Genomic DNA, 137,163 nt, shown 5'->3' on the forward strand with positions numbered 1-137,163 from the left:
TCAGTGTTGATTGCTCGCTCGCCGCGTGAACTATTCTCGTCTTGGCAAGTTTTTTCCACACGTAAATGTTTGTGTTTTAATTGTTTTAAAATTGTGAAAACCATTGTTTTATAGTTTAACCTGTAACAGGGGAAATCAGAAAGAAGGACAACAGGGGACGTAAGATCTCAGAGACCGCTCTGTTATTTCATCTTTTTTTAAAATCGTGTAATTAAGATGCCTTTCTGTAATTTCCCTCAGATGTTCTTCGGACTTTTACTAGTACGGGAAAAAAAATTTAAATTTTAATTGAAATACACCTTTTTTGAGGATATTTTGCTTGAGTCATAAGCTGCAGTAAATAATTTAGTGCTTGTAATAAAGTTACTGATACATGAAACGCACCGTCAGCTCAGTCATTTCCAGTCGAGGACTGCAGTTTTGTACTTATTAGCACTCATCAGCCCGGCATAGTAAAGTGACTGAGCTGGAAATGGAAAACCACTTAAGGAAGCCAAGAGTGCTAAACAAACTGGTAGCTAATATAGAATTAGCGCAGACCAGACGAGTGACCGAAGTAATGGTTCGGTTCAACTCGAGTATTTCATATATTTCTGCTTTAGCCCTGGCTATTGGGCGGTAATTTACTGAAAGTTATTGATATTTTATTTGTTGCTAACATGTGTATTTAAATAGTTAAATAGTAATATGGTACCCGTTTAGCGTCCACGTCCCAGGTAGACCTGTCGTCTGTAGAATATATTGTACAAAACCAGTAATTTTTTATGAGTTAGTTTTAATTAAAATTCACAGAACAATCGACAATTGTTAATTGTAGTAAATTACAATTAACAATTGTTAACTGTAGTAAACTACAATTAACAATTAATTAATTGTTAATTGTAATTTTCCACAATTAAAATTGATCAATTGTTAGTTGTTGTGGTTACGTTTACCAATTAATCAATTGTTAAACTTTAATTGTCAATGCAATTAAAATTTGCCCAACCCAACTCTGCCACAAAGCCACGGAGGCCCCAACTGTGTATAAACAACAAGAAAATGGAAACTAAAAGACATCTGAACGGGGAAAATCCAGATTATGCAATCTGCATCATGACCTTCAATTCAACAAAGAAAACCTTATCACCTTTACAATTGAAAATATTTCATCAATTTTGTCATTTTCTGATCGTAAGATAATTTTCAACGATAAGTTGAACATGACGCTTCAAGAATCACTACGATAAGATAAAAACCTGTCATAACTTGTCCACACGTTCATTTTTTCGTATATGTAGACTATAATAAAAAAGCTTTAAAAATAAAGAGAATTAAATCGCTCATTCATAGAGCTTTGTATTAATGCCCGATCCTATTTTTTTCCTAATGTGTGAAATTTCATCTTTGATCCTTCCTACAAAAAATTCTGTTATCCAGCGGAAGTGACAACTGTCAAAGCGTATCTATTGTACTCAGACAGAAACTTTAAAAAATGACTGAAACTTTGTAAATAAACTGTAATAGAAAAAAAAGCTACCCTTTAATTTTTTGAAAACTAAGAATTTATAAATTTACTTTAAATGAACTCGATGAACATCGAGGGGATGTGGGTGCCACGTCACTGAAGCAGCAAAATTATTTCAATAAACAATTATTAATATTTTCTACTATCAATTTTATTTTATTTTTTCAAACTTATATTTGCGCAAAACTTACCGCAATATTGTTATTTTCCCAATCTTTCTTCCAAATTCGAGTTTTATGCGTAAATCATGCATTCTGTACCCATCGCACTCTAAAACCTGATACCAGTTGGACAACAGTTGATTAACCTGGCCCTCACTCCTTCTTACATGAATCATGGTACACTATGGTGGTCCGTTTAAGTTTAAGTCTTTGTGGTAATGATGAATTTATTATTTTTTTCTTAATCAATGTTAAACATTTCTTTCTCATATGTTTCTATTTGAACATGTCAAAACTTACAGGAAATCTTTCTAATAGAGAAGGAATTTGCACCCGTCATACTACGACGGGCGATTTTCTAGTATTTTAATAATACTCTGAAAGATCAGCTAAGATAAAAACCCGTCATAAATCTTACCTCCGTGAAATCATTCGAATAAAGTGAACCTTCCAAACCACAATAAACACTTATGGGAATCAGCAAAAGCTGATTTGGAGTTTTCGCATGGGCGCAGCGACGCCTTAAGACGCTCGTAAGCCGTCCTCCACCCGGATCCTTCCTTGGTGTCATTTCTCAAAGGTTCCAGCATCAAGGCAATGAGGAGAACAGACAGCAAGCCCATGGCCAAATAAGAGCCCACAAGAACATACCTCTGGTGATCTGTCGGCGGATTGAGATTCGAATTGGTGTGGTTGGTCACTTCGGATTGCCTGAAATCGATGCCACACTTGTGCGTAAGGTTGGTAAGGGGTGGAAGATGTTGTTTGTCAGCATCGAGCACGAAATACGATATCACGTTTCCCAAGACGTTCGTACTTTCGCTGAAAAACATAAAAAATCCGAAAAAGTAGGCAGAGATGTTCTCCAAGCTTTCATTGACGGAAGCGTGGAATCGCAGCGCCATTTCGTTTATGTACACTGCGAACGCAGTGTTCATGGGTCCAGACACTAAACCAAATACCACCGAAGTACTGATCAGGAACTCCCAGTTTAGATACAAGTTCGAAGCGATGTAAGGACAGCTGAGGAAAACGGTGACTATTAACGCTTTTTTGGAGCCAATCTTTTCGATCAGGATTTCAGGTAAACGGAGACAGGACACCATCGAAAATGCATATATCACAGCTTGAGAATCTGGGCCCATGCCATTGACGGCATTCATAGTGCTCTGGAGGTTGGAAAGGGCCCAAAAACCGGTGAAGAATAAAAAGTACGATACGGATAGTACAGCTAAGTTCCACAAAACTCTGTATTTTGACGTCCTCACCGGTTGAGGTTCGTTGTCTTCAGGAATGATAAGTTCACCATTGATGCTGGGATCAATTGCCGAGTCGCTCCTAGCTATATTAGGCAGAATCCGTTCTTTTTCTGAAAGTACCATTTTTGTTTTTTGACAGTCAAAATCAAGCAAACAGCCTTATCATTCCAAACTTTTCTTGAACTTTATTAATTCTTTTACAATCCAAAGGAAAATAGTCATTGGCTTATGGTCTAATGACACTTCCCCGAAAATAACAGGTGGAGAGTATAGCACCAAAACGAGTGAAAGTAACAATGACAGCTAGAAAATGAAGCAGCAGTCAACAAAAGCAAGCAGCGGAAAAATGATGAGTGTTATTGAGCAGCTGGAAGTCATATGAGTAACTGAAATTATGAAAGGATATCAAGAATTTTGTTTATCAGTGGAAACCTTTTTAGCAACGTCGATGTTATTATCTGCAGAGCGATAAAGTTTTGGAGAAATGAGTTTTTCTCTCATTGTGTGCATATGTCTTTTATCGTAAACCGAAATTTTTCGAGAAAAAAGGATTTACATCGCGTAAATCAAAAAAAAAAAAATTATATCCACAGTTCTAGACAAGCGGTTTTTGAATGTTTTTTGGGAGAAAAACAATATTTTAAAAGCATAAACATTGTACGAAATCGGGAGGGCCATGATGGGAGGTCACTGTGACCTTCCAAAAATTTACTTATTCGGCAAACTTTGACGATTCGGCTAAATTTGGGGTTATATTCAACAAAATTACCATCCTTCGGAGAAATTTGGACTTATATTCGGCAAATTTATCATCATTCGAAGAAATTTGGAGTTACATGCTGCAAAATTTGTAGTTTTATTCGGCAAATTGAGAATTTTCGCCATCCCAAAAATTTAAGTTCAGGGCACCCTTGCACGGAATCCAAAGTACCGAGAAGATTTTTTTATTCCAAACATTTTTTGATCAAAAAATAAGATTTTTATCGCATAAACTTTGCATAGGATCCAAAGTTTAGAGAGGAGTTTAGCAGCTGATTTGCCTTTGTTCAACTTATATAATACTACTAGAAAATGAGTCGAAACCAGAGCTTTGGAGTTGGCAGGAAAATTACCGATTCCGACTTATAAAATTTAAGACTTCGGTTCCTTTACTCAAATATGAGTCCGAATCCAACCCCCACTCCGCAGCCCTGGTTAAAACTAGTATTTTCATGTCAGGGCTGTCCATACATGATGTCACATTTTTTCAACACATTTGACCCTCCTCCTTTACTTTTTCGCAAAGTGTCACACTTCATCTCTCCTCCTCCTAACTGTCACATGTCACGCAATAAAAATCACACTTCATGTTACCCCTCCCTCCCCTTGTCACAAACAGTCACAATTTCCCAATCCGATTTCCCCCTCAAAGCTTAACATCATTATATGGATCGGACCTTATTGGAATGAACTACATACTAGGACAACTAACAGTTAAAAAAGACTTTGCTTTATGAGGTTCAGTACCAGTGATCTTTGTATCTATGCCCTTAATGTACCCAAGAGAGCCCATATGAGGGGGCAAGCGGGGACTCAAGCCCCTCTTAGAAATTAGAACTTTCTTGCTTTTAGTACTGTTTTCTTTGCAAAAATGTAAAAACATTTCTTCTTCAGCCGTTAATGAATAAGTTATTAAAAACGTCAAATTTTAATAACTCTAATTTGCACTAAAATCAGTTTTCATGGGGAAAATATCCTGCTAAACCATGGGGAAAATATCTGAGCCCCCCCCTTACAATTTTGCATATGGGCGCCCTTGAATGTGCCCCATCTGTAGAACTAGAACTGTAAGTTCAAGGGCTCCTCGATGGGAGGTCACCGTGACTACCCAAAAGTTTCCGTATTCGGCAAATTTTGTCTGACGATTCTGCAAAATTATCCTAATTCAGCAAAATTTGGATTTCTCTTAGGTAAAATTATCATCATTCGTTGAAATTTGTAGATCCATTCGACAAAATTATCGTCATTTGGCGAAACTTGGAGTTCAATTCGGCAAATTGAGATTTTCCGCCCTCCCAAACATGTTAAGTTCAAGGAGCCACTGAGTAAGTTCTTAAAAGAAATCAAACAATCTCAAAAGTATCAAAATTACAATCAACAAGAACGTTACAAAAGCAGAGGGAAAATCAAATCCACTATTTACGAAATACACAAAATAAGGTTTCCCGTCATCTTCATTGTCTGTACCGGTACATGATTGCTAGGGCCTGTTTGAGACATCTCTGACCTTCAATAGACGTAGAATAAAAGGTATCCGTAGTGCAGGATTCAGCGTCGTTATTCGAATTGTTTTACTGCCGCAGCTATTGTTTTATTCATAATTTTCTTTTGAGCTCTGTTGACCTTTCTGCTCGCTTTGTCCATTAGCTTTTTCCTTGTGCATTTGTGTTCATTTATTTATTTTTAGACCATTTTCCTCTTCTTGTATTACACTATGTCTCTTCTTTTACTTTTTTGAGCAATCACGATAGCTTATTGTTTCACTTGACAGTAGTTGATGTCCTTTGATTTTGTTTTTCTATGTTTATAATGCAAACTACTCTGGTGCGCAGGCCACCACACCACGAGCATGTCCTTCCTCCTCGGTGGTGGCGTCCATGTCCTCTGGTCCGAGGGCCTCCGCGATCATGTCTTTCCTGCTCGGTGGTAGCGTCCATGTCTTCCGGTCCACGGGCCTCCGCGAGCATGTCCTTCCTCCTCGGTGGTGGCGTCCATGTCCTCAGGTCCACGAACCTCCACGAACATGTCCCTTTCCCTGAGCTGTTGCATCCATGTGCCTTGGAATCGAATTATTTATAAACGACCTTCTCGACTTTACACAATCCTTCATATGGGAAAACAGTACCCAGCATCCAGCCCCTTTCATTCATTTTAATTTTGACGTTTTAATTCAAATTATGGTTGCAGTAAAAGCCATTGGTAGAAACAAGAAACTCAACGAGTAGTGTCGTGAATAAGAAAAACATAATTAGAATTCAAGATCTCAAAATCAAAGTTCTTTTTTTTCCCCCCATTCTCACTTTGTAGTAGCGTTTTAGAGCATTTTAATATGAAAGTTGTTGAGACGACTTGAGGTACATTCATGGGACAGTCATTTAGGGGGGTTAAGGGTGAGATCCATTACAACCCTTGGCTTTAAAAAATCAAAATTTTTACAACAAGTTGGGCGTGGTTTTTGTTGTTTTCCGATGAAATTTGTATACCATTTGCTCCCTCCTCCTCCCCCTAGAAAATTTTGAAGTGACGGGCCTTTTGCTTCTACAACTAATTTCATCCACAAAACGGGTCAGTGTTGTCTATTATGATTTCGCAACTTATTAAACAATTAAAAACATTTGTTTCGTATCAATATGGTAGAACAACAAATGTGGTAGGGTCGAAAGTAATGATAATCTAACATGTTCCAGGGAAAACTCTCATTTTCCTTTCTTTTATCAATGGGGGTGTTTCCTTCAGTCAAAAGTACTACTTTTAGTCACTGAAATTTAAAATGTCCGATTTTGAAAACAAGGCGTGGTCTTTATGACGTCACAAATGATGCACTTTGTCGCATCTTTCTACCACGTTTCCATGTTATGATAATCAAGAAGCGAATTAAAATTGCGCTCTACGCTTGCTACCAACCATATCATTGCCAATACACGTGAGTAAGGATGCGAATTAAATATTTTTCTCCGTGAATGGCAACAATGAATAGCATTTCATCATTTGTGATGCACACGACAGAAAAAAACGATGAAAGCGCACCGATTTAAGTTTTTTTTTTTTTTTTTAATAATAAACTTGAACAATTTATTAAAAAAATGGTCAGATCCTATATTTTTAAGCGTGCTCTTTCAGAAAAAATACGTTTAAAATTTTGGAAACGATCCCATTGTCTTAGCTCTTTTAACATGATAGTAAGGTTGGAAAAAACTTCACATATTCAGAGAAAATACAGGCTAAGGTTATTAAATAAACTGCTATTTTTAATGCCACAACGCAATTATTAACATGGCCTGATTACGGCACAGGCCAACTAGGCCTTGGCCTGGGCCCCAAATTACTTAAAGAATTATGCAAAAAATTACAACTTTACAAAAAATATATGTATTTTTAAAATAATGATAAAAAACAAGGATTTGTTAATTGAAACTAAAAAAAAATTTCAAGAGAATTTTTATTCATTCTGCGAGCAGGAATTTATCATGTCACAATTATGAGAGGCCCCGATGGGGATTCGAAAATGCGTATGATAAATGATTTACATAATTCTGTGATAGACACAGATGCCCCCAAAAATGCCTTCCGACGGCCCCAAACCTGTGAATTAACCACTGCAGTCCGCTATAGAGGCTTCAGGGTGCTTCTAATTTATTCTGAGCCTAGGATCTCACTTTCAGTTAGTGGGGCCCTGATCATTAACATTGAATGCAGACGAAAAATTAAATGAGCCGTTGCCACACCGTGAGTTTGGCTTATTGTTTTTGTCATATTCTGTTCATTGTTAATGGTATATTAATTGCTAATTTTGCTCCAATAAACTAATAAACTTACAATTTGTATTCCACTATGCTTTTACTGAATTTTGTTAAAAGTTTCATGAAGTCGAATGAACCTCCCCGCCATGCAACAAAGGTTTTACGAGATTTAATCTAAATTCTAAAACATCACGCTGCAATGTGTATAGTCTCTTCGGGGAGAATAAATAACATAATTTTTTAGCATTTCGGTACGGAAGGAACTAAAACTTTGAAAATGTCAAGGAGCGAAATTGTTTCACCACGAACGAATTTCGCAACAAAAAACTTTTGCACAAATTTGTGGCAAAACTATTTTATTGATAATTCTATATAAACTGCATTGGTGCCCGGGGAGGGGACATGGCGCTGACTGCGACGCATTGAAATTTTTAAAGGGCAGAGTGTTTTAAGTGGTAATTTTCTCTTTTCGGGGGTGGGGCTCCCAATTTGTGTGGTTTTCGTTATATTTGGGGATGGTACCACTGTGTATTGTGCAATTAATGGGTACATTTTTCAACAGCATTTTTAGTAAAGTTTAAATAACTCAACAGTAAAAATATTCGAGCGCTTCAAAATGAAAATTTTGAATTATCGTTCTTCTAATTGTACAACTTAATTAATATACGCGCGTCTTCCACCCTTTTAAACCACTTTTTAACGTTCTTTTTTTTTCCGTCATCAATCAGCATTAACTTCGAATGATTACGTAGCCACTGAACAAGGTCTTTTTTTTTTCCATCAAGACGTTCTTTTCGTCACGAGAAAATGACGTCATGGAACTGGATGAAACCGATTTATAAAAAGTTTGTTGCTCCGTCTTTGTACTCTGAAGTGAATAAAAGAGTTTTCGCTTGATGAGTCATAAATTCTCTTTGTGTTCTATTTATTTTTTCCTCCCCTCTTTTATCAAATACTCTTTTTATTATTATTATTATTCCTTTCTTTTTCTCTCTAGCTTTATGGGAGCTCAGCTCCCATGCTCGTCCTCTTTTCTTCAGTCAACTCTAAGTTATTCATCGAATTCAAAGAATTACGTGTGAATAAAAGTACTGAAAATAATGCTAAATTTCTTTCTTTCTTCTTCGTCTTCCTTTCCTTTTTTCGTGTAAAAAAAATTAAGCGCTGTTGAGGATGAAAGCACAGAAACAAATCTCATGTTGTGATTTTTGAAAAATATTAACAATCGAAAAAAAAAAACGAAATGGACCAGCACACCTCAAAACGTTCGAATCCGTCAAAATTCGAAATTCGAAAATTTGCACAAATCCAATACTTTCTTCTATATATTAGATATAGAAGAAAGTAAAAATTACGACATCAATATTCTGAATTTTTATTGAACACAAGGACGGATCTAGAAAATTTTCAAGGGAAGGCAATTGATTTTTTTCCCCTTTTTGCTATTCATAATGTAAACAGGGTACAAAAATAATCACAAAAAGTTTGGACTTCTAGGGAGAGCCCCAAATTTCTCTTCCCCAACGCTTTGTATCCGTCCCTGATTCAACGGTCTAATTCATTGTTCCCATGATATCTCTATAAATTTTTGACACAGTAAAATTTCATTTCCAAAATGTTTCATAATTGAAGTATTTTGTTTCATTTTTAGAAATTAATTTTTTAATAAAGATAAAAAATATAATATTCAGTTCTAACATAGATGAATTCAGAATAGAATATTAGATTATATGTATCTTTTTCAGAAATAAATAAATACATAAATGGATTCCAAAATATAATAGGGTACAGCAACCCAGTATAAATGAAGAAATACGTCTGTCCAGCGGCCAAACACAGTATTTTTTAGTCGTTTCCTTTTGGAATTGTATAAAAGGAAGTTACTGCAGCCAAATCATTAAAGAAAGTTTTTTTTTTAATTTTATTTTAAAAGAAAACAAAATTGGACAATTCAACCGCTAGGGTGTGTTGGTCCATTCCACCGTCACGTGGGGGACAAAAATGCACTTAAATTTCATAAACATTTCGTCATATCTCTTAATATTTTAATAAAGCAGGAGAAAGCAATTTTTTTTAATCTTTACATTTAATACAAAGATACTCCTGACACAATTATATTTTTATTAAACAATTTTGTTATTTAAAAAAAAATATATACATGCGTCAAGTGCGGGACATCCATAAGTCAACTTGCGGTAACTTGCTTATGAATAAGCTAATATTTTTGCTCTATTAATACAGCAATGACGAAACAAATTGTAGATTTTGAAAGCTATGGTTCCAACGTAAAGGAAACATACCTCAGTAGTTTAGAAATAATTATTTTAACCATTGAAAAATAATATTTATATGCTCATTCCATTGAAAATGGTCATTTTGTCCCGCACGTGACGATTCCTATATTTCATTAAAAAGAAATAATTTTTGAAGAAAGTTTTTATTTAAGAAGTCACACATGCGTTTATGATTTCTTAAGCAACAACCATTTGTTCGTCATCTTTTAAATTATTATTTTTTATGAAATATTTGAAGAGTCACGTGCGGGACGAAATTACCGTTTTCCGTGGAATGACCTTGTTCATTCCTTGATCGGAATACCCTAACTTTAATAATTTTGAAAAACAAAACACAGCACAGTTTCCCAACTAAACAAACCAGTCGTTACCTAAACAAACTAGTGGTTTGCCGTCCCTGGAAACGTATGTCGCATCAGAAGGAGAAAATGAGGTCATATGCAAAGCAGTGTTGCTTAATAACTCATTTTAAGTGTTTTGACTACAACTTTAGCACGTCCGCAAATAAATTTCCCAACACTTTGTTTATGTTTCTAAATTTAAAGATTTGTCATACGAGCATACAACAAATAAGACGCGTCAGCCAGAATGAAATAAATCGTCTGAGAACTAGTGAAGGGGAAAAAAGGTTCGATTTTTCTGTTTTTCGTAAATATAAAAAAAGAAAAGAAAAAAAAAAGATGCTAAGTAATATAAAATGCATAAATAGCGTAGTATATAGCGGCAAAAGAGTCATGAAAATAATAATAAAAAAAGAGGAAAAAAACGTGATTGGTTTAATGAATATTTTATTATTATAATTATTAGGAAAAGGTGTAAAAATGGGCACCCCTCCCTAGTGCATAAGGGGGGTACTGAAGACTGGCGGTGAGGACTGTATATGGTGCCATTTACTAATATGAGATAGCAGAAAGCAGTTGGAATCATGCTTTCAAGTGTTGCGTTGTATATATGCACTTTGAGTTATTGTGCAAATTGGTGTTTATTCAGGCCCGACGAGAGGCCATGTGAGCCTAGTCGGAAACTAGGGGCTCGGGCCTTAAGGGGGGCGGCGACACTGACAGCAAAAAAGAAAGAAAGAAAAAGAAAGAAAGAAAAAATAAAGGAAGAAAGAAAAAAAAGTGGAGGAGGGGGACTTTGAATAAGCCGAAACATAAAAGTAAAATTTACTGTTATGGTATTTACTGTTGTGGTACTTTCATAGAGTTATTTATTTTCTAGTAAGCAGTTTTGATTTTTTTTCTTCTTTCCCCTTCTTTTTCTTCTTTTTCTTCCTTTATTTTTCTTCTTTTCTTCTTTTTTTTCTTCCTTTCTTTTCTTATTCTTTGTTTTTCTTTTCTTCTTCGTTTTTCTTTTTTTCTTTTACCTTTTTTTTTCCGGGGCGGGGGGGGGGGACCGGGGGGTGGGGGGGCGGCAACAGAGCTCGGGGCCCGCCTTGGCCCCGGTTTTATTGGACGTCAAACTTTTTAGAGGAATGTGAAATCGTTTTCTCTTCATGTTCGTAGGTTAAGTTAAAAACAATTTCACAGTGACATCCGGAAATTTTACACTACATGTGAGAATGGCCATCTTTCTTAGGTGTATATGGCGTAATTTCAGTAGATATTTCTTTTTTTACGTGTAATAAATAATTTCTCTACCATGTTGTATAGTTTTATCCTGTTTTTAAGCAATTTTTGGTGACTTTTTTGAAGGTTGCGTATATTTACATCCATTTTTTCTGGTGCTGTTTTTAAAGATTTTTTGTGAATAGCCGTTTTTGAAATAAAATTACCGTATTTCTCCGCATTATCCGACATGCCGCAAAATTCGGGGGTCGCCATATTTTCAAAAATACTTGCCTGATCCTTTCCGGCATGCCGGAAAAATCGAGGTTAGGAAAATAAAATTCTACAAAAAATATATGTTCAGCTTAAAAATTAATATAAGTTCTACACATATCTTATTAGTTTTAATAAACAGTTTAACTTTGTAAAATTATTTACTAACAATGCTATTTGTGAATGAATGACTGAATTGGGAAATGACTGAACTGGCGATGTATTTCATATATTTCTGCTCTAGCCCTGGCTAATGGGCGGTAATTTACAGAATATACCATGCCTTGCCTTCAATCTTCGAGTTGAAACGAACCATTGCTTCGGTCACTCGTCTGGTTTGCGCTAATTCTATATTAGCTACCAGTTTGTTTGGCACTCTTGGCTTCCTTAAGAGGTTTTCCATCTCCGGCTCAGTCACTTTCCTATGCCGGGCTGATGAGTGCTAAAAAGCACGAAACTGTAGTCCTCGGCTGGAAATGACTGAGCTGGCGATGTATTTCTGCTTTAGCCTTGGCTAATGGGTGGGAGTTTACTGAAGAAAATATTGTTTATTAACGAATAAGTTTATAAAAATTAAATTAAAACTAAGTAAGCAAACTTTTAAGCATTAATGTTACCCCCACCCCCTAAACCAGTGCTGAAGAATCTTCCATAGCTATTCAATAAATAAATAAATACTAAACTTGCCTCTCTAAAAGGAACCTAAAATAATCTACTTAAAAAATATATATGAACAAGTCGCAGTAACGATGATTGCTTCTGGAATTGATTACTTCATAGACATATAATTAAATCCATCAATAATGAACAACTATAAAAAAACAAGCAAATATTATATGCAATACATTTTTTTTTTTTTGAAAGAAAGTTACATTTTTATTTATTTATTGTTTTCCTTACAGTGACTCACTTTCTGATTGAAACTGAATGGGGAAACTTACTTCATATTATTCAGGTTTATTTTGCAACAAAACAAACCTGAAATTATCCTGCATGCCGGAAAATTCGAATTGCCCAGCATGCTGGTCAACCTCGCTTTTTTCCAGCATGGTTCATAATTAGTAGCCATTTACTCACAGAATTGAAAATGAACTGCCCTGTAAAATACTCTAAAAGCCAGCCAAGGGTGTGCACCCTTTTAAATACTCTCGACGCTCGCATTCCGGTGTCCTGTTTGAACATTTCAGAAATCTGGAAAGCCTATCTATAGGTCTCTTTCAGAAAACGGGCGACTTAAATTTGTATTCGGGCACCTAAAAACGGGTTGTCCCGTTAAAAATAGACGAAACAGATACCATTTTTTAAAGCTCCACAAACCCGATTCGTCACTGGCCTGTGAATGGGGTGGTTTCCTTCAGTCAAAAGTGCTACTTTTAGTTATTGAAATGGATAGAATGAGCAAAAAAAAAAAAAAATACATGGACCCAGAGAATACTTTCAGTTTCCCGACAGTTTTTTTTTTTTAATTAATTTTTTTAAATATCCGATTTTTCAAACAAGGCGTGGTCTTTATGACGTCACAAATGATGCAATTTGGCGCATCTTCCTACTACGTTTCCACGTTATGATAATCAAGCAGCGAATTAAAATTGCGCTCTACGCTTGCTATCAACCATATCGTTGCCAATACAAGTGAGTAAAGATGTGAATTAAATGTTTTGTTCTGTGAATGGCAACACTGAATGGCATTTCATCATTTGTGATGTCACACGACAGAAGTGTAAACAATGAAAGCGCAACGATTTAAGTAATTTTTTTTTAATATTAAACTTTAAAAATTTTTTTAAAAAATGGTCAGATCCTATGTTTTTAAGCATGCTCTTTCAGAAAAAAATACTTTTAAAATTTTGGAAACGACCCCATTCCTACACCTGTCCTCGTGCCAAAAAAACCTTTTAACTCGTAATCAGTAAAGAATAAACCCATACGATCTGGTACAGCACCACGTACACAATGTGAGTCTTTGAATAAGGAGTAGGAAAGCATCAGAAGCGAGAAGGGGAAAAAATATTTATGGAAAGTGATTAATAACCCGGTCAGCAACAGAACGTCATCTTTGCCTTCAGGTCAATACGTCATCTTTGCCTTCAGGTCAGTGGGTTTTTCTCGAAGTGATCCCACCAATGCGCAACCACCAATGGCGGCTCGCGAGACATTTAAATCATAGAAACCAAGAAAAACTTTCGAAAATTATGTGTGAACAATGTTGCATAAGTTACTTCTATTTTTTTTAATGTCCTTTACTTTATTTATTCATTTGTGTATTTATTTATTCAGATTTATTCAGATAATCAAATCAATAACAGTTTTATTTAATGTAAGTAATTATTTATCATGCTTTTTTCAATTGATACGCTTAATCTGTTGTCACTTCTTTCACAGGGATTCTTAAGAAATAGTGTTTTAATCACTTTTCACGAATGAAGGTTAAAACTTAAAAGTGAGCCGATATAATACATGAGGTGACCATTAGTCCCATTTTGAACGGGACAGTCCCGTTTTCGAGTATGCTGTCCCATTATCACAGTCCATACTGAAATGTCCCGTTTTCGAAAGTAAGAGAGCAGCTTCAATCTCGAGAAGAGTGCTTCAATAAAAAGTCACTGGAGGTCACTGTGGCCTCCCAAAAATTTCCTTATTCGGCAAAATTATCATCATTCGACGAAATTTGGAGGCATCCATTCGGCAAATTGAGAATTGGGCTGTTTCCGAAATTTTAAAAACATTTTTTTCAGAAAGAGCATGCTTCAAAATCCATAATTTAACCATTTTGTAAACAATTTGACAAAGTTTATCATTTTCTAACAATTATTTTAATCGGTGCGCATATTCAATTCAATTTTTTATGCTTCTGCACATGACATCACAAGTGATGAAATGCCACTGATGCCAAAAGCGCAGAGCACAATATTTAATTCCATTAGCTTCTTTACTCACGTGTACTGACAACGATATGGTTGATAGCTGAGTAGAGCGCAATATTTATTTCGCTTCTTAATTGTCATAATCTAAAAATGTGGTAGAGAGTAAGCGTAAGCATTCAGTGCGCCAGTGGAGTAGAGTTCCAAAGTGTACATCAATTGTGAAGTCACAAAGACCACGCTTTATTTCCAAAATCGAACATTTTAACAAATTAATGTAAAATTAAAGGTTCGAAAAATATAAGTTTTTTCTCGCTCCCTGTTTTTTTTTTTTTTTTTTTTTTTTTTTTTTTTTTTTTTTTTTTGCTTATTTTATAAATTTCAGTGACTAAAGACTACTTTTGACTGAAGGAAACAACCCCATTTCCGCCCTCCGAAAAATTTAAATTCGGCGCACCCCTGGGAAGCGTATATTTTTTGTTTTCCTAAGTTTAATCTACTCAAAAAAATATTTTTTTTTTTTTTTTGCTAATGACTAATTTGTAGGCAAGTAAAGAAGCGCAGTTGCTAATTTCAGTTCTTAAAGCAATGTTGATTTTAAAAATACAAATTATATGAAATTTTGTTAAGAATTTCATTCTTATTTAAAATTAGCACCAAATGTACTCGAGCAAATTTTTACATAAAAAATACATTGTTTCTTCTCTTTTAACGGTCCATTTCTGTTTTTTTCTGCCACAAACTATGCATTTAAATAAATAAATAAGAAAAAAACACTTTTATACTTCTTTTTTTCACTATGCGCGTGTATACATGCTTAAAATTAAAAAATGTATTCCGGATACTTTCGCAGAAATTTGTAGAGATTGAAGTTACTTAACCAAAACTTAAAACAATCTTAGAGAACGTTGGGGGATCATGTACTCTGGCGGGGGGGGGGGGGGGTACTACAGCTCTCTAGCCCCTCTCTTGGATTCGCCACTGCACTCAAGTATTGATGCTACTCTAAAATTATGCTATTTTTTCCCTATGTACTTTAATCTTTGAACTGTGCAATGAAATATTTTGATATGCAGACATAATGTTGCGACCCAATGAGAAAGGCTTCACGACTCCCTTGAGGATCGCGACCCATAGGTTGGGAACACCTGCTCTATATCCAAAAGTTAAAGGTTTACCTTCGTGCAGAGAAGAAATCTACGCTACTGAGGCACAAATTTTAGAAAATATTGCATGCACTGAGAGCTAAATTTGCTTGGGAGCCCACAGGAGCTCAGGTCATGTGCTTGTTTTCAAATTAAGGCGAATTATTACATATTTGGCGGGTATTCAGGCTCTTTAAGTACGAAATGAAGATCTGATAACTGATTGGGCTCCCTCACTTCTTTTGTCAGAAATTAAGCTCCGTATACTCTTCAATGTAAAAAAATTCCAAAACGTTACTGATTATTTCAGTGAAACGTTTCTTTACTTCTAGGGTTTTCACCTATTTCCCCGTAAAATCAAGTCTTGTTGTAAACAAGTTTCCTGAATTGCTACAAGTTGCACGTTACTCAAACTTTTCATTCTTGTAAAAAATATTTTTAACTACCAGTTTAAACATTGATTGAGCGTGTTTATTAAGTGTATCGGCATCCAATTGATTACGGCTCGTCCAGATTGACTAAGCTCCTAATGTGAGCGAATAAGTCATTTGATAAGAGGTTAACTGCAGCTTTGCAAACCAAGATTTGTGGGTCTCTCTCAGTTTTGGCAATGGTTGCAGTAAGGTTTCTGGGGCATTCTGGTAGATCAGGAAGGGGCAATCAATTATAATAAGCTTCATTTTTCTTGAACGTTCCCGAGACATGATCGGCTTTAACAGGAGATATTTCCTAATTCTTCGAAACGTTTACTGCCTTTTAGCTAGAAAACGTTCTTGGTTTTTGCAAGATACTTACTAGCAGAAATTGAGTACCTCAGCTGCCCATTATTTCCAGGAGCGTTTCTGAATTGTTTTTACAGTTTTGTTCTATTGGTCCAAGGAGCCCCATTGTGACTTCGTAGTTCAATTTTTATTTTATTTTTTTTTAATTTAAAAAAAAAAAGAGTTCTTTGCAACAGCGTGTACGCAGTAATTTTCCAAATTTGCACTTTGATAATGCTAATTTTATTGTTTATTTTTAAACAAAATCAATACTGTAATTTTAATGAGTACATGTGATTTATTGAAGCTATCATCATTAATGTGAAAATCCATCCTAAATATATTATATGCATATTGCAATAGCAGGGAAATTTAATGCAATTAATTATTTCATTTTTTTTAGCACCATACTGTCTGACCACGGGTTGTATGGAAAGACAAACATCCGTTTTACAGCCGGAAATAGACGAATCAATCATTTTTTAGTGATGCCAGCTTTTGCAGAAGCAGAGTCTCATTCAAATGATCGGAATGCCGGCATTAAATTTTTACTTTTCCCTCTCATTCAAATAGATTCTTTTTATCTGGACGTTTGAAAATTCCATACAATCCGTGGTTGGACAGTATCTGCTGAGGAAAATGTACAGTATTCATCCCCTTAGTACCAACATTTTTTACACAGGCACGCGTAGTTATGCGACATATTAGGGGGGAACACGTTTAAGTTAAACTGTCTAAAAACTAAAAAAATGTCTAAACTATCTCGAATTCACTATCACAAAATAAAGAATAAGAGAAAAAATAAAAGTATAAAACATTGCGTTCTAAAGCTCTGGGAATAATTTTGCTTGTAGCAGCGCAATGCAAATGATAGTATTTCAGAAGGACATATACGTATTTTTGCATGGGATAGTTAACGCATTGGCTGAGCAGAACGTATATAAATATACCTCCGCTGCAATTAAGGGTTAAAAAATGTAAATTTTTCAGTTTCAAAAAATGATTTCATTGAAAAATTAATATGAAAAGTTGCTATTTCTTTTTCTGAGAGAAAGATTACTACTGTGTTTTACAAAAATGGTGAAACAGATAATCAACTTACCTGCGTGAAGTCACTTGTGTAAAAAGCAATCTCCATGCCAACGAAGATAGTCAGAGGGGTAAGCAACAGTTGATCTAGTTGAGTAAAGTGTTGAGCAGCTGCTAACAATGGACAACACAGAGACTTCCATCGACTTTCCTCTGGTGCAGGTCCAACATCATTTTTCAATGGATCCAAGAAAAAAGTCATCAAAACGGCTGACATCAGCCCCAGTGCCACATAGATGGACACCAGCAGGTATCTCTTGTGGGCTGTTGGAGGCTGCAGGTTTGGATTAGAATCATTGCTATTGTTCGAAAATGTTCTGAAATCTATGCCACAGTGCAAGTGACTGCCGTTTATTATGGGGACCATTCCTGGGTCGAGAACAAAGTACGATACGAGATTCCCCCAAATTTGAGCATTCTCCGAAAAGAACGAGAAGAGGCCGAAGAATCTGGCCATGATGGCTTCTAAGGGTTCATCTGGAGTATTCTTATGGTACCGGAGGGACATTTCGTTGACGTAAACAGTCTGAGAAGTACCCAAAGGACCAGCTGCTAGCCCAAACATCACTGCTGCTGGCATTAATGTCTGGTAACGCGGGTAGAAATTGGATGCTATGTAAGGCACGCTGCAAATTGTCATTAAAACTAAAGTCTTCTTGCTTCCAAGATTCCTGATAAGTAGTTCTGGAAATAGGAGAGAAGATAGCATGGAAGAGCCATAGATGACAGCTTGAGAGTTCATTCCGAGTCCCTTAGCAGAATTCATAGTGCTCTGAAGATTGGCCAAGCCCTGGAAGCCCAAATAGAATATAAAAAGAGAGAAACTCATCACCACCATGTTCTTCAACACGCGACTGCGGCTCATCACGGGCACAGTCCTGATGTTGGGTTTCGGGTGCATGTCTGTAGAATCGCAATTTATGGTTGATGTCAACAGCGACTGATTAGCTGCTTCGTCTTCTCTAATTTCTTCCATCATAGTAGAACTATGCTTTACTCAACAGACGAATCTGCTGAAATTAAAATTGAAATTTTAAATGCCAAAATGGATGTGGTTTTCATTTGTTACCACAAAGTGTTGGCGAAGAAGCTTTCACAATTCCAACTGGAAACTTAAGCAATGATTATCACCAACTTATTCATCAGATCTCACGCAAATGCCGCAAAAATAAATTACTAGCGCTTAAAAATAATCGCTATTTCTCATTGAAACATTTCGCAAATGGATGAACGAACAAACACTGGAGCGTTCTTAAAATTCGATTGATGATCTAAGTGTAAACAAACAATATGTAGGGGTGAAACTCTCATTTCCTTCAGCTCAGGAACTCGGCATTTCCGTGGCGGAACACATGAGTTACGAAAAGCCAAACGGCATAAAAATCAATAAAATTCTTGAATTCGTACGCACACTTGCTGGTAATTCTATTCGTAAAAATGCAGCTGATTAAGCTTGTCTGCATGGTCACAAACAAAGGCATAGAATTTGTTTGTTTACAATATTGGTGTCACGTGAGGAGAGGAAAAAGCGTTAGCTCTTCCCGCCTTAAATATCCGCTGCCTTCTGCAGCTGGGGAAAGCTGTCAATGTCACATCCCCCGACTGGAAAACTTTTGGCACGCTGCCAGCACGCTCTTTCTCGTGGCTGCTTGCCTTGAATGTTAGGATGAATAGTGACGCAATGTTACTCCGAGCGTGATGCAGTTCCATGACATATGCCTTTTGTTCGAGGGCCGCTGTTGCTCAAAGCGAATGTTGTTGTTTGTAGTTGTGACCAGAGCGGAATTTTTAAACAGGCAGAGTACTCAGCTATCTATCAGCCTGAGGTGAAAACTTTCCCTATTTATGTCTTCTTTACTCCTTTGGAAACAAAGTATAACGAGTTTTTTCTTTTTTCAACTCTTTTTTATTTTTTGTGAAACAATATTTTTTTTTGTCCATCTCGTGAAAATGTGATATTTTTGAATGGTCGAAGGTCAAACATTTAATAATCTGCCGCATTTTCCGTGATGAAAATTAATAAATGTGAATAAACTAATTCTCAACGAAAGCATTTTTGCTTCTAACTTTTGATGTCAGAGAGGTGGTATATTCACTGACATAACTCGGTTTTTAGTAGATCACTGTTTAATACACATATTTACACGTTCACTCTTCCAGTGACAATCTTCCTCTGACTGCCAGTGCTCATGGGCGTCGCGGCCGGGGGGGGGGGGGGGGTCCGAGGGATCCGGACCAACTCAATAATTGAGAGTCGGACCCCCACAAAAATTGGAATTTTGGGCAATAAAATCCACTATTTTGGGGAAAATCATTACTGTTTTAATTCCAAAAAAAGACGATAATTCACAGTTACATAACACATAATTTATTACGTGAAATGCAGTTGTGAAATGTTTAATTATTACGTAATTAAAACAAAAGGAACTTTGCTACCACAAAAGGAAAGTAACTGTCTTCAATGAAAGCTTAGAAGCAAAAAATTATCGCTGAAGCGGTGTCAGAAGTCTAAACTACCTCGCAAGCAGGTCCGTCATTTAGAATTTTTTATGGAGAGGGATAAGGAGCAAAGAGTAAATACTCATGGGAATAAAACAACAAAAAAAAAATGAAGAATAATTTTTATTTTCTCCGTCATTTGCTATGGAAGGACAGGAATTTTAGGGTCATACATTATGTCGAGGTTAGAAGACGCTTAAGATCCCCAATTCTGGTTTTCTTCAAAACTTCTACAACAGCAGAAGAAGACTACCTCTTATAACTGATATGTCGCCCTCTCCCCCCTTTTTTTTAGAAGTTGACCCTCCAATTTTATTTTAATGATAAAAAGAAGAAAAACTTTCAGTCTTAAAAATGGACAGGTAAATAATAAATGAGGATATACAATAAAAGTGAAAAGAAAATATTTCTTTTCTTTTTTTTTTCCAAAACGCAATCTTAAAGTATTATTTAGGAACATCGAGATTCTGTATTATGAAATTACCTTACCTGGGCGACCAAAATATGTTTTAAATAGAAAAAAAGCTGAAATACACACACACACACACACAGAGATTTGAAATATTGTAATGAATAATCACACTACAAGTAATATAAAGTAAAAAAAATAGACCTAAAGTATCAGTGTACAGTATTACACTAGTTCAAAATGTTAAAAGTGTTTTTACTGAAGCCACAGACGTAATGTCAAAATAATAAACTATCCAGCTGGAAATTGAAATTTTTTTTATAGAAAACCAAAGCAGTCAAATGGATTTGAAAAAGAAAAAAAACTCTCCTCAAGCCTTATCATTCAGTATCCTTTTTGAGGCTTAGCTTAAAATTCTGTTTTTAGAAACTTCGGTTTTGAAAGCACAGGAGAATATCCAAATCCCATTCTTTCCCCTAACAACAGCAACGATAGCCTACAATTGCGTAATTTAGAATTTCATTGTCGAAAAACTTCCGGGAGAGCACCTTCACTGTAATCTTGGCAAAACACACACTCCCCACTATTAAAGAGTGTCTTAACTTTCGATTTTAGAGAGTCAACTTAGAAAATGTTCCAGAGATCCCCTGAATCTTCCCTCACACTAATAGAACAAAAGAGAGTCTAAAACTTCGTGTTTAGCGTGTGGGATGAAGCCTTTAAAGTCCTTTCCAACACCATCGAAAGTTATCTTTTAATTCATTTTTTTCGAAACTTCAATTTCAAAAAATTATTTGTTCCCAAACATGACCTACAATCGTGTTTTTAAAACTTCGATTAAAACTCGATCTCCCTTCTCCCAAACATCACCAATAATCGTCTAAAACTGCGTTTATAGAACAATAGTTTCGAAAATTTTCTGGAAGAGAATCTCCCGCACCCCCGATTTCGGGGTCAATATTATGCTTCAGTAGGTTAACTCAGCTCAAAATACAGAAAAAAACAGTTCATGCAACGTTAGCGCTTCATTAAAATATCTTAGAAAAAATTCGCTACAGGAAAATACCACACAGTTGCTAATCAAGGTGTTTCAGTTTATAAGATTATGTATTAAATGATAATGTTAATCCATTTTTACTGTACATGCTTTTTCTTAGGCAATTTGAAATTAGAAGTTTTAAAGTTGGTCCCCCACAATAAATTTTATCTGACGACGCCAATGCCAGTGCTGATTCTCAGTTAGCCTTGTGGGATTTCAAGTGGTTGCGCAATTGGGGTTTCCATAGTTGCCCAATTGGGGTTTCCATAGTTGCCCAATTGGGATTTCTCTAGGAGCATCTCTTTTGTTAGAGGCTTTGGTTGTGCCAAGATAGGTTTGCTTTCCTTTTTTAAAAAGGCAGAGTGCGCAGCCGACTAAGGTGACATAATTTTTATGTCTTCACCATCTAGTTGGTAACAAAGCATCAAGTTTCTTCTTCTTTTTTTTTTTTCGAATAATATTTATTTTCATCCATCTCAGGAAAATGCGATGTTTTTAACTGGTCCAAGGTCCAAACATTTATAACTGTCGCAGTTCCGTTATCACAGCAATAAATAAAATGAATAAATTAATACGAAGAGAAAGCATTTTTTCTCTTACTCGATTTCTTTTTCTTCCTTTCTTTTCTTTATTTATTTTTTTTATTTTTTTTTTCCATCTCCGGAGCTCTCCTTTCAGTTGTGTCAAGGTCGGTTTGCTTCTTTTTTTAAATACGCAGAGTGCGCAGCTGCCGAAGGAAAATTTTTTACTTTTTTATGTTTTTTCTCTCAACTGGGAAACAAAAGTAACAAGTTCAGATACCCCCCCCCCTCCCCCCCCCATTACGACTTACTGTTTTTTTTCAGCAAATAGTTTTTGTTTTTGCGTATCTCAGGAAAATGCAGCATTTTTAAACGGTTGAATGTCAAACATTTAATAGCCTGCCGTTGACCCCATGATCACAATAAATAAATATAAATAAATGAACAATTTGTTTTTTTATTTCAGGAACACTCATTTTAAAGGTTTTAGTTGTGTCAAGGTAGGTTTGCTTCTTTTTTTGAGAGAGAGAGGAAAAAGGTCGGCAGTTTTTAGGTCATCCCCTTTAGAACTAATTTCGGCCTTAATAACGGCTTCAATAACGCAATTCTCTTTTCGAATATCTTAAGCTAAAAAAAATAAAAAAAGCTTTATATTTAAACAAGAAAAAGTCATTGCTCTATTCATTTCTCGCACGAATATTAAAGCGTTTGACATAGGCGGATTTAGGACTGAGTTCCTGGGGGGGCAGGACTTTTTTTGGAGCAACATTTTTAATTGCCCCCCCCCCTCTCCCACGTTTCTGTCTGTTTTCTGTGATGCATAAGGCCATTCTTTACTTTTTTATGCGTCATTTTCATTACTATGTGTAATAATGCTGTCCTTTTTGAATTGACCTCAAAAGAGCTGGTATTAAGAGAGTGACGCAGGGCTCCCTTTTAAGTGGGATATAGAATATCTCCAATTTTCGGGGGCCCGTGGGTTACTCCCCCGGAGGAAATTATATAAAATGGATATAAAATTCTGCATTTTGATGTCTTATAAGGGTTAATTGGAAATAATAGGCAAATTTTGTTTTTAAGTTTGATGCTTTAAAAGTGCTTTGTGATGCAAGTTAATACTTTAAAAGAAATGAGATTTAGAGAATAGGTATCAAGAGAGTAACATACTACCCATTTGAACAATTCTTAAACTATACACTTGATAAGAAATAAAATTGAAGCACACTTTGCTTAGGAGTTTCAAAGACTTGTCTAATTATTTTCAAGGTTTGGTTGGTTAGATTGGGTTTCTGGCTCAAGGGCCCTGGTAGGCTATACTGTGCCAAATCTTTTCAGGGATTTTAGAACCTATCAATAATTTGCACTTTCCAGTCTCTGAAATTGAGTAGTAGATTATACAGTTGTACAGTAATGTTCTTTGTATAAGGCTATTTTAAATTTAAAAGAAAAAATTATTTTTTTTAAATTTCTCATCACAACTTTTTTTTAATTATAAGTAGTACAGAAAACGAAAAGGAATAGGCGTAATGTACCAAAAGGATTTCCAAAATTCTACATTCAGGATTAAATAAACAGCAAGATATGAAGCATGTGAGTCACAAAAATTTATTTCAAGTAATATGTTACAAACGCGAGAACCATGATTTTTACATTTTTGATGCAGGATGTAGCAAGGAGCTGAATTTGACACATTTTGGCATTCCTCCCCCTACAATTTGTTAGAAATTTTAAAATTTAAGGTTTGTAGCCACACGTTTCCAAATATTCAAGGTTTTCAAGTACTTGAAAATGAAATTAGTTTTTCAAGCACTTTCCATTTTTTTAAGGAACGAATCACAATTTTTTGGGAGTTAGGGGCCCACTTTAAAGCAGGGGCCCTAAGTTATAGCTTGTTTATCTTATAGGCAAATCCAGCCCTGCATGTAATTTACTCTTACCTGCAGATTTTTGTTTGATTTTTTGTAATTGTAACGAAAATTCGTCAGTTTTTACAGTTAAAGGATTTTTACGATGTTACCAATCTGTGTAAGGTTTTATCGGTTTTTATCAAATTTCAGCAAATTTTTCCAAAACTTTTGATGACTGAATTACTCAGCTTTCAATAATGACAATAACTGTCTAATTTAGACTTAAATGATTATGACTTACCTTAATTTTTAAACAGTATTTAGAAAGTAAGGAAAATGGTACTTTCCCTCTAAGTAAAAAGATTCAATTAATCAGAACGTTCAGATAACTGAAGTTTATTCAGTTTGCGATAGTACTTATTTTTCTTTCTCAAAAAAAAAAAGACAAGCCGAAAATTTTCCAAGCGCATGAAGTACAGTTCTAACTATTAGTTTCATATATACAAATTTTTTTCTTTAAAAAGATAAAGAAAACACATTTATAAAAACATTTCATCAGGTAATAATGCGATCTTAAAAGAGTTGTGCTACGGTGTTAACTGTTACTTTTGATAGTATTTTGCTGTACAAAAACCTTTTAGCTATGTACTTCTTTTGCAATAGCATACATTTCAAATCAGCCAATTTCATTTGAACGTGTGAATCCAGAAGGTTCTTCAAAATCTTTCGTCTGTAACAACTCAAAACATCTAGTTTTTGAAATCACGCAAATTGAAAATAAACATTCTGAAAAGAGAGAAAACAAATCGTAACGAGTAGATTGTTCTGTTAGCGCAAATTGGGGAGGGGGGAGGGAGGGTCCCAAACGTCAATTATAAGTGTTGCAGCTGAATGCATAGCTCGTTTAGCCTATATTTTCATTCATACTTGCCCAAATGGTTTTCAGTCCGAAATAGTGAATTTAGACCAATTTTCAGTACCCCAGTGACAGCTGTATTACTTGTATTTAACGTTCAGTTTTTTTCTTTTTCTTTTCTCCCTTCAGAAAAGGACATTCGCTATTCTCTTCATTTTAATTGAACTATTCAAAAAAGAAAAAAACATGATTTGTTTTGTTATAATATTTTGGAAGATAAGTTGTTACTATATAAACTCCTACCAAAACTGGAGGGCATTGCCCCCTTTGCCCGCTCCCCCATAAATCACCCATGCTCTTCTGAACTATTCAAAAACAGAAAAAATAATGATTTTTTTTTTTAATTTTTGGAAGATGTGTTGTTACTACATAAAGTCCTTCCAAAACTGGGGGGGCATTGCCCCCCTCTGACCCCCCATAAATCCGCCCATGGCGTTTGAACAAAATATTGCATATAGTTTGTCCGTCAGAAAAAACATTTATACTTTTAAAAGTCACACGAATTTTATCACATTTGTGTTAAATTCTCTGCAAATTTGCTTTCAGAGAAAAATATTACTACAGAAGACCCTCATATTACGCAGGTTTATTTTAACCGGATTTGATAAAACGCGGTTTAAGATTTGACAGCTTTATTTTGTTTTACGCGGATGAGTTTTAATATTACGCGAATGCGATAATGCAGAAAGATACATTTTTCCCCTTTTTCAAAATCCACTCTCCTGACATTGCAGATACCATGCAATAAATTGCATTTTGCCGCCCTAATAATCGAGCTTGGAGACATATTTTTGCAATTGGTTCAAGGGCTTTTTCAAGAAGTAGAGTCATTAAACTCAGGTAACTCAGAGCTCATTGCAAAAAGAACTTTTACAAGTGACAAAGGAGAACGAAACCAACGAGGATACTGACATCGAGGACACACAACCAAAAGCTCTCACATTGAAAATTTTGAGCCATTCATTGGGGGGAGGGACGATAGCAAATGATCTTTCTGATTTGGTAGTGAAGGAGGATCCCGTCATGGAAATGACGCGAGTGATGATCGATGGATGCATTAATGCGCCAGAAAGAACTACAGAGAAAAATAACTGCGCATCTCGCCATAATCGCGAGTAATGTTCTAGTTTTCCACCAGTCCTTTTTTTTCCTTCTGTTTAAAAATTAATAAAATGTTAATCCACCCTTTTCTGTTATGCATCAAGTGTTGATAACTGAGTATTCTTTTCATGTGGCTTTATATATATATATATATATATATATATATATATATATATATATATATATATATATATATATATATATATATATATTTAGCAATCACGATCGCTTATTGCTTTTATTTGACTGTTTTGATGTGCTGTCCTTTTATTTTCCCGCCAGCACCCTCTGCAGCATCGCCGTCCACCGGCTCCTCACGATGCTGCTCCTATAGCGAAAACCGTCCCCAGGTTGCGTTCATATCCTACACACACACTCACACAAACACATACACACACAAACACATACACACGCATACATACAGACACCTACACATATACACACGCATACATACGGACACCTACACATACACACACATACACATAACAACCCACATATTCATGCATGCACACAGACACAAACACATATACCTACACACACATACACATACCCCGCCCCCACACACACAAACACTCATACACACAACTACCCACACACTCATGCCTGCACACAGACACAAACACACATGCCTACACACACATACACATACCCCCTACACACAAACACACATACCCCCCACACACAAGCACACACGCCTACATACACACACACACACTCGTGATTGCGAAAAACATAATTTGAATTCAAGATGTCAAAATTCAATTTTTTTTTTTTTTTTTCGCTCATATCAAATCACAAAAGTGACTTTAAAGCTTATCATATGGGGCCAGCAAGTTCGCAATTGCCGTATTTTTGGAAGTTCACACCGCACCCGGCGTACACGCCGCGCTTCCAGTTTAATAAACCAATGTGAAAGAAAAGTTGTTTCTGTTAGTTTTTTTTTCTTTGAAGATATCTGGAACACAATTTAAAAAGATTAAAATATTCGGAAAAAAAAAATATTCTTAACTACTTACTGATCGTTAATTACCCTAAATCCGACAACCACGGACTTAACCAAATTTCAGATCGCTGCCGAAAATTTTTACATTGCGCATGAAAAAAACTTTGAACGATCGCCTTTATGGATGTTTAAAAAAGTTATGAATATACTTTGAAATAATTACAAGATAAACTCGCTTAAATTTCAGCACCTTAGTCCAAAAAACTATGCTTGAAGCAGGAGGTTTGGACTTTACCGCGAAATAAGAATTCGCAAATTTTCCCGATCTTTATAAAAAGTTCAATGAATAAATGTATACTGAAGCAATAAATTGGAAATGATGTCAGTTAATTAATACGCGAAGAAAAATAAATGTATACTACTATTATAATGAGAGAGGGCGGATTTTTGTGTGTTTTTATATGTTCGAGGTAATCTCAGGAACCATTGCAGCTATTTGAAAAATTCTTTCACATTCTGAAAGATGCATTCTTACTGAGTGACAAAGGCTATAAATTATGCGTATATGTACTTATACTATTTTTTTGAAACCAATAGTTTATCTTCGCTACCAGTTTATCTTTCGTACTGATCTACTTTTATGTAAACTCAAGTACTAATTGTCCCGCACTTGCAATGACTAAAGCTTCGCTATGAACTGAATGCAATGGAATAGAAGCAAGTGAGAAAAAAAATAGAAGAGGCGAAAGAACCGCCAAGACAGTTACGTTTTTATGAGTAATGCAACATTCAAACAGCGGCCGCACATCACGTTCGCCACGTAAAGCGGACAGAGTAACGTTTTCCGAAAAGGGAGAAGCATTCATACTTTGCGGAACGCGAAAAAGTCACATGTCAGTCTCTCATCCAATAGAGAGAGCGGGCTCATCTCGTAGAGACCAATGCAATGCGACGCCCAACTCTACGGACCGTCAGAAATCTGGCTTCTCGTCCCGTCGACAGGTCCCGTACAATACGGCTTGCTGTCATGGCAACGCCGGTCGAAAACTGGTTTTAGGGAGAAAAGCATACGTCGGTGACGGATGTGCGGACGTAGTGTGAATATCGCTTATGCAGGGGATAAGGTCTTAAGAACCGGTTTTTGTAAGAGTCAGGCAGGTCAGATACATGCCATTTTTGATTTCGCTAAAAAAATTTACAGTGGTTTCTTTGATTGATTTTAGAAGACACATATTTTTTCTTTTCTTCAAAAATTCCGGAAGTTGGTCCCAACTTACGGTTTTTCTCAAATTGACATTTTTTAATATTCAATTATCTCTGCGCATTGAGCATCAGCAAATGTAATCTTTGTGATTACAATTTGATATTTAGTGCCCCAAATGAAATATATCGTAAATTTTATGGCTGACCTTCAGTGGACCCTGGCAGGGGCGGCCAAACTGTGCCGAAGAAAGTGAAAATGTGTCATGTTTGAGGCATCCTGGTTCCATGAAATGAGGTTCAACCATAGTTTTTGCGAGCAATTTTTGTAGTGATTTATATAAATTATTAAATAAGCTCATTAAATGCATGGTTAATGCTCCCTGCTGTGAAAAAATAGCAGTTTTGAAATCAAAAAATGATAAAAAGTGTACTTTTTAGGGACTTGTATTACAGTGCACTGATGCACTGAGGGTCAGTATAGAACTTACTTCCTGAATGTCAAACTACAGCATGGGTGTATTTTCACAATCAAGTGACATAACTATGGTCAAATTCTTTTCAAGAACACAATACGTGTTTCAAAACAGTAAAATGAACTATTTAGTTTTCAATTCAATCAACATATCCGGGTTTAAACTTTCATCAAGAGACTTCCAGACACTGTTTAAAAAACTAGTATGATCAAAAACTTACTATAAAAGAGTTATAAACTTGCAACAGACTGATTATGCTTACTCGCATACTTTATAATATGATAACTGCTTATGAAACTTTCTAATTTAATCAGGAATGTGCCAAGGTAATAAATAATGCCTTATATAAATATAGCTAAGTTTATTCTAAAGTTTAAGAGACACGACTGGCTTCTAATGAGAATATTTCAAAATTTTTCAGGAGGCTGCCAGGATAATTTCTGGATGGTTCCTGAAATTTAGCGGAAAACGTTCCTGGTTTTTGCAAGGTATGTTAATGACAGAAGGTGGGCTGGGCACATCAGCTGCCCATTATTTTCTTGGAACATTTCTGAATCGCTTTTACAGTGTAATTTTAAAATGTTAGTCACAAGAACTTTATCATTTCATAATAACAAAAATAGTTTTCAATTTGCAATAAAATATTATAATATGAGTATCCATTTTTGAAAATCGCCTGTATTATCATATGCTTTAATCTTAGGTGGTATTTTTTCCTGTCTGGAATATATTACATGTGCTACTATATAGTTAAAATATTACCAGATAGGTTGCGCTAAAAGCAGAGTAAATATTTCACCATTTCACTTTTCCTCACATTCCCCTAATGTATCATTCTCCAAAACATCTGGTTTCGGGGATTGCCCCTAGAAAATTTTTGATAATAATGTTTTAGAAGCTTAACTTTTGTAGATATGTGTCGTTCATTGTAAAAAAGAATTATCTCTTTGTCAACGATTTTACTATGCTTTATAAAAGGCCCTTCTCAAGTTTTTCTTTAAGAAAAAAAATTATGTCTTCTAGATATTTATCTTTAGAAAAGTGAGTTGCTTCACTTTTACACTAAAAGACATAACAAAATATGATACCATTTAGCAAATAAATATGCATTTTAAAGCATTTTAAAATAAGATACACAACTCTTAATTTTACAATGAACGACACATATAGTATATGTATTTGAGACGGTAGAGCGTTGAAAGCCGAAAAATGCATGTTTTTTTTTTTTTTTTTTTTTTTTTTTTTTTTCTTTCTTTCTTTCTTTTTTTTTTTTTTTGCCTATGTTTAGTTATTTCGAGGAAGGAGAAGGGTTTGGTGCTATTTCCCTAAATTTTTCAACGTAGAGATTCTAAAAAGTGCAATTTCAATCTATATTCGCGGCAGTCCTCTCATTTTGGGGTGTAGGGGTGTCAGGGGAGAAACTGTCCCCCCTTCCCCCTCTATTACCTGAATTTGAAAAGTTATTGTTTTTACACATAAATGGACGTGGTTTTACGATAAAATTTTCATTGATTGTACTGTACACCCTTTGCTCCCCTCCTGTGGAAAAATTCGAAATGATGGGCCTGATTTGAGGGCATTGGGGATGTAAGACAAAGAGACGGAAGAGAGGAAATTCCCAACCGGAAATTGTGGGAGTTTGAAGCCCTTAAAATGCCTTTCTACGCTATAATATGTTTGACTAAGTTAGAGGAGAGGGGACGAATAAGTGTCCCGCTCCCGGGAAAATGCCTCGGCCGCTTCACTCTCCCATACAGCCTGCTCAAGAGTTACCTTGTGCAAAAAAGTGTTGATTAGTTTTTTTTTTTTTTTTTAATCGCTTCAAGGGAAAAGGGTGGCTTAATCGAACATTTAGCAAATCAAAATTTCGAGTCTTTCCCGAAGTCGGAGGACGTAAGATTAACTGAGCCAAAAACTGGATATCGATTTTTTAGTTTTATGAAGTTTTCAAACATTTATTTGCTTCGTACAAAAATACGAAAGAATCCTTAATTGCAAAAGATCGTAATTGCTACTTCCATCGATAACCTCAATACTTTGAGGAATCTTTAATAAAGAACTTTCTATTATTTCTTCATGAATTATTTCTTTTGTGTTTAATAAGTACGTTTTCGATTGGCTTAACAGTGAAGAGCAAATAATTAAGCAATTTTTCTTATTCATTTAAAGTATAGGCTCTTGAAATTAAATTTTCTTTTTAAATGAAGCTCCTTTTTCCTAAAAATGAACTTTTAAGAAATGTTGATGATCTTTTCATGCTGACACAATACAGTTCTTTAATTTCAATCATTGATTCTGAATGCTCTTCAGATCAGCGATTCTCAACCGATGGTCCGACGGACCGGCACCGGTCCTCAGAATTTGACTGGTCCCCAGAGATTTTTGCTCATCCGCGTTAAAAAATGTTTGTTCCTTACTCAAAAAATCTTGCATGGCATCTTTTACTTGAGTTTTGTGATTAATTTTCGCACTTTTCTACGATTGTTCAGCAATGTTTATTATGTCTGCATAATTATCATAATAATTAACTTATCTTTTTCTTAACCTTTAAAAAGTTTTAGTTTTTCAACACCAAGTTTTATATTTGTATTTACTAATTCATTACTATTATTATATTTTCCAAAAAAAGAAAAAAAAAGCCCCATTCGTTCACAAAAGATAGCACTAGTATTTGACGATTATCGAGTGGGAAAAGTTTTTTTTTTTTTCGCAAAACAAGAAGAAAAAAAAGTGGGTGGGGACTTCACCGTTTAGTGCGCAAAATTCACATGTTTTCAACTGTTCACAAATGCAAGGTGGGTTTTTTTTTTTTTTTTTCGAAATAAATGAGGAAAAGAGAAGAAAAGAAGAAAAAAACATCACCGGTCCGCGATTTTTATTTATTAATTTTTTTTTAAACTCTTGCTAGTCCGTGGACAGTATTCATCTGACGTCACTGCGGGTCAAAACCGGCACTGCAGTGCGTTTTGGGAACTGTAGCAGACGAAATTCCTGTACTACATCGTATAACACTTTCATTTATGCGGCTTATAAACTCTTCTTTCTATTTAAAAATTAGAAAATTTTAAAGTTTTTTACTAAGAAACGTTGTAAAAGAATGATGAACTCGGTTCAATTAATACGAAATACGACTCTCTTTTATTTTCATGCCTCCTTGGTTCCTCATCAGAAACATGGTGAAAACTCGAATTCTCGCTTTGCTTTTCCTTTTCTCGGCATTTTTCATGCAGTCATAAGTCTTTGAAAGACCTTAAGCATGTTCATGATGCGTATGAATTCCAGGAATCCTTAAATAAAACGAGTTTTTTGAGCAATCACGATTGCCTATTGTTCTCACTTGACCGTCTTTGGTGTCTGGTTCCTTTTTCAGCTTGGACCAATGGCCTATCTGCAGCACCACCGCCCACCGGACTCTGAGACGCGGCTGCTCTGGTCCTGAGCACTGCCCGGAACCCGCTTCTCCTGGTCGGTGGCGTCCATGTGCTACACACACGCACGATCGCACACCCACAGACGCCTTCACACGCATACACACACACACCTACGAGCGTACACACATGTATACACACACACATAACAAAACACACGTAACCGCCCAGGAGGAGGGGCAGGCTTGGGGGTACAGGAGCCGTTTCTAGAAACAATACCTTCCAATGAGTAGAGTCCTGTCGCAACTCGTGATTGCGAAACACATAATATGAATTCAAAATTTCAGAATTCAAATTAATTTTTTATTTATTTAGCACTACTGACACTGCGTAGTTGGTCAAAATACCCGCAGACCGTCAGCTGATGGGACCGTTGCCAAACCGTGAATAAGGTCCATTCTAATTTTTACACGCAACTATAAATGTTTAACTCGAAAGTAGATAGATCTACGTCAGTCATGTGACCTAAAGATTTCTTCTCCAATCTGGTTTAAGCCTTGTACTAAGAGCCAAAGTAAGTATATTAATTTTTTTTCAATTTGGCAACACTTTGTAGGCCGACTCCATGGTGATTGTTTACATTTTTTGTGCGAATGCCTCAGTTTTGAACTAATCAACTAATTGCGCGAAGTTTTCGCAGATATTTTAAGCATTGAAGTTGCTTGTGCAACGCATTTATATTGTCAGAAATGCAGTGAAAGCAAACTGTTATTTGGGCCGAAATTATCATTTTGGAAAGTGATGGATTGAATGAAGAAGCTGAAATTCTCTTACATTAAAAATACATTTCTAAACATAACACTCACGGTATTAAACTTTTAAAGCAATTACTTGTTGAACTTGTCATGCAGACGTTTATGAAGTCATATTTCTTTTGTTAAATAAATACACAATCTTTAGTAATAATTTGTTTTAAGATAGGTGAAATGAGGAAGGATACTTAAACCGATGTATCTCTCTCACTTCGCAAAAGGAAAAATCCGAAAAATATGTCTTTAATGCCAGATATAAAAGAAGTAAATTCTGTAGTTAAAAAAGAAGAAAACTCATGCTCAAATCTCGTCTGCGATGCCTGTGGCAAGGAATTTAAAAAGAAAAATAGTTTACTACGGCACAGCATTGTTCACACTGGCGAAAAACGTCATGTCTGCGATATTTGCAATAAAACTTTTACTTTGCATTCTAATTTAAAAAGGCATAAAATGATTCATACTGGTGCAAATCCTTTCAAATGTGATTATTGCGAGAAGAGTTTTAAAAGAAGAGGACACCTCATACAGCACAGCAGAACTCACTTCGGTATTAAGCCTTACGAATGTCATGTGTGTCACAAAAGTTTTGGGGAGAGTTCTAGTAGAGCTGTGCACCTCTTGACGCACACCGGAGAGAAACCCTGTGTTTGTGAAGTGTGTGGTAAAGGGTTTACGAGCAAAGGCAATTTGGTACAGCATAGCCTTACTCATTCTGGCGAAAAACCATTTCAGTGTACTCATTGTGGGCGGAAGTTCAATAAATCTAATAATCTTGGGAGGCACATTCGAACAGCTCATACTTCTAAAGTGAAAAAGAGACAGTAAACTTTTTTATTAGGTTTCAAATTTGTCCATAGTGTAAATCAAGTAACTTAGTCATCATCATCATCTCATTACAGTCCTGGGTCCCTCCTATCTACCATCATTTGTTCTTTAACCGGTTGCATAGGTCCCTGCTCCATTTTTTATCCAGATCAGAAGTCTAGAAATCCCTGGTCTAGCACCCCCAAGAGATATTGATTCACTTGGAGAAGTTTAACCTTGACATTAACCGTGCCTCAATCGCTATTTATGTTACAGAGGATCTTCTGCTGTCTGGCATCGAACCCGGGACCCTCAGTTTATGACTCCAACTCCTTACTGGTCAAGCCACCACTGCCTGACTAATTTGGGCAGCCTGAAAATGGGTATAGCGAAAGCTTAAAGAAGAAGCACTCTACAGGTATGTTTCTGTGTGATCATAATATTGTTCTTGAGACTATTCACCAAATATCCTAAATAAACAAACAAACCACTGACGTAGACCGGAAGTAGCGAGTCTTATTTCCGGTTAAGCGCCAATCTCCATTGCTAGAGATAGGTGTTCATAGGGAAAGCGATTTTGTTGTGCTTCTTTAAAAAGCAGAATAATGTCTTCTGCGTATTTCAATGCATTAAATAAGAAAGACAAACTTAGTTATTGTTAAAAATTATCTTTCAATGGCTGTGACCTTACCGATCCTTTAGTAGATGGATGGCGAATCTATTGCTAACGATTGATGTTTAGTCTTCAGGCAATTTTGTTTTCTTTCAGTTCTAGGTAGAATCATGTCTTTTGCGTATTTTAATGCATGAAATGAGTATAATAGGCTTTGCTATTCTCAAAAATTGTCGATCAACGGATCTGATTTTCCTGATCCTTTAAATACAGAAATAAGAAAAAAAAAAACGAGTCTTCGTTTGTCGATCATTACATGTCGTCGATTTCAATGATAAGCATTTATGAATACCTCCTAAACAGAAATAAAGTTGATACAAAGTCTGCTTTCAAGAATCACAAATCTACTGGATTGCAAGTACATTGTGAATTGTAATTCCTATTCTTAAGTTGAAGCTATTTTTTCAAAGATGGAAGCTTTTCTGCACTGTGTTCACACAGAATGGCTATGACAGGGAGTTTTGGTGTCATATTCAATCAATTCTCCTGTTGTAGCTTTTCAGTTCACACACACTTATTACAGTTGCTACCTAATTTTCAGGTTTGATATTTAATATATTTTATTACATATTTGTTCATCACTTTTTTTTTTGTTTTGTTTAATCAACTTGCTTCTGTAGCAAGATTGATAGGCATAAAAAAAAATTGAAAGATAACAAAATTTAAATTTAATCTCCGAGTGCTTTCTCCTGCGTTAAAAATGCTTTGAATGTAATACCAATAGCTGTACTATGATACTATACTCTATAACTTTAATTAATGTGTTTGTTTACTGATTGTCGAATATCTAAATTTGTTTACAATTAGAGCGCCTAATATTAAAGTACCGTCAATAACTCGAAGTCCCAAGAGACGGGCTAAATGGTTCGAGTTATTGATAGTTCGAGCTATGGGAAGTTTTTTTCTCATGAGGTAATGAATAGTGGTTCTTTATTTTAATCACACAAATCAAACTGTTTGAAACCCGTCAAAACACTGGAAACTTTCAGCTTTGCAGGAAGCAAATAAAAAATTGTTCAGGTTGAGTTTTTCTAATAATCAATTTAATATAGATCTTCACACATTACAGTAAAAATACAAAGCTGATGAAATTAAGGTGAATGTTTCCAGCTCGTAAATACCTCGCACAAAGTGTGTTTACTACATAATATTCATTAAGATTCAATCCTTTCGCTTTAAAGCATTGGCTTTGATTCGACGATCAGGACCTTTAGAAATTTGAACATCTTTATGTCTGACATCTTATTTGCTCCTGTCCTCATGCTGTACCCGAAAGCAGAACAACATCTCCTCTTTTTACGAAAATTTTGCGCCTTTGAAATTCATGATTAATTTAAAAAATTCAATCAAATTACAGATACGTAAACAGAGCAATTCGTCGTAAGAAGCAATACAAATAAGACTTCCGGCGGAAGTTTTGAGTGACCCCGTGCAGCCCTGCCACCTAGTGTTCAAAAGAGTAAGCGTGGCTTGGAATTTGGTGAATAGTCAGAAATTGGTGGATGGAGTCAGATCTGCCGTTTAGAGGGGTCTGTTGCTTGAATATATTTTGTTATTTCAAGTAAGTGCAGGGCTGCCCTAATGTAAGGTCCTGCCAGAAATATTTCTGATTTGGCAAATTTTGTCTGGTGATTCTGAACATTTGGGGACAGTATTCTGATATTGCAGTAATTGTTGATGATGTTTAATAATGCCTCATTTATTTTCTCTTTTGATGTAGCTATGTCTGTGTTTGCACATACTTTTTTTTCTTTTTCTGTCATATTTGCAAAGATTCGGAGTTTCATTCAGCAAATTGAAGATTTCCCCCTTACCTAAAATTTGAGTTCCAGGTGTCTCTATCGGTCCAAGATTTGATGTAATTGACACTGACACTTTGACCCCCCCTCCCCCCAGAAAATTGTGAAATGATAAGCCTGGTTGAGGAGCAATCGGTTTTTGACTGGGAATGCACCAAAAACCAAATGTTGAATATTCAGTTCAAATTCCTGCTGAATAGTTGATTAAAGAATTTTAATCTGTAGGTGGTATTTGTAGGTACCTTTTTTTCATGCAACTTGGACCAGTGGCATAGCCAGGGGGGGCCCACCGCCTCCCCCCTTGAAATTTTTGTTATCGACATAGTAATATTTCATGCAAAAATGATTTTTTTAACCAACTTTTTTGTGGCGAAAAAGTTGGTTAAAAAAAATTGTTTGTATGACAGCAGTGGTGTAGAAGGGGGGGGGGGAGAAGGATGCAAAAAAAAAGAACTAATACCAGACACGAACAAAGTACATTATGTTTCTGTAAGTCAAGGAGAGAGGAGGCAATTATTCCCACCTAAAGTCCTCCCTCCCGAATCTAGAGCTTCATCACCTTTGATATCACCGCTTCAAGTCGACTGAGCTATCTGTACTGGTTCTTGTCAGATGACTCCTTGACCCCCGTATCTAATGATGGGGATTCTTAATCGGTCTGGCGTACGAGTAGTGGAGTGTAGAAGGGCCTAACAGATTCTTCAGTCTTCTATTGTAAACAGCGTGGCCCTTTATGCAATGTATGCTCCAAGAATGGCGGCGTCTAAATTGATAATAGCCCAGTTTTACTGCCCAGTTATCTGTCAGATAGATAGTCTGCGCCACTCACACTCTGTAATACTACTCCTACCCTCGGGCTGGACAATACTAAACAGATTGCACTATTCACCAGACCACACCACAGACCCTGCCGCAGAAGTGCTTTCGGCTCTTATGAAAGCGCAAATTACCCAAATCGACAACAACTTGTCACAGAAACTCATTGGCACTTTCCCTTGAAGATTGATGGCTAATAAAACTTCCAAATTGTTCCTTCTTGGCACTGTCTTTTTGTCCTGAAGCACCTACAAAAAGTATACAGTGGAGGGGGATCGTATTTCAGAAAACATTAGTTTAACCACTTTATAATAACAGAAATGAGAAATTTATTTGGATGCAGTGGGATAAGAATCAGCCCGTTTTCGGTTCTCTACTCAAACACAAGTTTTATTTTTGATTCTGCTATACGTTCAAGTTCTCTTTCAGTTCAGAAGGAAAAAGCGTGCACAAAGAAATTTTTGATGGATTCTAATGAGGTAGTAAATGAAGTAAGTCATCCTGCAATATTTTATGAACTGCTAACTTTTTATTTCATATTTCATTGCTATTATTCTTAAAAAAGAGGGGGTTGGGGGGGGGATTTGGTTTCAAGAAAAAATCATATGTTAAATTTCTTGAGGAGATTTATTTTTTTAGCTACTTTTACATTGAAAAATGCATATCCCGTCAAGATTCACGAATAAAACATTTTGTACTTATGCTTGAGGATAAGGAAAAAGATTCTTTAATTTAAAAAAAACGACTGTTTATACTTATTGAGCTTTTTATTTATTTATTTATTTTGAATTTAATTATTTTATGATATTTCATTCTTAGGAATGAGAGTTTGCTTTTGTCCATCTAAGTTCACAATTTTTGTACATCTTATTTGCAAATAGTTGACGAAATGACTTTTTTTTTTTAAAGTATCGTTTTAACAAGTAACTAATTTTGCTACTGCCGATACCGCATTATTCAAAATTTATATAAACTTACAAAAAAAAAAAATAATAATAATAATAGGATAAGTAAAAAAATATTGGTTGATTGACACAAAATTCATTTTCTGGCAGATGTGAAGCTGTACAATAGTTCAAAGTACCAAAAAAGAAAATTAGGTTTAGCTAATAATTGTAGTTAGCTTTACAATTCAATAAATTTAAATTACCTTTCAGATTTAAAAACAAACAGCGGAAATTCTTTTTTTACAAACCATAAGACAATTCAAATAAAAATGAATAGAGTTGCACATTTCACCAAACAGTTATTTTTTTTATTGGGGAAGTGGAGCAAGAAAACTTCAGACAAAACAATCTAATGACGAGCAAAAGAATTCAGTAATGTATTATGTAATATTTATAATTAAGTTTAACGTGAGTTTCTTTTCTCTAAATTTTATTTAAATACGTCTAAATATTTTTCTTAAACATCATAAAATTCAGAATGGAACCTTCGAAATATATTTTACTAATTCTACACTAACAGCGAAGTAATTAATGGTACATAATAGCTCCTGTTCTGTTTATTTTAGTTTTTAAACAAATATTATTTTACTTAGCTTCCTTCTTCATCAGCTCTCTTCTAACTGATGAGATAATTAAAAAGATTAGTTTTTTTAGATTTCAATTTAGATAACAAATCTAATGTTTTCTTTAGATCTCATACGGGATTCTAAGAATAATTATAAATAAAAAAAATAATAATTTGAACTGCTGAATGAAGCCTTCTTGATATTTCCTTAGTAAACTATTTAATTTTGATCGAATCTTGTTTCAATTGAACAGTCAACTCTTCAATTTCCTTTCGTTTCGATAATTTATAAAATTCAATTTTAAATTTCTAACGGCATGCTATAATGTTTGAACTCATATTGATCAAAACTTAAAGACTCCTCCCAAACAATAGTATTTTTCGTAGGCTAAGTGATAGCTGCCAACAATTTAGTTTTAATGTTTTATATACCTTTATAGATTTAATTTTAGATTTTCGATGAAAGCGAAAGCTTCATATTAAGGGAAGATTTCTTGGAATTTGTACCTATCCACAACGTAACAGGTGAAGGACTGGCAAACACCATTAAGACACGACTGCGGAATCTTGGCTTTGATTTAACTCTAACGCGTGGGCAGGGCTATGATGAAGCAGGGGCAATGAAAGGATGTTTCAAGGGAGTCCAGGCTAGGATCAGGCAAGAATATCCAAAAGCTGTATACACCCATTGCCTTGCTCATACACTCAATTTGTGCTTGGTTGATTCTGCCAAAATTTCTTCCGTAAGAAATGCATTTGGCGTAATGAAAGAATGCTGCGTATTTTTCACGAAATCTGCCCAACGAAATTCTATCCTTAAAAATAATCTGCAGAATTCTGGAAATTCAAGGTTGAATCTTAAAAAGTATTGTGAGACAAGATGGGTAGAACGCCATGAGGCTGTGTCTATATTTTGCGAAGCAATTTCAGAAGTTGTGCTATCATTGGAGCAAATAATGGAGGAAAACCGGGATGATAGTTCCAAAGCAGAACATCTACATTCTGCTTTATGATTTCTTGGTGGCTTTGTGTGTGAGCGACAGAATGTTGGGAATTACTTATGTTCTATCGCAATACTTGCAAGGCACATGGGTTGATATAGTAACTGCTTCAGAAAAGATTGAGCTAATTGTGAAAAAGTTTGAAGAAATGAGGCTAGATGCTGAAAAAGAATTTTAAATTTTTTTTGAAAGAGCATCAAATTTAGCCCTTTCATATGGACTGTCGCCATCACAGCCTCGAACAGTGGGAACACAAAGACACCGCTCAAATGTCCCTGCCGCCAGTCCTGAAGAATACTTTTGCCGTTACGTATTCATTCCCTTTCTGGATGAAATTATTTCTTCTCTTCACGAGAGATTTGCGGAACATAAGGAAATATTGATTGGACTACAATGCTAAGTCCCTAGCAGAATCATGAAGTCCACATTTTCTGAACTGAAAGCAGCAATCGAGTTTTACTCGGACGATTTAGAGAATTCAAGTCTTTCGACTCTAGAAGGAGAATGGGATGAGTGGAGGATAAAATGGATGGAGTGCAAAAAGCTTCCAAAATATGCAGTGGAGGCACTAGCACACTGTGAGAAAATCGTTTTCCCAAACGTCCATATTCTTCTTTTAATACTGCCCACTCTTCCCGTCTCTACGGCAGCAGTAGAAAGGTCATTTTCGACCCTTATAAGAGTAAAAACCTATTTAAGGAGCACTACTGGTGAAGAACGTCTAAATGGACTTGCTCTGATGTCAAAACACAGAGAACTCAAAATTTCAGAAGAAATAGTGGAAGAATTTTTGAAAAAAAGAGACGACTAAATTTTTAATGCAAGATAATTTTTATGTACTTTTAAATAGCTAATTAACATTATGGTAAACACATTTCATTATTTCTGAGTACAAATTAAAAATATTTACATTTTTTAGCATATTACTGGTGCATTAATCATGATGTTATTTATCATCGAAAGTATCCAGCACCACAAACATGGTGCAATTCATTTTTATTAATTTTTAATGAATAATTAGTAATAATCTATAATGCATCATGAAATCTATTTTTAATAACGTAATTCGCGATTTAATGAAAAATAATTAATGTGGTAGTACATTAATAAAATCGCCTGCCCCCCCCCCCCGAATCAGAATCCTGGCTACGCCACCGACTTGGACATCAAAAATGTTTATCTATTTTGTATTTATTTGTTTTTAAACAGTATTTAATATTTTGCATGGTGTAAAACTTCAGAAGTAGAACTACTGCAATATCTAACATTCAAGTGTTTTGTTTGAATATTGTTAATCAGTTTAAGAATGTTTGTGAAGTGATGATAATTGTTTTTCTGAACTGTATCTTTAATTTTTGAAAAAAATAGTTTCTTGACTTTACATTTTTTTAGTTAACACTCAATATTAAAAGGTTGGTTTTTTTTTCTGGTTACTATTTCATATTTATTTAAACTGTGTTTGTTTCATGAATTATGCAATGTTTTTTTTCTCTTACATAAAAACTATCTGAATGTGATAATATTAGTATGTAATAATTTGAATTAATTTTGCCTTATGGTATTTTACTATACAATTTTATTATTGTTTTTACTAACAAATATTTAAATTTGTTTGCTATTTGGTTTGTCTGCCAAATAATAGGCAGTATCTCAAACACCAACCGAATATTTGGTGCATCCCAGTGGCGTATATAGCACCTTCATGGGGGAGGCCACAAAAGGTATGAGACTGCACGCTCTGAAGAAGTAACACTAAGTTAAGATTAAAGAAAAAAATCTTAACGATTGGCGGGACGCACTATAAACCTTCAGGGGGGGGGGATCAAAGTCATTTATGCTACTGGTGCAACCTGATTTTTTACTCTTGACTTTCAGCAAGATACTCTACAAGCGGAATTCTCAACCACTGGTCTGGTGGACTAGCACTGGTCCATGGAAAAATTTAACTTGTCCTCACAGATTTCTTGTTGGTGATAAAATGGTTCCTTATTCAAAAAATATTTTATACAACATGTTTCATGTTAATTTTGGTATTTCTTATCATAAGTTCCTATACTTTTTCTCAAACATTTATTTGTTTATTCTAAACATTTTTCAGCAATGCTTTTGCTTTTATTTGTTTTTAAATGCTGTTGAGGGCTGTCCACAAATGAAAGCAATCGTTGTATGTTATGTTATTGTTTAAACGAGAATATTCCATAGCATGACGTGCTGATTTTCTGTATGTGACAACTCTTTAATAAGATTTTTACTTTGCAAAACTATATATTCCAGATTGGTGGTAGATCGTTAAATATAGCATTTTCCCTTTATTTTTGATGTTTAAATCTTTTTTTTTCTTTTCCAAAATGTATCATATTTAAGTTATGGGAGTGTTTAGTACCCCCTTCACGTAGGGACTGCAAAAAAAAGTGCCATTTGCTAGAAAATGTCTAGGAAAATAGGCTCCCATAAAGTTTTCTACTAACAATACAACTTCATTTTAATTATTGTTAAGGAGATGTATCATCACTAGAAACCCTTATGGAAGCCCAGTTTCCTAAAGATTTTCCAGTTAAAAGGGCAGTTTTATTACTATACTATAGGGCATAAGCCCTGGTTGTCCTTACTCTAATCAGGTACTGATAGCAGCACTATACAATAGGTTATGTGTAAGTTAATATACAACTAAATAAGACAGTTATTTTGCAACAATTTTTAATTTACAAAAGAGGTACAACATAAAACAACAAAATTCTGATTACATTGAATTGTTCTGCATTAGTAACTTATATTTTCTTCAAAGCAAAGTTTCAACACCCACATTTCTATTTAAATAAATAATAGAAGAAAATATTGAATTTCATAAGGTATTCAAAATCTTTCAATACTTTTTTTTCCCCGAGTCTGAGTTTCTGTATTTGTTGCAAGAAAGACAAGGATGAAAATTTTGTCAACGGAAAATATTGTTATATTGACAGGTTTAATTGCATTAGATTCAGTAAAATATTTTGCTTAACATAAATGTAAGCAACATATTTCAATTTATTTAAATAATCTTTTAGGGTATTGGTATCGCAGAAACAGCCATGCTCTCTATGTTACATTCGTTGGTGCCCCGCCTTATTCGAAAGTAGCCGTTCTCCCCCCAACCTGTTCCCCAACTGTTTTTGACGATCCAGAACTTCTCTCCTGATTCGTTGCTGATCCCATAACCTGTGATCAACACTCCATGATTCACCAGGTAGAACGGATTGAATCTGGCACCGACGCCCGTGTGGTGGTAGATGCCACCGGCGTAGTTCATGAAGTCGGGATACACCTCGAATGCAACTGTCAATGGTCCATTCTGCAGCAAGTCTAGTTTCATGAGCTCTTCGTTGCATCTGCAAAATATGGACAGTTATTTGGTTGTCTGATGTTGAATTCTAAACTGTAGCTTAAGTAGCGACACGTTCGTCATCTTGGGGCTAAATGCGGCCTTCTTCCGACGTCTACTTTTATGAAGTAGCGTGTTGTGCTTTTTGATTGTGGATTGACATAAAGTTAATAAGAAAGCATAATCTAGAAGCAAAACACGCTACTTCGCTATAACAGACTTAGGAAGATCGCATTATTTAGCCCCAAGATGTCGGAGGTGTCGCTACTGTATTCTACGATTCAGGGCTTTAGTCTGATGTACAAGGCGTACATAATTACACGACCCTACTTTAAAGTCGTCTAGCAGCTAAACTGTTTCTTAGAAATTAACAAAATTTTTGTATCATAAACGAATGGTAATTTGTTAAAGAGAATAAAAGATGTAGTTCAAAATTTCGCAGCCAGAGGGTTTTTTAATAAAATACATCACTTCCCAATCACCAAAGCTCGATCCATGTAACTTTTATCTTTTGCATTTGAAACATCTCATAAATCATGATAATCTCAAAACTTAACCTAATCTTAAACACGTCATATCTCGGCATGCTCGTAGCACTTTTGCGGTGAACTGTAGAACATTCTATCTCACTATTCCAAAAGTTAGACGAAAATGACAGCCCTTGCAAATGTATAATAATTGTGTAACTCATAAAAGTGCGCCCTCTGGTGGCAAAATTAGGAACTATTTTTTTATTCCTTCAAACTAATTCTCATCTCCTCTTCATCATGTTGCACACAAAATTTCGATAATTTTTCAGCAATAATTTAGCCGCTACACAACTTTAAAGTAGGAATGTTTTTTATCATGGACACCCCCTGTGTTCAGCTTTCACTATCGTTTTACATCTGTATTTATTAACTTATTTATATTCAGTAGAACTTCAAAAATGCGAACGCCTAAAATGTGAGCTCACTGAAGTTTTCATAAACTAAAGGAATTTAATTGCTCTTTGCAGAAAATCCTTTTTTTCCCCCTAAGCTCAGTCAGTTTTTCCTTACAGAAATTAGTTCACCTTTCTTTGTATGAAGTCGGTATATTTTTCAGACATTCATTCAGTTTTCTTTGTTGGTTTCCCACAGGTTACATACAGTTCTTTAAATATATTTTTCATTTTTCCTTTGTGTTCAGTAAACAATGAGAGCTCGTTTTTGTTCAAAAATTTAATTGCATATTGTAGCATTATGTACTGCATTGTATTTGTTTGCATACATATTGTATAAAAACTTGATTTATTAAATGGCATACTATTTTCATATTTGATATTTTCTTGGTTATTTTCGAAAATCCAAAATACTTATAGTCCCAATTAGTTCAGATTTTTGATGTTCTGCTGTATGTTTATAAAATGCATTTAACAACAATAAAATAAAAAATATGTTTTATAAATACAGGGTGTTAAAATAATTTTCGTTGCATCTGAAAAATGAAAAATTTAATTTTCTGATGTATTTAACCTTTACTGTTGTTTTACATCTTTATTTATTGATTTTTTATGTAGGTATATTTATAAAATAAATTTAACCACAAATAAATAAAATATTTTTATAGATATAGGGTGTTTATAATTATCTCTATGCATCTGTAAAGTATGAACAATTATTTGATTGTCTGATCTATTAAACTTTTACTATTGTTTCACATGTTTATTTACTTTCTTATTTTGCACAGTAGAACCTCGTTTAAAGGATCAAAATTATAGCCTGTTTAAATCTTATGTGTTCACCTAGATAGTTTTAATTAATGATTAGCAAGTACGTAACTATAAGTACACTAAACATTCTCTTTTGATGATGAAACTTTTGCATCATGCTTCCTTAACAACACCATAGAGCAGAAAAATTTAAATAGAGATGCCACATCCACATCTATGGTAAAAGGGAGATGAAATTAAAGCTGGGGTTATGGGATACATCGGTGTAAAGAGGGGCGGGGTTATACTAAAGTGGTCGCTTCGCGAGAACGGTTATAACCAATCTCACGAAGGGACTGTGTTTAGTAGCTGGCGGGTGGGTGTGCATTTCAATTCACATTTAATGCAATTTCAAAAAGGCACTTCATAAACTTGCAACATTATCTAAGTTTAAATTAACTTCCGAGTGAGATTCAGTAATGTAATGTTTTGAATCGAAATGTATCCAAAGATCTATTGAGAACCTGAGGATCTTGGAATACATTGGTGCAACTTCCAGCTTCAATTTCTTAGTATAGCGTGGCCACTCTATCTTACTCTATGGACACCATTCATATATTTGAAACAAATGACAGTGACCCATTCTTAAGGAAATACTATTAAAAATTATTTTTATATTTTTTAACTTTTTGTAAACAATTTTATGTAGTTCGGTTAAAAGAAAAATTATGGGTTTTTTTTTCGAATCCTAATGAGCAATAAGTCTGCTTTGTTTTTTCTCCATACTACTCTGGTAATGCTGATTTTCAGTTATGGTATAGGTTTTTGGTCTCAGTTAATCCGTTTAATCAAGGTTGCACGTTATGTTTAGAAAATTAATTCACCTGCATTGACATAAAAATGTATGTTTTACAAAAATTCAATTATATTTGTTACATCTGAAAAATTATGTTGTTGTCTGATGTGTTTAACTGTCATTTTTTCTTACTAATGTTTTTATTCTTTATTTATTGACGTATGTATAAAGTAAATTTAACAACATGAATACAAAATGTATTTTATTGTACAGGTTGGTTATGATTAAAGTTACCCTGTTTGAACCTATGTGGAACTCGTTCTAATAGACGTAGGCTTGAAGTATAAAGAAGTAGAGAAATCTTCTATGAGTGGTCGCAACACCTAAAAACGGCTTTATTTTTTCACTTTAACACTAGGATCGCTGCAATTGATTGGGAAAGGTTGTCATGGTAACGAGAGGACGGATTTTGCATAGTACAGGATCCCTTGTCCAACTGCGATTGAGGACCGCAGCTTTTACTTCCCCATTTTATTCCACATCACTGTGGGATCCCTAGATTGTTTGTTTTTGAAACATTTATAATTCATAACACAAGCTTTTAATTACTTTTTCTGTACTCCCTGGTCTTCAAAGTTTGAAAACCATTTCTATATATTTCTGTTTTTCGCGAACTTTTGCTGCATTGCAGCCTTCGGCAGAAATCAAATGACAGCAATTAGCATGAGATTCAAAATTCACGGAAGATTCTATTGTTTGAGGTACGTTTGTGCTCACTGAACTCTCAGAATTGACAACTCCTATCTGACGTTATAGACGAGTTTTGTAGAGACAACAGCACATTTGCACTTAACCTTATCGAATGGACCCTATTCATGGTTTGGCAACGGTCTTTTCAGATGTCGGTCTGCGGGTATTTTGATTAACTACGTTGTGTTAGTAGTGCTAAAAAGACTCGTTTTATTCAATGATTACTGGACTTCATACGCGTCATGAACATGCTTAAGGCTTTTAAAGACTTATAACTGCATGATAAAGATAGTATTTCGTATTAAATGAATCGTCCATCATTCTTTTACAACGTTTCTTTGTTAAAAACTTCCAAACGATCTCTTTTTTCAATGTAAAGAAGAGTTTATAAGCCGCATAAAAACGAGTGTTATTACACTCCGTAGTACCGGATTTTCGTCTACTACAGTACTCACAATGCACTGCAGTGACGTTTTATAGCCGCAGTGACGTCAGGTGAATAGGATCCATTTTCACAGTTTTTATTTTGCGACCATTCAGACTTTGAAAAAACAATAACCCTTGTTTGTTATTTTTTTCAATGACCGCTCAGTCAATAAAAATGAGTCATACTTACCCACCGAAGTATCCTCCTACGTACTTGTATCGAGCCACATAATATCTTTTGCATTTCTTCGCATTGCAATCTCCGTCGTGCCCTTCATAAGGGAAACAATCTTCCGGTACTACTCCGAAATCCTGGGCATATTTACCAGCTATAGCATATGGGAAACCGCCTTCGCAACCTGTTCGAAAACAGATATTTAAAGCATAAAATTACTATTTACACAGGGTGCCCACCAAAGTCCGTTAGCACTGTTACAGTTTCTAAATGACAGCAGCTATACTCGTAAAAATGGGGTCTTGGCATAGTAAAGTTGCTATATGTTACACAATGAAGCCGCTCATAGCGCCACCTGGTGGAAAATCTCGGAGTTAGTGTTTTTATTTCAGAAACAATACGAGATTAGGAGAAAAAAGTCAACTGCAAAGTTGTTGAGCATTATCAAATTTGGAAAGAAAAGACATCTTCAGTAAAATAGTAGGCTTAAAATACACCTTTTTTAAAACTTTGATCGCATTGAACAGAATTGCACTTACTTGAAATGAGCCTCATCTTTCTGTAATGCTCAAAGCGGTGTATTTCAGCACACGTTCACATCTGGACACGGGTCTGCACTTCCCACTGTGCATTGTACAACTTGGCAGGTGACAGGCTGGCATAAGCATACGCAATATGGTTTAAAAGTTCTTACAATGTTGGTGGAGAGGTTGTATACACTAGCTGCGCGATGTATTCCTGCCTAAAAAGCTGCAAGGGCTCAGGTCAGGTGAACGTGCAGGCGTTCTATGCAACTACCATACCCGACGACTTGTAGCTGGTATGCATTTTTCGCCTATTATTTGAAGCATTACTGTGTGGAAGATGTCTTTTCTTTCTTGATTTGATGATGTTGAACAACATTGTAATTGACATTTTTTTCGTATCTCGTCCCGTTTCTATTTGAACTGGAATATTTCCTTGAGTTTTGGTCGCACAAATGTTAAGTTTTTTGTGTCAGTAATAGTTTTTAATGGATATTATTTCTTTAAATACTAGTTAGGGGACCTAGGGTCCGTATAAAAAGTTAAATTTTGTATTTTTTGACTCATTTTTATTTTTGCTTCTAACTTTCAATAGATATCTTAACTCTGCATCTGATTTTGAACAATTTTGGAATTAGAAGTATACATCAAGGGTTAACGTTGCGAAAATTAAGGTCTTGCAGGTTAAAACGGAACACCCTGTATAACAATTATTGAGATTGATAAATATAAAGAGTCAATATAAATATAGAGATATACAGATTGATAGTTATAGTACTAGATTAGATAATTAATATGTACAGAGATGAAGATATTGATTGAAATAATTGTATATTGAAGTCAAATTAGTTTAAGCAGTTGCCCAACACTAATAATAAATATGAACTAGAATTTTACCTTGCGAATAATCGGAGCAGCTGACAATGTCTTGAGGTGAGAATGTTACTTTCAAGGAATTATTCGTCATAATACGAAGGCGGGACTCCAACATCGCCAAAGAAGAAAATGCGTAGCAGCTTCCACAACTGCCTGGAATGCAAAATTCGTGTTCTTAGATTTGGCTAAGTTAAGGTAGCATGGGTGTGGAGAGATTGCTATAATCTGGGTGCCATAGCCATTCCAAGAAGTTCAAAGTGTAAAAAGTGCCAAATAAAGAAACTAAGCCATCAAAAACCATTAGAAGATAAAATTATCCACCTAAACAATATAAAAAGCTTCCTTATTTATCACCGATCTCGCCAAGCAAACACGTTAACAACACCCAACCACTGATTTTATTCACTTGTTTTCACTTCATTTTTTAAAAAAAAATTATTTTATGAAGCAAAAAGAAGTTAATGAATAAAGTTTTACATCCTTTGCATCTCTTTCATAACTGAAGAATCTGATTCGCTAAGATCTTTAACTAGATATCAGTTGGTTGCATTTATATTTTACCCTAGTTTTCGCCGACATTTAATATTTTCTCCCCCCCCCCCCTTAAATGTACCAAAAGGTAAAGTTGAAACTGAAAAACAGGGGAAAAGGAAATTTCGTTTCGTCGAAAAGTAGGGGACGCTGCATTTATTGAAGGAATGTTTACTTTATGATCAATCAATTTCAGTAATCAAGTTGCATAGTTGTCAGACTAACTTTAACTCAAAATTTAATTGATCAAGGGTTTTATAAGTAACTGATAGCGGTAGTCATTAACTCGGTAAATGTAAGACTATGCTTGAGGCTTTAATTAGTCAAACCACAGATTTCTTCTTCTGAGCAGCATGTATCTGTTTTGCACACCAAACTCAAGTTGAGGAATATGGCAAAAATGTAACTTTTCTCGGGAATAAATCAAGAGTACCGACCAAGGGGAAGTCACTGCATGGATTGCGCCATTGAAATGTTTAGGAGAATTAGGGTGTATTTTTCTCTTTTGGTGGGTTGTTGCTTTTGGCGATCTTTTTGGCCTTTAGAAGGTTCGCCATAACTCTTGTGGGCGAGGGGGTGGGGCACCACCCCTGTATAAATGGTGCTACACTATAGGGTAGAACTAAAGACTTTATAACCAAGATAGGTGCTGAAATTTTTGAATCTAAAAATTCTTTCTTTATGTAGAAGATTTTGAAAATACTCTCAACAGAATATGGTGTTATGAAAAACTATAGCTTTTTAATATATAACAGGGTGGCGACAGGAACTGTGAAAAAAAGTTCCCTGACTTTTCCCTGATTAAGTTCACCAAATTTCCCTGATTTACGTTACCAATGATAATGGTTTTCTTTCTTTGCTCTACTTGAAATCCATTGTATGTTTGTACTAAATGCAGTATTTTAAACGTTTTAAGTTGTGTAAAGTTGTTGAACTAAAGATATATTTTAAAAAGATGCTACTTTTTTAAATAAAATGGTTAAAAAAAAAAACACAATTTTTTTGGAAGGAAAGAAAAACTAACAAAACATTATATTAAATTTTTATACATGGAAAGATTATAGAAAATTCAAGAAAAAAAAACTTCACTTCCAGAAACCACTTAGCATAAGAAATTTAAGAAACTATTAAAATTACTCTTAAAAACATATGTGTATTTATGATAGAACTAAAAAGTAATTGAAATTATTTTGAACTAAGTTTTCAAACAGTACAGGGGCGGCATTTCAGCATTTCATTTGGGGGGTCAAGTTTCTTAAATATGTATTACCACAGTGTGGTCCCAAACACACATTAGCTAACAGGAAGTGGTCATAATATCGGTTTAATATGAATAAAAATTAGTGTTTGGAAACAATTAAAACTTTGATTCACTTTCTAATATGTTATCACTAGCTGCGTTGCCCGGTCTACCTTGAAAATAAAAATTGTGTCAAGTGACGTATATTCAACAATCAAGCGTAAAAAATAAATAAAAAAAAACAGCATGATTGCATGATTTCCTTTCCAAACAATGACGACAGATATTAAAATACTTTTAAGAAATTAAATCCAGAAAGATGGATTTAAAATGCGTAACCATGGAAACACAAAATAAAATAAGTTTAAGGAATTAAAATGGTTCAAATTTGAATGGAATCGAGATTTCTGAAACTTGATTTTAAAAGGCTTGTAACTTTTTTTCCTTTCGAGATAAAAGCTTATTTTTTCTCTACCATAGGTCGAGTTAGATCTGGAGTTAAAAAGGTCGCTTTTTCCAATGCTGTCAAAAAGAAAACTGTGGGACAATTCCTTCACTTTTTATTGATTCATTTAATGAAGAAAGTAGTGCCTAAATTTCAGCTAAGCCTAAACAAATTCAAGTTAAAAACGTGAAAAACTCCCGCCTCAATAAAGTTAGAGCATTGGAACAAATTGCGTAGAACGCGGAAAATTCTTCCCTTTCCAACGATATATAATATTACTATTTGCGAGTAATTTTTCACCCCCATATTCGGGAATTTATGTGAAAATTGGGCCTAAATTGGAATAAAAAAAGAACTATTCCTCGAATTGTTTTCGAACTGGTCTGCAAACCTTCTCAGGACTTAAAGGAACAAACTGTGAAAATTTCAGCAAAATCAGGTAGTTCTCGAGTTTTGTGAGTTCAAACAAACAGACGCTTTTTGGAGACTTCATTTTATACTATGTAGAGATACAAAACATCTCGATACTAAAGTTTTTATACCTTTTGGGAAAGTTTTAATGCATTACTTTTGGAATTCGGGAGAGCAGGGAATCGTGTTACTAATCTATCAGTGCCCAGTGTCGTGCTGTTTTGCCAGTACAGCTAAATAGAAATGTTTTTTTTTTTTTTTTTTTTTTTTATGCCCATTGTGCTTCGAAAATAATTCTCTAACCTCCTAAAACATTTAAAAAAAAAAAAACTTTCTCTACTAGCTGAGCTGCTTGGAATAGTTAAAAATTAATTAAATTAACAAAGTTATGTATGAAAACACTTTTTATATCTTGCTTTTCAAAATCACCCAGGCAAATTCAAAAATTGTGAGGGGCTTAGTTTTTACTCATCAAATAATTTAGTCTCATCGGCGCTCTCAGCTTCAATGAGATGTCATATGCCTCCTGCTCTGTTAATCGCTATTCCAGACTGATGAGTCCATAACAAGGACGAAATCGTAGTCTCTGGATATAGTAACGGTCTTTCGGTAGGTGGCTTGTAATTTTCCTGCCTCACGCTAAAAATTTTACTCATAATTGAATCATTTTATTTTTCGTTTTCAAAATCCAATCCAGATAATATATAGAAATCAACCATACAGAAAAATAATTATCATCAAATCTTGTGTTAATTTCATTCAAAACTGAATCTATTACTTTATACAAAATATTTTTTAAAAAAACAGTATTTGACTTCACATCATCATGTGAATTTTTGTCACTTTTTTCTATGCGTCTTTTTAAAATTAGCTCAGAGGAAGAATTTTTTTGAAATGTTTCACGATTGATTGAAATATATATCTGTGTAAAATCTGTTTTCAGTTTCAATTGTAGATTGAACTGTGGTAGTATGGTGCACAGATCAATTGTATATTGAACTGAGGCTTGAACAGTCCGAAAATTAAGGGTAGCGGATTGAAGATGTTTTGATAGAGTAAAGCATTTTTCAAAAACTTTCCTCAATACGAACAAATTGAATAAAAATTCAAACGAAGTCATACATGCTAAAGGGCATGAGCTTTTTCACCATTGAAAGAGTCGTTCAGCAATAATTTTTCCAGTCATTAAATCACTGCTTTGAAGTTATAGAGAAATGTTTTATGGTTTTTACTCTTGAAGACCATCTTGTGTCACTCCGAGATTGCATAATTATAGGAACCCATAAAAGGTATTTGTTGATATGTTTTTTTGTTATTATTATTCAATAATCATATGCATTTTTAAGAGCTGCTATGAAAGCATATAATGCATTGAGCAGCTGAAACATGTTTCTAGCAGAAGAAAGCGATGAACACTCATTAAATAATTATACACTTAAAAAATGAGTATAAAAGTGAATGTAAAATATCAAGGAATTTTCTTGTGAAAACCATGCATCCACACCACTTTGCACGAGCCTCTCATATTGAACATGCCATCGTTACGCTGGGCACACAAGTATGAATATTTAGCTTATATGAGGAAATGTCTTCTTTAGTTAAATTAACCATGGTTCTCAATCAGTGTTATATGTTCTGAAAAAGCGGAAAAATACTTCATGAATTTCTAAGTCGTCATACAAATACGAAAAACACTTTTTCTAGTCTGGGAAAGTATCGAGTTTCATCAAATAGTTACTGAGAACCAGCGAGATTTTTTTTTTTTTAATGAACATTCATTTCCGACTTACATAAATTAAGTTCACCCATTTTCTCAAAGAATTTGGGGGTGCGACCGCCCCCTCTTGACCCTCCTATTTGCCGCCCCTGAAATAGTATAATAATTGTTGCAAGAATAACAAGTAATAGTGAAAGAATAGAAGTAATGTAGTTATTCTTATCTAACTAATTGACTTATTTATGCAAAATAGATGAAACCATTTGACATCCATTCATAGGGAGCTTTTCTCTAATCAAGAATATAGGTTTTAATGAATGAATACAGCATTTTAACAATAAAAAAATAAAAATATTTACTTAAGTTCACAAGTTAACTCTATTTCAAATGATTTCAGTATGTAACGAAAAAAATCTTAGATTGCTTTTGTAATAAACAACTTTGAATGCAAGAAAAAAAAAACAATTAGTTAATATCAAAATATATAAAAGAATACAACTTGGTTATAAAATTAAAAAATTACTTAAGTCTGAAGAAAAAGAAAACCTTTATAATCTGGCTGGTGACAACAAATAGTATAACGGCAAAAAACAAAGTTTTTTTAATTGAAAGTTCTATTTTAGCAATTAAATTAAAAACCCAAAGAAGTAATAACTTTTAAGCTTTTATAGTATTAATTCAAAAACCACCAAAGATTTCTTCTTGAAATCGTGATTACAGTACTTAATTACTTCGAGACAATGGAATTTAGGCAACGGAGCTAAGGCATTGATGAAGGCTTCCTCTTTGCCTGTATGGTTGTTTTATTTTACGTAGCATTGAAAGCGTAAAAGGAAATTTCAAGCTAGGTAAAATAAACAACACTAACAGACACAGAAGCAATCTTAATAAGTTCATCCTGTGGTTAATAAGTAACAATCAATACTTTGACGTTGAGGAAAAAAGATGCACAAATATGCGGCAGTGTATAATCGCACCTCATTAATTTTACTTTTTTGAAACAGATAATTGGCGGAAAATGCGTAGGGAATTAGAGTATTTAATTTTATAAAGCAAAAAAAAAATTTTTTTTCATAAAATCAATTTTTTCCTGATTTTTTGTTATTTTTTTCAAAATTCCCTGATATTTCCCTGATTTTTTCCCCTGATTAATAAAGTTCCCTGACTTTTCCCTGATCTCCCTGATTTCCCTGATCTGTCGCCACCCCTGTATAATTTCAAATGAGTGTCCACAAATAAAAAAACGAAATTCGAAAATTGCGTGCAATCAGTTTGCGCTGGCAACTTTTCCCGAAACTAGACTTTCCAATATGGCATGAGTTATTGAACGGTTGTCGCCCACATAAATAATAATACATACCTAGAGTTTCCACTATCGGATCCACACATGGGGGCCCCTTTGTCTAAAGTAAACATTTTTTCATGTGCGGTATTGGATGTCTTTGGAGGCCGTAAGGTGCTGGGGGAGCCCCTTGAAATTGCGACGTGGTAAATCCACCACGGAGAGTGAATCATAAGGAAAAGACTTTCTTGTCTAAAAAGTTGGCCGATTACATCATTGGTTCCTTAAACAGCAGTTTAATTAATGCGTCATATGACTTGCTTATCGACTGCCATTTGATTCATCATTTGCCTTCTCTCAAAGCACAACAAATTGTTTTGATCGCACTATGATGAAAGATATCATTGTCCGCATTCAAAGCGGTAGTAATAGACACGACGGATTGCGTTTTGTGAATCGTCATAGCATTATTCTTCAGCTGTATTGAAGGATGTTTCAGTGACATAAGATATTTTACCTTGATTTCTGACCGGCGATACGTAGTTGATTCCGCTTACGTTTCTCCAATCGAATTCTGCAGGTAAGGTGGGTGAGACCTTCGACATCTTTGTCAGAATAAGTGGAGGCCTTGGGTGGCCTTCAAAAAAAAAAAAAAAAACATGAAATGAAAAGCTATATGAGATGGTTGTAAGATAATGAACTAGAGAAATGGACTTGAGAAGAAATCAAGTATTGATCAAATGAAATTGATTGATGGCGAAGGGAACTTCAGAAGATGTATGAGATGGTTCTAAGCTAATGGGGAAGAGGACTTCAGGAGATTTCAAGTAACGATCAGCTGAGATGGTTTTAAGAGATCGGCAAGAGGACTTGAGAAAAATTCAAGTAAATCAAATGAGATGGTTGGTAAGTTAATGAGGATGGGAACTTCAGACGATTTTAAGTAATGATCAGATGAGATGGCAGAGTAAGGTAATGGGCAAGGGGACTTCAGAAGATTTCAAGTGATAATCTTATGAGATGGTTGTATGTAAGCTAGTGAACAACGGAACTTCGGAAGGTTTCAAGTAATGATCAAATGAGATTTTTGTAAGCTACTGGTCAAAGGAATTCAGAAGATTTTAAGTAATGATTAGATGAGATGGCAGAGTAAGGTAATGGGCAAGGGGACTTCAGAAGATTTCAAGTGATAATCTTATGAGATGGTTGTATGTAAGCTAGTGAACAACGGAACTTCGGAAGGTTTCAAGTAATGATCAAATGAGATTTTTGTAAGCTACTGGGCAAGAGGAATTCCAAAGATTTTAAGTAATGTTCTTACGAGATGGTTGTAAGCTAAAGATCAAGGGAGTTGCGGAAGGTTTCCAGAAATGAGAAGATGAGATTGTTGTAAGCTAATAGGCAAGGAACTGAACTTCAGAAGATTCTCTGCAATATATAAATTACTTTCCCTTTCATGTCTACACAATTTTCCGCTACTTTTTGAATTTTTATTGATTTCTAACACACAATTTATGACACAAGGTTATTTTAAACTATCGAGGGGCGGGGAATTTTTTTCTGCATTCCTTGTATGTTAGAAAGCTCTTGTATAACGCATATGATTATAATCTCTAATCATTGGTTTAAGATACTTTTTAAATAATTTAAAATACTTTGAAGGATCAATTATTCAATTTCCTTCATGTACGTATGCAACATTTACTTTCCTTTGATAAAATTATTTGAAGTTCTGCAAGAAATTAGTATCCAAACCTATTATTCTGCACAAATATCATAGCTGTCAGCATTCCAGATTCGTTCGGGCTATGAAATATGCAGGGTAAGCTTCAGACGGAGATGTTTTCGAATATGTCTGCATAAGAAGAAGAAAAATTGCTTACTAAATTACCTATCTATGCGCGATCTAACACCTCCTGCCCTTCTGAGGAGATCCGTTGGCGACATGTTGTCCAGCTCAGGGTAAACCTTAGCTCTCCACGACTTCTGGACTCGATTGATGAAATCGACGTAAGCATTGCTGTGGTAGAAAGTGGATCGAAGAGTGCTGTAGCTATGTAAGAAGTTAAAAAAAAAAAGAAAAGGTTAATAAATATTTAGTTTAATTAATTGCTAACTTTGCAACTATCTATGCATTCACTTTCGCGGTTAGTGGCTTACAGCGTAAATCTTCAAGGAAATGCCCTCTAGAGCAAATGAGCCATCCCGTTTCGTCTCTTTGGAACGACCAACTTGCGACTCTACATTGTATAAATTTAAAAAATAAGAACTTTCAAATTTTCAAAATTAATTTTAATTTTGAACATTTTGAATTAAAATTATGTTTTTCGCAATCACGAGTTGCGACTCAACCCTACTCACTGGGGGCTATTGTTTCTAGAAACGGCTCCTGTCCCCCCAAGACTGCCCCCTCCTCCTGGGCGGTTACGTGTGTATAGTTGTGTGTGTGTGTAGGCGCGCGTGCGTGCACGCGTAGGCTTGTGTGTATGTGTGTAGACCTGTGTGTATGCACGTAGGCGTGCTTGTATGTGTGTAAAGGCTTGTGTATGAGCGTGTATGTGTGAGCGTGTATGTGTATGTGCGTGCGTGTGTGTATGAGCGTGTGTGTGTGTGTATGAGCGTGCGTGTGTGTATGAGCGTGCTTGTGTGTAGGACATGGACGCCACCGACCAGGAGAAACGGATTCCAGGAGGCAGTGCTCGGAGCCGCGCCTGCAGTGGGCGGTGGTGCTGGTGTCCCTGGTCCAAGCTGAAAAAGGAACCAAACATCAAAGACGGTCAAGTGAGAACAATAAGCAACCGTGATTGCTCAAAAAAAAAAAAAAAACTGCAGTAACTACCAGAAAATCTCTAGAACACTGGCATTGCATACTTTTAGATGCAGCTTTGACTTTAGTAATACTGTAAATGTTACTTAAGAAGAAGCTGTATCAGTTACTCACACTATTTTTTTACCAGTTACCAGTAGAGCCAGTAGTTTTCCAATAGAAATTTCCTAATAGTTACCAAAGTTTGATTGCCCCTGGGGAAACAAAAAGGTGGACCACGTACCACATGGGCGTACTTCAAGTACAGAGGAAAGGTAACAAGTATCGGGGTCATTTTTGACTTCAATGGTGCTGTTCTACACCATTCCTTATCTTTTACATTTTGCCTCAGGATTAAAATGCGACTGTCACCGCAATAACGCAGAGTCGGAGAAAGTTTCAACTTGGAGTTCTCCCCTTGCTATGCGACCATAGCCGACCATAAACTGATGATACTACCTCTCGTTGACAGGTTGTAGTTTTCTACTTCTTATTCTTTGGTACTGAAAGGGTTAACTAATAATAAGAACTTTCTATGGAAAGAAGAAATCCAAAATTTGGTTTAAAAAAAACATAAAGCTAAATTTAGCAGAAAGGCACAAATTATTTGGAGAAGTTTCTAATTAATTTAAGTGGAAACGAGGGTGAAGGTTGCCATAAAATTTACGCAGACCATACCGAAATATTCATCGCAACTATTTGACTGCACTAGAAAGCCATCCGTCAAGGTATGACGGGTGAAAATTGCTTCTCTTCTTCTACATTTGAACGAAGCAATTGCCTGTTTGGTGATATTTTGATAGCTGAAATTTTAACCCCAACTACAGTGGATTAACCCTTAACTCCAGTAGATAGCGGTCATTGTTGACCGCTTTTCCGTTTCTTCATCCCCTGAAATGACAGTCTTACCAATAAAACAGTTAAGTTACCGGAACGAGTTCAGCCTTGTCCCAATAAAGCCTTTCCCTGCATGTTAAACATTACCAAAATACATTATCATGCCGTGGCGTGAGTTTTATTGTTAAAGCACGCGGGTTACTCGATCATCGGCTATTATTTATGTGAGGATTGTCACAAACGAAAGTAGCTCGGGGGTTCATTTAACACTTTTTGGAATAAAAATATATTACTAACTTAGTGCTTTTCCCTCTATATCCCAATTTCTTTCTCGAAATATCCTCGTGTGTTTAAAATACGTTAACTATTTTTCCCTCTCTTGCGAGGAAAACTCGTTTGTAAAAGGTGTCCCAAAATTAACGCAAGATTTGAATTTGCCGCCATTTTTGCAATAAATTGTGGGCAATCTTGAAAAAAGGACAATTTGGCAGCTGAGGGTCTAGGGTTATTACAAATGGAGCGTTTTCGATTCTATAATGCGTTTTCATTATCGAACAATTATTTGAAAAATAATGAAGTTTGGGCGGGTCAAGCAGTTTACTGTTATTGGCGCTCGATATCGCAATTAGGTAATGCGCAGGTGGTTGTGGGATTGCTGACATAGACGTTTGACTTCAAATAACCCCATAGGGAGAAGTCTAATGATGTAAAATCACACGATCTAGGGTACAATTCATATCAACGAAACGAGAGAGTACACGAACAGGAAATTCCTTATGCAGTGATTGAATTGTTTCGCTGGCTGTATAATAGCATAACACTCCATTTTTACTAACCCTAAACTCTCAACTGTCAAATTGTACTTTTTCCGTGGCTGCCAACAATTCACAGCAAAAATTGTGGCAAATTCAAATCTTGCGTTAATTTTGGGACACCCTTTATATAACAGGTTATACAAAAATTAGGAAACTCGTTGTTATCTATCTTCGTTAATTGTAAAGAATAAGACATGCATAATAGGCCACTTACTCGTACAGCTCATTTCTTTCGTAGACTTTCGGTAGGGTTTTCCCTCGAACCTTGCGGCCGATGTAGCAGGCCCAGTTCTTGCCTAGGACGTCATGACTCCATCCGGGCAGCGTCCTGTCACAGCGGGCTGAAGCTTTTCCCATCGGGATCCTGCTCGTAGAGGGAAAAGGCGAAGTACTTCCTATAGTTGATGACCACCTCGAACCCTTGGTTATACACGATGGTCCAGTAAACCTTTGTTTCCGGCTGCATCGACAACCACGTTCGGGAACTGAAGTCGCAGTCTCACAGTATGAGTGGCAGGACCTGAACCAAAAAAATTGCAAATGTTTAATGAGAAATGGTTGATCTATAAATTACTAAATACGAGAACGAGTTTGAGCTAGGTTGCGATAACGTGGTCACTTGGCGAGATTGGCGATGAACAGTTTGAGCCTTCAATGTTGTTTAATTTAGTTAGGGGCTGCCCATTTATGTCACCCTTTCTTCAACATATTTGACCTCCTCTACCCTCTTTGTCACACTTCAGGTTACCCCCCCCCCCCCCTTTGTCACGCGATATTGAATAGACAAATTCTTAGAAAAAAAATGTTTGATATAGCACTTCTTCTTACGCTCTCCCTCTCCTTTGTCCCAAACTATCACAATTTCACGCGAAGCCCCTTTCTCTCTCACAGTGTGACATCATTTGTGGACAATCCCTTAGCGGATTACTTTACAATTTGATGGAGCTTTTGTTGTGATTAAATGGCTTGTTTATTTATTTGGTGGATGATTAAGAAATTTAAAGGAAATTTTCAGTGTTTTTTGACGACCTAAATTATTTTTTTGGCGGATTTTTTTTAAATTTTAATAGGAAACTTTTGGAATGGATCTGGCTCCGAGATTTTTACGAATTTGCCACGACTCCGTTACCATAACTTTGCCCCTGTTTCTACTGTAGAAACAAGCATTAATAATCATCAGGAGCATAAACATCTCTTAGGTAGAGAATTGTAAAACAGGGGCGCGTTGACTTCGTAATGGAGTTATCACTATTGGAAACGAATGATTAACAGTTGGCGATACTCTAATGTATGTATGATATGACAAACTGTATGACAACTCTAGTATTTATTGCCATGCTTGGTAAAGTTCATTTTTGACCAAGCAAAATATTAAAGAAGATTTCTTATTAATGATTCTGCTCCTGATAAATTAAATGTAATTGAACATTAAACTTTTAAGTACATAAAAGTATAAAATGGAATTCTTGCTAAAATAACTTGGATTAGGAAAATGACAAGAGACGCAACTGATAGTGATACTCAGCATGAAAATTTTAATTCAAGAAAATGTTGATACTTATCAGCACTGAACGTTGAAAGAACAACATTCAAATCTTCAGTTTTCAATCTGTTATCAACTGTTTTCCATGACATTGTCTTTTTCACACTTATGATAAGGTACACAATGAAAGGTTCAATCAACATTAAATAATATCCACTCGGGATTCCGATATCAAGAAAGATATAGGGTAATATGACCAGAGTGAATAAACACCTAAGCACAATTTCATGTTCAGATATTTTAGTGCATGACAGCAAAAACATTATGGCTAATACAGGGCCACTTGGGGCCAGGGTTGACCCGAACTTATGTGGTCTATGTACGATTTTAAAATACAAATTTCGAAAAAATTTCCTCAGGAAAGTCGGAAAGCCTCTAAACCACGCCTGTCTCTAACATTACTGAATGTGGCCGAAATTGCCTTTTCAGAACTTGAATTTCGAAATTTTTCGGGGAAATATTCCAAATCCTATTCCTTCTCCTAACGTCATCAAAGATGGCCAACTTTTTTTTTTCTTTTTTTTTATGTAGGTTGAGATTTGAAAAACTTTCCGGGGGAGAACCTCCGAAGTTCTCTGCAGCTATCATAATAGAGGATCTTCTAAAATTGGGTTTTTCGAAATTCAGTCTCAAAGACTTTCCGGGGAAAAGTATCTGAACGAATCCTATCTCTTCCCTTAATGTTATCAAGTATGGCGTGAAAATGCTTTTTCAACACTTGAATTTCGAGACATTTGAGTCGGGGAGACCCCAAACTTCCCCTCCCCCCAAACACCACTAAAAATATGATCTATAATTGTATTTGGAACTTCTTTATCCAAAATTCCTAGGGGAAGTTCCGAATCCCATGTCCTCCCTTTAATTCGTCACAGATGAATACATTTGTGTTTTTTAGAACTTCCGATTCCGAAAAATTTCCGGGAAAGAGTTTCCAAACCTTTTTTTCCTAATATAATTTTATCTAGTATTAAATTGCACTTTTGAAACTTCAATTTCAAAACATGTCTGGAATAGATTCCTTGAATCCGAGCATTTTTTTCCAACGTTACCAAAGATAGTCTACAACCAGGGTTGGCCGGATTGAACCCAATTGGGTTGGACCCAATGGTTTTTTTTTTTTTTTTTTGAAAAAACCCATTTAAAAAAACCCATTATTTAGCCCACTTTTGGGTTTTTTTTAATTTTCTTAAAAGTTTTTTAAAAAAAATTAATTTAATTATTTTTACAATTTACTCTCCTTTTTTATTTGGTCTTCACCACACACAATGGGCAAAAAATGAATTTTGAACTTTAAAAGTATTTCTTAACTCTTAACGGCATTAAAAAAATACTTCAAAGATTTTAAATAAATATATTTAACTTCTTTCTTTAACTGGTCAATAAATAACTCAAATTATCTTGACTAAGTCCTGACACGTGTGATTTTCTCAATATTTGTACATTGTACAGAGTAAACTGCTCTAGCTAAAAAGGCTTTCATGTGAATTATTTTCTGCAACCAACACCTCACAAATCACGAATAAACAAGGTATATTTTTTAGAAATTAACAGGTTTACAAACGGTCGGACAGAAAACAGAATAGGATGTACGGTATTTTCATTATCTTACGAAAAAGTTTTAACATTTGTTACTCTGTACACAGAAATAGAAAAACAGGCATTATAAAATTCAAAGAAATGTCTTGATTAAGCTGGAATTCAGTAAAAAAGGATTTAAACTACTTGAAGTTCTACAGTAGTTTTGCATAACAAAATGAAACCCAATAAAGTAAAATGCAAAAAAAAAAAAAAAAGTTATTAAAAACGAACAATAGATTTCATCACTCGAGAAGTAACTGCCTTAACTGTTGGTAATCATGGAAACTAAAAAATCTGAAACTTTATCATTCTTGGGTTTCGTCGTCTATTATACTTTTCTTCAGAATACACTGAATTTTAACTAGTTTTCTAGCTTTTTTTTAACCCAAGACAATTTTTGTCCTTTGTATATATACTTACGCTACAATATGCTACATTTACCCCACATTTTCCCTAAAAAAGACAAAAAAAAACCACATTTCTTTTTAAAAAAAACCCAGCTTTAGTTGGGTTTTTTTGGGTTTTATTTAAAAAAACCCAAAAAAAAACCTGGGTCCATGGGCTTTTTTAAAAAAACCCGGGTTTTTGCCAACCCTGTCTACAACCGCGTTTTTAAGATTTCAATTCCAAAAAAAGTTTGCCCCTCCCTCTAACACCACCAAATATCGTTTGAACTTTTATTTTTAGAGCTGCATTTTAGATTATTTTCTTACTCATATTTCTGTGCGAATATTACTTTACGTCAAAGTTCATATTCTACTTCAGATATGTCCCCCCCCCCCCCAAAGAGCAATGACACAACCTCCCAAATACCATAAGGCTCCTCAAGAACAAGGATCCCCCAAAAAATGTCATTGCCGCAGTCTGCCTATGAGCTCCCTCTCCAGGTGGGCACCACTGGCTAATTATTATCTTTCGCAGCATATAACTTGAGACTTTTATAACCCTGTGTCGGTCTTAGCCATGAAAAGGATGCAGAAATTCTTCCCCGTAAACATTTTTTTGGGAGTGCCTTGCAATCCAAATCGACTGCCCTACCTTATACCAGTGGCTAGCTACGGCCCTGGAACATACTACAGTCGAGTCCTGACTTACGCGAGGGATGCGTTCCAAGACCCCTCGCGTAAGTCGAAATTTCGCGTTGTAAAAAAATGTATGAATACAATTTTTTTTATAAACATACAAGTCCTTTTAGAGATTTGTAAACACCCTTCAAACTGCTTTAAAGCATTCCTCAACTATACATTGTAGTTTCTTGCGTAAAGAACTGAACTTTTACTGTATTAAAAAAATAAAAAAGCTGTTTTATTCAACACTAGTGACACCCGTATGGCTTTGCCCGTAGTAGAAAATTAAAAGGTCTTTTGGTTCGCCTGTATATTTACAAATAATGTATGGTGAATTTCTCGCCAATTGGCTTGCCCATGTCACGGTTCCACGTTATGATAACTCGGTAATTTACTCGTCCATCTTATTATAATTTTGCTCGGGAAAATGTTCTTAAAATTGGAATAGAAAAAGAACAAAATCGAATTTGCGAAAAATCGCTTCGAGTTGCACACCCTCGTGCTACAAACTAATTCTGTGCCAAATTTCATGAACATCAGTCGAACGGTCTTGGCGCTATACGCGTCACACAGATCCTGACAGACGGACAGAGATTCGGACAGAGAGACTTTCAGCTTTATTATTAGTAAAGATAAAGTACTTTAAGATGCACAAAATGAATGATCGATGGGAAGGAAAGACATAAAATAAAACAACACGGTACGCACAGTGTGTAGTGTATTTTTATGTAATAATAAAATGCTGCACTATAATAGTACTGTACAGTGGATACAGTAATAATATTTAAGTTAAAAAATGAAGATGATGATGATTTACGCTCTATGATCAGATCATTAATCTTATCTGATACATTTTAAGATGCGGTTGCTTCGCCTTTTCTGTTATAACGTTTCCATTTATGGCAACAGCCTCTCTACCTGATCTCTTTAATCCAAAATACAAGATTAGCTTCCATTTTCCATTTTCCATCCAATGCTTACTTTGTTTAGACTCTGCAAATTTCAATATTGAAACCTAAGTTCTGAACTTTTACGGATATCTTCTTGTATTGATTTTCAATTGTACGTATGGAAGATTCACTCATGCTTATTGTCGCGATATCGTCAACGTTTTGTAGTTGTTTAAGCATATCTAGAATCTTGACCGTTTTTTTTTTTTTTTGTCAGAAAATTTCTTTTACTCCCCACCTTCACAAACTTTAGATGGAACAGCGCACTAAGGTGCTATTATATTTTATTAACTTTAATATTTAGAATGAAAAAATAAAATAAATGAAAGATGCTGACTGGTTATTTGATGCATTAACAATGCGATGTATAGACTAGTTTGATGTGGTAACTTTCGCTGTCAGCAGGGCCGGATTTAGAAGTGTGGAGGCCCCGGGGCAACGAAGGAGTGGAGGCCCCTAATCAGGGTTCGAAAAGATCATCGTATTTTCGAAAATATCCGATACTTTGATATATATCCGAATATTTTGATATATATGTATATATCCGATATTTTAGATCAGCAATTTAATAGTAAATACATCCTGAAGTTACTACTATTTATTTTTTTATTTATTATTACTATAATTTATAGGTGTAAAACAATATAGGTGTAAACAATATAGGTATAAAACAATGTTTCTTGCTTAAAGCAAGAAACATTGTTCATGGATGCCGTAGCTCGGACCATGGAAACCCAACAATGACTACTCAGTTTAACAACCAAGAACTTTTGCTCGCTTTGTCCATTCTTGACCTTAGCAAATCACCAGGCCCAGACGGAATTCACGGTCATATGATTGAAAATCTTGGAGGCATTGGAAAACAAAAGTTACTAGACCTTTTCAACTTTTCTTGGAGAAATGGGCGATTACCTCAAGAGTGGAAAAGGGCCACTATCATACCAATAAAGAAGCCAAATAGTAATACCTGTTCTTCTGGTGATTACAGACCTATAGCATTGACATGTACCATAAGCAAAATCATGGAGAAAATGGTCTTGATCAGACTCCAATACTTCTTGAGCAAAAATAATTTACTCCCTAGAGAACAATTTGGTTTTCGGGGAGGCCACAGCACGATTGATCAAGTACTGTATTTTGCCCAAACCATCAGAGATGCCCAAAACTCTTGGCCAACCCACCACAGTGTTGCAGCTCTGCTGGACCTTATGAAGGCTTCTGATAGAGTTTGGAAGGATAAACTTATAATAAAACTGTACGATGTCTTTAAAATCCGGGGAAACACTTTAGCATGGATTTCTGATTACCTTAAACAGAGAACAATTAGAGTTAAGTTCAATAGAACCCTCTCCGATACTTTTAGCCTAGGCCAGGGTGTTCCCCATGTAACCGTTCTCAGCCCAACTCTCTTTGTTCTGCTTATGGCCGGAATTGAAAAAACCGTTTTCCCGAGGACTCTTTTTGGAATGTTTGCAGACGATATTGCTATCTGGAGCTCAGGCAGAGCAATCGATGAAATTTAATCAGAACTCAATAGTACCTTGGACGCCATCTCAAAGTTTGCAGATGAACATAAAATGAACTTCAACCCAGTTAAATCAATAACCAATTTCTTTACCACCAATAAAAAGCTTTATAACTATCAACCTTCTTTGATGCTCAAAAACCAGAAACTCACCTACGAGAAACACCCAAAATACCTGGGCTTCATCCTTGATCCAGAATTTTTATGTAATAAATATATTGATTTCATAGTCCAGAAAGCCAGGAAGCGCCTCAACATTTTGAAACACATTGCAGGTCGAAACTGGGAAGCAGACGCAAAAACTCTTAAGACTTCCTACCAGGCTCTTATTAGGCCAATCTTAGATATGGATATCCCATTTATTGTTGTGCATCTGAAACCAACTTGAATAAACTGGAAAAGGTCCAGTTGAGTGCTGCTCGCATTATTACTGGAATGAAACGCAGCTGTCCATCCGAAATCTTCCTCTTTGAGGCAGATCTACTGCCTCTTTCCATGAGACGCCAGGCTAGTTTAGTCAAATACTTCAATAAACTTTCTAGTATAGATCATGGAAACAAAACTGCTTGCTACCTAAACAGTTGGACAAGCAATAAAAGACTAAAGAGAAACAGCCTCTTTTCACTAATAAAATCACAACTAATTGCATCAAATGTGGAACCTCATTTTATTCATTGTAACTTAAATACTTGTACAGACCTCTCCAATGTTGAGTTTTGTGATGGTCTCCTTACCACCCTCAATAAAAAAAGAATGTGTTCCTGAATTTCTTAGACAACTGGCCCTGGAAGTCATCAATAAAATCTCTCCAAATGATATTACAATATATTCACATGGCAGCAAAATGAATATTCAGGCAGGTAGTGGAACTTACATTAAAACTCCTCAAGAGAAGTTCTTCCTAAAGCAAAGAAATCCAGATTTTTGTTCAGTTTTCCGAAGTGAATTAATTGCTATTCACATAGGACTGGAGAAAATTATGTGCGCAAACAACTTCGGAGATCTTTGGATACTTTCTGACAGTAAAAGTTCAATTCAACACCTCAGAAACTGGTCCCTCATAGAAGACAAAACTAGCCTATCAATACTACGTAAAGTAAAGCTCATAGCCCTTCAGCATAAGGTCCACTTTCAATGGATCCCTTCCCATGTCGATATCTATGGTAACGAGCTGGCCGATACTCTTGCCAAAGAGAGTCTTGCCCATCCAACACCTTTCACCTCGGAGCTCACCTATCTAGAACTGTTCTCCAAGCAAAAAGCCAATAATAAAGAAAAATGGTTAATACCTCCATCTCACAATTGGTACAAAGGCAAAAGGCCAAGACAATCTCTTGCCCTTCCCTGTGACAGGCAGACTAACACCCTTCTGTCTCGTCTCGCCAGTGGACATCTGAAAAGTCTCACTTTCTCTGGAAGCGCCAAGAGGTTCCCCACCTGCCCTAAAGACCAGGCATCACCACAGCATATGTTGAGCTGCCTGGGATTGGACTGGAACGACATATTCGACAGTCCACTGCTTGTCAGATTTCATAAGGGTCAACGGCTTCATCGATTTGGTCTGACTCCGTCAGACCTAAGGGAGATTAAAAACAACAACAACATAATTTATAGGGGAGAAAAAAACGTAAAATTTGCTGACCCGTGAAAGTTAGAATATTTTGTAAAAATTTTATTGTGGGGGCCCCTTTGTTGTGGAGGCCCCGGGGCAGTAGCACCACCTGCCCTCTTCTAAATCCGGCTCTAGCTGTCAGTGATGCTAAAGGGATGTAATAACATTCATGAAATCAATATTGAGTAGTCAGTAACAAAGCCGATGCTTCCTTCCCAAAAAAAAAATTGTTTTGTCGACGAGGAATTCGCATCAACTCTAAAATTCGTTTCTCGTGAAAAATTTGCGTTATAGCCGTTTCGCGTAATTGAATCGCGTTGTAGCTGGGGGTGGACTGTAGTTTTATATTACCATGAAAGAATAAATGACAACAGAAAGCTTTTAGTGATGTTTCTTTTGTCGCAAGAACTGAAAGTTCATTTATCATTAATTATTCAATTAAAGATTGGCAAGCTGTCACCATTCAAAAGAAAATAATGTTTCCTGTTAATGTACGTTAGATGTTGCTTCCTCCCAGAGCCTTCGTCAATAATTAAAGGCTCATTAGAGGAGCTGCTGATATATTTCTCGTCTGCTAAACTTTTCCAATGAGATGAGAACTTAACTTACAAAATAATAATAATAAGTATACCTCCACGATTTTAAGAATTCTGTATATATGGAAAGGGCAAAGGGGGACCTGAGTTTAATTTTTTGGATGGGAGAAAATTCTCAATTTACTTTATGAAATTCTGGTTTTTGTTGATTAATAAAATATTTGCATGAACACCTACATTTAATGAAAAGAAACACTAGATTTTTTTTTAATTTTATTTATTTATTTATTTATTTATTTTGATGCAGTTTTGCAATTCTGTGTTCAAATTTGCCGAATCGTCAGAAAAAATTTTGCCGACGCCCCCCGAAACGTTAGTCTCAAAAAAAAGAGAAAAGAAGAGGGAAGAGAAAGAAAAAAAAAGAAGAAAAAGAAAAAAATCACTACGACTTTTTCCTGTGTAACAAAGGTCAAAAATTCACTTCGCTCCCCCCCCCCCCCAATGCCATTGAAAATCTGATCCATGAGTGACCCTCAAGTATAAAGACGCTATTTTTGATAATTGAGTGAAATTTGACACTTCGCTTTAGAAATGAGATTGTTTGTTAAATCCACGCCTTTCTTTGTCATAGATTCTGCAAATTGTTAAATATGTTTAATTTTATGAGCCGCGCAGTGGGAATATTGCATACAGTCGAATCTGTATATTTCGAATTTCACATTAAAAAAAATCGAGATAAAGTGGGTTTGAATTACGGAGGCTTTAAGAAACTTTTTATAGAAATTTGAAATGTGATGGTGAAAATTTGAAATCGATACTAAAGACAATATGGGCTCTTGATTAAAATTCCTCTTTATTAGTTTTGTTAGGTATTTATTCTATTATTACATTATTAAGTACTTTATTGCGAGTTTAAGGAATCATTTTGACAGTAAAAGAAACTTTAAGCATATCTTTTTCAAGAAAAGTCTTTTATTGCTTTTTGGTCCCTGATTTCTTTTTTTTTTTTTTTTGGATTCATTATTTATCCTCTTGAGGTTAGCAATTGCAGCAAATGTAACTTGGCCAGTAGTCTACGATTTTCCTTTTTTCATCACTTGAAAAAAAAACTTATACTTTCTTTTCACTCCTATCATTTCGGTTTTCTAAGGAATCACAATTTTAAGAAAGAGAGCAACCAAAGAACAGTACTAATCCAGATAACAGAGCAAAATGGCTTTTAACTTGAATGACCTTTAACCATGAACTTTAATGTTCATCTTAACATGCCAAACCTGTGAATTTCACCCCTTAAATCTTCTTCCAAGAAAATGCGCGAAACGACTGTCCTTTGGTTAATCTTCCTGGAAAGCCTATTCGTGGAACGCATTTACTGCCTCCTCAGCTCTTGAAGACAATTCTTCTGTTTCTGAGTTGAAGAAAATGTTTTTGTTTGCTGCTTTGAAGATCATTGGGCTTCGAATCCGAAAATGATAGCATAACCGGAATTCGAGACGATAGAGGTTTTTGTTGGTCTGATCTCGTGTGTGTCATAGGTCATAGTCAAAACTACCTTTGCTAACCAGAGTATCCATTGCAATCACATTGATTCTTCAGCCAGTATTTACTGCGTATTCTTTTGGAAACGTACAATCTGTTTAAAGTAGTATATTCTAAGTGAAAGTTGTTGCATAATGAAACGAACAAGACCGATAGCAAGCTTTTTTCAACTCAAAGAAAAAAATTAAAATGACGAAAAGTATTGCTCTAAAAAGAGAAAGTTAACGTCGTCTGAAGAACACGAAGTACAGTCTGCAAAGCAGCGTTAGTCCCATCGGACCCTTCTGAAGGTAATTTTATTTTAATTCAAAAGAAAACTGCATAGCATTACATGAATGAAATGTTTAAAAACGAGATGAATCTAGATTATTTCTATTAGCTTGGTTCGGATTAAAAAGTAGAAAATAAAAAAGACTTCTGTTTATAATACCCGAAAATTGCTGTTGCTCTCTCAAATAGATATTTATGTAAATTCTAAAGCAGCTAATAAAATTAAAAATAAATATATGTATAGATATATCTTTATAAATATAATATCTTTATAGTCTGACCACCGATGAGATTGAAAGTCAAACATCCAGTTTACAGGCGGAAATGGAAGTATCTATTAGCTTTCAGGGATGCCAGCTTTTGTAGATGTGTGTTAGCCTCTAAATTAAGCAGTCACACTGAAATGAACGGAACACGCTCATCAGATATTTGATTTCCCCCTGATTTGGATAGACTGGTTTTGACAAGACGTTGCTAGAAAATTTCACTTTAAATTAAATGGAGGGAAAAGAAAAAAAATTTGAATTTTCCATAACATTAAAAAAAATAAAAAATTCTTTGCTTTTGTTTTGTTTGACACAAGTATCGGAATTGGGGCACCCCGTTCCAAAGTATGTAAGATTCACCTCCCTCTTATTTTTTTTAATACTAAAAAAATTTACAAACACACACACACACATATATATATATACATATAAAGAAGAACCCCCCCCCCCCCCCCCCGAAAGTCGGGTCTAGCTACGCCTCTGCGCTCTCAGTGAACAATTACCAAACACGATAACCTGCCAGAAAAGACAACCACTCAAACACGCGCTACGATCCAAAATGGATGATCGAAAGCTGATGCGCCGGCTCTTATATATAGGGGCCCTTACCGAAGCCAATAAAACTGACCATCGAGCCAGGTATCGATAGATTCCTAATTTTCCCGTCTTTATGTTTGGCTATTTAACATAATCCTCCGATAATAATTAGCGGAGATTTCAATTAAAAACTATTAGTTATGACACTTAGTTTTCGGCATAAAAATCCCAATTTTTCGAAGGCTTTTCTCCATTTAAATTATTATTTAGCGATTCATCTCAACTTTCCGTAACAATGCGTCTATTAAAATTTGTAGCATGAAGAAAATCATGGAGACCAAAGATCTGTTGCCATTTTTGTTTCTCGAATATGAACAAATAAGATTTATGCTTTTTGTTTTAAAGGCTTTTCCTGTAATCTGGGGATTTAAAATGTTTACTTATTGGTTGTTTTTCCGCAATCTGCCGCAAAATTTTTACTAATTTTTTTTTTTTTTTTCAAGTCTGATTGCTGAACACGCGTCACTAGACATGACTATTATTTTCGAGGTGCACCGTGCAAAGCCGGACGACGCAGCTAGTATTGAGTATAATAAGTGCTTAGAGAAAAAATTAATCAGTCACTAGAATGCAGTGCCAAAAACATATCAATAACAATAAATAACAATAATTTGCAGAAACATTTGATGCTGATAGTTTCTGAAAAGAAGGGAAATGGGTATCATCGGTAACAAGAAGTGTGACACCACAGATTTTTTCTCACGATTTGCTTATGAAAATAACCAGAACACAAAGACTGAAAAATATGCATGAGAAAACGCAGCTATTCTTTTGGGTTATTGAAAGACATCGATTGTTCAACTTTCCTACAAGGAAGTAGTGTAGTGCCCACAGTTGATTTTTTAAAATTTGTTTTTGTTTCATTTTTCCGTCAATACTAATGTGCAAACGCTGACCAAGAGCATCGCGTTTGTTACGTTTTTAGAAGTCAGCATTTCCGGAGTTTTTTCTCATCTCCCACGACTGATTACGCGACAATCCGTCTAGCCGCAACTTCTTTTGATCCGCGGTTTGAAGAAAAAAAAAATATTAGGCATTCATTGAACTATTTATTTTACAATGTTTGACTGTTTCTTATGATTTGCGTAGCGGCTGTCTACAAGTGATATCATGCTTTGAGGGGGAGGGAGTCGTGAAATTGTGACCGTTTGCAGTGGCGTAGCTTTTGCTATGATTTCATTTTTGGAGGGGCTCCAATGTTTTTTTTCTATTGATAATACTTTATTTTAATTTAAGATGCACAAGAGAAAACTAGTATATTGTGGCCATCACGAAGCTTTCTTCTATATTTTTCTTTTTTTTTTTTCTTTTTTCCTGATCCCTCCTAATGCTTGACGAGGAAGCAATATTCCCAATAAAAACAAAATTACACATGCAAAAACTTGACGACCATCCCAATGTCTGAATTATTGCAAGAGCAAAGCAAAGAGCGAAAATTGAAAGTTATTTTAAAAGCCTTGCTTGAATTAATTACATACACTTTTATTTGTTAACAAACATAAGATGGCAACAGTTAAAAATTTTAAATCATTGAGATAATATTTCCGATCATTTCCATACAATTAAAATCACGAGAAATACGCAGACGACAATCTATTACGATTTATCTTTCTTATTGTTGCATTAATAAAGCTATTTTTATTCAAAAAAAAAAATCAACACCTCTTGGAGCGATTGGCGTCAAAATTGAACCAAACCCTGTTTACATATGGATTCACATATATTCCAAATTTCAACCAGAGCGTAGCATTACTTCTTGAGATAGGGCACTCACAATGGAAAAAAAGAACGGGCAAATGCGCTACCCCCCTTTTTAGCTGTTGACACCAAAATAAAATCAGCTCTTATACCCACTAAGGGCTACTTGCCGATAAATTTTTCTTTCATTCCGTTCATTATTTCTTGAGATACAGCAGTCACAATTGACGAAGAAAAAACGTTCTATAGCTCAACCCCCGTTTGAGTTATTGACACCAAAATTGAATCAGCACCTGTTCCTGTTAATGGCAACATATGGACCAAATTTTGTTGGATTCCCGCCAGTTACTTCCCGAGGAATAGCAAGCACGCGTAACTCAAAAAAAACGCCCCCATTGCTCCACCCCCCCCCCCTTGGAGGAGGTCGCGCCAAAAATTAATGGGCACAAGTTCACATAAGGGCACATATGTGTACCAAATTTCGTTCGATTTCATGCGGTAATTTTTGCTGTAGAGCGGCCACAAAAAACTGGTCACTCACAGACGTGACACACGGACACACGGACACATACACACACACACACACACACACACAGACAGACATTTTCCAAAAATAGTCGAAATGGACTCAGCACACCTCAAAAACGTATCGAATCCGTCAAAATTCGAAATTCGAAAATTTGCACGAATCCAATACTTTCATCTATATATTAGATATAGAAGAAAGTAAAAAAGTATGTGCCCAGCGGAAAAAATAAAATAACTCATTCGCTATTAGTAATATTAACAACAAATTAAAAGATCATGATACCCCTACAAAAACAACAACAAAATTTTACTGGAAAAGTTTAAAGTATAAATATATAAGTAGTTTTTTTTAATGCTCTGTTTTAAGTTTGCTTAGTTGCCCGTTTTTTGAACCAAAAAAAAAGTTTTGAGTAAATGCATCTAACCAGGGGCGGCAAATAAGGGGGTCAAGAGGGGGGCGGTCGCACCCCCAATTTTTTTGAGAATAGTGATAAAAAATGAGCAACTTCAATTTATGTAAATCGCAAAACAATGTTCATGAAAAAAGAATCTTGCTGGTTCTCCGTAATTATTGATGAAACTTGACACATTTCCAAACATGAGCGAGTGTTTTCCGTTTTTTGAATGATTTATTAGAAACTCATCAATCCTTTACCGGCCCTTTCAGAACAGAAAAAACTGATGAAGAGTCATGGTTAATTTTAACTAAAGACGTAATTTCCTCATATTGGCTAAATATTTCATTCTTGTGTGCTCTGTGTAATTATGGTTATGAGGCCCGTGCAATGGTGTGGCTGCATGATTTTCACAATAAATGCCTTGGTATTTTACATTCATTGTTACGCTTATATTTTAAGTGTGTCAATTTAATGAGTGTTCACCACTATTTTCTTTTTCCAGAAACAGATTTCAGCTACTAAATGCATAGTATGATTTCATATTATACTTCTCAAAACTATATACTATTTTTGAAAAAAAAAAAAAATATATCACATCAACAAATATCTTTCCTGGGGGCCCTTTAACTATTCAATCTCGAAGTGACACAAGAGGGTCTTTAAGAGACAACACAAGATGGTCTTTAAAACCATAAAGACCCTCCTCGATAATTTCAAAGCAGTGATTTTGGAAAACGACTCTTTCAATAATGAAAAAGCTGCTGTCCTTTAACACGTCTTCGCTTGAATGCTTATTCGCTTTGTTTGTATTGTGGAGAGTTTTTGAACAATGCCTTACTCTATCAAAACATTTTCAATCAGTTAAACTTAATTTTTGGAATGTTTAAGCTTCAGTTCAAGCTACAATTGAAACTATTAATAAATTTAACGCAGATGTAAATTTCAACCAAGCGTGGATCATTTCAAAAAAATTTCTTACTCCAAGATAATTTAAAAAACTGCAAAGAATATTCAAATGACTTTAGAAGAGGTGACCAAAATGCATATTGATTTAACATATTGTATAAAATAATAGAATCAGTTTCTAATATTATCTGGATTGAATAATGAAAACAAAAAATAAAATGTTTCGATTATGAGTAAAATTTACAGCATGAGGCAAGAAGAATTGTTTAGAGACTAGACTAGAGTGTTCAATGATGAAAAATGAAGACCACAACAATTTTTAAAGTTATCAGGGTGATTCTTTGTTATTTTTCAACTATTCCAATCAGTTCAGCTAGTAGAAAAAAATCATTTTCGTGTCTGAGGAAAATAGAGAATTATTTTCGAGGTACAGTAGGGACAAAAAAAAAATCTTACTAAAAAAAGCATGACACTGGGCATTGCTGGATTAGTAAACAGATTTCCTGTTCTTCCGTATTTTAAAGATCAAGCATCAAAACTTTATTATAAAAGATGAAAACTGTAATATCAAGATACTTTGTATGACAAGATATTGTAAAATAAATTACAAATTTTGTCACAAAAATTTTAATTGCTTTTGAACACTAATTTTTATTAATTCTAAACCGATATCATGATTACTTGCTGTTAGCCAATATGTGTTTTGTTCCATACTGAGGTAATTAATATTTAAGAAACTCGACCCCCCAAATGAAATGCTGAAACGCCGCCCCTGCATCTAACTAAGTTAATTTTACCGCTATCAAGACGAAACAAAATCCTACATCATCAGAATGATGCCCTAGATATGATTTGCTTGGAAAAAATTATTTAAACGGTGAGAAAGGAGAAGAAAGAAAGAAATTCACAGCTACAAACTGAAAATTAGCATAAAATACGAGTTTTAGTGTTGCAAAATTAGTAAAAGGAAGAGAGTCTCTGCTTTTTTTTTTTTCCTCGTGTAGATATGATATAGGAATACTTGTTGAAGAAGTTTTAACCTTCAGAACTTTGTCTTTTTTTTTTTTTTTTTTTTTGCAAAATTTAAAAAAAAATAGCAATAATTGCATTTTGGCAAAGTTTAAAGTCAAATATCTCAAAAGGGACTGAGTGAAAAATTATGAAATTGATACAGGTAACACCTTTTCATGACATGAAAGTATGATAACAATTTGATGACTGAGATTCAACTAGTACTAGAATCATAGGGCATAAGTTGACCAAATATTGAATTTTCACAAAATTTAAAGTGAAATATTTCAAGAGGGACTGAGTGAAAAAAAAATGAAATTAATACAGGTAGCACTTTTTTACTTTCTTCTATATCTAATATATAGAAGAAAGTATTGGATTCGTGCAAATTTTCGAATTTCGAATTTTGACGGATTCGAACGTTTTGAGGTGTGCTGAGTCCATTTCGACCATTTTTGGAAAATGTCTGTCTGTCTGTGTGTATGTGTGTGTGTATGTATGTGTGTCACGTCTGTGTGTGACCAGTTTTTTGTGGCCGCTCTACAACAAAAACTACCGCATGAAATCGAACGAAATTTAGTACACATATGTGCCCCTATGTGAACTTGTGCCCATTAGTTTTTGGCGCGAATTCCTCCAAGGGGGGTGGAGCAATGGGACGTTTTTCGAGTTACGCGTGCTTGCTATTCCTCAGGAAGTAACTGGCGGAATCAAACAAAATTTGGTCCGTATGTTGGTATTAATAGGAACAGGTGCTGATTCAATTTTGGTGTCAATAACTCAAACGGGGGTTGAGCTATAGAACGTTTTTGTCGTCAATTGTGACTGCTGTATCTCAAGAAATAATGAACGGAAGGAAAGAAAAATTTATCGGCAAGTAGCCCTTAGTGGGTATAAAAACTGATTTTATTTTTGTGTTAACAGCTAAAAAGGGGGGGTAGCGCAATCACCCGTTCTTTTTTTCCATTTTGAGTGCCCTATCTCAAGAAGTAATGCTACGTTCTGGTTGAAATTTGGAATATATGTGAATCCATATGTAAACAGGCTTTGGTTCAACTTTGACGCCCATCGCTCCAAGAGGTGTTGATTTTTTTTTTTTTTTTTTTTTTTTTTTGCGAATAAAAATATTTTTATTAATGCAACAATAAGAAAGATAAATCGTAATAGATTCTCGTCTGCGTATTTCCCGTGCTTTTAATTGTATGGAAATGATAGGAAATATTATCTCAACTAGCAAAAATACCCGGCGTTGCCTGGGTCAGTAATAATTATTAGAAAAAATCGTTACTTGCTTTTGTTTTCTGTTTTAAGTAAAAGAATTTAAAACACATCTTTTTGACGTGATTAAAAATAGAGTTTCTTCCTTACCCATAAAACTAAAATAGCAATAAGTATAAAAACAAAGTAGTATTGATTTAGAAACGAAAGCACTATATTTAAGCATATACAAATTTAAAAAACATGAAATTAATCTTCTCATGTTTAAAAAGATTAATCTGTTGATACTTTTTTTTTTTTAACATGGAGTCTAAAACCTTCTCTGTATGGCTAATGAAGTACGAAGTGATTAAAAAAAAGTAGCTGCGCTCGTAATCCCCTTATACTTGCTTTAGTTATTTCGGGAAATTTCAATCATTGTGGCTCTTGGTGCGATTTTACCGAATTTGCGAAAGTCGTTTCGAGGTACCTTCGATGATGCTCCCCCATTCTTTCCTTACTTTGTAAAACGATATGATATTAATTTTCGTTACAGAGATATCGTCGCCAGATGCTGAGACATTTTTGGTCACCATAAAATGGCGCTAAACAGTTTAATCCGAAATGTTACCAAAATAAGTAATAAAATTTGGTGATTGTTTGAAATTGTGCAAAAAGGAAAATTAATGGAAGTTTTTGTGCTGTTTATGGATTTGCCTAATTTAGTTGCTGGATTATTTAACACAGTAAAAAAAAGTCTTTTGAAAATTCTTTGATTGGCGATATTTTGTTTACATGGTGAAAGCTGAGAAACATTATGACGTAGTCTTCGGCTTCAAAAACAGCAACGTTGAAAAAACTGCCAAATGCATCAGCTACGGAAATCTTTCTGCAAAAATTTTGGCGATCTGCTGGTTGTTTGGATAATGAGTAAGTGTTCAATTAGCATAAATAATAATAAAAACCATTAATTACTTTAAAGTTCCGTCTAAATGGAAAATCATCAGCCAAATCATGTATTATTTGCCAATCTTGTGCAAAAATCTTACTTCAAGATTTGACTTGAGAAAAGCCTTGAACAATCACGAAAAGCAAAGAAAGTCAACAATACAACAATTGTCGCTATCGACAGGGAGTTGAGATGATACACTAAATACTGTATTGAGTTGAGGAAAGCCTTCGAACATGGATCTAAAAAGCTCATAACTCGTTTTTTATTCTACTTAGAAATTTCGAACAGGTGCCATCTTCAGCAGAAAAATCAGAGCTTTCGATGGACATATAATGTAAATATGTGCAAGTATTTATTCATCCCAATATTAGAGAATTTATACAAAAATTGTGTTCTATTGCCCCCCTAAGGGGGTTTTGCCCCCCATAACGGGACGAAAACTACCCTATGTGTTATTCTGATGCATAAGCTATATTATTGTAAAGTTTCATCAAAATCCGTTCAGTAGTTTTTGCGTGAAAGAGTAACAAACATCCATACATCCATCCATACATCCATACATCCATCCATACAGACAAACTTTCGCATATATAATATTAGTAAGATGATTTAAAATTTTTAACTGTTGCCATCTTATGTTTGTTAACAAATGAAATATTTATAATTAATTCAAGCAAGGCTTTTAAAATAACTTTCATTTTTCGCTCTTTGCTTTGCTTTTGCAACAATTCAGACATTGGGATAGTCGTCAAGTTTTTGCATGTGTCATTTTGTTTTTGTTGGGAATATTGCTTCCTCGTCAAGCATGGGGAGGGATCAGAAAAAAAAAAGAAAAATATAGAAGAAAGTTTCGTGATGGCCACAACATACTAGTTATGATATGAACCTGTGATTACAATTTGGTGATTGAGACGCAACTGGTATCAGAGTTACAGTGCATCAAAGTTGGCCAAATATTGCATTACACATACGCAAAGTTAAAAATTAATTCATAAAAAAGCTCCGCTTTACAAAAATTTAACAGCAACAAGAGTTCCTCTTCTTTAATAAAAATTTATGCAATAGAAATATGCACAAAAAATAAGCAAATGAATAAATGAAATAAGATGGACAAGCATTGTAAAGAATATATCTCTACACACCAGGGTTGATCCAAACGCAAGGTTCCCATCAGTTTTACAAATATACAGCACAGTCTATTCTCATTGAAATTTACATCGTTGGAAAAAAAACGTTTCTCTATTTTTATACATAATTGCCATCTTTTTCTGTGCATTATTGCCGACGGTGTCCTAACTTCTGTATCGAGTGTCACAGAATTCCACCGCCAACCCGTTGAGGAAGCGTCACTGCAATCAAGAACGAAGTGGTTGTTGATTGTCATGTCCCACTATCCTTGCAGTCCGGAGCTCGAGTCTAGTGATTACCACTTGTTTCCTGCTCGTAAGTTTAAGGAACACTTTGATTACCAACGTTTCCGGAGCGACGACGAAGTCAAAAAAGGCTGAAACGCTTCCTCAGCGGGGGCGGTAGAGTTCTGTGATTCTGGAGCTCTTTACAATGCTTGTCCATCTTATTTCTTTTATTCATTTGTTTATTTTTGTGCATATTTCTATTGCATGAATTTAATTTATTAAAGAAGAGGAACTCTTGTTGCTGTTAAATGTTTGGAAAGTGGAACTTTTCTATGAATTAATTTTTAACTTTGTGTATGTGTAATTCAATATTTGGCAAACTTTGATGCACTGTAACTCTGATACCAGTTGAATCTCAGTCACCAAATTGTAATCACAGGTTCATGTAATAAAAAAGTGCTACCTGTATTAATTTCATTTTTTTTTCACTCAGTCCCTCTAAAAAATATTTGTCTTTAAACTTCGTGAAAATGCAATATTTGGCCAACTTTAATGCCCAATAACTCTAGTATCAGTTGAGTCTCAGTCATCAAATTGTTATCATACTTTAATGTCATGAAAAGCTATTACTTGTACTAATTTCATAATTTTTCACTCAGTCCCTTTTGAGATATTTGACTTTAAACTTTGCCAAAATGCGATTTTTGCCATTTTTTAAATATTTTGCAAAAAAAAAAGACAAATTCTCAAGGTTAAAATTTCTACAACAAATAGTCTTATATTATATCTACACGAGAAAAAAAATAGAGCTGAGACTCTCCTCCTTTTATTAATTTTTCAGCACTAAAACTCTTATTTTATGCTAATTTTCAGTTTGCAGTTAATTTTTTTCTTCACTTTTCCCACCATTTAAATTATATTTTTCAAGCAAATCATATCTAGGGCATCAATCTTATGATGAAGGATTTTGTTTTGTCTTGATAGCTGTAAAATTAACTGAGTTTGATGCATTTACGTAAAACTTGTTTTTGGTCTAAAAACGGCAACTAAGCAAACTTAAAATGGCGCGTTAAAAAAAAGTATGAGCCTAAAAAATTTTCTTTTAACACTTTTGATTTCATTTAGTATTGAAAAATAACTAGTAAAAAAATTGGGAAAATCAAAAATGTCGAGCAATACGGCCTGGGTGAGTTCTATTGGATGACCCACTTATGTTTTTTTTTTAAATTAAATATGAAAATAATTACATTTCAAACGTAACGTATGCAACTCTAAAATCAAGTGCGGATGTAGCTTCTTGTTACGAAGGGGGTCATCAGGGCAGTGGCGGATCATGCGATTTTGGGGCCCCAGGCGCAACCTATCCGGAGGCCCCCTTCAATTGACACAACGAAAGTGATATGGTTTCCTATATTTACAATGCAAAAAATCATATTTTTTTTAATCAACAAGCTTTGGGGGCGGGGGGATTATTCTTATTTAAAAAGGAAAAACAACGATATTTCTGACAAAAAAAGTTTACTGCGAAAAATTTTGTCTTTGTTTTTTGGTAATTTAGGTAGTGCAGGGTGTGAGATCCGAACCCCAATTTCAGACCATCTAGCAAAATCGCAGCTTTCCCCTGTTTTTCAATGCGCATCATTCAGTGGCGCAACCAGAGAGAAAAAAAAGAGAGAGAAGAAAGAGAACCTTTAATTGGATAGGAAAAATAAGGAGAGAGGGGGGTCCGGGGGAAAGTTCTCCCCCGGGAAAAATTTTAAACTCGTAGTTTTAAAAACGCAGTTTTAGACTTTCTTTGATGATGTTAGGGGGCACAAAGGTGCAGCTGCAGGCAGGTCCGGATCTGCGCACCCGCAGACCCCGTAGTGCGGGGGTGCACCTGGTTTTTTTACGGCCCAAGAAATTGAAGAAAAAACTGAAAAAATCTAGCGCTCTAAGACTTATTAACGTTACAAATATACACTGCTGGCCTCTGAGGCCCTACAAATTTTGTTGTAGGGGGTCCGACATTTATAGATCCGGTCCTGGGTGCAGGGGTCTCAGCGGAAAGTTGTTGAAATTGAAGTCCTAAAAACACGATTATAGGTTATATTTATTGACGTTAGGGTAAGGGATGGAGCTCAGGGACTGCCTTTAATCGATTTTTTTTTTCAAAACAATAGATAGAGATCAATTCCTCCTTCCCCCTTCCCAATTTTCGAAACTGTATAGTTTCAAAAATACAACAGTAGACAAACTTTACGGGATATTTAAAATGTGATGAAAACCTTCGTGAGAGATTTGCTTTTGTTTCTTTCTTGAAAATTGTACAGTATAATGAAATCCATACTTAAAGGATAACTTAATAGGCTAGACCGGTTATAGTTTAGACACATTTTACATTTTGATTTTTGTTATATTTGTTATTTTATATTTTTCTTTACGAGGGTTACGTACCAAATCAAAATTTCATCGGAAGCAAGCACTATTTTCTTATTAAATAATGATTTCAAACCTTTGTAGAGATAATGTATTCGCAACAATAATATCTTAAATTTCTTCTCGAAATTTATTAACTATACTCAACGTGAGTCAATTAGATACACAAAAGAATAAACTGTTGCGCTGAAGTAATAAGCGAAATGAAGTTTTTAAGGGTTGTTTTGAAAGAAGATTTTCACAAAATATTTTGTTCGAGTGAGATGCTAAAAGTAAATTTGATTTAGTTAATGTAAATAAAGTATGGCTATCTTCTCCGAATTACGCTCTTTTAAATATTTCTAGAGTAATTTCATTCATTTGAGGGGTGTTTTTTTTTTTTTTTTTTTTTTGAGCAATCACGATTGCTTATTGTTCTCATTTGACTGTTTTTGGCGTTACGCTGATTTTATTTTCCCACCAGCACTCTCTGCCAGCACCACCGTCGCGTCGACCGGCCTCACGATGCTGCTCCTCTTACGAAAACCGTCTCCAGGTTGCGTCCATGTCCTACACACACACGCATACACACCCATGCCTGCGCACAGACACAAACACACACTCCTACACACATACACACACTCATGCCTGCACACAAACACATATGTCTACATACACACATACGAACGCCTACACACACAGCACTGCAGACACGACACGCACACACGTGCATACATACACACACACGCACCCACACACATGCGCCTACACAAATATACACGCTTGTGATTGCGAAAAACATAATTTGAATTCAAGATGCCAAAAATTCAAATTTTTTTTTTTTTTTTTTTTTTGAGCAATCACGAATTGCTTATTGATTATTTACTTGACCAAAGTTGATGTTGCTCTGATTTTTCAGATTACCAGGCGATGGCTGTTTTTATTATTTATTTAGAGAGCAAAATTTTCGTAGTCATAGTTACAAATCGTCTGAGGGCAGGGGCTTCAAATAGGGAGGGAGGTGAGAGGGGCGGTTGCACTCCCAAATTTTTCACTCAGAATAATAAAAAATGGTCAATTCATTTAAGATAACTTATAAAATCATTTGCCTGCATTTTCAGAACAGAAAAAACTGATTTAGAATAATTATTTTCCTTAACTAAAGAAGTAGTCTCTTCATATGGGTTAAATATGTCAAAAATGCGTAGTCTATGTTATGATCGGGCATCTTGTATGAGATGCCGGTACAGTGTTGAGACTGCGCAATTTTTACGCGTAAACTCCATGTCATTTTACATAAATTTTAATGCTCATGTTATATTTTAATGTTTAGCTAGTAAGTATTCATTGACTCCTTGTACTAGAAACACATTTTAGTAACTCGATGTATTATATGCTTTCTTAGAAACTCTTTGTAAAGCTATGCTCTTTTTGAAAAACATCCTATATCAAAAAATACTTTCACGTCTACAAATATATCTTGATGCTCTTTACTTGACAATCTCTGAGTGACACACGATGGTATTCAAGAGTTAAATCTATAAAAGTCCCCTGGACGAATTACTGGAAAGCGACTTTCTCAATGATAGGAAATCTGATGTCATTTTGATAGGTATGACTTTGTTTGAATTTTCGTTTACTGTACTTATATTGTGGAGCGTTTTTTTGAACAATGCTACACTCTATCACAAAACTTTCAATCCGTTAATCATAATTCATGGATTGACAATTGAAACTTAGTAATTTTCGAACAAAATGATCAATTCAGTTTCTCAAGAAATTGAGACAAGATTCGATTAGATACATTTATCATTGGTCTTAAGTTCAATATTACGTAGATCGGTTACAGAAAACAAAAAAGAAAATATTACACTTATAAGTTAAATTTATAGCATGAGGGAAGAAGAACTGCTTTGTGAATTGTGCGACTATACTTTTTAATGACGCAAAATAAATACTAGCCCAATTTAAAAAGTTTTCTTGGTTATTTTACAGAGAGGAATCTGAAGGAAATGTGTTTTTTAACATAACTTTCTTGCTTCCATTGTTTTTTGACTGTTTCAATCAGGTCAGTCATTTGAAAGATGACTTTTGTGTCTCGCTCTCAACATCAAAACTGCCCTATTATTCTTAACATTAAAACCATTTTATTATCACTTCCTGTTAACCAATATGTATTTTATACCATACTGAGGAAAATCCTGTTCAAGAAAATCGACCCCCCAAACGAAATGCTGAAAATACCGCCCCTGTCTGAGGCTTAGCTCAAGCAGACTTGGCATTTAAAAAAGGCTTTTTTTTGCGTAAAATTAAGTTTTTCAGAACAAAAAACTTATCTAGATGAAATTAAACAGCAAAAATTCATCTAAATACAAAATTTAAAGATTACTAATTCCCATCTTTTGAGATTGATAAGAAATAAAAATGCATAACGTTATACGCTGCAAATAATCTTTATTATAAGTGTACCTACTGGTCGATATGGGTTATTAATTCTTCATCTGTATTACCGCATCCGAATCACCATTTCTTTTTTGTGGATATGTCTTGTATTACCAGGAGGGTGTACAGAAATTTTGGGACCCATCACAAATAAAACTTTTACGGGCCCCCTCCATATTATTTACCCCTACTATTTGGGCCCCCATCAGGCTCGGGCCCGGGTCAACAAGTGTCCCTTCTCCCCCCCCCCCCCCTCCGTGTACTCCGCTAATGCGTATTACCAATTCTAGAAAATCCAAAGTCATAATATGACGGGTGTAACGTTCTTGACCATTTCCATTATCTTCCATTTGTAGAAACAAGAAACCCAACGTGTAGGTACTTATCGCAATTCATGATTGTAAAAAGCGTAATTTGAATTCAAGAAGTCGAAATTCAAATGCGAATCCTGGATGCTCTTTGTGTGTGTGTGTGTGTGTGTGTGTGTGTATAGGGGGGGGGTCATTTCTAAGCCTTTCTGGAAAAAGAAAATAACCATTAAAATTTGTGAGCCTAAGTATAATTCGGTTTCAACTAGATCTAAACGCAATGTATCAACTTGACCGAAACAACACCATTACGTTAACTCAGAAACGTGGGAAAAAAACATCAGCGAATATCAGAAACTTCTGTTAGGAAAAATCATGTCTTCTATTCAAGGAACACAAATCTTGGTTTAATCTTACTACTATTATATATGCGAAAGTTTGTCTGTATGGATGTATGGATGTATAGATGTTTGGATGTATGGATGTATGGATATTTGTTACTCTTTCACGTAAAAACTACTGAACGGATTTTGATGAAACTTTACAATAATATAGCTTATGCATCAGAATAACACATAGGGTAGTTTTCGTCCCGTTATGGGGGGCAAAACCCCCCTTAGGGGAGCAATAAAATACAATCTTACTACTATTATATATGCGAAAGTTTGTCTGTATGGATGTATGGATGTATGGATGTTTGGATGTATGGATGTATGGATGTTTGTCACTCTTTCACGTAAAAACTACTGAACGGATTTTGATGAAACTTTACAATAATATAGCTTATGCATCAGAATAACACATAGGGTAGTTTTCGTCCCGTTATGGGGGGCAAAACCCCCCTTAGGGGAGCAATAAAATACAATTTTCGTATAAATTCTCTAATATAGGGATGAAAAAATACTTGCACATATTTACATTATATGTCCATCGAAAGCTCTGATTTTTCTGCTGAAGATGGCACTTATTCGAAATTTCTAAGTAGAATAAAATACGAGTTATGAGCTTTTTAGTTCCATGTTCGAAGGCTTTCCTAAACTCAGTACAGTATTTAGTGTATCATCTCAACTCTCTGTCGATAGCGACAATTGTTGTATTGTTGACTATCTTTGCTTTTCGTGACTGTTCAAGGCTTTTCTCAAGTCAAATCTTGAAGAAAGATTTTTGCACAAGATTGGAAAATAATACATGATTTGGCTGATCATTTTCCATTTAAACGGAACTTTAGTGTAATTAATGGTTTTTATTATTATTTATGCTGATTGAACACTTACTCATTATCCAATCAACCAGCAGATCGCCAAAATTTTTGCAGAAATATTTCCGTAGCTGATGCATTTGGCAGTTTTTTTTCAATGTCGCTGTTTTTGAAGCCGAAGACTACGTCATAATGTTTCTCAGTTTTCACCATGTAAACAAAATATCGCCAATCAAAGAATCTTTAAAAAACTTTTTTTACTGTGTTAAATAATCCAGCAACTAAATTAGGCAAATCCATAAACAGTACAAAAACTTCCATTAATTTTTCCTTTTTGCACAATTTCAAACAATCGCCGAATTTTACTACTTATTTTGGAAACATTTCGAATGAAACTCTTTAGCGCCATTTTATGGTGACCAAAAGTATCTCAGCACCTGGCGATAATATCTTTGTAACGAAAATTAATATATCTTTTTTACAAAGTAAAGAAAGAAGGAGGGAGCATCATCGAAGGTATCCCAAAACGATTCCCGCAAATTCGGTAAAATCGCACCAAGAGCCCACAATGATTGAAATTTCCCAAAATAACTAAAGCAAGTATAAGGGGATAACGAGAAACGTCAATAGCAATACAGAGAAGGTTTTAGACTCCATGTTAAAAAAAAAAAAAGTATCAACAGATTAATCTTTTTAAACATGAGAAGAATAATTTCATGTTTTGGAAATTTGTATATGCTTAAATATAGTGCTTTCGTTTCTAAATCAATACTATTTTGTTCTTTATACTTATTGCTATTTTACTTTTATGGGTAAGGAAGAAACTCTACTTTTAATCATGTCAAAAAAATGTGTTTTAAATTCTTTCACTTAAACCAGAAAAAAAAAGCAAGTAACGATTTTTTCTCATAATTATTACTGACCCAGGCAACGCCGGGTATTTTTGCTAGTATGATATAACTACTTTACCACCCTACGCGACAGTTGAAAACAAACTATAAAAATTTACTTTTGTGCGCAAGAAAGCATTTTTTTTACGGAAAACTTGCAAACAAAAAAAAGACAGCTGTGGAATAATCATAACTCGGCAGCAGGGCTGTGGAGTCGGGCTCATTTTAGGGTAAAGGAGTCGGAGTCATTCGAAAACATGTCGACTCCGACTCCAGGTTTCATTTTTTTCTTTAATTTTTCCTGACTCTCCTTGCATTTTTTGAAAAATTAACTACCAATTAATTTGATTACATGTATAAATACCTACTAATAAGAAAATAACTCATTGTGGCAACCAGCTGGCTTGATTGTTTATCGAATTTTCTGTAACAGCTACCTACGCCGTTTCCTAGTTTGCTTATTTTCTAACTTAATTTAACTGATAGCAAACAATTTTGTTGCCTAACATTTTCTAAATAATTACTTTGAAATAAAAATAATATATTTTTTACCTCGATCTCTGTTATAAAATAGTAAAACGAATGCATGTATCGCTTGAGCAAGTCGAGAAACTTTTCAGGGTGCTTGGTAAATTCAAAAAAGTGTTGGTACGAAAGCACAAATACAAAAGATCCGATGAAATATAGGGGATAATGTTGTACCTTGGAACACTTTTCATATTTTAATTTTTAACGTCAATTATTTGAATCAAATTTAAAATCTAAAAGTCACATTAAAATAGCCCAACATACTTCTATAGAATATATATTTTTTAATTCAGACAATTTGAAAATAAAATGTTGCCAGCCATTTAAAGTATAACTTCCAAGCTACCCCAAGGTTCAACATCCTATTGTACCTTGGGACACATCCTGTTGTTCTATGGGAAAGTCTTCATGATTCAGGAAACAGCCTTTTTATACTTGAACCAATTTTGCACCAGAAAAGAAAAAGTTGTTTAAAAGACTACATATAAGATTAGAACATTGTTCCATGTTCCTAAACATATCCTAATTATTAAGAATCATGCATATGTTGTACCTTGGAACGTGTCCTAAGGTACAAAATGTTTGGCTTTCCTAAGGTACAATCACCAATTTAATGAAAACCAAAATGATGGTCAATCTAGAAGCACTATAAATAATCTGCTTATGAGAAAATAATGAAAGTACTTCTCTTTTATAACAGAATAAAATTCAGTTGACTAAATTTACAAATACATACAAAGACGGAACATGAAATGAAAAAGAAGAAAATATTTACTTTTGAGTCATGAAATTCGCTTTCTCTCACAAAATCGTCAATTTTACTCATTTGATGCTGATTTTTACTATGGCACCATTTAGGGTGAAAGGTTACTATTAGAGATTATAAAAACATGGCTGCTAAAAATAGATTCTTAGAAAGCAGTGCCCCAAGGTACAACACTCCCCCCCCCCTAAATGTTTTTTTAATTCTAAAAATTTTATCTAAGAAAGCTTGGTTAACACTGAAAAGTACAAAATAAATTTAGTATATGATTTATTGCTTACAACACTCAATAATTATAATTAATCCTAAAATCTTCATATTAAGGTTCATTCTGAAGCCGTCAATTAAAAAATTAAAATTAAAAATTGAGCCAAGAAATGTAGGTATCTAATTAAAGCTATTCGTACAAAGCTGTATACCGCCGCATTTTGTGTAAAATTTGCTCCAGACGTACATGTACACTACCTTTCTCCGCAATATAGTGCAATATTTTTGTTGAAATTTTTAAGATGAATTTTAAGATTTATTATCGGGGAATTTTTTCAGAATTAAAGAATCTCAATTTTTATAAACTCTGAAATTAAGTTGAGGTGTCACCTACCAGATGAGTGCCACCCGGGAGGGAGGGGGAGGTGCGCCACCTCTCAAGAAAAGTTTTTGACTTTGCAAAAAAGTTTTTTTTTTCTTTCAAAACTCTTTCTCTCACTCTTCTCAGCGCTTTCAAAAATTGAAAGCACATGATTTGATCAGCATCTGTTAAACATTAAAGGGGAGCAAATTAATCTTTTTCATTTTTTTAAAAAATGGGACTTTTTAGTAATCTTACTTTAGAAATCGCACCTATCGGATAATTTGATTTTCATATTGAATTTCTAACGTTGTATGCATCTTAGGTTTACAATAAAATACACCGCGAAAATTTCATTAAAAAGGAATTAATATTTGAATCTCTATTTAGGAGTTTTCCCCCCTTCCCATAAGGGGGATTTTAAAAAATAAATTTTAAAAAATAAAAAAGCCGCAGTCGGAGTCGGATGTTTCAAAATCTTGGAGTCGGAGTCAACCATTTTCCTTCCGACTCCGCAGCCCTGCTCGGTAGCAGGAAAAATTCAGCATCGTAAAAAGAATGTTGCGTAGGAGCATTGCCTCAAAAAGAACTTTTCCCGACTCTTTTGAAACAATTTCGTTTTTAAACTTATGACCAAAAAGGAAAACGCATTAGAGAAAAAAAAGTGTGATTGCTCACCTAAAAAATCCCAGGGCTGTTTTTTTTTTGTAAATGCTTTTTTCTTTCATTAAACTAGCAAGATTCTGAACACTTACAAGACAACACTCACTGACTGAACTACTGAATTGGATTGAAATGTACCGGACAGAAAAGTTCTCGCGGCGATTTTCCAAGGTCAACCCAACCCCCCTGTCTTAGTGCCATAAAAATGCCTTTCCTTTTGTTACTTCTTATCTAACACCCCACTTTCTCAGGGACAAAATACGACCTTGAAGAAAAAAGCGGGAATTCTCCTATCTCAGTGCTGAGATAGAAGTGCTGAGTTACGGTACAGTGCGAAATATGCTAGATGAAGTTTTCCGGAGGAAAGAAACAAATATATATTTTGAAACTTTAAACCTTATACACATACAAAAAAAAAAAAATGTCCAAAATTTCTCTTCTGTAAAAATTTAAACAAAGCCACCAGAAGCCTGGGGCCCCTTTAGATGCAGGGGGAATTATTGGGAGCAATCAGCCAGCATCTAAAATACATGACTAATTGTCGATTTCCAGTAGTTTTGAGCATTTTCCACTCAAAATTATGATTTTCCAAGGCATATCCACAAAAAAAAAAAAAAAAAAGTTTTTTCTTCCAGAAAAATCCAAACGAAGACAACTGAAGTCTGGGGGCCCTTTAGACGCAGGGGGCCCTATTGGGAGCAACCGGCCCGCACCTAAAATCCTTGACAAACTGTCAATTTACAGGACTTTTGAGCATTTTCCACTCAAAATTTTGACTTTCCATGACAAATTCTCAAAAGAAAGTTTTTGTCCCAGAAAAATTCAAACGAAGGCAGCTGAAGTCTGGGGCCCCTTTAGACGCGGGGGGGGGGGGCCTATTGAGAGCAATCAACCCGCGCCTGAAATCCATGACTAACTGTCAATTTCCATGAGTTTTGAGCATTTTCCACTCAAAATTATGACTTTCCATGGCAAATTCTCAAAAGAAAGTTTTTTTTCATGGAAAAATTCAAACGAAGACAGCTGAAGCCTGGGGCCCCTTTAGACGCAGGGGGCCCCATAGGGAGCAATCAACCCGCGCCTAAAATCCATGACTAACTGTCAATTTCCAGCAGTTTTGAGCATTTTCCACTCAAAATTTTGACTTTCCATCTTTTAGGAAGTGACGCGGCTCCGAGGCCCCTTGCTTTGCTGGAGGCCCCAGCTAGCGCCTCATGCGCCTATTCGGTGATCCGCCACTGCATCAGGGTCGCTCCGAGCTAAAATTTTCGGAAGGGCGGGAATTCTCCATTTGGCCGAATGGAACTCCCAATTTTGCTCAATGATAAAATACGGGTATGCACTTGCACACATAAGTACATCTAATGAAAGGAACATTTCAGCTTTAAAAATTGCATTATTGCAATACAATCTCCAAATTTGCCGAATCGCCGAACAAAATGCGTCGAATGAGGAAATTTTTTGAGGTCACAGTGACTCCTCATTGGGACACCTTGGGAGTCATTAATGAAATATGAACTGAAATCGGAAGGGCCGTTATAAGAGCAACATTGGGGCACAAATATGGGCTCCGGCTCTCTCCCACGGAAATTCCTCGAAATTAGTGCATTAGTGTGCCAAATTTTGGAAATGGGCCGGGCAGGGGGAATGAGGGACCGGAATTTAGGTCTAAGGTCTCGTTTATCTTTGGTTGCGGTAAGACAACGGGTGCCCATTCCCCCAAGTTCGATGGCACACCCCTATGAAATATTATGAAGCACCACTAAGGTGGTTCAAAAATACATGTGAAAAAAAGTTTCTCCCAGAAAAAGGGACAACCCTCAATATTTTTAGACTTGTGTTGATAGTAATATACTGGAAGAATTTTAGCTTCCTATTTCAACTGAAAGAGGGGGTGCTCAACCCCCTCTCCCAAACTTCATAAATATGGGGCGGGGGGGGGGGGGTTAAAAAAAATTCATTGAACTAGAAAAACAATGCTACATATCATAATATACACCAGTAATATGCATATACATTGCAATAAAAATTTTACAAAAAAAAAAAAAAAAACAGCTGGGGAAATTAAATGTTTCTAAACTTGAGGCATTTTCTATAGTACGGCTAATCTTTACTAATAATAAAGCTGAAAGTCTTTCTGTCTGGATGCCCGGAGGATGTCTGGATCTCTGTGACGCCAGACCGTTCGGCCGATTTTCATGAAATTTGGCACAAAGTTAATTTGTAGCATGGGGGTGTGCACCTCGAAGCGATTTTTTGAAATTTCGATGTGGTTCTTCTTCTATTCCAATTTTAAGAACAAAATTATCATAAGATGGACGAGTAAATTACGAAATTATCATAACATGGAGCCGTAACATGGGTACAAGCCAATTGGCGAGAAAATTCACCATACATTATTTGTAAATATACAGGCGAACCAAAAGACCTTTTAATTTTTCCATTACTGGCAAAGTAGTGCGTGTACCACTAGTGTTAAATAAGGGGTCATTGAGCACTCTCTTAAAATTTGAGTATGAAGCTAAAACTTTTACAGCATAACACTGATAGTAAATCTAAAAAAATAGGGGGTGTCCAGGACTCTAGCTGAAAAAAAGTTTTTTTTTTTTTTTTTTTTTTTTTTTTAACCACCCTACACTACCCAGAACGAGAGCACCCCTAAAATGTGATGTAAAACTTTCTTAAATTACAGCCGGCCTCTAAAATATTATACAACCTCCTCCCTCGTGTGCACTCCGGGGTAAGGAAGGGGCTCATGACGTCACGACTCCCTACTCGGAACGTATCCGCGTTTTGTACACGTGAAATAAACTTTTCAAATGACTTCTTCTTTCTAGTTAAAGGTTCGAATGAGCGACTTACCATCGAAACCAGTGCAGTTGACACCAGAATCGAACTCCCGTCTCCCCTCGACGAATATCCATTCTCCCCTGATATCCTCGTAGGTGCAGTTGGCAGGAGTGTCCGCATCCACATATCCCGAACACACCAACAAAGCAACCAGAAAACACAGACGCCTCATCGCCACTCAGTTTCCTGTCCAGTTGGAGCAATTATCAATTATTGTTGCTTCACAGGGAGCTGCAGCTCTACCAACGCGAGTTCTGTTCTTTCTGTCACAGTCTCATACCATATCTCTGGCAGCCGATGATGCTGATCTGATCAACAATGTAATAGCTGATGATCGCCGAGATAAGGAAGGGCAGCTCCAGTCCAGACTGTGGTTCTTTTCTCTCTCTCTCTCTCTCTCTCTCTCGGAGGCCCAGCTCAAGCTCAAGATCACAAAAAAAATCGCTGGTCGGGATAGTCACGTCACGCCTTTTAGATAAATGCCTCGACGTGAGAAGAGAGATCGCGATTCGGAAGAGCTGAAAGGGGATAGCAGGAAGTGAAGAATGGTTGTGTGTGTGTCTGTTTTTTTTCTTCTTTTTTTTTTCATGTCGTTTTCATCATTTATCTCGGAGCAGTTGCGTATCAGAAGAAGAGTTAAAGTAAAAAAACAAAAACAAAAATAGAGAATTTTAAAAGTTTTGAAAAAATACCAACATCCAGAGGCATGCACAGAAATTTTTGGACCCGTTACAAATGACTTTTACGGACCCCCTTCGTTTTGTTTACCCCTACGTCCCTACATTCCTTTCACCTCTCATTTTGAAAGTCTCGGACCCGGGCAAACAGGTGTCCCTTCTCTTACGCCCCCCCCCCCCTGTGTCAGGGTTAGCATAAACCCGGGTTTTTTTTTTTTTAAGCCCATGGACCCAGGGTTTTTTGGGTTTTTCAAATAAAACTCGAAAAAAATCAACTAAAGCTGTTTTTTTTTTTTTAAGAAATGTTTTTTTTTTTTTTGTCCTTTTTTAGGGAAAATGTGCGGTACTTGTAGCCTATTTTAGCGTAAGTATATGGACAAAGCGCAAAAATTGTCTTGGGGTAAAAAAAGCTGAAAAATTAAGCGTTTTCTGAAGAAAAGAATAAAAGACGACGAAACCCAAGATGAATTTTCAGATTGTTTTGTTTCCATGATTGCCAACAGTTAAGGCAAAGTTACTTCTCGAATGACAAAATCTATTGTTCGTTTTTAATTACTACATTTTTATTTATTTATTTATTTATTTATTTTATTTATTTATTTTTATTCATTTATTTATTTATTTATTTATTTATTGCATTTTACTTTATTGCATTTCATTTCGTTATGCAATACTACGGCAGTACCACAAGTAGTTTAAATCCCTTTTTACTGAATTCCAGCTTAATCAAGACATTTCTTTGAATTTTATGTTGCCTGTTTTTCTATTTCTTTGTACAGAGTAAGAAATATTGAACCTTTTTGTAAGATAATGAAAATACTGTACCTCCTATTCTGTTTTCTGTCCAACCGTTTGTGAAACCTGTTAATTTCTAAAAAATATACCTTGTTTATTCGAGATTTGTGACGTGCTGGTTTGCAGAAAATGATTCACATGAACGCCTTTCGTCGGCTAGAGTAGTTTCCTCTGTACAATCTACAGATATTTAGAAAATCAGATGTGACAGGACTTAGTCAAGATAATTTGAGGTATTTATTGACCAGTTAAAGAAAAAAGTGAAATATATTTATTTAAAATCTATGAAGTATTTTTCTAATGCCGTTTCGAGTTAAGAAATACTTAAAGTTCAAAATTCAATTTTTATGGCCATTGTCTGTGGTGAAGAACAAATAAAAAAGAAATTTAAATTGTAAAAGTATTTAAATTAATTAATTTTTTAAAAATTTCTCAGAATTTTTTTTAAAAAACCCAAAAATGGGCTAAATAATGGGGTTTTTTTTAATGTTTTTTTTTTTTCAAAAAAAAACCCCCATGGGATCCAATCCGGCCAACCCTGCCCTGTGCACGCCCCTGCCAACATCAAAGCTTGCAACTCTCCCAATCCGAAAATTTCTAACATGAAATTTATTGCTAATTTATTAGTTAGCGGTTTCATTTTTGACAGCGAAATGTATTTTACTGGACTTTTAGAGAAATTTATTGCCTTAACACGTTTTTCCTGAAGGGAATCATGCAATAAATTTCGGCTCTAAGTTCCATTTTTTTTTTTTTTTTTTTTTTTGTTACTTGCAATTTTGCTATTTAAGCTATCTGCTTTTCCTTTTCCGTTGCTTTTACCGGATGCCTTTACATCCAAAAGCTCGCTTTGAATTGAAAAGGGGGTTCCTGAATGCCCCGAAACACGTGTATTCAGTAATCTGTCAACTTCTGCTAAACAACTTTGGATATTTCCTGAAACTAAAAATTGAAGTTTTATTTTTTAAACTGAATTTTTGATTTTCGGGGACTGCCGGATTTCGAGTTCTGTACACACTAAATTTAAGAAATCCCTTTAACATTCGAGTTTTTGTAGTTAAATTCATTTATACAAGTCTTCCGAATTTTACACTTTCAATGTTGGCAGTTATGCAATTTCTACCGGGCTGCCCAGTTGCCTAAGAGCAATGGCGCAGGCACCCCTTCATATTCTACCGAGCGCCCCCCCCCCCAGTACCCGCCGTCCGTAAAAATTTCTGACGCAATCTAAGGGAATTCTTCCGTGAAAAAATTTCAAAGATTTTTCAATTTTTTTTCCCCCATTTTTACTTTTTATTGAATCGGACTCAATTAAGTCACTTTAAAAATACTACTTTGGTAAGTGCAGAAATAAATCTTGTAGGTTTCAGGTAAATTTTGATGTACTACTTAATGATAACTTATCAAAAAATTCCTCTAAAAAGAGACAATATTTTTTAAAAAATTAAAAAAAAAAGCTATCGCTTTCGTTTCTAACGGGAACATATGGTAGATGGTAGTCTAAAACGGTGTCATTCTTGTTTTGAACGCAAAAGAATATTGCTGCAATGTCTCACATTATGCTTCAATTCTATGTGCATAGCTGTTTAATAGATGTGTTTGGAGCTAGTTACAAGAAAGTATGTAACTTGTTACAAGAAGACAAGTATACTTGTTTCAAGAAAGCATCTGATTTATTTTTAATTCAAATTATTTATTTCGGTTTATTCTGTTTGCATTTCATTTCTTTTATTTATTCAGTATGTGTGTATGTCATTGGCGTAGTACAGAACTTTTCTAATAAAATATCAATAATAACTATAATTAATTAACTAAATAAATAAAAAATATTTTTAAAAAATAATATTAAATAAAATAAAAAGAGAGAGCTGAAAATAAAAAAAGGGGGAAAGAGGGTTTAGATTTTTTTTTGGAGGGGGAGAGATTTCAGCTGTTGAACTTGGGGGGGGGGGCACCTTGAGCTAAAGAAGCTATCTTCTGAAGCAGGTGCAGAAAAAAAGGCTAGGAAGATGAAGACTGTTTTCAGAATTTCAGACTCCTAAGAAGGAGGAATTCGTGCAACATTTTATGCGTTATAATCCTACTGAAGGACAAAGAGCCTTATGAAAGAAGCGGTGACATCATCTGATGAGGAGCTGGAGAGATGATGCTCGCAGCTTTAGTATTGACCAGAGTTCAGATTCGAAAGACAAAGGCAGGTTATAAGCTGTTACAGGAGGATTCAGTGTAACTCATATCAATAATGGCGTACCGAAGGAGGTCACTGTGCCCTAAAATTTACTTATTAAGCAAATTTCAAGACATACGTAACGGAAATTTCGAAATACTCGAATGTCCCTTTGGAGCGTCCGTGGCAAGGGCGAATCCAGAAAATGTTCAAGGAGGGGGCGATTTTTACGCTTTGAAATTTCAATTTCTAAAAATTTTCGGTCATCTAAGGTCTAAATTGAGGTTTTGGAACATTAATTTTGAAAACAATCCTGTAGAAAGTTTCGGTTCGGTCCCCCAAAGTAATAAGAGATGGGCTACGATTGCGTTTTCAAGATTTCAGTTCCGGAAAAATTCCGGGGAAGATCTCCTTTATCTATTAGCAGCATCGAAGATTATGTAAAATTGAAGTTTTTAGAACTTTAATATTAAAAATATAACCCGAAGAAAGCTCCTGAACATCGTTCAAGGAGGGGCCGATAGCCCCCATCGCCCCTCCCTTGCATCCATCCTTGGTCCGTGGACACATGAAGCCTGTTCAACGTTTAAGGGTGGAAAAATGCGATGTAAATATCTTGTGTGACTTTTGTAATTTAGTTACTTTACTGTAAGGAATAAATATTGCTATCAACATTTGCTATTAATCTGATTTACAGTATTCAGAAATCAATCAAAATTTGTTTTATTATATTGGATTTTTATAACTATCTCCTTAAAATTATTCAAATCCCGTGTAAATCAAACAGGCTACATTTTTTCTTCGGAAATATGACGCACAGGCTGTAAAAAGAAACATCCATTTACACACAGACAAGTCAACTGAAAAGAATGTTTTGTTTTCCGTTTCATCAACCTTTATTTGAACAGTCTGTCATATGAGTTGTTGCTGTGAATCAGGCTCACGCGCATCCTTTGGTATTTAATGATCTTCTGCGACGGTTATCTATAAAAAAACATTTTTCTGCTAGAATTAGGCAGAATAGAACCTCAATTATCCGAACCCTTTTCACCATCACCGGAATCTCGTAGAACCGACATCGGTTTAATTGAAATTATTATTGTCGTTTTTTAGCTACGGCGAATTGCCTATCGTTTTCACTTGACTGTTGAATGACGTCCGTCCTTTGATTCTTGGAACTGGGCATCTGCGAGCACCACCGTCGACAGGTCCCTGCAGGTGCTGCAGCGAGCATCGTCTCCACCAGCAGCACTACCAACCGGAATTCGCTCCTCCTGGGTTGCGTCCATGTCCTACACACACACACACACACACACACACACACGCCTACATACACACACGCACACACACACACACACACAAGCGTGATTTCGAAAAAATAGATTGAATTCAAAGATGTCAAAAGTCCAAATTATTATTATTTTTTACTGTTATTATTTTGGAAAGCAAGCATTATGACAAGATACGTAACTATCTCCCCAAGGTGCATTTTTTCCCTCAAACATTTGTTTTAAAAACGTAGTTTGTATGAAAATATTACAGATAATAACGCACGCACATTATCAACGATTTTTTTTTTCTTTTTTTTAATGACTAAAGACAGTGAGAGAAGTAGAGACGTAAGCTTTAACTCTTTTTTTTTTACCTAAATAACATGGGAAAACCCGGAGAAGGGAAAAAAATTATTGGCCTGGTCATTTCGAATTTTTCCAGGAGGGGGGGGGGCGCAAAGGGTAGATACTCAATGCAAATTTTATTGGAATAAATCTTATCCACTTACATGTAAATACATTGATTATTTTAACCGAGAGAGGGGTTGAAATCGACTCCCTTGCTCTATTATTTGACGGACCTGCGTTTTTCTCTTGAAAGCTGCTTCTCATATTAAGATAATCTTCGTGAATCAAAACACATGAAAGCGTTAACTCTATTTCCCCCCTTAAATGACATAGGAAAACACGGAGAAGGAAAAAAATATACAAAACAAGGATTGTTGTTATCATTATACACTACATTACATGCCTATTACAGTCCCCGGCTAAATTATTAGACGCACCGTAAGATTTTATGGAAAACGTTAATGGGGTCGTTTCCAAAATTTTAAAAGTATTTTTTTCTGAAAGAGCATGCTTAAAAACATACTTGCCTCCTGTGGGAGTCAAGGTTGGCTCCCTCTCGTGGGACCCAGTCCACCACTCTGATGCGCGGGGTCGCATCAGAAGCGTTGAAATTCTAATCCGCTAACTTTTTGCGTGACAGAAGTGACGTAGTTTTTAATTATTGCTAAAAATAATGAAAATTAATTAAACTTAACAGATAAATTTCAAGGCTAAAATTAAGCAAACATATAATTTAAGTCAAAGTCAGCGTAATCCACGCTGCTTAAGTTCAACCTTGAAATTTGTTAACTTTTATTAACAAAATTAACTTTATAACTACTAATATTTTTCATTATTTTCGGCAATAATCGAAAAGCTGATTTCAAATATTCTTTAATTTTCTCGCTATTTGTAATCTATTTTCTCCATTCATTAAAATGTACAATTTTGTTGTGAATGTGCCTAAGGGGCCATTCATTAATTACGTAAGGATGATTTCGGCAATTTCTGATCCCCCTCCTATCTTCATGTAAGGGTGCGTAAGATTTTTCACCCCCCACCCCCTATTATTACGTAAGATTCTATTTCGTTTCTCACAATAATAAAATGTTGTCAGAAAAGGATCAGTTGCGCGAAAACTCCCAGTTTGACGAAAATCAAAGATTTTTATTTGTTAAATATATGACTAATAACTAAAAATAAAGCATGTAATACATAGTACGATTCTTTTATTATGTTTTACGCTATTCATTCTTTGTAATAGAAGTTTAAAAAAATAGCTCATCCTAATACGTTTTTACCTTCCAGATGCAAAGGAAATATGATCCCTGTCAAACCACTTGACCGAGCGATTTCTAATATGAAATATCGACGTGGTATTAAGCGAAAGAAAGGGTTTGAACGCCCCCCCCCCCCCGGTAGAGATTTTTCTAACCCACCCTCCCCCCTCAGGAACCTTACGTAATTAATGAATGGTCCCTAAGTCAGACGCAGAAAGAACAAGAGCGGGATATGAGTGAAAACGTGTGGGTGAAGTGACAGTTCAGAATACCAAAAAAAATAAAAGATAAAAGTTTCAAATCTATCGTGTCTCCTTTATAACACACAATAAAATTTGTAAAATATATCAATGTCATCTTCTGGAGACCATGCTAAACTTGAGCAATAGCCGCTTCAAATGTAAATGTAAAAAAAGCTCCGTCTTCAAACTTTAAAATAGTCCATAATTTTGTTTTCTTCATGAGTATCGAAGAGGAGGGGCTTGGATTCCATATGTCTTATCTGTTCTGTGCGGTTGCTCCAAATGAAATGGAAATGAAATAATGTAAAATGTACGGACTGATCCGTAAAAAATTCAAAACTAAAACAGTAATTCAAATTCGATAAATTTATCCATCAACTGGTGCTTTCAATTTATTCTTGTACGGAATAATTTGCTTGAAACAAAGGTTTTTGTGCAGTAACCTTACAAAATTCAAGTCAAGCCGAATCTTAAACGTCTACTAATTTTCTAATACAGAGAAAAACATTTACTACACGACACAGAAATAACTTTCAGTCGTTTATCGAATTTCTGCTAATCAGACTGGTAATCTTTACAATGGAATTGACCCTATGGCAGACATGTGATCTCACCACATGACACGGAATGACTAATCACAGCTGATAACACAAACAGAAGAAAAGACAGCTGCTCTATAATTCTGATTCCCGAGATTCAAACCTAACAGAAACTTTGGGAAAAGCTGTTGATACTTATTAAGGCAGTATGAGTGTTTTATATGTGATAGTTCTTTGTATTTTCTTTTCGTACGCTGCTGCCGACACTCCTGCGAACTGTACTTATGAAGATATTAGAGGTGTTTGGAATTTTTATGAAGGGGAACGAAGTGGATCCAATGATATTGACTGCACGAATTTCGATGGTAGGTTGATTAATCACACATTTAAAACTCGAACCACGGCAAATTTGCTTGAAAAAATGTTTTTTTATTATTTTAATTAACTATGCTTTATTTTTTATTTACTGTTTGTAAAAGCCTTGTTCTGAAAGCATCAGTTTTGTTTTTGGCCGGCTCTCCTAAGATACTTTTATCTGTATTGTATAAATAAGTGTAGGATTTTAACAGGATTCTATGTATTTGTATAAAATTTCCAATATAATATCCCCCCCCCCCCACCACCATATTTATAGCATTCAGTAACCTAAAATAATCGTACAAAGGTATAATTTCAAATAGCAAAGTGCTGTCAAGGACCTACTATTATTTCTTTTCTAACTAATTCGGAATATGTTAAAATAATCTTTCTTTACTTATCGAGGCAAAGAGCGATTTTTCAACTCTAAAAAAGACAACTTGCTACTCTCTCTAGTTCCAACAGACCTGTCATTTCAGAGATTGACAGGGAGGATAGAGTCAAAGGTTATATAATTACATATTGTATACTGTCGAATCTCTTTGAAACAAAAGGGTTACTTAAAATCAATTCGCCTCCACCGTAATTTGTCCTATTCAAATAACAAACTATAGGATGGGAATCGGATTGAAAATATAGTTTGGACTTTAGCAGTGATTTGTTTTAAGCATTTTCAAATTAACGAGGTTTGACTATATTTGCTATCACAGTCGGGATCCTTTCAAGAAAATTACTCCAAACACTACTACTTGCTGTGTTGTAGTTGGGGAGTAGCCTTCTCCAAAATATTTGGTTTATTGTTGAAAATAATGTAAATTAGTCTTAAACCACCTTAAAAAAAAAAAGTCTGCTTATTGCATAAAGTCATCGGAACAAATCTGATATACCCCCCTCTTGGCGACTTTTTCCTGTTGGCGCCAAAAAAGCGTCACCAAGAAAACTATGTATGACGTCATATGTCATACATCGTTCTTAGCGATGCTTTTTTAGCGCCAACAGGAAAAATTCAAATTATGTCATTAATTATTTAATGAAATTAATGCATTAATTTTTTTCCGTTGTTTCTCCGGGATACGAGCCCGAGGTCTCATAGTACTTTCGTAATGAGACCTGCCTCGGTCTCATTACGAAAGTACTATGAGACCCCGGGCTCGCCAGGACCTCCCTGCCGCTCGGTCCGTTATCCCTCCGACTTTTAATATACATCACAGTCGGATATAAGTCACAGATCTCCTCCGTTCAGTATACAATAAAGTCACAGATTTTATGTGAAATTAACACCATTTTTGTGCTACAAAAATGCCAACCAGACCAAAATACAAACTACCAGAAACACACTAAAAACACAATAATTCAAAATATGTTCACTTACCTTTTTTACTTTTCTTTTACTTCCTCACGTGAGGCAGTGCACATATGTTCCGCTCTTAGGGAAATTATCCCATTTTTTATTATCATTACTTTACAAAAATATTTAAATTATGTTTGTTTTGACAAAAAAAATTCCAAAAAAAAACAACCTTATTTTACTTGTATTTTGTACTCCACCCAATTAATTTCGCGAATTATTTCCAAAAACTTTACAAACATATCCTCATTTTTGTATTCACCGGACGACTCCGGTACGTCCAAACGTTGGACGACCTGACAGGGTTCGTACGGGTCATGGAAATCCTGGAAAGTCATGGAAAAAAAATAAGCGAATTTCAGACCTGGAAAAGTCATGGAAAATTGAAATTTTCATTGAAAGTCATGGAGATTTATTTCAAGTCATGGAAAAATGTCCTGGATAAAAATAAAGTAACAGTAACTAAAGGAGCATTAGAAATCTTGAGTGATTTAACAGTATAGCACATAAAAGCTGGCAAAAGTGGAAAATTGAACGATCCCAATATCAAATCTGAATTTTGAAATCTCATTTGATCCACTTCTGTCGCAGCTGCTTGCCTTTTTTTGCGATGTGATTTTACTGCTTGGATATCACTTATCTTGAATTTACTGTTATTTTCGACACTTATGTTTCATATTCTGTAGTAGCGAAATTTCACGTTCTTAGTTTTGCCACGCCCACTCAAAAAAAAAAAAAAAAAAAAGCAATTCAATTGCATCCAAGTTCGATTCCATCACTCGTAAGAACTTTATTATTAATTTTATCAGAGTTTATCTTCATTTGTTGAAGGTTTTAGAAAATAAAGATCTTTAGTCAGGCGATAGAATACAGAAAAAGAGAAATTTTAATAATATAAAACAGTAGTGCCCAACATACGGCCTGCAAAACTAATCCATGCGACCCACTGCTACGTTCAAATCAGGAATCAAACATGTTCTGAAATTTCTGCACCTAATTAGCTTATATGCATTTGAAAAAGTGCAAATACGTAAACAAAGCAAGTATACTTTTGAATCAGAAGATTGATTCATTACTAAATTGTTTTTTCAGAAAAGATCTGATTTAGAAACATAAAAAACTAAACTATGTGGCTTTACTTTAAAGAACCAAAATACTGCCAAGTAACGTGGATGATTAAATGCACTGTTGACACTAAAAGGCAACTTTTGAAGCAAATTTATTGAAACTTAGTGATGACTCATTCTGCCTATTTATAAATAAAATATCGGTCATTTAAGCATCATCATATTCGTTTCACTGCATTTTTACTTTACTTAAATTTATATGATGAAGACAAATAAGAATAGTTTAGTTTTTTAAGCGTACACTTATATTTTTTCCATTACGAGTAAGTGCTTCAATGAGGCTGTGGCATTCATGTAGACGTTTTGCTAATGCTCATTTCCAAAAATTATCAAGTTTGAGATTAAATAGTGCTATTCTTTTCAACGAGGTCATGAAAGTTTTCATTGAAGTCATGAAAAAGTCTTGGAAAAGTCATGGAATTTTTCCATCCAAATAGAGTATGAACCCTGACCTGACGAAAAAGAAAAAGAAGATTCATTCAAAATTTTCAATTGATACATTTGGACAACATCACAAACCGAACTCATAATTAAAATAGAAAATTCAACTAAATTAACATTAAAAAACAACAAGAAAAAGAATACTCTAAAATAAAGTTTGAATTGAAACTTTATTTTAGAGTATTCAACTTAAAATCTCCCTAAGAGCGGAACATATGAGCACCTACCTCCTACCACACAGACACGTGCAAAAAGACAGACTTCGAGAAACTACTTTCCAGCGTTCAAGTTGCAAAACCAGGGTTGCCAAGTTATCGCCTTATTGGCGATTTTCGTATCGAGCGAAAAATTAAAATCTCGCCAAGAGGGGGGCATATCAGAGGAGAGCCAAGTCATCTAACCTGAGATTTTTTGGCCTAGAACAAAAATTTGTCAACCGTAACATCTACCTAATAAAAGAAGCATGCTCCCCCAAATATTTCTTCCACCAACTACAGCTACTGCTGAAATATTGTTTTTTTTTTCTAATTTGAAAAGTTGTGAGAGATTATGCTTTGCCTAGCGCCCAGCATCATATTTATACAAGACAATTTTCAATGTTTCTGTTTTGCGCATCTTTGCAAGATTAGATGTGTTTTGACATTAGAATGAGACTGGAATGTCACTTCATAGTTTAGCTTACTGCCGTGCTAAGCACAAAAGTCAAATCTGCAACTGAGTTCGAAATGAGAAATTGCCATTTAAAGTTGTGTGCCTCCACGTATTTGATACTGACGCAACTTTTTCAGAATGTTTTTTTTAATTGCGCAATCACAAATGACCATAAAACATTGTATTTAGCTAAAATATGTGACAAAGAATCACTTGGTGACCGTAGCTAAATTTTGAAAAAAAGTGCAGATAAGACTTGTGCTTAGCACAGCAGAATAGTTTAAACATACTACAGTAGAATACCTTTATAACGCCGACCTATGTAACGCAATTCTCTATAAACCACACAACTTTACAAAATTAAATAATAGGTTTTGAACTTTAAAAAATCCCTCTGTTTTTCTTTGCAAACATAAAAATTGTTAGTCAAATTAAATTTTGAAGCAGTTTTTCATCTTTCTATCTTAATTCAAAGCTTTTAAATGAAAATTAGTACTCATAAGAAACAGAAAAACCCAAACAGCTCTCAAAAATGCAGCTGTTATGCCGACCATGAAGCTAGCAGAAGTGCAGGATAATTCACTTTCTTTTGATTGTGAAACATATTTATTTGTGAATGACTAATTGTAATATTAGTGCTTCAATACACACTGCAGTTCTGAAGTGCAAATACATAGATATATTCTGAATATTAGTTTCAAAATTTGTGAAATGATCTATATAACTCAAAAACCTATATAACGCAAAAGCTCTGGTCCCAAGGTGTGCGTTATAATGGTCTTCTACTGGTATTTTAAAAAATCTCCAAATTTTTGCATTAGCTCTTAAATGTCTCGTTTTTAAAAAACCTTTTTATTGATGTTCTTTGGTTTATTATTGCTTAAATCAAATGAAAAATGCTTATGGTTCATGATTAAAAAAGTATCAAGCTTTAATTGAAAAACAACAAATAATAGTTCACCAACATCTTACAACATCAATAAATGTCATTGCAAAAATGCCTTACTCTGAATTTTTATTTTACAAAGAATAACAAGAAGTAGACATTCTAGAGGCATTCAAAATTAAACAAAACAAAAAGTTAGGACAATGAAAATGTAAGTATATTTTATTTTCTGTTTGAGATAATTTTTTACTTTACTGGTTAAAAATTATTTCATTATCATTTTCAGCTTGGATCTTATTGTTTATTGCTTCTAAAAAAAAAAAAAACAAAGCTCCAATTTTTTCTCAAAGTATTTTAGAAGACAAGTTGTCTTTTAAAAATATGTGGCATTTAAGGATTGAATTTAAAGGCTTAGTAGTACATTTCACCTTATTCAATACCCTTTTCTCTTCAAATTGGATTTTGACACCTTCTCCAGAACTCCCTGATGAAGTAAATTTCTCTTGAATTTTCATCAAAACAGAAAAGTTTACTAAAAAAGGATTTTTCAGCTATATTAAAATTTCGGGGAAAAGCGTTCTCAATAGCAAAAACCGACACAATTTCTTACGTGAGTATGAAAAGATCACTTTTGATAAATATTTATTTCATTTTCCCAGTTTAAATGTGTATTTCACAAAGTCTGGTAAAATGTTCACAATTTTTTCTCTGAATTTTCACAAATCTTAAACTGCTGCTAGGAGTTCATTTTCACTTAAAAGAGGTAACTAACTTAAGCCTGTTTTAAAACATTTTTCAAAACTAAAAGTTGTAGTTTTTTTATTTTCAAAAAAGTAATAAATGTAATCTGAATTTTTGAATTTAGAATCCTGCCGGATTTTTGGATGCCACATTTCGGATCCTATACAAGCCCAATTTATGAAATCCCTGCTTATATTTTCAAGTTTCTTTTACATTGAAATTTTTTGCTTTAAACTTATTCATACAAAGTCTCCCGAATTTTATGCGTAAGTAGGCTTGCCAGACATTCCGGTTTGACTGGGACAGTCCCGGATTTCAGAAAAAATCCCGGTGTCCCCGCCGGTTTGCTTGGCGTCCCAAAAAAAAATTATTTGGAGAAAGACGAAAAAAAAAGTTTTGAAATAATAACTAAGAAGGATTATGAAGAATATTTACTTTCTCTTCTCTCCTTTCACCGCACTGTTTGAAAAATGATAACGATACAAAAGCGATATTCTGCTAATAAACTATAATGCTGTTATTGTATTGTCTTGTCTCGCCAATCCTTTTCCTGAGGTTGAGTCCAATATTCGGCACTGAAGGGTGCAGCTTTAGCAACAGAAGAAATTTATTTCGCTGCACATATGATGGAGGAATCTATGGTTAATGGCTTAATGACATGCCAATCTAATTGGATTGTTCAGATTTTTGCGATAAAATTAAATCTAAAAAAGATTTTCTGAAAACAGTTCTATCCAATGAAAAATATTGTTAATTTTTTTTAATTCTTTATTTTAACTGCTTCTTGTTTAAGTTCTTTGTAAATACTTACTTGTAAAAGAATAAATGTTTAAATTCATATGCTTGTGTCATTTATGATTACCCATAATTTAAGTTTATAATTAGGACCATTTTTTATAGCATTGAGAAAAACTACGCTAAAAACCAGCCCTCGATTTGTAACCCTTGAATACGAACGACACTGACAAGGGGGGGGGGGATGCCATTCCTGTATCCCGGTTTAGCATTTCAGAAGTCTGGCAAGCCTACGTATAATTTTCAGCTTTTAATGTTACCAATTGTGCATATATCTTTTTAAAATTCAAAGTTTTGTTTTATTATTTATATTTTTTTAGGTTTCTCATGTGCAATATGCAGTGAAAACTATTAATTATTTTTATTATTTTTTTCATTTCCAGGACCAATTGTGAACACATTAAAAATTGAGCTCCTGTTCCCAAACGTAGCTGTGGATGAGTTAGGCAATAAGGGTTACTGGACTATCGTTTATAACCAAGGCTTTGAAGTTGTCATCAACTATAGGAAATTCTTTGCTTTCTCTAAATACACAGATGATGGCCATGGTAACGTCACAAGTTACTGTGACAGCATTTTGGCAGGCTGGAGCCATGATGTCTTGGGAAAAAACTGGGCCTGTTATACTGGTAAAAAGGTTGCACCAACTAGTGGAATAAAAGTTCATTATGAAAAAAGGTAAAGATATATTGTATGGTCCATGTTACTTGATAATATATTCAGACAATTTTCGAACAGCAATAAACTTCAAAAGTATTAATTTATCAATTTCAATCAAAATAACAGAGTTCTAGTCAATGCTTTGTTGAAATTTACTTCAAAAAGCAAACTTTCACAATGTTTTTTTATGACAGCCCAGATTATATGCACCAAAAGATCTTCAAAATATTCACTAAAAATTTCAAAACATGCATTATTCCTGCATATGAAAGGTTTCACTCAGGTGCGGATACAGACTAACATTTTTTTCCCTTCACCCTGTTTCGTATTTCAAATCAATTTTAAATAGAAATTGATAACTGTATAACAGTACGTTATTATTATTGCATTAGATTTTGCTGTATCTAAAATTTAAGAAATTGCTGTTATTGTTAAAGTTTGACATTCTTATGAATAAAGTTAGGAAATAAAAATGAGTTAATAAATTAATTAAAGTAAAATATCATTAATTAAAGTTATATTTAAATTAAAAATTTGCTTTAAGTATTAAAAAAAAACTGATTTTTTTTTCCCAGCTCTGTAATTTAACACCACTAGAGGGTGGCCAGTTTCAAAAGCTCAGGGCTGCTTCTCATCCAAATATGCCTCTGCACCTAATAGTTCAAAAACGTTACTAATTAAGCAATGAAAAGAAGTATCTCAAGTGTTTACTTTTGAAATTAAAAAAAAAATTAAAAAGATTACTGCAATCATTTAGATTTTATTTATAAATTTTTTGAACTCAATGTGGGTGTATAATACACCCACATAATAGTAATAGCGGTTTGGGGGGGGGGGTGTCATGACCCCCTCTAATCTGCCTTTAGTTTTACATTAAAATAAGCACACAAATGGCCTTTCAATTCTTGCATATTTTATATTTTTGGCTATAACTTGCACAAAAAATTGAACACCAACCCAAGAGAAGACAACAGGTTACCCTATTTTTCCTTCTTCATGAGGGAGCGAAATGTATACAAAATATCTTTTCTTTTATGAAAAAAGTCTATTGTGGGTGGAAAACATGCAAATTATTTTGAAAATGCGCTTTTTTGAATGCAGTTATATGCATTTGTCAATAGAAGCAAAAAATATGCAATTACATATGCACATTTGCATATATAATCCGGGCTCTAGTCATTATTATAATTATTGTTCTGTTTCTCTCCAACCATCACTCATTGCCATTCCAATAAATACAAAATATAATTTTTAAAATAATTTATGCATAGAAATTGGCTTTCCACTTTAATAGTTTGAATAAAAAATATTTTGTGATTGTCTGTATGCATTAGCATACTAGTTGAAATAAAAGACGTTACAAAGAATAAAGAACTGAATACATTACTTTAATATTGGTCCTTTTTTAATTTCTTACTTGAAAAACTAAGTGGATTTTATAAAATTTTATTTTAGAAGTGTAAGTATTCCTTCTTGTGAATTAAGTTTATGATACATCATTCTTGTTTTAAAAGATGTCTTTCTGACATGATGATAGGATTTTTTTTTTTTTTTCAGATTTAATGCTCAGTTTTCAAAATTTTTAAATAAATAAGCATTAAATTTGGAAGTAGAAAGTTTCTTTCTCTGTGAACTGAGCCAGGGGAACTCATTGTCAATATTTACCCCCAGGGTTCAGTAAAACTCGCATTATGCCCCATGAGAGCGGTACTTTTAAAAGTAGCCGTTTCACTTATTTTAAATTATCAGCGTGGCTAAATAAACTTGATCTGTGATGACATTTTGCTATACTCTCATGTGCAGGTAAAGGGCAGTAACTGCAAATTTTTCATTTATAATTTTTTTGAATTTTTGCCATCTATTGTACGTTACCTTTATTGTTCAAGCTCGCTTATTTGGTTTCTGCTGAAAAAAAGACGCGAAAAAGACATCTAATTTCAATATTTTCCTATTGTTTCCACGTATGTTCCTAGTATTGAATCCACCTCACATTTCTTCAAATATCTCAAACTCATTTCTGCAGATACTGCCGTTTACCTGCACAAAGCAGTATAGTAGTGTCATGCAGATGTTGGTTGGCAAGAATTATTGCAAGGGCCCACAACAACTTAATAATCATTTACAATTGAATTGATCATTTCAGAAAAGGCATAAGTCCAATGGATTTCCACATGACTTAGGCCCTTTTTTAAATAATCAATTCAATTTAAAAATTTGATTTTGTAACAGGGTAAAAATTGCTTTCTGTATACAGTGATTTCTCGCTTATATGCGACCTCTGTTGCTCGCGTTTTTCACTTATGCGCGGTATTCTCATGGGCCCGGCCAGTGGAAAGGGAAAATAATGTCAACTCTTGTTCATTTATATGCGAAACCTAAAATGCACCTTTCACTTTTGCGTGATAAAATTTTTCCAAGTTTTTGTTAAATCACCTATCTACGCTTTGCTTATCCCCAAGATTAGTACCCGACTTCTGCATTCACACGTCTTGATTTCATTTTTCGAATTCTTCCAAGAACGCTTTCTTTTTAGCACAAGTGTGCAATTTGGGGTGGAATTAAATTTGTGATTGACATTGAAAGGGGAGAACGGGTTACATACGAAAAGGTTGACGTCACTAAAAATTGTGGTCAAGCGGTAAGCTGACATAGCCTATCTTGGATCTTTTACATCCATTACAATCCCTTTTTATCCTCACAGATTATAGCACTGATCACACAACATTTTTTAGGTTTTGGGAAATTCACTTGCGTACTGTACAGTGTGTAAAAAATGACAAAACGTACAACTTCAAATTTCGCATTTTTAATTAAATTACAATGCATAAGCAGAAATTATATGCATATTTATTCATTAGTATTAGTATTGTACTATTAGTATTACTATAACTGATGTTAACTTATTGCATTTAAGCTTATTTTGGGGTTTTTCGCTTATGCGCTAACCTCACTTGTGCGCGAAAATTTTGCTGTCCCCTTTGGTCGGGTATAAGTGAGAGGTCCCTGTAATTAACAAAAATAAAGTAATGTCTCTTTCATTTAAGTTTGCTTCATGTGTAGTTCAAAAGCATTATTTTTATTGAAGAATGCATAATACATATTTGATGAAAAGAGATTACCTTAAAATAACTATTATTTTTCTGAAATACTCTTTTAATTTTCAGGCTTGTAGAAGGTGCAATTTTTAGGCAAGATAAAAATTTCATAAGACAAATAAACAAAGTGCAAAAGTCATGGGTCGCAACTGCGTATCCAGAACTGGAAGGTTTACCAGTGGCAACTATTTTGAATAGAAATGGAGGTATAAAGTCACGGATTCATAGGTGAGAAAAAAAATGCATAAGGGTAATTCTTTGTTTAATCACAGATTCTATGAAAATAATATATATATATATATAAAATTAAGCAAACATAATTACAAATATTAAACAAATTATAAATAACAAATGATGATAAAATGGAAAAATGCAAACAGCTATTAAGTAGGAATAGAAAAAGAGTGAATCCAGAGCTCATCAGCCATGGAGGATTCATTAATTATGGTCAAAAGACCAAAATTTTAACTATAAACTAGAAGAGAATGCTTAAGCTCCAGTATATGTAATATAGAGTAACAATGGGCAAACGCACCACTTGCTAAGCTAAAAACAATAAACTAGAGCTCAAACCTAAAACTAAAAGCAGGGGGTTTCGTCTCGACTAATTAGGAAAACAAGTTCCGATAATTAGCCTTCCACGGGACAGTACCTGCCTATAACAAAATTGTTTTACCTTGAAATCCGTGTAAACAAATCCTGTCCGTTGTTCAGCCTGATTAAAAAGCCTATCCATTCGTCAACAAAACTTTAAAAATATAAAACCATATCCGGAAAACAGTCCAAAGACATACCAGGTTGCCTGTTTCGCACGTGTAAAACTTATCCACCACGGTGATTCATAAAAAAATGGTTTGTCACGGTTGTATCATACATTTACACAGTTAAACAGTTTCAAAAGAAGCGAAATGTTCATCGAAGGCTATACTTAAGCAGATGTTTTCAACTAGATTTTTTAGGGAAGTTATTATGAAAAAGTAAGTTTTTGAGTACTGAAATTTCTTGCTTAAATGCAGAAATGGTATTGCAAATTCTTTTAATTCTGATAGCTTGCGAAACAATAATGCCAATAAAAACCTTTTTACTTGAGGCAGGAGGAGAAATCTTGTAAACTGTTAACTGTGAAATTGAATTCACGTCTTTTATCATAGATTGTAGTGGAACAATATGAGTCAATTTGTATGTTGATATCCAAGAAATTAAAGCTATTATGATTAGAATTAGTCTTTTTGAGCGTTAATGAACTATGATAAATAGTTTTGCTGAGTTCAGAAAAATTAGGAAAATTTATACACAAAAGGTCATTAATGTATCTGCAACAAAGAGGTGTAGAGGAAGGATTGTCAATTAAATATTTTCGTTCATAATATAAAAGAAAAAGGTTGGCTTTTTAGCTCTACATTAGCCAACCTTTTTCTTTAATTCTACCTTTTCCTACTTAATACCTACTTCCCTACTTAATACCCTACTTCTACCTTTTCCTACTTAATAGCTGTTTGCATTTTTCCATTTTATCATCATTTGTTATTTATAATTTGTTTAATATTTGTAATTATGTTTGCTTAATTTTATATTTACTTGGCTTTTTAGTTTTGCTGCGTTGCACATCTATGGGCTCTTAGTGTGGTCTTTTCAATATTTTTCACTTTTATTATTATTTTTATATATATATATATATATTTAAGTTTATACTGAGTCATTATGAGCAGCTTAGAGAAAAAATAAAGGGATCTCACTTTAACTTGATTACATTTTAACTATAATATAGTTAATGCCAGGAAAATGGCTGTTTTTTTTTACCAGAAGGGTGATATTTTTATTACACAAAACCTATTACCCAGGGCGAGAATTTAAGGTAAAAGATGGGTCAAGCAATTCTTTCGTTATTCTTCCTGGACAAGACATTGTTAGATTTTTAAGTATCTGGAAATCATTTCAGATCATTAAAGTTAGTAACACACTGTTAAATTCTGAAATCAAACAAATGTAAAGTTTAACATCTGAAATGTGAAATTTAACAGATATTTAAACAAATCGTCGGGTTTCAGGAGAGCGATTTTAAAGTTTAAAAGTAAAATATCACGAAGAAAAAACAAAAACAAAATATATATATATATATATATATATATATATATATATATATATATATATAAAGCTGCTGATTGAACTATTTGCTGATCATCAGGTCTTTTACAATAAAATATTATGTTTTTTCTCTGTTTCAAGAAGGTTAAGTGAAAAAAGGCAAGTTTTAAAAAGTTGCGTTTCATTTATGACGTTCTTGCACCAAATCTCAAAAAGAATGTCTAAAATATCTCAAAATATGTCGTTATTGTTACTGGTTGTTCTCCTTCTTACAATACTGGCATAAATGTAAGTAGTGCATTCTTATTTAAAAATTAAGAATGAAAATTTACTTTTTGTGTGTGTGTGCAATACTGTTTTTCGAATAAATAATGCCGTTTTTCACTAAATGACACAGATGTTTCATGCCTGATGGATCAAGCTCACAACTCAAGATGTAACATTCTTAAAAAGAATATCCATAAAATACTTGAAAATGCATATACAACACTTTTGCTTCCTAATGGCGAAATATTAAGTTATAGAATTGCAGGTCTTGCAGAGATATGTTACTCATTCATTTCAGTTCAAAAAAAGGTATAACTCAAAATCGCTAATTTTTGAGTTACCACGTTTTTGAAAAAGTAAGCAAAATGTATAATGTATTTGCTTCAAAAAAATTACTTGCATGTATTTAACTAGCAGGAAAATGAGAGGACAAAAAAAAAAAAAAAAACCTTCAAATTAACATCCTTTTTAAAAATGACCGTATTGGAAATTTGTTTCAAGAAATACAGCTCATAAAGAGAAAACGATGTACTTTATAATATAACTTGTATTGAAGTGTTAATTTTCAGTTTTGCCAGTTCCACCATATATGAGAGAAATACAAATGTGACGACCAGCAACAGGCTCTAGAGTCCTAACTAGACTAGTTATAAAGTTATAATTAAAACATTTTTATAAATTATCTCTTATTTACTTTCCAATAAATTCCTATTAACAAACATTCTTTGCTCCGCTAATGTGCTCATATAGCATTTGAAACCATTCTGTACTTTGTTCTTAAATGTCCTCATTTAAAGCTTATGTTTTACAACTAATAAATTTACAAAAACAAGCCTTAATGAATGCTAATAAGACAAATTGTTCTGTATTATAATAAATTAATCAATGCTTTGTGTTCACCAGTTCCGTTAGATAGTCCTAAAAATGTTGTCAGATTAATTTCTGTTAGTGCTGAAAGTTTTGTTGTATTTAATAAAATCACACTTGTATTATTTTTAATAGAAGTCCTAAGATAGGTTTTGGTGCTTCAGAGGTGTCAAAAAGCCTGCTTTCTCAGTTGGCCAGAACAATTTGACTGGAGAGATGTTAATGGTGTTAATTATGTGTCACCTGTTCGTAATCAAGGTCAGTCACTATAACTTAGTTTCATTATTTTAGTTTTTTCACCCACATTACAAAATCTGTTGTCTATATTTTTCAGTTTTTTTTTTTTTTTTTTGAATCAATATACACTAACTTTATAGTTTACCTTACAGGATATCCACACACCTGGAAAGTCATGCAAGTCATGATTCTCCTTATTTGTTTTTAAAATAAATAAAAATCTCTTAAAGTTTTAAGTTTTATTTAAAAAAATAATGATAATTTAAAAAATTGCTTAAGAGTTCACTAGTCTCTAGTTGTTTATTTCATTATTGCCGTAAATTTGAGGATTCTTTTATTTTGGCACTTCATTTTAAAATTTAAACTTGTATTCAAGACTTTTTGTGATAGAAGTAATATTGTGTATCATGCTGGGGCATGCACAGGGTGGGAGAAGGGACCTCTTGGCACAGGCCAGAGCCCAAGGGGGGCCCAATATTTTTTTAAACTATGGGTGAAATATAGAAATAAACAGTATGGAAGGAAGCCGGGAAAAGTCATTTGTGACAGGCCTAAAAATTTCTGTGCACACCTCCAGTATCATGCCATATATTTTTCGGAGAAATAAAGAATTTCATTTATATGTAAATTCACAAATGTGGAAAGTTTTCCTCTGCTTTTAAAGGAAAGTAGGCTAAAACTGACATCAGCTGTTAAAGGACCATTTAGAGCCGAAGTGGGCCTCTTGTCAGTTTTTGTTGGCGGCCCACCTTGCCCGGATACAAAATGTTTCCGAGACTCTCCCTCCCTCCCCCCCCCCTTCAAGAGTTGGGTCTATAGTTTTAAACCAGGTTGGCATGGCCTCTTGTTGACTCTAAGCTGTTATAGTTGTTGATTTCTTATCACAGATAAGTAATAGTTGGGAAGCAAAAACTTCATCGCAGTAAAAATTGAGTTTATTAAATCTAGTTGGTTTTTTTTAATAGAACAAACCTTTTGTATACTAGTTAAAATTAACAATTTAAATTCAAAAATAAATGTGAATATAAGATAAATATGAAGGGGAATCTAGGGTGATACTTTAATCCAAATATTTTCTGTGCTTTGCCCTGTCATAATTTTTTTTTCCAGAAAAATCAACCTTTAGACTAATCATTTATTTATTTCAAAGTAGCAAAAATACTCGGCATTGCCTAGGTCAGTAACAATTGTGAGAAACAATCGCTACTTTCATTCATTTTCTGTTTTAACTGAAAGAACCCAAAACACACCGCTTTAACGTGATTAAAAATCGAGCTTCTTCCTTAACCATTAGAATAAAATAGCAGTAAGTATAAAGAACGAACCAGTATTCAGTTAGGAACCAAAGCACGGCATTTGAGCATATACAAATTTGAAGAATTTCCAAAGTATGAACTAACAAAAACAAAGATGAATAAGGTGCATGTTTTTTTAGTGAATTAAATAGTACACACACACACACACAAAAAAAAAAAAAAAAGCTCTTTACTATGTTTCCCTAAGTGTGCAAAAAGCAGAGTTTCCAAATATTTAAATGACTTTAAAGTCCTGTTTGCTCAGGAGAAGCCTTGATTCAAGATTTTCACTATGATTATTATTAAAATTGCTGTTGTAAGGCAACGAATTTTTGTAACAATGATTTTTATATCTAATTATTTATTGGAGAAATTACCCGAAATTTATTGTTTTCTATCATAACTTTTTTAAACTTAGTTATTTAGAATTAAATAACAGTCTATGTTACTTCCTGATCATGTAGCTATCTGGTGAAAAAATGGTTAAAACCGGTCCAGTAGTTTTGAAGTTTACCCCGGACATCCTTACATACAGAAGTAGCCATTTATGTTTATAGATTCATGTGTACTTGTTAAAATTAGGTCATAGGTTGATTGTTTATCAATTTCTTGCTTTTTATTATACAGTTTAACTTTGTTAATACGAAATGTAAAAAATCACGAATTTGTTCGTATTACAGGCCCGTGTCCCAGGATTTCACAAAGGGAGGGGTTTCAAAGATCTTTTAAAAATCATTTCCCGCAGTGGCATGAAAACACCTCTTGTACCAAATAATTCATTCCTGTTTTATGGTTATAATCAAGCAATGGAGTACTTTAGGGGCCAGAGCCATTGATTTTAAAGCGCATTACTATTTCTAGGAAGAGATAACAAGTATAGTATTATATACATGTAGGGATGTTTGTGACCCCTCCCCTGTTTCCCCAAATTCCGGCTGCGCTAGTGGATAGAATGTTGTTTTACAGCTTCTTCAGAAACAAGCCTTTTTATCTGTTAACTACACTGCATATTGCAAATGTTTTAAAAATTTTGCACAAATATTTTTTTTTACATGCTGTATACCAAAAAATATTCCCATTGGATGTTTTGTATTGTCAGTCTATTCAGTGGTTCTTTTGCAACTGGTTTTCTAAAATATAATTTCAGTTGGTGAAGAGTGGGCACTCGTAAATTGCTGAAAAAAATCAAAGAAAATGACTTAAAAAAAGAGCACTGACATAAACATTAACACTATAACTAAGTTAAATATCATTTTCTTCATATTGCTTTTATCATTATTCTCCCCCAATGGGAGGGGTTTAACCCCTAAAACCCTCCCCTTGGACACGGCCCTGTCGTATTAGCTGTTATTTGTAACAACTGTGAATATGTAAAACAGGGAAGAAAAGCTAAGTTACTACATTGAAGTAACCTGCCTTTTAGATGTGCGAGGGGAGAGTAATCTAAAATGATTATGTGGGACATTTTACTGTGTTAAATTGTATTAGCAATAACTGAAAAACCTATTCAAAAAGATGTGAAAATGGAGCGGGAGAAAGGGACAGGTGGTAATACCCAAAGGAAAGGTACTGTAAAAGACTATTTTATTCCTAAGTAGACCTACCTATTCAAAGGTAAACATCAACAGTATGAGTTTCACCCCTTAATTCTCAGAAGAGCAATAGGCAGAGAAATGCCTTGGCTCTGACAATAGCCTGGCCCAACGCAGTCCAGAGCACCTCCCACCTCCTTGAGAGCTAACAAGCTTGAACTCTGGAACAATGAGAAAGGAATGCGAAAGGGGCTGCATTGACTCATTGACCACAGTCATTGTCAGTAAAATTTTCAGTGCCACCTGGAAAAGGTATAATAGCTGTCACCACTTGATAACTAACAGGTGGGTTGAAAGTTCCTAAAGTTAGGAATGCATGATGAGCTTTCTGTAATGACAAATTGTCAGGAAAAAAATAATTCAATCAGGAAATTTTTCCGTGAAGAAGTCAGAAGTTTTAAACCGAAACTTTCTTTTTGTTCTACATAATATCTGTGATATTTAACGTAGTTGAATAATAAACGTAACTTAATTAACAAAATGTTCATTTTAGCAGTGATTTCGTATTAACCGTGTTCATATTAACAGATTTCAACTGTATGTATTTAGTATAAAATGTGTTGAAAAATTTAAGATAAAAGTATATGTATAACTAATGGGACATTTTGGTTTTGACTCTTCTTTTACAGGGAGTTGCGGTAGTTGTTTTGCTTTTTCATCCATGGGCATGTTGGAGTCTCGATTAAGAATCGCTACGAATAATTCAGTTCAAGTTACATTTGCCCCACAAGATGTTGTGAGTTGTTCTGAATATTCGCAGGGTGAGCACTTATTGTTACAATTACTGTTAAAGATACTTGTATTTACCAAGTTTGACAAAACTATTTGTATAAAAAATATTCTATTCTGTATCATTTTAGAGTATAACAATTTTTTGAATAATGTATATCTTGTACAAAAGTAATAAGTTTTATTCCTACATTAGTAGTTGATCTCATTATTTGCTGTAATTTGTATTGGTAAGTCATTCATTGTGAAAGTGTTTTATCAGTGCCCCAAACTTCAATTTTGTGAGGTAGAAAACTCTCAATGACCAAATGGAACTCTGAATTTTACTGAATGTTTAGATATACTGTAATTTGTGTTGATAAGTCATTCTGAAAGTGTTTTGCCTGTGCCCCAAACTTCAATTTTGGGGAGTAGGTGACTCTCAATAACCAAATGGCACTCTGAATTTTACTGAATAATTAAATATGAACAGTGATGTTCCCATCAAGTTTTCTGAGGGTATACTCCCAGTAATCCATTTACGCACAATTTGTGTATGTGATTATATACATAGTATGTCATAATATGAAAATTTATGAAGCTTGAGGGTATACACTATGTGTCTAAAAAATGTTTGAGATATGGCGTATATGGAGAACACCACTGAATATGAGCATGCCCATATACATCTATATCTAATGAGAAGAGACATAAGGCATAATTCAAAAAGCCAAAAATTGTAATAATGCAATACTGTTTCCAGACTTTGAATCATTAGGCAAAACTTGCTGAATAAAGATTTTTTTTTATGTGGCCACAGTCAGATGTGTAAGTTTGCTAACTTTTGGCAGATTTTCGTTTTTCTAAATGAACTTAGGTTTGGAACAGTATAAAAATTACAAAGTCAAATAAACAGTGAAATGTGGGAAAACTTCACACAATTAGCTATTTTATTTAATTTATGTTACATAATTATATTAAAGAGAGGACTACTACTAATTACCTAATGATGAGTAATAAGTTATTGTTCAAAAAAGTGATAATTTGTTATTTTATTTCCCGAAAAATCATCGTAGTTCTTCAGTGGGTTTTGTGATATTTTCTAATTGTAACACTTTTGGTAGAAAATAACATTTTATTTTTTAAGTACAAAAAGCTGTATTTAATTTTAGTTAAAAACTCGGGGGCACATTGATTGAAATTTCCATTTTGAAAAGTTTTATAACTTTTACCCTTGGTCGCAGTGACTGGAAAGATCAACCATTCAGAGCTTTATTTATGGGACACAACTTGAGGGGTTGGAAATTTTTTATTAAATCGTGTTTCTTGGTTTAAAATAAATGCTACACATCATTTTTATTACAGTGAAAGCTGTGTAAGTTGACCACCTGCAGTGCATTACTTTAGTGGTCAACTTAAACAGGTGGTCAACTTACAGAGGTTGATTTATATGATAAGGGCTAATTCCGTGCCTGAAAAAAGCGGTCAACTTAGACAGGTGGTCAACTTTACAGGTTTTACTGTATTTTGTTTCTTATTGTAAGGACTTTTAAATAAACTGCTCTATTATAAAGATATACTGAGTCGTAAATATTGTACATTTTGACGGAGTATTCATTTTAAAAGGGGAAGTTTAATGTAAAATCAATTTCAAAATAATGTGGTTTATTTCGATCAAATATTTAAAGTTACTAAAAGAAAAAAAAGGGCTCTCTTCAGTTTTTTTTTTTTTTTTTTTTTTTTGACAGATTCTGAAAGAAGTTATTAAATATAGAAGTACAGAAGTTATTGAATACAAATAATACATACATTTTATTTATTTTTGTATTGTAGTCACATCAGAAGCTTAATATTGGTTTCAATTTAAAAAAAGAAAAAAAAAATCTATTGTTCATAAAATTTACCTTTTTTTTTTTTTTTTGAAGAACACTGCAACCTTTGATTTCTTTACCCCAGTTTATGGTCATCAAACACCTAAGGCAGTAGTTTCCAAACTCTTTATACTTGTGTCTGCCTTTTTTCACACAAAAATTATTCTACCCCACTTCAAATTTTCCATCTTATTAATCTGACTTCCAATATGCTGTTCTGGTAATTTATTTAATGGGTTACAAAAGCAATACCAACCATGTTTCATATGAAGCAGTTTTTTATGCACAAAAACGTGTTTAGTTATTATATTTTAATATGGCTATTAATAATTTTTACTACATTTAACAAGTTGCATGCAATTACAGGGATTTTGAGCCTTTCGCATGTTGTACTTATTTTAATATTTCGATAGTTGAAAGTTACTTTAACGCAGGGTTCGAGAATTATATTGCCTGACACGCCCGGAGCATGTAAAAGTTCTGATGGTTAATGATTATTTTAATTTTTCATGATTTCTGTAGGATGCGAAGGGGGATTTCCTTACTTGGTGGCCGGAAAATATGCTCAAGATTTCGGTGTAGTTCCTGAAGATTGTAATCCATACACTGGAAAAGATGGCAAATGTAGTGAGAAAGAATGCAAGAGATATTATGTGGCTGATTACAAGTATATTGGTGGATTTTATGGAGCGTAAGTATTGAAAATACCTTATATGGAAATAAAAAGCAAAAGCTTCATATATTTGCATTATTTTTTGGCAAAATTAATTTTTTTTTATTTATTAATTATCATACATTTTTTATTTTTTTACTAAACTGAACAGAGATGTTGTATAGTTACATTTGTTTAATGAAATGCTCATGTACCTGAATTACATAATTACCTTTACAACAGCACTGACAGAAAAATGTTTATAAAAAACTTTATTGAACAAATTTCAAGAAAAAATTATGCTCATGGGAAAAGAACCAGCATGCTGAATAAATTTTTTTTAGAAACAAATGCATGTTGCCAAAATTAATTTTAAAATGCATTTACAGTAGAGTCTCAAAAATCTGAGTCGTGAAAGTTCAAGGTTCTGCTTAATTTGAAATACTTACTTCATGTTCATTCATCACTTACATTTTTTAGTTCCAAAAAAAGAAAAAAAGATTATATAGACTTATTTCAGCATATACAGCAAGTAATAAAAAATGCATTTAGAAATTGGTGTCAACAACACTCCTTACGTGACATGTTATATTCATCGACAACAAAATAGGGATTAAGAGATTCCTTGGAGATAGTAACTTCATACGTAAAATTTACATCAATGTGCCACAAAGAACGTGTGAACATGCCTTTTAGCCCAGTAAATTTAGTATTTTTTTGCACCACAAATTTATAATTAAGAAATATTTTCAGAATTAGTTCCTCATAGCACGTGGAGTAAATCCTAAAAAGTCCAATAAGTCCCATATGAGCTTCCATCCAAAATGGCGATCAAAAGATGGCCACCTAGTACTTTTTGTTTTCCTTATAACTCGGTTAAAAATGAAGATTTTTCATTTGTAAAAAAACCTGTTTTAATACGAAAAGCTAAAATTCTATTTTCTATGTAATAAGCAGCAAAATAATAATAATAATAATAATCTAAAATTAAGCATTTTTTTGTGCTATTCTTTTTAAAATATTAACTGCAAAATTCTAACATACATAGTATTTTTAAAACTAAAAAATAACAACTATTGACTAATGTATGGAGGAAAATATTCCTTAAAAAATACCCTAAAATTTTTTTTTTAAATATATATTTTATCAGCTAATGTGTTCAGCTGCACATTACATAGAACACAGAAATTTCAGTTTTTGGTGTCAAAACAAATGTTAGAAATTTTTTATTGGTTATTTTAGGTTATGTATCCAAACACTATTACTTCTAGAGCCTACAGTTTTTTTTAGAACTGAAAATTTTTCTTTTTTGACCGAGTTATAAGGAAAACGAAAGTACTAGGCGGCCATCTTTGATCCGCCATTTTCGATAGGAGCTCACATGGGAACTTGGGGGATTTTTCAGGATTTATTCTACACATGTTCAGGAACTAATCCTGAAAAATTCAGCTAATTATAAATTTGTGGTGCATCGACCCTATTTTCAGCCTAAATTTACTGGGCTATTTTTGAATAACTGATTGGAGTCAAAAAAGAGGGTTTAAAACTTCAAGTCGTACGCACCTTCTACCACTAACTGTTTTTGTTTTATGCGAGTTAAAGACATATGCTCGCAAGTACATAGATACAGATGTAATGACAAATCTCATCAAAATGGGTTAGTGTACTGTCAAAATGCATGTTTTGTTGCCTATAAATTTGCACACATAAATATGCACAGACATTGTAAGAAAACAGGTCAAAATTCATTTAGAGGTAATTAAAAAGCGAAAATTATGTTGAACTTTCAGTGATAAGTTTTTCGTGAAAACAATACTTATTTTTCTTTGTGCAAGGACGTAAAAGGTGCTCCTCCTTATGCCATCCGAAAAAAGTAAAATTTCAATGTGGAAGAATTTTCTGGATAATCTGAAGGTGGCATGAGTCCCAATTATTTCAGAGTTTCGAGACTCTACTGTATTTCTTTTCAATGCAGAAGTTGTACCTGGCTAAAGTTATTTAAGAGCCAAAGAGATCCAAATGCTTATTTAGCCATGTGTTTTGCTATTTTATGTTTTTTTTTTTTTTTTTAATTCTCATTTTAGCTTTTTGTCAGAAAATATTTTCTGTAATACATAACTAAACTTCAAAAAACAGTCTGTAGAAAAAATTATCTGTAAATAAAATGATTATAATGAGTAAAAAAATTTGTCTCTAAAGTACTTTTTATACTATTGCTCATGGATATCCAGTAACGTTTTTTATGAAGCAAAGCAAGGATGATGCTTTAGTCATATAAGCAGAAGTAGCTACTCTGTTCAATAACTTTTGAAAGTGCTTCTTAGCTTTTCATTTTCAGTTGCGTAATTGTTTTTAAACTTTATGTGTAGTTTTGGCTATGTTGGGAAAATAAAAAATATATAGGTTAAAATCTTTATTTTATATGCATACCCTGTTGGCAATCCATTTAATTGTGTTACACTGTCTCTTGTCAATTGTACCCAATCATTTTTTACTGCCGTATTTAAAATTATTGTCTTTATTTATTAAGGATGTCAATAACCGAACTTTGAGTTGATCTGACAGTTTAAATATTGTCAAGAAAATTTTGATATGTAATGCTTGTGAGAAAATTGATGCTTTTATTTTTCCCCCTGCAAAGTATCTGGCTACCTTAGCAATCAGTGCTATTTCTGCCTTCTGGGAATAAAGATTTGTCAGAAGCCAAATAAAGCTGCTATCGAAGAATGAATAATTTTAAGTTTTATCAATTTTTATTTTCTTGCTATTGAATTTATTGTCCTTATTCATACTTTTTGAAGTATAGAGACTGAAAAGGGGTGAAAACTCCTTTCCCCTTCTTGTTCTGTGTGGTTTTTCATAATCAGGACCACTGAAAGCCAAGCTTGACACTGGGGCAAAATACTGGAATGTCTTCTGTTCTCTTCGAACATTTCCCTTATTCATGCCTCGTAGGAATAATGTATAAACTGCCTGTGACTGGAGTCAGTGAAAATCTTAAATTGTCAGAGAATTTCATTGAGCTCCAAAATGCTTAGTAGTATGTTTCATTGGAAATAATAATGGATTCATAAAGAGAGTTGTAAAGTCAAAAAATCATTTTTGGAGTTATATAAAAAAAAATTTAATCCTGAACTTTTCTGGAATCTGGAAAAGTCTAAAAAAGGAAAAGTTTGCCACACTTTGTCATACTCTCTCTCTCTCTGCAGCTGTGGTTATAATTATGGTTATTAAGTTTTATTACATTAGTACATTTAGTAATATTTTTCAGTTAAATAAATTGTAGCTTAAGAATAATTAGAGCCTGGATTATAGGCAAATGCACAAGCATATGCAATTGCATATTTTAGCTCATTTTAAAAAAAATGCATGAACATGGCACATTTTGAAAATTCATGCATATTACAGTGCTTTTCACTCGATTTTGAATTTTTTTTATCTTTAAGGAAATTGAAAATAATTGTTCTTTATTAAGGAAAAAAAGCAGATGACCATAGGAAAAATTTTATGGAAATAAATACTGCTCCTACCAGTAGCCAATGAGAAAAGTAAAAATCTTTATAAGTGACATTAAGTGAAAAAAGCAATACCTAATTGGAGGAAAGATTGAAAAATAAATTGTGATAATCAATTAATGTGCATATCATTTTGTGTATGAATAATTGTTTTAACATGTATTTCTCATCTTATTAACTAAATCTAGAAAAAAGTGATCATTTATTTCTAAAGATTGATAAATTTTCCCTATGTAGGTAAAAGAAGTATTAGCGCATTTTTGCTTGCATATTTTACTGGTTTTTAGTTCATATAGTCCAGGCTGTAATAATAGTTTCAATGTTTCGTTTTTGTGAAATAGATGTAATGAAGATCTGATGAAGCTGGAGCTGGTCGCAAATGGACCAATAGTAGTATCTTTCGAAGTCTATCCAGATTTTCAACAGTACAAAGGAGGTATTTATCACTATACCGGTCTTCAATCTGGATTCAATCCATTCCTGATCACCAATCATGCAGTCCTGGCTGTCGGTTATGGAACGGAACCCAAAACTGGCGAGAAGTTCTGGATTGTAAAAAACAGCTGGGGAGAAGGCTGGGGTGAAAATGGCTTTTTCCGCATAAGGCGTGGAACAGATGAATGCAATATTGAAAGTATTGCTGTTGCTGCAAAAATTATACCTTAATGTTTATTTTTGTGCAATGTACAGTGATTTTTAATCAAATGTTTTAATTTGTATTTTTATAAGAAAAAGAATAAAAGTTGAAATTTCCTTTATTTTCATACTTTTATTGAAAAACAATCAATTCTGGAGTTAGTTTATTTTACTCCAGCAACTCTTCAAATATATCAGAGAACGAATAGTGGAAGGGTCTTGGTCCAAAATTGCTCAACTTTTTTTAATATAAATTTAATGTCCCAGTGGTCAATCCACTTTGGCCACTTGCGAATAACTGTGTAAGTTTGAATGTCCCATATAAAGATTTAGCTTCAATATTTATTTTCCATATTTGCTGGCATTTTGATAACCACTAATGTATCAAGCAGAACTTATTGTGTTTCAATGTAATAGTGATTTACAAGAGAAATTTAAAAGCTTTGGATTGTTGGGTTTTTATTCATTGTTGATTTAGAAAGATAAATTTCCACCAATCACATCTCATGGCAGCACTTACATCTGTGAGGAGCTATTCTCCAAAATGAAGAATATAAGTCAAAACTGAGGATTTGTGTTACCAACACTCATCTCGAGAATTCTCTTTAAATTGCTTCATCATACATAAAAGTCAATGTTGACACAGATAGTAAAAAGGAAGAGAATGTCAGATTTCTCATTGAATAAAAAAAAAGATCACCTCTTTGATCATTTTAATTTAGTTTTGTGTTTTGTAACAAGTTTATGTCCTTTAAAAAAACATGTTTTGCTTCTTCATTACATTTTGTGCCAAAATAGACTTTCTCTGTAATGCTCAAACTAAACGAAAACTTAATTTAGAACTTTATATTGTCTCCCTCTAAATTGAAGTTCATATACACTTAACTCAATCAATGCAGCTCGCAAGCCCTTCCATACAAGAACGGTGAATTACAAAAATACAGTGAAACGTGGCCCTTTATTAAAATAATAGAAAGTCGTCTGTCACGGTATGACGTGGGAAAATTTCTTCTACATTTGAATGAAGAAATTGCCTCTTTGGTGATATTTTGATAGTTGAAATTTTAACCCTAACTCCAGTGGATTAATCCTAAAATCCAGTAGATGACGTTCATTGTTGACCAATTTTACATTTCTTCATTCTCCTAAAATGAGTCTTACCAGTAAAACAGTTAAGTTACCAGATCCAGTTCAGCCGGGACCACCACGAACCTTAGAGAGAAGGGGGAGGGGAATCTTGTTGACCTGGTCTTCGCAAAACTGGCGATTCGTGCAATGGGACTGAACGTTTCGTGGAGCGGCGTTTTCATAAAGTCTTGTTGCTCTATGACTAATTTCTTCAGTTAAATAATTAACAATTGTTGTTCTTGTAAACTTTATGTTCCTAGAATTAAATTAAAAGTTTAACGTGTTATTTTGAATGGAAAACCTGCATTTTTTAGTCCACTTTAACATTTTAAATTGCATTTTTTAAAATTGTGTTAATATCTGTCAGAGTCATGTTTGTCTACCAAAAAGAAAAGGGTTCCCGAGGGGCTCCACAGGAAGGTATGGTTGGCCTTTACTCTCTCAACCCCCCCCCCCCCTCTAATGAATTTGATGAGACTTTATTAGGTTTATAAATGATTTTTTTGTCTCTCATTAATGTAACTAGATTTTTCTTTTTTTACTTAATAAGTTAATATAAAAAAATATTATTCTGCAGCACTAGACTTTACAATATTGTACTTACATTTCTTTCCTCCTTAAAGGCAGAAACTCATTTTAAAACAAGTTCCATCACAGGATGATTGCAACTTTCACATTCTTAATTCATTTTTCCAAATTCTGGAAGCTTTTGTTTAACTGCACTTTTTAAAACACCTTTCACATTTGGCAAAAACAATAATCTCTCAAAATAAACTGAAACATTTAATGAAAAATTGCAAAAGATTTCTCAATTTCTGGATTGGGATAGGTTAATCACCCCTGTTAATGTCAATCAGATAATTTTTTGTTGTTTCTTCTGCCACATCAAACAAAACTGATTTGTTTGGGGCTAAAAATTTAATGCAAGAGTGACACTTCAAGTGAATTTGAATTTCATATATCCATTAATATATGTGTATAAGGGTACATTATTTTCCTTCTCTTTGGTGTAGTTACGAAAATCAGCATTGATCTTCAATAAATAAATCAATATTCAGGTTGATATTATAAATTGTACTATACTGACAGATATTTTAAACGAAATTGAATTGCTCGCAATTTTGAAAATGGTAATTTAGCAATATTATATTACATGCATACATTTTAAAAGATTTTCATTTACTTCATACGAAGACGTATTCTGATATAAACGCTGCAATATTAACTAAGTCATATCTTGGATACGAATACATCATTTACTATTTCATTAAAGCATAAAATTATTTACTAATTAGCTTATCCTGCATACATTAAAAAAAAAAGAGAAGGGTCTAAAAACATTTAAACGAATTCAATCCATTTACCTTGAATTTAAATCAATTTATCATGCTCTAATCATTTTGTTCTAAAGTAAAAATATTTTTTTTAGCCAAGGCAAAGGAAAAAAATGGTAATAAAAAAACTGAATTCAGAAAAAACATTTAAAAATACGTACAAAGCATAATGAACGCTTACGGCATTAAAGAAAATCAAGGGAAATATGTGATAATTTTTGCAAAATTTGGCCTATATGCAAATTAAAAACACAAGAAATCCACATGGTGCTATACTGATCGAAAGAAATTTCCCATCGCTTAGCGCTATATAAGATGGCGTTTAACCAGTTTGGCTCAAGCCCAAAAGATTCCCCCCCCCCTTATCTCTAAGATTCGCAGCGCTCTCGGTTGAGCCCTGTCTATGCATGTCAATTATCATGTCGTGCTGTGAGTTTCATTGTTGATGACCTCAGCGTCACTCGATCATATGAGGATGTTTGAAGACCACTGTTCTAAAACTTGACTCATTGATTAAGTATGAAATTGTATTACTTGGAGTAATTTAATTTTTATTTAACTAAGAGATAGAAAACTGTTCTAAAGAAATTTGTTTGAGGTATTTTAAAGAAACGATATCTTTAGCTCACTTCATCAGAATCAGAAGAATAGCCAATTGAAATGGATAATTTAGCAGACAATTTGCTGTTCTGCAATTCTCCTAAGCAGTGCTGCCAGATTTGGTTAAAATTAGCCTTTTTAGCTGTATTTGACCACATTTGGCTAGAAAAATTCAAAAGCATAAGCCAAACCGATCTACATTTCACTTAATATCAATCACACACTAGCTGCATTGCCCGGCCTTGTTCGGTCTACCTTGAAAATAAAAATTGTCTCAAGTGACGTTCATTCAACAATCACGCTTAAATAAATTTAAAAAATGTCAAGCAAAATTTCCCTTCCAAACAATGATGACAGATATTAAAATACCTTTAAGAATCAGGGAATTTCATGGAGGGGGCCCCAAAATTTCTGTGCACGCCCCTGGAGGAGGGCAAGTCTATTAAACTGCCAAAAGGGGCCTGCTTTGATTCTGGTCGACCCTGAATTGAATTGGGTAAAGAGAGCAGGAAGTCATAGTAATAAGGGTCTAAATTTCAAGTATGCTTTGCAGCTAATGACACTAGAATTGCTTTTTCTGTATTCCTTCAAATTTTCACTCGTTCAATAGTTACGAAATGAAGAATAAGAAACTTTGTTATTTTCCTTTTCTGACATTATAGAAGTTTTTAAAAAAAATTTCAATTTTTTTTAAAAACTTCTTTTCAAAAATTTTTTAAATTTTTTTTTTATTTATTTTAAAAAAATTCTATTTTGGGGGGAGGGGGGGCATAGGCTTCCTCCCTTTCTGGATACGGCCCTGGAGATGACAAAGATTAATACCAAGAAATGAGGCAGTGAGAAGCAAAGGGATGTAAGTCGACATTTTGAAGTTTTGAATAAAAATTCATTTAAAGTTGTGAGTAAAACCCGTTTAAAATTGTGGGTCTGGTAGGCTTTCATTGAAAAGTTTTCTAAATCATGCTGTATAGAAGGGGTATCCAACTTTTCTTGCTCAAGGGCCACATTGTAAATTTCTGGAGGCATGGCAGCAATCCAAAAATATTTCAGTTCAGATGATAACCCCCTCCTCATTTATTTATTTATTTATTTATTTTAAATTGACGCTCAGTAATAATAAATCAAACACCGAACCGTAAAACTGTATAATCTCCAAACGAAAGAAAGAAAAAAAATAAGCATTTCTTAATGGAATTAGCATAAATTAAAAATGCTTTTATTATCTGAAAAGCAACTTAACATTTTAAATCAGAATCATATAGTAAACCGATATTGCAGAGCTAAAACTTTTTTCCGAATTTGAACATTTGGAGAAAGAGTGTTAATCGCAATTTCGCAATAGCCCCTATTGTGTGATATTTTAATAATTTACTGAGTTCTGTTTTATTCCGTGAAAATTGAGAGAGTAAAAACAAACAACTTTTTTTAAAAACCGTCAAAATTCCATTATAATAAGCTGAATCATTTAGAATCGTTTGGCTTGCTTAAGGTAGATTCTGATTTTCTAAAAACAATGCCTACAATTATCCTAATGCTCGTAGAAACTTTGAAACTTCATCTTATGCAGAAAATTCCAAGCTTTGGAATGACAAAACTTAAAAATGTGCCAGAAATATTTCTCCCCAGTGTTATCAAATTTATGTGAGAAATGAGTTTACAATTGGGATAGAAATACGAATAAAATCGAATTTTTGAAAAACGCTCCGAAGTGAACACCCCTATGCAACAAACTAATTTTGGGCCAAATGTCATGAAAATCGGCTGAAAAGTCTAGGTGCTATGCGCGTCACACACACCCTGATACAGACAAGCTTTCAGCTTTTATAAAGATCATCACTATGTTTTTGATCGACTATTATTATTATTATTATTATTTTTTAAGAAGCCAAACCTGTTCATCCAGTAAAAACTGATGATTATATAATTAAACAAAACCCAATAGCAGAATGTGGCAGAAATTTTGAGCTTACCCCCAATGAAATTTTTTTTATTGGCTCGATATGGAAAATAATTGATATAGAACAATAGGAAATTTTTTTAAGGAGTTAAACCCATCAAATCTCTCTATAGTTATTCATGTTGAAATTCCGACTTTTATCAAATATATATATGGATCTTCTTTTTTTTTTTAATGACATATGGAGCTCGTCTTTTATATGACTAGATTTGATTTTAGAAGTGTGCCCTCTAATCGGTCACAATCATTACATTTTTTTGAAGATCAATTTAAATTTTTGGTGGCACAATTAAGTTTTCCATGGAAAATTTATACACCATCGCCCTTTTTTCTACATAAACTATTTTTAAGAACGTTTCCTGTAATTGTTTCAACAAAAGTTCTTTTTATTCAAAAAAGGGTCAAATTCAAAAAAAAAAAAAAAAAAAAAACAGAAATAAGGAAAATAATAAAACTTTTTACAGCTGCATTTGAACTGAAAGAATTTTCCAAAAGTTGTGAATTTAGTTTGGTGGACAACAAGAAATCGCTAATGTTAAAACCACGGAGTAGGAAGAAGGAGAGAAATGTCCTACGGGTTTGCTAGTAAAAGTGGCAACGATTGTTCACTTTTTCCAGAGCGCGCTGTCGGCGAACCGCTCCCGTCAATCGCAGCAGATCAATGTAAATGATGCTAAATTTCTCATTTTTTTAGAGGCAGCTATTAAAGCAAAAAAAGAAAAAAACTTCTGGAAATTGGTTGTAATAAGGGGCCAATATAGTGGACGATGTACGGCTTTCGTACACAGGAAGTTAGCGCAGTATTTTGATGGAAAAATTTATTTTATTTTTCATCACCAACTTGCCGAATTCGTCTGCTATTAATATTGCGCTGTGCGATGTTTTATTTATTACGAGTTAGAATTTTTCTATTCCTGTAAATGATTGACAAAATGAGAATGCAGTACAATTATTTACGTAAATACATTTTTTAAAATTAGTTGTAAATTTCGTGACATGTTTCGAGAACTAATTAAAGCGAAATATTTTTTTTGCTTTCACGACCTTTAACAGATAAAAATAAATGTTAATGTTCTATTTACTTAACTTCAAGCTGATATTGATTATAAAAATTTTATTCATGTATTTACTCACTGCTTAGACATAATTATTATCATTGCTTTTTATTATTATTGCATTTATTTCAACAACCAAATTCGGAAAAAAAAAAATCGGAAAACCTTTTTCATTTAAAAAATACATGTACAATAAGAGTAAATCTTAATTTTTGAAAACTTGATTAATTTCAACAGAAAATCCCACAAATATCTCAAAAAAGCGTTCCAAGGTATAATTTTTTTAATGAATAAGGTTTCTCGATTTTTCTTTTCCCATTTGGTTGTCGAAATAAATGCAATAATAATAAAAAGCAATGATAATAATTATGTCTAAGCAGTGAGTAAATACATGAATAAAATTTTTATAATCAATATCAGCTTGAAGTTAAGTAAATAGAACATTAACATTAATTTTTATCTGTTAAAGGTCGTAAAAGCAAAAAATTATTTCGTTTTAATTAGTTCTCAAAACATGTTACGAAATTTACAAATAATTTAAAAAAATGTATTTACGTAAATAATTGTACTACATTCTCATTTTGTCAATTATTTACATTAATAGAAAAATTCCAACTCGTAATAAATAAAACATCGCACAGCGCAATATTAATAGCAGACGAATTCGGCAAGTTGGTGATGAAAAATGAAATTAATTTTTCCATCAAAATACTGTGCAAACTTCCTGTGGACGAAAGCCGTACATCGTCCACTATATTAGCCCCTTACTACAACCAATTTCCAGTAGTATTTTTCTGTTTTTGCTTTAATAGCTGCCTCTAAAAAAAATGAGAAACTTAGCATCATTTACATTGATCTGCTGCGATTGTCGGGAGCGGTGCACATACAGCGCCCTCTGGAAAAAGTGAACGATCGTTGCCACTTCTACATAGTAAAGATTTATCTCCTCCCCTTTAACCTCCCTGGTTAAAACAAAATGTCTTCGCACAGAAGAAAAGGAACGAAATTCCTAATCTATCATTATCATTTCCTTCACAGTAAAATTTTCTAATAAATCTTTTAATTAAAAATAAAAGATGTTGATACTGTTTATATGAAACATTTTCAGTTTAGTGAAATAACATTAAAGTAAAAAAAATCTACACAGCAGTTTGAAACCCGTGATGAAGGCAAAATAATGTGACGACCAGAATTTTGGAACTAAAAATCAGGACAGCACACGTCACTGACTTAGCGCGAGAGAGAGGGGGGGGGGGAGTCTTTTTCCTTTATCTTTTCAGTATGACCCAATTGAAGATTTTTAGATCTCGTATGAAAAACGAGTTTGAATAATATTTTATGAAATCATACTTTAATGTACTTAAATTCAGTCCACACAGGTTTGAACCACACAGTGGTCCAAAAACGGGCTAGGGACTAAAAACGGGTTACCCAATAACAAATAGCAAAAAAGTAATGAGCAATAGACCTTCTTGTAATCAACAACGTTTTTGTAAAATGACGGTTTTTTATGCAAAAGCTCACTATTGCATTGAAAAAGAGAGGTTCCCTGAAAGGACATTCGGCCCAGTCCCACTTTTTGTCAAAATAGGCTGGTTACTTTATGTAATAAGATTGCTCATTTGAAAAGGATTTGTTTGCTTTTTCATGCTGAGATTAAAATTTTATTTACATTAATTAGCTAGTAATACATAGTAGTGTAAATATTTTCCCAATAACTGTTTGCTACAAGTTCTCATCAACTATTATTACGATCACGTGATCAAAGATGTAGGTCCATTTATTATACAGGTAATTCTGTTTCACTGCGACCGACAACGTTTAAACTTCAGCGATTCGTTCCTCAACGGAAAGTTCGAATTGGTGGTGAGTTTGAATTGTGCGTATAATGTTTTGCTTTTTAACAAATGATAGGTAAGCAAGGAATGTAATTTTTACTGTTTTAAAGCTAAAGAGTTCGTGAAATAAAAGAAAAATGGCTGAACGCCCGAAGCACGAAGAATTACAAACTGTTATTACAGACCCAAAATCAAAAGTTGTGTATCACCGTGGTAACTTCTTGGGCAAAGGTGGGTTTGCAAAATGTTACGAATTTAAGAATGGGAGCACCGGTCAAGTTTTCGCAGGTAAAGTTGTTGCGAAATCAATATTGACGAAACCGAATCATAAGGAAAAAATGTTTCAAGAAATTCAAATTCAGAGTAAATTGTCACATAAGTACATAGTAACTCTTCACAGCTATTTTGAGGACAAAAATTTCGTCTACATCATTTTAGAACTTTGCCGTAAGCGCTCGTTGATGGAAATGCACAAGAGGCGAAGAACTCTTACTGTTCCTGAGGTTCGTTATTTTATGCAGCAGATCGTGTTGGCTTGTAAATATATGCACGATAACAAAGTGATTCATCGAGACTTGAAACTCGGTAATCTGTTTCTCAATGATGAAATGGAAATTAAAGTAGGAGATTTTGGTCTAGCTACTCAACTATCTTTCGATGGGGAAAGGAAAAAGACATTGTGCGGAACACCAAATTATATAGCTCCCGAAATTTTAACCAAAAAGGGACACAGTTTTGAAGTTGATATTTGGTCACTTGGTTGTATTATGTACACTTTGCTAGTAGGATCCCCACCTTTTGAAACCAGCACGTTAAAAAACACTTACACTAAAATTAAGAAATGTGAATATTACATTCCTTCAAAACTAGATCAATGCGCAAAACGCTTGATCCAAAAATTATTACATCCCGATCCGGAATGCCGACCCAATGCAGATGAAATACTGGCAGATGAGTTTTTGTGTGATGGTTATATTCCTTCACGCTTACCCACATCCTGTCTCACCATGCAGCCTCGTTTATCTCATAATATGACTTTATTTGAAGAATCTAGGATTGTGGGAAGGAAGCCACTGACCGAATGTAAAAATATTCCAGCGGTTGAATCAAAGAAAGATATTGTTGCTGCTGTGGCAGAGCTCAACATTGATGAAAAAGAAGATAAAAACGTGATGCCAAAAGATTTTTATCTGGGAGACTTATTCAAAATGCTCCGTTCTTTGCTTATATGTCATCCTGAAGGCATATTTACCGGGCAGCCGGAAGACGCCCAAGATCCGTCAGCCATTCCGTTTATCTGGATAAGTAAGTGGGTGGACTACACCGACAAATATGGTATCGGATATCAGTTTTGCGACAACAGCATTGGCGTGCTTTTCAACGATGCGACACATTTAATTTTACATGCCGACGGTAAAAACATCCAGTACATAGAAAGAAACGACTCGGAGATATTTTACCAGATGGACAATTACCCGAACGAAATGAAGAAGAAGATTACTCTGTTGAACTATTTCAACACCTACATGAATGAGAATCTGCTGAAAGCTGGTGAGGGCGCCAAACCCCGAGAGGGAGACGAAATGTCGAACGTTCCGCATCTGAGAGCTTGGTTCCGCTCGAAAGCTGCGATCGTTTTCCACCTGACTAACGGCACGTTCCAAGCGAACTTTTTTAAAGACCACACCAAAATTATTTTGTGTCCTGTGATGGGTGCTGTCTCTTTTATTGATGAGAACAAGAATTTTACTGTTTATACTTTTAAGCTCATTGAGAAATATGGTTGTTCACCATTGTTGGCTTCTAGAATACGCTATGCAAAGGGCATGGTAGAGAAATTGTATACGGACTTTAAAAGTTCAAGAGTTGAAAAAATAATTTGTTAATATTGTTATTTATATATTAACTAGATGATTTTCTTTTTACTCTAAACAAGATTCTATTACGGTATAATTATGCTTGATAATGAATCTTAATTATTTTAATCATAAATGTAATTCAAAATTTTTTGTTAGGAGTTTTAAACAATTATGTTTGTTTTAAGACTTTAAATTCTTTAATATGTTTTTGTGCTTTTATCATGTCTTGCACATTTATAATTAGGGGGATTACTGTATATTTTAAGTGTTTGTGATTGAAAATAAATTTTAATCTCATTTAAGTAGGAGTTTTCATTGGTAGATGCTTATTGTATGTTATTAAAAAATAAGTTTTAATCCTATGTACATCTTGCATTGGAATTATATTTACTCATTCAAAGATGTGAGAAATGAAAAAAAAGCAAGCACGGTACAGAGATAGCAATCGAACTAGAACCGGAAACAGCACAGGTAGGATCAGCGAGAACGCACAAGAGCTAAAGATTTTAGTTTGCGTAATCTCTCCCGTCATACCTAGGGGCCATTCATTAATTACGTAAGTGTTCCGAGGGGGAGGGGGTTAGAAAAATCTCTACATACCCTTTCTGGGGGGGGGGGAGAGAAGGGTCAAACCCATTCTTATGTAATATTTTCTAAGCCGATATTTTACATTTGAAATTTCACGGTCAATTGGTTTGACAGGTATTACATTTCATTTAAGTCTGTAAGGTAATACACTTATTAGGATGAGCAGTGTTTTATTTGTAAGGAATGAATCGAGTAAAAGAATTGCACTATGTATGGCAAATTTTATTTTTAATTAGTATCGTATCATGTACAACAAAAATCGAAAAATCAGTCAGTCTAGATTCCTCTTTTTACTGAATATAGTTTGAGCAATTTTGTTTTTGGCAAGAATGTAAGTTTTGTTTAGATTGCGTAGGTGAAAAACATGCCAAGTATTCTATGTTATAATTCCTTCCAAATGAATATACAGTCAACTCTTGATAACTCAAAGTCCCAAGGGACAGTATAAACTTGGATTTATTGGTAGTTCGAGTTATGGGAAGTTTCCACAACAGTCTCAAGAGTTTGGGACCCAATGAAAACTTCGAGATAATGGAATATCCGAGTTATAAGCTGCGAGTTATCGAGATTCGACTGTATTAAAGGTGATACAGTATACCGTATCACCTATCAGCAGAGTTAAAAAAAGAACCATTGAAGAAAGTGATTTTCAATGAAACTGATAGTTCGACAACCTTGGTTTTCTCTTGAATTTCAAGCTGATAACATTATTTTTTGACACTAGAAGCATGTAGTGAAGTGTCAAGTTAGAATATTAGCTAGAATATTTCATTTTATGTTGGAAGTGGGGATGTACTGATTGATCAGCCACTCAGAAAATTATTTATAATTGGTTAATTTTTATCTATCAGTGCTTCAACAATTTTTTATTTGATTGAAATTATTTGAAATGGGTTACAGTTGAATGTTTATCAACAATTTTTGAAGGAAGATTACATTTCTTAAATTGTGTGTGCTATTTATACAAACAAGTCCCACATATATTTTAAAATTTTCTTTTTATTTGACAAAAATTTTAGTACCAAATGTGTTTTTTTTACAAACATGCTTTAATTTTTTTTCTACAAACATTGATGGTTAAACCAATGTTAAATTTTTAGTTTAAATTTTTATTTTATATTAAAAGGCAATGTTGTCTTACTTGGGGCAAAGTGTTTTAAGATTGCCTTATAATATGTATAATAGCCAGAATCTGATCAGGTAGCGCTCTGATATGACCAAAAATAAAACTTGAGTCATGAGGCAGCATTATTCAATGTTGAAGCACTTAAAATTCAGTAATGTTATAAATAATTTGAAAATACTTTTGGCAGCTTTTGACAAGCATAGAAATTAGATTCAATAAATAGGTACTGGGCAGTCTGTTTTCATCTGAAACCAGTATAGCAAAACAAGATTCTTGTTTTAGTCTACTAAGAATTTTATATTAAAGCAATTTAAACTAAAAATGAATTATATAGTATAAGCGAAGCAAACTACCACGTCAATTTAACTAGGATTTAAGGAAAGTAATGCTATGTGATTTTATATGAATGAAGAAATTCTCAGCTATCATAGCTATACCTTAGAGCAAGACTAGCTAAGTCCAAAAATTATGATTTTCCATTCATTAGTGCATTGTAAGTAGATTCCTATTTTGCATCGAGCCATATAAAAGTAATCCTAAAATAATCGCGAATAATTTACCAGTGTAAAAAGAGTGCAAGTCCAATCCTTTGAATGCATCAAGCAATCATTTTTCCGCTCTCCAGTAAAGTAACGATTATGTGACATAAATTAGTCTGGCTCTCAGGAAGGTAATATTGAGAGGGTAATATTGTTGGCACCATGCTGAACTAATGAATGTGAAAATTGGCACTTTTCAGGAGAGCCAAAACCAACATTTTTTCCCACCTGACATGTTTCGTTATTTTTAATGTTTCAGTTTTTACAGATAACTCTTAAGTGTAGAAGTATCGTTTGAAGTAGTTATAGCCAGTAGGTAGGCATTTTTAAGTACTATGGCAAACCATTGAATTTAAAAAAGACTAGCTGCGTTGCCCGGTCCATCTTGAAAATAAAAATTGTGTCCAGTGAAGTATATTCAACAATCAGGGGTAAAAAATAAATAAAAAAAAATCACGTTTTCCTTTCCAAACAATGACGACAGATATTAAAATACTTTTAAGAAATTAAATCCAGAAAGATGGATTTAAAATGCATAACCATGGAAATGGAAACACAAAATAAAATAAGTTTAAGGAATTAAAATGCGAAAGAGAATGGTTCACAATTTGAATGGAATCGAGATTTCGTTAAACTTGATTTTAAAGGGCTTGTAACTTTTTTTCCTTTCGAGATAAAAGCTTATTTTTTCGACCATAGGTCGAGTTAGATCTGGAGTAAAAAAGGTCGCTTCTTCCATTGGCGTCAAAAAGAAAGGTGTGCGACAATTCCTTCGCTTTTTATTGATTTATTTAATTAAGAAAGTAGACTGAATTTCAGCTAAGCCTAAAAAAATTTGAGCTAAACACGCAAATAACTCTCGCCGCAATAATAACTCTCGCCGCAATAAGGTTAGAGCATTGAAAGAAATTGCGTAGAACACTGAAAATTCTACCCTTTCTAACGATATATTATATTAATATGTACAAGTCATTTTTCATCCCCATATTTGAGAATTTATGTGAAAATTGGACGTAAACTGGAATAAAAAAAGAACTATTCATCAAATTTTATTCGAACTGGTCTGCAAACCTTCTCAGGACTTAAAGGAACAAACTGTGAAAATTTCAGCGCAATCGGCCAGATAGTTCTCGAGTTTTGCAAGTTCAAACACAGAGACGCTTTTTGGGGACTTCATTTTATACTATGTAGTAGAGACGTACCGAGTACTCGGTAACTACTCGGCCAATTTGCCGAGTACTCGGTACTCGGCCAAATTCTGATCAGATACTCGGCCAATACCAAGTAATTGCAAAAAATTGAATATTGTCCAAGGCAGATACTAAAATTTAAAGAAAAAAGAGCAAGCATTATATTTTGCAATCATTTACAATTAAAATTTATAAGTCGATTTTTAAATTTTGAGAATAATGAAGTTTGTAATGCTTCAATGGACTAAATCTTTATTTTAATGTCCCCGAAGTTGATAAAACTTATTTATGTAAAATTATGCAAAAAAAAGTATAGAAAATATGGAATTTTTATATTAAAAATGGATTTTTCTTACAAACAAAAATTAATTATAAAAAATCATGAAAATACCTTTGCTTAAAAAATAAAAGGAAATAAAACAACGTTAAAAGCACAGTGTAGACACTTGTTTTGGCATTACAAAGAATTCCTTTTTCAATGCACAAAATGTGAGCTCGTGAATTTAAAGGCATCCTACAAAAGTCGGATTGTTTTTGTCGAATGTCTTTACATTCTTGAGTTCACATGTTATGCGCTAAAAAAGACGTTCCTTGTAACGGGGGGGGGGGGGGGGGGTCAGAAACACATGTCTGCAGTGTTCCTGCACATTTGTTGTATTAAAATTATTTATGTTTGGCGGAATAAAACTATAATTCATTGGTATAAGTTTGTTTTAATTCCAACTTGATTAATCATACGTTTTATTTATTTATTTTTAATTTTAAAAATAATTTTTTTGTAAAATTTTTGACACAAACAAAATTGTTTATATAATGCGTAAATTGAATTTCAGCAGGAATTTAGTTTTAAAAACTATTATATAGACAAGGAGGTCTATACTGCTATTCCAATAAGTTCAAAATTCATCACATGTGTGTCGGTGGTTCTTCATAAAACATAATTGGTACTTGGTAACTCGGCCGAGTACTCGGTACTCGGCCAAAGTGCTACTCGTTACGTCTCTACTATGTAGAGATAGGAGGTTTATCCATTAAACAGAAAATGGGTAATTAGAATTTGGTCGTAAAGATATAGTTATTAGGACCAGTTTGCATCTGTACACGTAATATTAAATTTATATGAACAGCTCATACAGTTAGGTGCTGTCCACAAATGATGTAATGCGTTGAGCGAGGGGGTGGGGGAGAAACAAGAATAGGTCAATAAAAAATTGAGTGATGGGTTCAAGAAGGTGACACTGACAACTTATAGTATTTTTATTTGATTCCAAAGTCTGAATGAATAAATAAAAAAAAATATGGGAATTTAATTTTTTTTCTTCAAACAATGTCAAATCTCATAGAAAATCTCTAACAAAGAAGCAATTTGCACCCATCATACCATGAAGAGTGATTTTCTAATTTTAAGAGATTATAAGAATAAACGGCTAGGATAAAATACTTGTAATAAAATTTGTTACTAAATTAAAAGAGTTGACTGACCACGTGGTGCTAACTAAATATTTGAATTTTAATGTCTAGTTATCAGAATGAGATTTCATTAAAAAATTGCTTGCATAATTTAAACTAAGTTTCGCAGCATTAAAAAAATATAGAGCACTTGTAGATAATTTCTTTCAAAATTTATTTAAAAAATGGAAAATCTGTTTCATATTTAATCGGGAAAAGAAGGCTTTTTCAGAACTTTTATTATTCTTGGCCTGTAGCGATATCAAAAATGAATACCAGATGTTAAGATACTGTCCAACCACGGATTGCATGGAATTTTCAAACGTCCAGATAAGATGAATCTATGTGAATAAGGGGGGAAAGTAAAAATTTGATGCGAGTATTCCGCTCATTTGAATGAGACTGCTCCTGCAAAAGCTGACATCGGTAAAAAATAATAGATTCGTCCATTTCCGGCTATAAAACGGATGTTTGTCTTTCCATACAATCTGTGGTCAGACAGTAAGCTAATCAATTATAGCAGTGTTTTAAAATTATGTGTACCTGCTTGCAGACCAAGGAATGCAATACTTTTAAAGTTTTGTTATATGAATAAATTAGCACGAAAGACTAATGACAGCAAGCACTTATGCTGTTCTATAACTTGGAATTGATTTTCAAGCAAAAACTGAGGCATGGAACATGGAACAAGAGCATGTTCCAGGCAGTGTGGATTTTCCAGTCCAGGCCTGTCATTTCTACTTTTTTCGGGAGGGGTCAAAGCGTATGTATTCGATGCAAATTATACCATGGATGCAGAGGCTGATTTGAACTGATTTTGGGGGTAACGGAGTCCGAGTTGATAATTTTCCTTCTCTACCCACAACTCTGCCAGAGCTGAGGAAGCCTGTAGTCACTGATTTTAGAATAAAGCAATGTGTAGAAGGGGAAGAGGGGGAATTATCTCTTCCTGAGTTCCCTAAATGATGGGCCTGACCGTGTCGTAACTGCGAAAGAGCTTGAAAAAGGATCTACAGCTGAACATGAAAAAATTAGACAAAGCGACTCCTTTCCAAATGTGTCAATCTACTCTGGTCCCGAGATAATGTGAAGGTGGGCAGGGCTTAATTTGTGTAGGTTATGGGAACTCAGCTCTTACATTCTTTTCCTTTCAATGTGATTTTCCATTTTGGAGAGAGTTCAGATTATTTACGTATTTAAATAAGTTGTAAGGACTATAGGGCTTTGGCTCCTGCACTTCTTTCGTTAGAAATTAAATCCTGCAGTGGGGAATCTGTCTTAAAAAGGATTAATATCACTGAAAATAGAATATAGTAATTTCGTATACTCAGGGCTGTTGATTTCCAAAATCAGTTAGCATTTGGACTACAACAGTACTGCAAAAAAAAAATAAATAAAAAGCAGTATAATCTTTTTTGATATTGCATGACAGTTTTCGAAATCATTTC

The 137,163-nt window shown here is 34.2% G+C and overlaps 4 protein-coding genes across 5 annotated transcripts in view; 2 read left to right on the plus strand and 2 right to left on the minus strand.

Moving 5' to 3' along the window:
• The window catches only part of LOC129228237 (UNC93-like protein), a 91,432-nt gene extending 72,467 nt beyond the window's left edge, over positions 1-18,965 (minus strand). For both annotated transcript variants that reach the window (XM_054862903.1, XM_054862905.1), the window contains exon 1: positions 17,410-18,965. In XM_054862903.1, coding sequence (XP_054718878.1) covers positions 17,410-18,375 — 966 coding nt within the window. In that variant the 5' untranslated portion in view covers positions 18,376-18,965. The remainder of the gene's footprint in view (positions 1-17,409) is intronic.
• A 22,847-nt stretch (positions 18,966-41,812) lies between these two features.
• Positions 41,813-90,330, minus strand: LOC129228635 (dipeptidyl peptidase 1-like). The gene is given in 10 exon segments (XM_054863317.1): positions 41,813-42,497; positions 46,325-46,493; positions 47,731-47,862; positions 53,853-53,972; positions 54,657-54,670; positions 55,227-55,388; positions 58,008-58,144; positions 58,146-58,238; positions 58,240-58,313; positions 89,941-90,330. Coding segments are annotated over 10 exon segments (1,386 nt in total). The 5' UTR covers positions 90,101-90,330; the 3' UTR covers positions 41,813-42,172.
• A 6,986-nt stretch (positions 90,331-97,316) lies between these two features.
• LOC129228242 (dipeptidyl peptidase 1-like) lies at positions 97,317-121,174 on the plus strand. The gene is given in 8 exon segments (XM_054862909.1): positions 97,317-97,591; positions 103,956-104,250; positions 107,397-107,555; positions 110,682-110,734; positions 110,736-110,804; positions 114,300-114,431; positions 116,772-116,940; positions 120,758-121,174. Coding segments are annotated over 8 exon segments (1,359 nt in total). The 5' UTR covers positions 97,317-97,434; the 3' UTR covers positions 121,083-121,174.
• A 7,927-nt stretch (positions 121,175-129,101) lies between these two features.
• Positions 129,102-130,850, plus strand: LOC129228636 (serine/threonine-protein kinase PLK1-like). The gene has a single exon (XM_054863318.1). It carries the CDS (start codon positions 129,102-129,104, stop codon positions 130,848-130,850), a length of 1,749 nt encoding a protein of 582 aa, XP_054719293.1.
• Positions 130,851-137,163: the final 6,313 nt, after the last annotated feature.

The sequence above is a fragment of the Uloborus diversus genome, chromosome 8 (genome assembly GCF_026930045.1).
Source record: "Uloborus diversus isolate 005 chromosome 8, Udiv.v.3.1, whole genome shotgun sequence".
Taxonomy (NCBI): domain Eukaryota; kingdom Metazoa; phylum Arthropoda; class Arachnida; order Araneae; family Uloboridae; genus Uloborus; species Uloborus diversus.

Bases quoted from the DNA above. Each gene is read 5' to 3' on its own strand.
- LOC129228636 (XM_054863318.1), top strand. From the start codon at position 129,102: ATGGCTGAACGCCCGAAGCACGAAGAATTACAAACTGTTATTACAGAC.